Source organism: Sciurus vulgaris (assembly GCF_902686455.1).
Source record: "Sciurus vulgaris genome assembly, chromosome: 11".
NCBI lineage: Eukaryota > Metazoa > Chordata > Mammalia > Rodentia > Sciuridae > Sciurus > Sciurus vulgaris.
The window spans coordinates 120481368-120625546 of record NC_136472.1 but is presented as its reverse complement, the minus strand read 5'-3'; the positions used below and the strand labels follow the sequence as shown (position 1 = coordinate 120625546).

General features: G+C 40.9%; 4 protein-coding genes across 11 annotated transcripts in view; 2 read left to right on the top strand and 2 right to left on the bottom strand.

Moving 5' to 3' along the window:
- CCDC15 (coiled-coil domain containing 15) overlaps positions 1-60938 on the bottom strand; it is a 73768-nt gene extending 12830 nt beyond the window's left edge. The window contains exons 1-14 of one of the 4 annotated variants that reach the window (XR_013757773.1): positions 60688-60938; positions 60218-60403; positions 54705-54854; positions 53993-54184; positions 44585-44698; positions 41013-41135; positions 40074-40775; positions 39688-39846; positions 39385-39507; positions 39092-39214; positions 36796-36918; positions 28916-29008; positions 20829-20932; positions 16716-16863 (exon numbers count right to left, since the gene is read on the bottom strand). Coding sequence is in view for 2 of the 4 variants with exons in the window: in XM_079104333.1 (XP_078960459.1) it covers positions 20829-20932; positions 28916-29008; positions 36796-36918; positions 39092-39214; positions 39385-39507; positions 39688-39846; positions 40074-40775; positions 41013-41135; positions 44585-44698; positions 53993-54184; positions 54705-54854; positions 60218-60397 (2186 nt within the window). In the remaining 2 variants the exon portion in view is untranslated. The remainder of the gene's footprint in view (positions 1-16715; positions 16864-20828; positions 20933-28915; positions 29009-36795; positions 36919-39091; positions 39215-39384; positions 39508-39687; positions 39847-40073; positions 40776-41012; positions 41136-44584; positions 44699-53992; positions 54185-54704; positions 54855-60217; positions 60404-60687) is intronic. The other 3 variants (XR_013757774.1, XM_079104333.1, XM_079104332.1) reach the window with 3 other exon arrangements.
- A 24537-nt stretch (positions 60939-85475) lies between these two features.
- On the top strand, positions 85476-99036 carry HEPACAM (hepatic and glial cell adhesion molecule). Of its 2 annotated transcripts, none has more exons than XM_079105436.1 (7): positions 85476-85877; positions 93370-93711; positions 94701-94982; positions 95236-95335; positions 95949-96022; positions 96311-96378; positions 96920-99036. In XM_079105436.1, exons 1-7 carry the CDS (start codon positions 85793-85795, stop codon positions 97220-97222), a joined length of 1254 nt encoding a protein of 417 aa, XP_078961562.1. In that variant the 5' UTR covers positions 85476-85792; the 3' UTR covers positions 97223-99036. The 2 variants fall into 2 exon arrangements, with proteins under 2 accessions (XP_078961562.1, XP_078961561.1); XM_079105435.1 differs by having other exon boundaries at positions 96308-96378.
- A 12119-nt stretch (positions 99037-111155) lies between these two features.
- Positions 111156-124569, top strand: ROBO4 (roundabout guidance receptor 4). 2 transcript variants are annotated; one of them, XM_079103155.1, is made up of 18 exons: positions 111156-111322; positions 111659-111988; positions 112230-112387; positions 112570-112690; positions 112928-113055; positions 113153-113381; positions 113638-113750; positions 114305-114473; positions 114604-114771; positions 114899-114941; positions 116936-117072; positions 117162-117425; positions 121720-121827; positions 122038-122176; positions 122269-122505; positions 122603-122961; positions 123617-123823; positions 123960-124569. In XM_079103155.1, exons 1-18 carry the CDS (start codon positions 111268-111270, stop codon positions 123968-123970), a joined length of 2976 nt encoding a protein of 991 aa, XP_078959281.1. In that variant the 5' UTR covers positions 111156-111267; the 3' UTR covers positions 123971-124569. The 2 variants fall into 2 exon arrangements, with proteins under 2 accessions (XP_078959281.1, XP_078959280.1); XM_079103154.1 differs by having other exon boundaries at positions 114604-114789; positions 123960-124568.
- Positions 124570-125693: 1124 nt separating this feature from the next.
- Positions 125694-141160, bottom strand: LOC306639505 (roundabout homolog 3; the record flags this gene model as incomplete). Of its 3 annotated transcripts, XM_079103153.1 has the most annotated exons (28): positions 125694-125829; positions 126169-126383; positions 126775-126936; positions 127134-127244; positions 127346-127497; positions 127878-128090; positions 128258-128396; positions 128550-128744; positions 129064-129203; positions 129410-129452; positions 129534-129557; positions 130220-130405; positions 130557-130728; positions 130989-131110; positions 131304-131529; positions 131721-131842; positions 132572-132738; positions 132935-133100; positions 133405-133486; positions 133712-133917; positions 134201-134372; positions 135612-135736; positions 136008-136135; positions 136415-136553; positions 136650-136770; positions 137150-137307; positions 137621-137947; positions 140998-141160. In XM_079103153.1, 28 exons carry the CDS (start codon positions 141158-141160, stop codon positions 125818-125820), a joined length of 4188 nt encoding a protein of 1395 aa, XP_078959279.1. In that variant the 3' UTR covers positions 125694-125817. The 3 variants fall into 3 exon arrangements, with proteins under 3 accessions (XP_078959279.1, XP_078959277.1, XP_078959278.1); XM_079103151.1 differs by lacking the exon at positions 125694-125829 and having other exon boundaries at positions 126040-126383; XM_079103152.1 differs by lacking the exon at positions 125694-125829 and having other exon boundaries at positions 126040-126359.
- Between the last annotated feature and the right edge of the window lie 3019 nt (positions 141161-144179).

Genomic DNA, 144179 nt, shown 5'->3' with positions numbered 1-144179 from the left:
GCATTTAGCAACAAAGAATTTTTAATTAAAGTATATACATTTTATAGACATAATGCTACTGTACACCTAATAGACTGCATCATTGAATAAACATAGTTTTTATGTGTACTTGGAAATAAAAAAAATTCATGGGACTCTTCTACTGTGTCATTCGTTTTATTGCAGTAGTTTGAAACTGAACTCATAATATCGCTGAGGTATTTCTATATTTAACTCTAAAAAAAAAAATCTATAGTGACAGAAAGTTGAACATTGTTGCCTACAGAAGACTTAATAGAGGAGGCAGGAAGGAGGGGCTACCAGAGGCATGAGAAAACTTTTGGGGGTGATAGTTATGTTTACTATCTTGACTTTGATGGTGGTTTCATATGTGTATACATATGTCAAAACTTATTACATTTTGTGCTTTAAATATATATAGTTTTTGTATATCTATTCATTATACCCATTAAAAATTCCCACTTATGAGTAGATATTAAATGAGTAACTCAGTGAGAAAATCATGAAAAAGTATAAGAGAAGAGCTTTTGTGAAGAAATTTGACTTGCGCAAGATGAAGCTCAGTGGTAGAGTGTATGCTGTAGTAGAGAGGCTGTAGCAATTTCTTAAAATAAGACAATAATGAAATTTGCCACATCAGTTGGCTCTTTCTTTCACAAAAGATTTCCCTGTGAATGATGTGATGCTGTTTGAGAGCATCTACAAAGCCCAGGATTCGATTCCTAGCACCAAAAAGTAATGGAACTGATTAAAGGATTAGAACTTAAACACATGTTGACAAGACCAAGTGGTAAAAATTACTTTGAGGGCTGGGGATATAGCTCAGTTGGTAGAGGGCTTGCCTTGCAAGCACTAAGGCCCTGGGTTCGATCCCCAGCACTGTAAAAAAAAGAAAAAAAAAATTACTTTGAAACAAATGAGCCACTGTTTCCTAAACAATACTATGAGACCAACTCTTATTCATACCTGTTCAGTGAAGCATGGACTACTGAAAATTCTAGGTTTTCATCCCTTTGTGGTAGGTTATGAACTCCAGGAAAATCAGTCTTCCATTTTGTTAAATTAACAAGGTATAAGTTAAAAATTTGGAAGACATGCTACAAAGGCTGAAAGATCCGGTAAGTTATGACAGTTGTGGAACCAAATTTGTCCATATTCCAATAGCTAACCACTGGCCTTCTCCAGGAAAGACAAGACCACTTTACATAAGGATTTTGTTATAACTGCCCTCCCACACTTGCTAGTATTTCCTAAGTTACAATTATAAATCTAAATTGAGTATTTCTCAAAGAGTATAGAACACAAAAATAGTTTTTATGGCATAATTTAAACTCAAATGCAACATAAAATTTTAATAGGGTAGAGGTAAGAAATCTCATTACTATGACCTGGACAGAGAGATTTTTATACTGTGAGGATCAAGATTTAAAGATATATAAGGTAGTTTACTAGGAATGTGAGAAAGGTAATGTGGAAAGAGGCCAAAACAGGCAGATATGTTTTACAATTGATTTTAGAATATATGTTGTTTTGCTCTCTTAAAATAAGCTAGAGAATAAAAGGAAAAGTTTAAAAGATTACAGAATTTTAAAGCTGAGACAAAGATCATAGTTATTCTTTTGCTAGAAATCTACAAACACAGAGATCTTATTCCAAGGAACCAGTAAAGAAAAATATTTTGAGGACATTCGTATTTGTTAAGTTCAGTAACTGATGACGTTGTGAAAAAGGCAAATGGAATGAACCAAATTTAAATTTTCAATGATGAAATATAAATGGAACCAAGTGGATGACAACAGAAAAGATGAATTATCAAATTCAAAATATGTGTTAATTTGGATACTACAAGCAGTAGCATAAACAATTTCATATGAAGTTCTTACTTACCAGAATAATTCTCTATACCAATTACTCTCTACATCAGTAAACTAAAAGCATTGTTTTTCAAGTGTCAACACCTTAAGTCTTGGTACCAGGACAGTTAGTTACTAAAAATGATGAAATCAGTCCCTCCCTCTCCTCATAGTTAATTATTATTCTTATAGTCATTACATCATGAGTGAGTTATCTAGACTTTCTGACTTTAGTTTCACACTTCCTTACCCACTCCAAAATGGCTATAAGATCCATCATTTCACCAAACCAGTTCTAAGGTCACTGGTACTCTACAAGTCATTTAATCCATTCATTATTTACATTCTCAACAGGGGCAACAATATTCCCAAGGGGCCAAACAAAATTCTTAGATATGACAATAGCTTGTGGCCCTCCAAAAAGCCAATGTACATAACCAGAAATGCATTATATCTGTGTATTAAAATTTTAGGGGGAGCCACATGGAAAAAAAGTCTTTAAAAAGCTCTGTAAAGGAATCATAATGAAGGTTGAGAAACACTAAGAGTATTTTCTGTCTTCATTTTACTTGCCCTCTTAGAAATATTTAATGTTGTTAACTACACCTTCCTTCCTGAAACTTTTCTCTTCCTCATCCTCTGTGACACAATATGTTCCCCTAGATTTCCTCTTACACCTCTGGATCATCCTTCTCTGTCTCCTTTATAAGCCCATCTACTTAAAGCTCAATTGTAGGCATTCTCCTCTCCTTACCTATATGTTCGCCCCAGGTGATTTAATATATGTCTTCTGTTCCAGTTCCAACCATAATGCCTGTAACTCACAGCTACACTCCGACCCAGATCATTCCCCTGAGAGTCAAACCTACTTACTTACCTGCCAATTTGACATCCCTACTAATGTCTCATACAAATTTGGGGCGGGGGGGGGGGGTGGGATTCACAGCTTTGGTTAGATTCTCAAGTTGTTCTTAACAACTGTCTTATGGTGGTTTCAGAAGGGACAATAAAACCCAAAATGACAGTGCTAACTAAAGGTTGATATAAATAATTACTTAAAAAAAAAAGTGTATATTCTTCTCTATGTAAATATACCTTCTACTGATATACAATAGAAACCAGACTAGGTCAGAAATTAACATGTCAATACATTGGTAATGACATGAGTACTATTCTAACTTCTCTGGTTATGCTAAAAGGTATTTTGAAACCAGCATCATATTTTTCAATAAAAGAGAGGAAAGAATGAAGAGACTGCAAATTGGTTTATAAAACTTAGTATTCTGGATATTCACACAACTAAACAATGGACATGAATATTTGCATTTTCAAAGAGAATCCTGTAAGCAAAATGATATCAGTGGAAAACTGTATATAAAAATATATTTCTATAATTTCAACAACTTATAAACTCTTCTTGTTTTTCAGTCTTCTTCCATATAAAGCCATACCACTAACCCTTTCCAAATTTAAATAAAATGGAGACTAGAACCAAAGGTGGGGGCTATCTTTTGACTCCATGGATTCTTTTCTTTGTGAACAATATGAAACCAGTTCATTTACATTACTAGTGAAAGAGGTGCTCTATCAGAAAAACAATTGCTAAAGGAGGCACAAGAAATCTGCCTCTTTGACACAACAGGATTAAAGTCTAATCTAGTATAGTTTAAATCTTTGCTGGCTGCTGTTGTTTCTGTTTCCTGATCCCTAATTCTAACAGTATTATTTCTTAGTGATTTCAGAAATCACTACTAAGAATAATTAAACATGTTCTATTGGACTCTACTTGGGTTTCCTTTAAGTACCTCAAACCCAATATGCTCCAATCTAAACTTACCCTCTTCACCTCTACCTCCTTCCTAGCAAATCTGTTTCATAACAGTACCCCATTTATCTGGTGGCAGGAGCCACAAATCTAGGGCTTATCCTTAAATTCCCCACAGACAAAATCCTATTAGCTCTCTCAAACAGTTCTCTTAAAACTGCTTCCCATTCTTTGTCTCTTTGGCCTTGACTTATGTGACAGGACACATTACAGATTTCAAAAATTAAGGTGGTAGAGTCAAATATGGGATTAAATCCCATTACCTAATTCCTCTAGGGCTCATTTGCCCATTTATAAAATAAAAAAGAACAATAAAATTTACCTTATAAGGTAACTGATGTTGAATGCCTCTGAAGTACTCAACATTATGCCTAGTACAATGTAAACTACTACCTTGCAGGATTGCTGCACTGAGTAAATGAGATGATAACTTGTGGAAAGCAGTGGACACACAGTAAGGATTTAATATATTTTTAAAAGAATTAATTTCATTCTCTTCTTCAAGTATATTACTTCAATAATCTCCTAACATTTAGTCACATCTATTCCCATAATGCCTCTAACTGGGCTCCTAACTTTTTCAGTATAAAGTCCAACTTCCTTCTTTATACACACTAATCTCTTTATGATCTTTTCTTTCCTTATTCTTAAGGCTCACTTCTTGCCTTTTCTTTAGTTCTAATCACATCAAGTTCAGAAGTGTCATTCTCTTACAAATCACTGCTTTTGGCAAGACTACTTCTTTTGCCTAGAATTTCTGTTCACTCTTTCCCCAATCCAATTCCTACTTTGTCTTATACTATTCTTATTAATACCACAAAACTCATTTCAAGAAGTATTGCCTTTCCTTCTACCACCCTGTACCTTCAAATCTGGTTTCTAACCACATTCTCTGTGCTCCCACATATTCTTATATTTTTTCCTTCTAATGAAAAGAGCAGCAATTAACATTTACTGAAAATATACTATGTGCCAGATAAGTTAAGCACATTTACATATTGTATTAACCACATTTACATATTACTTCTTTTAATCCTCACAGCAAATTTATGAGGTATGTAGCACTATTACCCTTATTTTACAAAGAGGAAACTGAGGATTGCAGAAGTAGCTTTCCCACAGTCACACAGCTGTCCGGTAGCAGAGCTAGGACTTTAATATAAGGTATTATAATGATCTATTTATTTATCTTCTTCTCCACTAGTCAGTCGAATCTATCTAGCAGGTTCCCTGAAGACTGGATCATGCCTTTTATTTCTTATACATACTAGATCTAGTATGTCTACCAAGTAGTAGAAACTCAACAGATTGCTACTAAATAAACTAGTGAAACCATATTGTTTAATTCCTGTAATAACTGAAAGAGGTAAAGCAATTTTCATTCCTGTTTACAAATATTTTTAAATGCAGGTAAAATAGGTTTTGTTTTCAAATTAAATCACATAACCTTCATACAAAGAAGGCATAAATGATTTCGTTTCTTCAAGAAGGAAAAGGTAAAAAGTATAATCTGCCAACTATCAAACACAATTTTAAGTCTTCTGATACCATCTGTAATAATCAGAGACCTTCATATTTTTTCTGAGGTCAAGAATATAAATCTATGAAGAAAAATATTATCCAGCAGGAAATGAGAATAAAATAAAAGCCTTAAGCAGAAAAGCTTTCAAAGATCAGTGGTAGTGCTAAAGAATCCCCCACTGACTATGCCATGTGGTAGTCATGTCATGAGAAGATTTAGATTAGACATAAAATACCCTCAGTAGGGGTGTATTAGCCTCAGTTAAATGAACTAAACTAAATTGCCATTCTGTCTTTAACCTGGTGAGCCTGTAAAATGCATAAGGGCATACAGAATTGAAAGAATTTTTAAAAATGCAGATCATATCAGAATTATGGCTAAAAGATTAGGTAAGAGTAGGATAAATCTGGCCTAGATATAAGAATGAACACCCTGAGAGACAACACCCATAGATTCTGAAATTGTTAAATGGAGAGATTATGTAACTACAGTTTGAAGACCATTAACAGTAGAAAAGGTTCTTGAAATATTTAAACAGAATTCTACTACAAGGCTACACTAGACAACTTTATTTCTTTCCCCAAGTCTCCCTATCCTAGTCAAAACACACACACACACACATTTTTTATTGTAGCACCTTTTGTCAGATAATTTTTAGACAATGGCATCATTACTTTTCAAAGGGGCGTACAGAAGACTATGAGAATAACAGCATATATAAAGTAAGTATTAAACACCCCACAGGTAAACCATTCTCACCGGTGAGTTGTCATATAAAAAATTTTCAGAGTCCTTGTACTCTATATTGGAAAATAAGCAGAATATTTATAAGGAGTGAACCCCTAAATACAGACATTATTCAGGCTTTCAAAGTCAAACAAACTAATGAAAAAGCTTGGAAAATAAGAAAGAAAAAACAGAAAAAAAAAAATTTTTTTTTTACTATCCAAAGGCAATACTCTAACAGGTCTAAATGATTTTTTTCAGTCAGTTTGTTTCTTTACTATTGTTGTTGCAAAAAGTTTTGTTTCCATTTGATCCAGGGACTGGGAGAAGTTCAGGGGTGATTAAGAGGCTTCTCAGGGCTAGAAGCAAAGGTTCAGACAGATGCTGCAGGACTGAAGCCTACAGCAGTACCAACAGCCACTGTGCTAATAATTTACTTAGGATTTTTTCATTTATGAGAGTAATTAGTCTGTAATATCGCTTTCTTCGGAGGTACTTATCAGGTTGATATTAAGGTTATGCTGGCCTCTTTATTTGAGAAATATTCTGTTTTCTATTCTTTGGAAGAGTTTAAAATTTGGTGTTATTTTTTCCCCTTATATATTTGAAAAAAAAACCTCAGTGAAGACATGAGCCTGGTTCTGAACCTGGAATTTTCTTTTTGAGAAGATTTTTAACAACTGATTTAATTTAAGTGATATGGGATTTCTCAATTTTGTAATTTTTTCATGTCCATCTTAATTTTCTTTTTAAAAAGGAGTTTGTTTAAACAAAATCATCAAAGTCCTTTAGTGCAAAGTGGTTTATAATGCCCTTGTACATTGATTTAATGTCTATAGGTTCTGTATTAATGGCTCCTTTTCCATTTGTCATATTAGTAAATTGTGTTTTCACTTTCTCTTTTTTTCACTGATTAGTAAAAGTAGCAAGTTCCTGATAAATTTGGGGAAAATAACTTTGGAATAAAATTTTAAAAGATAAAAATGAATTTAGAAAAAAATAATTTGGGGACTTGGTGATCTGTTGTATATATTTGTTTTCTATTTCATTGATTTCTACACTAATCCTTATGACTTTTTTTTCCTAATTTGATTTGTAATTTTTCTTAAAAAACTTCTTAAGAGGGAAGGATAAAACATTTATTTTTAGGCTTTTTTAATAACTCAATTAAAGCCCTATCATCCCCTCAAACTACATTAACTGCTTTTGACAAGTTTTTAAAAAAAATTTTTATTTGTTCTAATTGGTTATACATGACAGTAGAATGCATTTTCACACATGGAACACAAATGGAGCATAACTTCTTATTCCTCTGGTTTCTGAGAAGTTTTGATACATTTTATCTTCATTATTATTCTCTTCAAACTATTTCCTAATTTCCAATGTAATTTTACCTTTCACCCAGAATTCTTTAGAAATGTACTCCTTGATTTCTAGCTTAACGTCACTATAGTCAGAGGAAATACTCTGAAAAATAACCCAGAATATAGTCAATGTTGGAAAATGTTCCATCAGCATTTAAAAAGAATATATTCTGTCACTATTTACTGTTTTTACAAATAGATTTTCATTGTTCTTGAATAAGTATCTAGAAGTATGGTCAGTGGGTCATAGGGTAAGTCTATGCTTAACTGTATAAAGATATTAAACTGTTTTCCAAAGCAACTGTGCTCTTTTCTACTTACACTGATACAAAATGTACAGTTATTCCTTGAGCATATCTGGTACTGGGAAGTTTGTTGTCTCTTTTCCCCCTAAGTTATTCTGGTGAGTCTGAAGTGGTACCTCATTGCAAATATGCTGAGTTTATTTTAAAATCATTTTTTCAATTCCAGATTTCCTATATCACAGATTCCAATTCTCTTGTAAAATTCTCCATATTTATTTTTCCCATCTCTTCAATTTACTTGAGCATATTAATCAATTATTTTAAAGACCTCCTCTGTTAACCCCAATATCTGTGACCTATGAGTCTGCTTGTCTGTTTTTTCTCTTAGGTTTTGGACATTTGGTCCTATCCTTTCACATACTTAGAAAATCTTGACTGCAAACTGAATATTGCTTTAAAACAATTTAAACGTCCTAAATGATGTTATTTATGACCAGAGAGAGTTTTCCCTTTTCTCTACTAGGCAGAGTATAGGGTTCATCATCTCAATCTAGTTCAGAAGTCTGCAAAATCAAAACTGCTTTGCAGTTTAGGTAAGGGTTATTCTATAGTTAGTTGGCTTGTCTTCTTTATATGTGCTCTCTATAGCTTTCAAATGAAAACCTGTAATATCCATTTGCCCTTTGTCTCCCACCCACAACCCAGTGAGTCCTGAACTCCACATCTCCTCAGTACCACAGACTAACAAATATTCAGTTTTTTTGTTTTTTTTCCATACAGGGATTTTTACTTAGCCTTTCAGTTTTCAATTTTGGCAAATGTCTTGAGAAGAAAACTGATCAAGTGTTTGAGACCCCTTGAGTTTTTAATTTTGTTATGTCCATTCCTTAAGACCACCAAATGCTCTGCTTGTTTCTCTGAACTCCAGCAATGGCCCTGTGTCTGGCCCAAATTCACATTGAAACATACATTGAAAACTACTAAAGAAATCTTTAGTTCCAATTGTTCCCAGAACGCTAATTCTTTATCTCTAAATGTCTAAGAGTCATCCTTCCCTTAATATTCCACAGGCTCCTCAAATTCACAATCAAAAAAGTGAACTCACCAGCAATCTGTTCTTTGGGCATTCCCTAAGTTAATGGTATTGCCACGCATTCAGCTATCCAAGATAAAGTTAGAAACCACCTACTTTCTGAACACCAAACCTAACTGGTCATCAAGTTATATGAATCTACTTAAATATTATTAAACAAGTTATTCTCTGTTCCCAATACCTTCATCATCTCTCACTGCAATTACCATAATAACATCCTATCTGGACTCTAGTTTTCTGTCTTCTTCAGACTGTTTTAAAATCTGCTGCCAAGATCTTTGTAAGACACAAACCAAATCATAAGGCTTCTGCCTTAAAGTCTTTCAATAGTTTTGTTATTGTCCCTGTCATGCTTCACTTTCATCAAAGGTTAGCCAACTCAATTTTTTCACATTATTTCCCAAACATATCTCATATCTCATGCTTTCAAACTAAGTTCCTTAATCATCTGGCAAACTTTATCCTTTAAGAATAAGCTTGAATATGAACTCTTCTGTAAAGCCTTTTTGATCTCCCAAGATGCTCTTTTAGCATTACAATTTTTCTTTTTTTACCATTATCATTATTATTAATCTCTTTGTCTTCATATGTCTATTCTCCCTTGGTGCTCATCCTACTAATTATCACCCCCCTCCACTATTATGGTGTAATAGTACTTTTTATTGTGATTTTTATTAAATGCAGATACAATGCTAAGAACTTTACATATATTTGTCCACTTAATTCTACGAACACATTGAAAGATATTGTAATCCCCAAACTATTTATTTATTTACATTTATTTAGTTAAATATTATTTTTAAAAAATTTTTGTACTACTGGGGATTGAACCCAGGGGCACTCTACCATTGAGCTACATCCCTAGCCCTTTTTATTTTTTATTTGAGACAGGGAAGTGTTAAATTGCCCAGGCTGCCTGCAAACCTGAGATCTTTCTGCCTCAGCCTCCTGAGTAGCTGGGATTTTAGGTGTATGCCACCACATCTAGCCCCATTTTATAATTAAGAATATTAAAGTTTAAGTTTGCATAGCCAATAAGTGATACATCCAAACTTAAGTCAATTTAATTCTAATCCATGCTATGAACTACTATCTTGCCATGTATATGTTTTGTTTTCTCAAAATAACACTTGAGTGTCTGGCAGGTAGTAGATTCCCAATCAAAGTTAAAATGTACCAAATAGGCCATTTGCCTGCCTCTCGCCTGTCCATCGCCTGCCTTACACCTATCCATCACCCAAAGCTCGAGGTTCACCTCCCGATCGTCTGATAACAGTCAGCAAATTGATCGCCGACAACCAGCAGAGCACCAGCTGCCTGCTGTCGCCTGGAAATTCACTGTTACAGTACCTGCAGGTTTGATTACACGTGGTTGCTGCCATTTTGAGACAACAGCTAGGCCCCGTAGGACCCCTGGCTGGATTGACTGAGCCCCGTCTCCAGGATCCCTCAGCCTGACCAATCACTCCCTGCCTCTGGGACCCTCACATTGACTGACTGCTCCCTGCCGCCAGGACCCCCAGACCAACTGACTGCACCCTATCACCGGGACCCCAGACTGACTGATTGCACCTGGCCTCCAGGATCCCACAACCACACCAAACACACCGGACCTCCAGGACCCCTGCCGGACCAACCGCATCCCGGCTCCAGGACCTCCAGCTGACCACATCCACCCCTGAGCTGCAGCTCTCCATTTGCCAACACATTTCGAAGCCAGAGCGGCCATCTTGGATAATCCTGGAAGCCGCGCTCTGATCTTTGGGTGGGGCAAATCCCATCCTGAGACGCCTGCTGGAGGCTTGAAGCTCATTGTCAGGTACTTCTCATGCATCAGGCTACTGAACTCTGGGAGGTTTCATTAGTATATGACTGTTATACCGTAGATTTTCTTTTTTCTCCTTTTTAAAAAATTTAAGTTTTTATTTCTTTACTTTTCTTGCTCTCTTTTCCTTTTGTTTACCTGTTCCCTCAGAGTCTCTTTCTCCCTTTTTTGCATGCTAACATCCGATTTCTTTTGATTACACTCTCACCCTTTCTATTTTCTAGAACCTCTGTATATTCTTTTCTTATCCCATTAATAGCCACATTCTACATCCCTCTGCATCCTCTTTGTCCTCCATTAGAAACTGCAGACTTTATTGCAAACCTGTTTGTTTTACTGGAGATAATATTTGAACTCATTTTGTTTATTATGACAATTTTGTTATTGTCCCCATAGGGGCTATTTGGTCTAGGATTGCATAGTGTCTGATTTGGGCACTGCTAATATTGATCTCCCCTTAAAGAAAGGGTTTTGGAAACCTATAGGGCCACTATAAGCCTATAGGGGGAAATCTGCAACACCCCAGATCTTCACTGCTAGAGGGAAAGATACATGAACAACATGAAAAAACAAGGGAAGAAAATGATCCAAACAAATCTAGATTCTATACTAATAGAATCCAAAGACAGTATGTTAGAAGAAATGACAGAGAAGGACTTCAGATTATACATGACTAAGATGATTCGTAAAGCAAAGGATGAGATAAGAGAGCAAATGCAGGCAATGAATGATGATACCAATAAGCTAAAAGAGCACCTGCAGGAAGCAAAAGATCATTTCAACAAAGAGATAAAGATTCTCAAAAAAAAAAACAAACGGAAATCCTTGAAATGAAGGAGACAATAAACCAAATAAAAAACTCAATGGAAAGCATCACCAAAAGACTAGACGACTTGGAAGACAAAAGCTCAGACAATGAAGACAAAATATTTAATCTTGAAAATAAAGTTGAAAAAACAGAGAAGACGGTAAGAAATCATGAACAGAATCTCCAAGAACTACAGGACATCATGAAAAGACCAAATTTAAGAATTATTGGGATTGAGGAAGGCACAGAGATACAAACCAAAGGAATAAACAACCTATTCAATGAAATAATATCAGAAAATTTCCCAAACCTGAAGAATGAAATGGAAAATCAAATACAAGAGGCTTACAGAACACCAAATGTACAAAATCACAACAGATCCACACCAAGGCACTATATGAAAATGCCTAACATTCAAAATAAAGATAGGATTGTGAAGGCCGCGAGAGAAAAGCATCAGATTACATATAGGGGGAGACCAACACGGATAGCAGCCAACTTCTCAACCCAGACTCTAAAAGCTAGAAGGGCCTGGAACAACATATTTCAAGCTCTGAAAGAACATGGTTGCCAACCAAGAATCCTAGACCCAGCAAAACTAACCTTCAGATTTGAAGATGAAATAAAATCCTTCCATGATAAACAAAAGTTAAAAGAATTTACAAATAGAAAGCCTGCACTACAGAACGTTCTCAACAAAATATTCCATGAGGGGGAAATGAAAAACAACAATATAGGTCAGCAAAGGGAGGAACTACCTTAGAGAAAAACCACTCAAAGGAGAAACCAAGCCAACTTAAAAACCAAAAATAAGCCAAATGACTGGGAATACAAATCATATCTCAATAATAACCCTGAACGTTAATGGCCTAAACTCATCAATCAAAAGACATAGACTGGCAGAATGGATTAAAAAGAAAGACCCAACAATATGCTGCCTGCAAGAGACTCATCTCATAGAAAAAGACATCCACAGACTAAAGGTGAAAGGATGGGAAAAAACCTACCACGCACATGGACCCAGTAAAAAAGCAGGGGTTGCCATCCTTATATCAGATAAAGTGGACTTCAAGCCAAAGTTAGTCAGAAGGGATAAAGAAGGACATTTCATACTGCTTAAGGGAACCATAAATCAGGAAGACATAACAATAGTAAATATTTATGCCCCAAACAATGTTGCATCCCTGTACATCAAACAAATCCTTCTCAATTTCAGGTATCACATAGACCACAACACAATAATTCTGGGTGACTTTAATGCACCACTGTCACCACTAGATAGAGCTTCCAAACACAATCCAACCAAAAAAACCATAGAACTCAATAACACAATCAATAACTTAGACTTAATAGACATATATAGAATATTCCATCCATCAACGAGCGGATTCACTTTCTTCTCAGCAGCACATGGAACCTTCTCGAAAATAGATCATATGTTATGCCACAAAGCAGCCCTTAGGAAATGCAAAAAAATAGAGATACTGCCTTGTGTTCTATCAGATCATAATGGACTGAGAATAGAAATCAATGACAAAATAAAAAAGAGAAATTACTCTAACACCTGGAGACTAAATAATATGCTATTGAATGAAACATGGATAACAAAAAACATCCGGGAGGAGATTAAAAAATTCTTAGAGGTCAATGAGAACGACGATACAACATATCAAAATCTCTGGGACACTATGAAAGCAGTACTAAGAGGAAAATTCATTGCATGGAGCGCATTCCAGAAAAGAATGAAAAGTCAACAATTAAATGACCTAACATTAGAACTCAAAGCCCTAGAAAAAGAACAGAATAACAGCAAAAGTAGTAGAAGACAGGAAATAATTAAAATCAGAGCTGAAATCAATGAAATTGAAACAAAAGAAACTATTCAAGAATTGACAAAATAAAAAGTTGGTTCTTTGAGAAAGTAAACAAAATAGACAAACCCTTAGCCATACTAACAAAGAAAAGGAGAGAGAAGACTCAAATTACTAAAATACATGATGCAAAAGGAAATATCACAACAGACACCACTGAGATACAGAACATAATGAGAAGCTACTTTGAAAATCTGTATTCCAACAAAATAGAAACTACTGAAGACATTGACAAATTTCTAGAGACATATGCTCCTCCTAAACTGAACCAGGAGGACATACACAATTTAAACAGATCAATATCAAGCAATGAAATAGAAGAAGCCATTAAAAATCTACCATCCAAGAAAAGCCCAGGACCAGACAGATTCTCAGCCGAGTTCTACAAGACCTTCAAAGAAGAACTCATTCCAATACTTCTCAAAGTATTCCAGGAAATAGAAAAGGAGGGTACCCTACCGAACTCATTTTATGAAGCTAATATCACCCTCATACCCAAACCAGGAAAAGACACATCAAGGAAAGAAAATTTTAGACCAATATCCTTGATGAATATAGATGCAAAGATCCTTAACAAACTATTGGCAAACCGTATCCAAAAACATATTAAGAAAATTGTGCACCATGATCAAGTGGGGTTCATCTCTGGAATGCAAGGATGGTTCAACATTCGTAAATCAATAAACGTAATCCATCGTGTCAATAGACTTAAGGATAAGAATCATATGGTTATTTCAATTGATGCAGAAAAAGCATCAAAAAATACAACACCCCTTCATGCTCAAAACACTAGAAAAAATAGGGATAGTAGGAACATACCTGAACATCGTAAAGGCTATTTATGCTAAGCCCATGGCCAAGAGCATTCTTAAGGGAGAAAAACTGAAACCATTCCCTTTAGAAACAGGAACAAGACAGGGATGTCCTCTTTGACCACTTCTATTCAACACTGTCCTTGAAACTCTAGCCAGAGCAATTAGGCAGACTAAAGAAATTAAAGGGATACAAATAGGAAAAGAGGAACTTAAGCTGTCACTACTTGCGGATGACATGATTCTATATTTAGAGGATCCAAAAACCTCCTCCAGAAAACTTCTAGACCTCATCAATGAATTCAGCAAAATAGCAGGCTATAAAATCAACACGCATAAATCTAAAGCATTTTTATACGCAAGCAATGAAACAGCTGAAAGGGAAATGAGGAAAACAACCCCATTTGCAATAGCCTCAAAAAAAATAAAATACTTGGGCATCAATCTAACCAAAGAGGTAAAATATCTCTACAATGAAAACTACAAAACATTGAAGAAAGAAATTAAGGAAGACCTTAGAAGATGGAAAGATCTCCCATGTTCTTGGATAGGCAGAATTGTCAAAATGGCCATACTATCAAAAGTGCTATACAGATTCAATGCAATTCCAATTAAAATCCCAATGATGTACCTTACAGAAATAGAGCAAGCAATCATGAAATTCATCTGGAAGAATAAGAAACCCAGAATAGCTAAAGCAATCCTTAGCAGGAAGAGTGAAACAGGGGGTATCGCAATATCAGAACTTCAACTATACTACAAAGCAATGGTAACAAAAACGGCATGGTATTGGCACCAAAATAGACAGGTAGATCAATGGTACAGAATAGAGGACATGGACACAAACACAAATAAATACAAATTTCTCATACTAGACAAAGGTGCCAAAAATATGTAATGGAGAAAAGATAGCCTCTTCAACAAATGGTGCTGGGAAAACTGGAAATCCATATGCAACAGAATGAAACTAAACCCCTATCTCTTACCCTGCACAAAACTCAACTCACAATGGATCAAGGACCTTGAAATCAGACCAGAGACCCTGCATCTTATAGAAGAAAAAGTAGGTCCAAATCTTCACCTTGTTGGCTTAGGATCAGACTTCCTTAACAGGACTCCCATAGCACAAGAAATAAAAGCAAGAATCAATAACTGGGATAGATTCAAACTAAATAGCTTTCTCTCAGCAAAGGAAACTATAAGCAATGCAAAGAGAGAGCCTACAGAGTGCGAGAATATCTTTGCCAATCATACTTCAGATAGAGCACTAATTTCCAGAATATATAAAGAACTCAAAAAACTCTACACCAAGAATACAAATAACCCAATCAACAAATGAGCTAAGGATATGAACAGTCACTTCACAGAAGAAGATCTACAAGCAATCAACAAACATATGAAAAAATATTCACCATCTTTAGTAATAAGAGAAATGCAAATCAAAACTACACTAAGATTCCATCTCACCCAATTAGAATGGCGATTATCAAGAATACAAGCAACAATAGGTGTTGGAGAGGATGTGGGGGAAAAGGTACACTCATACATTGCTGGTTGGGTTGCAAATTAGTGCAGCCACTCTGGAAAACTGTGGAGATTCCTTAGAAAACTTGGAATGGACCTACCATTTGACCCAGCTATCCCACTCCTTGGCCTATACCCAAAGTACTTAAAATCAGCACACTACAGAGATACAGCCACATCAATGTTCATAGCTGCTCAATTCACAATAGCCAGATTGTGGAACCAACCTAGATGCTCTTCAATTGATGAATGGATAAAGAAACTGTGATATATATATATATATATATATATATATATATATATATATATATATATATATATACACACACACACACACAATGGAATATTACTCAGCTATAAAGAGTAATAAAATTATGGCATTTGCAGGCAAATGGATGAAATTGGAGAATATCATGTTAAGTGAGATAAGCCAATCTCAAAAATCCAAAAGGTGAATGATCTCACTGATAAGCAGATGATGACACATAATGGGGATGGGAGGGGGGCATGAATGGAGGAAGGAGGGACTGTATAGAGGGAAAAGAGAGGTGGGAGGGGAGGGGGGAAGGAAAAAAAATCACGGAATGAATCAAACATCATTACTCTATGTAAATGTATGAATATGCAAATGGTATGCTGTTACTCCATGTACAAACAGAAACAACATGTATCCCATTTGTTTACAATAAAAATAAATTTTAAAAAATGTACCAAATAAGATAACATATAAAGACCCCTGTAAGTTCCAAAACTGCAGAGATATTACTGTTACCTTTCACCCTGACTCTGTTGGTTTTCTAATCTACCATTCTTATCCTCAACAAACATATATTTATATACCTAGACCCAAGTGAAATATAATTACTTCTCTAACTCCCCAGATAGAATCAATAATTTTTTCTTCTGTATGCTTATGAACCCTGTACCTACTTCTGTAACTATGCAAATTATATTATTTCTTTGCATACATTTGTTTCTCAGTCCCCTTACCAAACTTAAAATTTGAGTTTTTCAAGAAGAGCAAATATATTTTATCTCTATATCAAGGGAGTGTAGTAGAATGCTTATGATAAGGAAAATGTGAAATTAATGTTTTCTAAATAAATGCAAAATCAATCTTAGACCTGGATAAGAAAGGAGACCCTGCCTTGGAGCACATAGTTTTTTACAGTCCTGCTTTGGCCTGCCTCTGGCCATACTTCTTTACATAGGCCACAGAGACTGATCAGGTAGGGGGAAAAGCTTACCTGAAGCCTATGCCTGCTCTTCTAGACTCTGCTCCAGGTACTCAGGCCCCTGGAGTTCTTTATTTCAACTTTCCATTTTCAAGGCCTAGACAGTCCTGTTCCCCACACAGGTCTTCCTGAGAGCAGACTGCATCTCTGATGTGTATACCTAGGTTTAGTGGAATATTAAGGGATGAATATTTGCAGGACATGTGTTCAGAACTTGGGTGTGTGGGCTGGGCTTAACATATATGTATTCAAGACTCTTTAAAGTATGAAATAAAGCAATTAGCAGAAAAAGAAAGGGGGAGGGCTTGAGGCTGTCACTTCTTATACTGTCATGTTCTTAAATGTAACTCAGAGGCATCCAATAATTATGAGTTGAAACCTGGTCTTCCAGGTCATAATTAATCATATTTGTCAAGGTAGGAAAATATAATTCATTTAGCAGCTTACAGATTGGTTTAAGACTTTGAAATATTTAGATGTAAGTTTGCAGTTTGTCTCTAGCCCAGACCCACAAATGTTAAAAGAGGAGAGCTGGAATGATCATGTGAATAAACTGTAAATAAATAAAAATAAAACGGAAAACACTTAAAAGAATTCAATAACTATTTCCTTTGCCATGTTGCTACACTAGGGGCACTTCTCCTTTTTTAAAAGAATTCTTCTAAATAAAGACTACTTCTATTACCAAAATAATCATCCATTAAGATGGAGGAAAACTTAATAATACTGGAGAAGAAAAAGGTTACTAATTAAAGGGTTAATTTCCTTTCACTGAGTGAAAACAGCATTGAAAAAAATTTGGAAACTTTTAAGTCCAAAGACTACCCATCAGGCTATTTGAATCCATTCTAATACATCACAATAAACTGAATAGCAATTTCTATTAAATATTATATATAATATGTATTATTGCCTTATATCTTAAAGCACTTCACAACCTTCAAAGTATTTTCACTTACTGCCTCTTGCTTAGTCTCTTATGCATAGGTAAATGACATCTGACTACATGAATCTTCACGTTCAATCCATGAAATTTCATTGTAATGTTGTTTTGGGAGGGGAGGTACTAGGGATTGAACCCAGGGGCGCCTTACCCTTTTTATTTTTTATTTTACGACGAGGTCTTACTAAGTTGCTTCAGGCCTCACTATGTTGCTGAGACTGGCCTCAAACTTACAATCCTCCTGCCTCAGCCTCCAGAGTCAATGGGATTATAGACATGTGTTAATATGTCCAACTTTATTATAACTTTTTATGCTTTGTTTCAAAGTCAAGTGGTCCTACGAAGGCAACTGGGGTTGAGCTCTGAGGGGAATTCAGCAAAAACCTGTATAATAAAAAACACCTGGCTAGGGATGTAGCTCAGTGATAAAGCATAATCAACATGATTAGCATGTGTGAGATTCTTGGTTTCATCCCCAGCATCAAAACAAAACTGGTAGAAAGGAATTTCTTCAACTTAATAAAAAACATCTATAAAAAATGTACAGCTAACATCATACTTAATGGGGAGAAACTATTAGTTTTCCTGCTCAGATCATAAACAAGGCAGGATACCTCCTTTCACCATTCTTTTTCGGCACTGTGCTGGAAGACTTAGTTAATACAATCAGACAAGAAAAGGAAATAAAAGATACACAGATTTGAAAGGAAGAAATAAAATTGTCTTTGTTTACAGATGACATGGCCACTTAGAAATTCCAGAAGAATCACTTAAAAAACACAATTAACAATAAGAGTAAGGTTAATATACAAAAAGAAATCACTCTTATAGTGAGGAATAAGCAGGTGGAATTCAGAATTTAAAATAATATATCATTTACATTAGAACCCCAAAAAGTGAAAAACTTGGGTATTAATCTAAAAAATTTGTACCAGATCTATATGAGCAAACCTATAAAACTGATGAAAGAAATCACAAGCAAACTAAACAAATGAAGAGCTAGTCCATAATTATGGATAGGAAGGCTAAAAATTGGTGAGATGTCAGTTCTTCCTAACTTGATCTGTAGATTCACACAATTCCAATAAAAATCCCAGAAAATTTGTGGATACAGACAAACTGATTCTAAAGTTGATATCAAGAGGCAAATGATCCAACATAATATTAAAGGAGATGAACAAAGCCGGAAAACTGGAAGTACCTGAATCAAAGACTTACTACAAGATAGTACGGCATTGCAAAAGAATGTGCAAAGGGATGAATGGAACAGAAAATATTTTAAAAATAGAAGCACACGAACATAGTCAATCAATCTTTGAAAAGTTTCTGGAACCACTAGACATAGATATTAAAAAAAAAAAAAAAAAAAAGAAAGAAAAGAAAAACCTACAGACACAGGCCTTACACTTCTCACAAAAATGAACCCAAAATGGACAAATGTAATATGCAAAACTATAAAACTTCTAGAAGATAACACAGAAGGAAAATCTAGGTGATTTGGGTTATGGCAATGATTTTTTAGAGATAATGCTGGAGGCACAATCCATGAAAAAGAATTATAAGCTGGACTTTATTAAATTAAAAATCTCTGCTCTGCAAAAGACATTGTCAAGAGAATGAAAAAGCAAGCCACAGACTGAGAGAAAATATTTTCAAAACATGTCTGAGAATGAACTATTATTCAAAATATATAAAGAACTTCAGACTTTAAAAAAAATTTTTTTTTAGTTATAGATGGACAGAATACCTTTATTTTATTTTTTATTTTTATGTGGTGCTGAGGATAGGAACCCAGTGCCTCACACATGCTAGGTGAGCACTCTACCAATGAGCCAGAACCCCAACCCCAGAACTTAATACTCTTAAGAACACGAATGACCCAATCTAAAAACAGGCAAGAGGGAGTTAGAGATGGTAGGGCACTGACTAGTATAAACAAGAGTCTGGGTTCAATCTCCAGTACCACATAATAAATATGTTTAGACCTAACATGTATCACCATAGATAGGTAGATAGCAAATAAGCCTATGAAGAGATGCTCTATATCACATGTGATGAGAAAAGTGAAAATTAAAACAATAATGAGATACCACTATTCTTACACCTATTAGAATGGCCAAATACTGGCAAGGATGTGGCAAAATAGGAACTCTCTTTCATTGCTGGTTGGAATGCAAAATGGATTACTCTGGAAGAGAGTTTGGCAGTTCCTTAAAAAGCTAAAACATACTCTCTCCATAAACATACTCTTTCCATATGATCTAGCAATCATACCCCCTGGTATTTGCCCAGAAAAGCTAAAACATGTCCTCAGAAAAACCTGCACATAGATGTTTATAGTTGCTTTATTCATAACTGCCAATCTTGGGAGAAACCAAAATATCCTCAGTGTGTGAATGGATAACTAAACTGTGATACACCAAGACAATGGGACATTATTCAGTGCTAAAAAGAAATGAACTAGGCAAGTCATGAAAAGGCATGGAGGAATCTTAAATACATATTATCAAGTTTAAAAACCAATCTGAAAATGTTTATACATACTATATGATTTCAACTATGTAACATTCTGGAAAAGGCAAAACCATGGAGACAGTGAAGAAATAAGTTGTTGCTAGGATATAGGAGACAGGGAGAAACTGCAGAACACAGTATGACATGTATATGAACACAATCATTACGTACTTATCAAATACAACACCAAGAGTGAATCCTAATGCTAACTATGAACTTTAGGTGATAATAATGTGTTGATAAAGGTTTATCAATTGTAACAAACTGTACTAGTGTGGAAACATGTGCATGTGTGGGGACAGAAGGTATACGGGAGCTCTATTTCTGTTCTATTTTGCTATCAGCCTAAAGTAGCTCTAAACAAATAAATGTCTATCAAAAAAATCAAACAAACAAAAAATACAAAGCTATTCACCATCATCAGTACTCCACCCAGATCAAAAATAGTTGTTTCCAGTGTGAATCTGAAGGCAATATCATTGCCAGATTTTTTTTTTTTTTTTTCCTTTGTGGGATGTGGCTGGGGAATTGAATTTAGTGTTAAACACACGCTCTACCACTGAGGTGCAGCATTCCCAACCTGTACCTAATTATTTCTAAGATAGCCTCCAAAAACATCTTAACAGGTAATTTAAGACTCAGAATTAAGATCATATCAAAGAACTTACTTTTCAATTTTCTTCTTTTGTTCCTTTTGTCTTTTTTGTTCTTTAACTTGTTCTCTCTCAATATCCATGAAAAGTCTTCTGTGTCTTAGATACTGCTTTTGACGCTAAAAAGAAGTTGAAAGCAATGCTAATTTAGTTTGGCATTAGTACAGTACCCTTTTAATAGTACTTAATGAAATCATTATATTTAATATGGTAAGATATATATACCATATTTACTCTATATTCCCAAGTAATAAGTACCATAAAAGCAGGGCCACAGAAAGAAGGTAGGAGTTATTTTGTAACAGAACAAAATTCCTTTAAACTTTCAAAATTAGAGTCACATCACAAAAACACATTCTAAGCCCAGCCTGACACGGCAGGGAAGGGAACAGAAGGGTTGAAGTACATCAGAGTACCATACTCATAAATCAAACAAGTTTAGTAAAGCAAGTGCAACTACACTGTATGGATCTGTTCATACCTCTGCATTTATATATTCTCTTTTAAGGACACAGGATACTCAAATGGTTAAAGCATATCTATGCTTACAATAGGTATAAATTATTAAATGTCTTAATGGGCTGGATGTAGTGTAGCACGCCTGTAATCCCAGTAACTTGGGAGGCTGATGTAGGAAGATCAAAATTTTGAGGTCAGCCTGGGAAACTTAGTAAGATCTTGTCATAAAATAAAATAAAATAGGCAACAGATATAGCTCAAAGATAGAACGCTTCTGGTTCAATCCTTAGTACTGCAGGTGGTGGGGGGAAGAAGAAGGAAGAAAGAAAAGAAGAAAGTCTACATAGCAGTTGATGCATCAGACTCACCAGTGGTATTTTTTTTTTTAAACACATTTAAAAAATTGGTGGCATGTGCCACCAAGCCCAACAAGCATATGGTTTTAGAAAAAAGTTCCACAACTGATTCTGGTACAAAGGCCAGGGTTAAGAACAGTTAGTTTGGTTTTTCAAGATGGCGGCCTAGAGGGTGGCTGCATTTCATGTTGCTCCAGGTCTCAGGATTCAAAAGAGGAAATATTGAGAGACTTGGGACCAACTCAAAGCAGCCGGGTGAATCTCTCCCGTTGGGGAGGCGTCCCGGATGGGATGGTAGTCCCGGAATGCAGGGAATTTTGTGAAGTAGAGCTGCCCGGCGAGACGCCGCTCCCCCCGCTGGAGCACTGAACTCGGACAACTGGGAGCGTCGTAGAGGAGGCCGCTCAGCACAGCGCTGGGACTCAGAGCAACCACTGGGGCTCCGGTGGCTGCCCAGGGGAGGAGCAGCGAGGACAGCCGTGTGGACTCAAAACACCAGGGCCTGCCCTGAGGAGGAAGAGGAGAAGCGCGGCCGCTTGGATTCGGAGTGGCTATACCAGAGCTACAGGCGGTTGCCAGAGGAGGAGCCGCGTGGCGAGCTTTTTGGACTCAGACCACTTCTGAACACCGGGGCCTGCCCAGAGGAGTAGGAGGAGGAGGAGGAGGAGGAGCGCGGCGGGTCGTTTGGACACGCAGTGACTGCATTAGAGCTCCAGGCGGCTGCTCAAAGGAGGAGGCGATTGGTGAGTTGTTTGGATTTAAAGCCACCGCTCCTAAACACAGGGGGGCTGCCTGGAGGAGAAGTGCGGTGGATCGCTTGGTCTCGAGTGGCCGCACCAGAGCTCCGGGCAGTTGCCCAGAGGACGCGTGCAGCGGGTCACGTGGATTCAGAGCCACTCAGAGCGACCGCTCCTGAACACCCAGGGGGTTACCTGGAGGAGGAGGAGGAACAGGGCGGGTCACTTCGACTCGGAGTGATTGATTGCCCCGGGCTACGGGTGGTTGGTGGGAGGAGGAGACACGCAGTGAGTTGCTTGGATTCCTAGTGACTGCACCGGAATACTGGGCGGCTGTCTGGAGGAAGAGGCGTGTGGCGGGTCTCTGGGACTCAGAGCGATTGTACGGGGCCCCAGGTGGCTGCTCCGAGGAGGGGCCGCATAGCCAGGCGATTAGGTGCAGAGCAGGGTCCCAGGATCTAGGAGGCTTCTTGGTTGAAGAGCCCCACACAGACATGCTTAGGGGTGGAGCAAAGGTTCCAGGGCGGCGGGCAGATTCTCTGAGGGGGGGCAGCCTAAGGAGATTCATCTGCGAAGGGTGAGGATCCCAGGCCCAGGAGGTAGGGCCAGGCCCCTGGGAACTTTGCAGAGGAAGGCAGCCCAGCCCAGGCGGTAGCTGTAAATTGAGGGGAACCTCTAGGAGGGAATTGACCAGCGAGACCTCCCCACCGGGTGAGTCTTCCCTGCCGGGTGAGGTTTCCCCACAAGGACGGTAAAACCAGAGACACAGGCCCAAACAGGCCTTGTCTCAGCCCGCAGCCTAGTTCCCCTTTGGATGACCATTGGTCAACAAGTGGAGGCACCTCTGCCCACTAGCAGGGAATATACCCCACCTGAAGGCCACCTGTCCTAGAGAGGCAGCTTCCTTGTGGAGGACCGCATTATCAACTTCCTCCAAGACTTCAGCCTACTGAAGGCTAAGAGGGAATATATATAGAAATCTTCAAGGACTTTGTAAGTCAATAGAGGAAATCTGCAATATCTCAGCGGTCCACTGATACCTGAACAATATGAGAAAACAAGGAAAGAAAATGCTGCAAACAAATCTAGATGTTACATCAATAAAATCCAATGACAGCATGGCAGAAGAAATGACAGAAAAGGAGTTCAGAATGTACATAATTAAAATGATCAGGGAAGCAAATGATGAGATGAAAGAGCAAATGCAGGCATTGAATGATCACACCAATCGACAGTTAAAAGAGCAAATACAGGAAGCAAAAGATCATTTCAATAAAGAGTTAGAGATATTGAAAAAAAACCAAACAGAAATTCTTGACATGAAGGAAACAATAAATCAAATTAAGAACTCCATAGAAAGCATATCCAGTAGGATAGAACACCTGGAAGACAGAACCTCAGATATTGAAGACAAAATATTTAACCTTGAAAACAAAGTTGAAAAAACAGAGAAGATGGTAAGAAATCATGAACAGAATCTCCAAGAACTATGGGATATCATGAAAAGGCCAAATTTAAGAATTATTGGGATTGAGGAAGGCCTAGAGAAACAAACCAAAGGAATGAACAATCTATTCAATGAAATAATAACAAAAAATTTCCCAAATCTGAAGAATGAAATGGAAAATCAAGTTCAAGAGGCTTATAGGACTCCAAATACACAAAATTACAACAGACCCACACCAAGGCACATTATTATGAAAATACCTAACATGCAAAATAAAGACAGAATTTTAAAGGCTGTGAGAGAAAAGAACCAAATTACATTCAGGGGGAAACCAATATGGATATCAGCAGATTTTTCAATCCAGACCCTAAAAGCTAAAAGGGCCTGGAACAATATTTTTCAAGCCCTGAAAGAAAATGGATGCCAACCAAGAATCTTATACCCAGCAAAACTTACCTTCAAATTTGACGATGAAATAAAATCCTTCCATGATAAACAAAAGCTAAAAGAACTTACAAAATGAAAGCCAGCATTACAGAACATTCTCGGCAAAATATTCCATGAGGAAGAGATGAAAAACAAAGAAGCAAATCAACAAAGGGAGGAATTATCCTAAAGGAATTGTCAAATAAAGGAGGAACAAAGTTGTGTCAAACAAATAAATAAATAAAATTTTAAAAATGAACCAAATGACGGGGAAACCAAATCATATCTCAATAATAACCCTGAATGTTAATGGCCTGAATTCATCAATCAAAAGACATAGACCGGCAGATTGGATTAAAAAGAAAGATCCAACAATATGTTGCCTACAAGAGACTCACCTCATAGAAAAAGATACCCATAGACTAAAGGTGAAAGGATGGGGAAAAACATACCGTGCACACGGACTCAGCAAAAAAGCTGGAGTATCCATCCTCATTTCAGATAATGTAGACTTCAAGTCAAAGTTAGTCAGAAGGGACAAAGAAGGACATTACATATTGCTTAAGGGAACCAAAAATCAGCAAGACATAACAATCATAAACATCTATGCCCCAAACAGTGGCTCATCCATGTATGTCAAACAAATCCTTCTCAATTTCAGAAACCAAATAGACCATAACACAATAATACTAGGTGATTTTAACACGCCTCTCTCACCACTGGACAGATCTTCCAGACAAAAATTGAACAAAGAAACCATAGATCTCAATAACACAATCAATAATTTAGACTTAACGGACATTTATAGAATATACCATCCAACCAAGAGCGAATACACTTTCTTCTCAGCAGCACATGGATCCTTCTCTAAAATAGACCATATATTATGCCACAAAGCTAATGTTAGCAAATACAAGAAGATAGAGACACTACCATGTATTCTATCAGATCATAATGGTTTGAAGTTAGAAATAAATGAAAAAGTAAAACACAGAAACTATTCCAACATCTGGAGATTAAACAATATGCTATTATATGATGAATTGATAACAGAAGATATTAGGAAGGAAATTAAAAAATTCTTAGAGATAAATGAGAACCAAGAAACATCATATTAAAATCTCTGGGACACTATGAAAGCAGTACTTAGAGGGAAATTTATTTCATGGAGCGCATTTAATAAAAGAAGTAAAACTCAACAAATAAACGACCTAACACTACAGCTCAAAGCCCTAGAAAAGGAAGAACAGACCAGCACCAAAAGTAGTAGAAGACAGGAAATAGTTAAACTCAGAGCTGAAATCAATGAAATTGAAACAAAAGAAACAATACAAAAAATTGACAAAATAAATAGTTGGTTCTTCGAAAAAATAAACAAAATCGATAAACCTTTAGCCACACTAACAAAGAGAAGACGAGAGAAAACCCAAATCACTAAAATTCGGAATGAACAAGAAAATATCACAACAGACAGGATTGAAATACAAAACATAATTAGAAGCTATTTTGAAAATCTATACTCCAACAAAATAGAAAATTTCGAAGACATCAACAGGTTTCTAGAGACATATGAATTGCCTAAACTGAACGAGGAGGACATACACAATTTAAATAGACCAATTTCAAGTACTGAAATAGAAGAAGTCATCAAAAGCCTACCAACAAAGAAAAGTCCGGGACCAGATGGGTTCTCAGCCGAGTTCTACAAAACCTTTAAAGAAGAGCTCATTCCAATACTTCTCAAAGTATTCCATAAAACAGAAGAGGAGGGAACCCTCCCAAACTCATTCTATGAAGCCAATATCACACTGATACCTAAACCAGACAGAGACTCATCAAGGAAAGAAAATTTCAGACCAATATCCTTAATGAACATCGACGCAAAAATTCTCAACAAAATTTTAGCAAATCACATACAAAAACATATTAAAAAGATAGTGCACCATGATCAAGTGGGTTTCATCCCAGGAATGCAAGGTTGGTTCAACATCAGGAAATCAATAAACGTAATTCACCATATCAATTGACTTAAAAAGTCAAGAATCACATGATTATTTCAATAGATGCAGAAAAAGCATTTGATAAAATACAGCACCCCTTCATGCTCAAAACACTAGAAAAAATAGGGATAGTGGAAACATTCCTTAACATTGTAAAGGCCATTTATGCTAAGCCCATGGCTAATATCATTCTAAATGGTGAAAAACTGAAAGCATTCCCCCTAAAAACTGGAACAAGGCAGAGATGCCCTCTTTCACCACTTCTATTCAACATCGTTCTTGAGACTCTAGCCAGAGCAATTAGACAAACCAAAGAAATTAAAGGGATATGAATTGGAAAAGAAGAACTCAAACTATCCCTGTTCGCTGATGACATGATTATATATTTAGAGGAACCTGGAAATTCCACCAGAAAACTCTTAGAACTCATAAGTGAATTCAGTAAAGTAGCAGGTTACAAGATCAATGCTCATAAATCCAAAGCATTTTTATACATAAGTGATGAATCTTCAGAAAGAGAAATTAGGAAAACTACCCCATTCACAATAACCTCAAAAAAAATAAAATACTTGGGAATCAATCTCACAAAAGAGGTGAAAGACCTCTACAATGAGAACTATACAACACCAAAGAAAGAAATTAAAGAACATCTTAGAAGATGGAAAGATCTTCCATGTTCTTGGATAGGAAGAATTAATATTGTCGAAATGGCCATACTACCAAAAGTACTATACAAATTCAATGCAATTCCAATTAAAATCCCAATGACGTACCTTACAGAAATAGAGGAAGCAGTTATGAAATTCATCTGGAAGAATAAGAAACCCAGAATAGCTAAAGCAATCCTTAGCAGGAAGAGTGAAACAGGGGGTATCGCAATACCAGATCTTCAACTCTACTACAAAGCAATAGTAACAAAAACAGCATGGTATTGGTACCAAATTAGAAAGGTAGATCAATGGTACAGAATAGAGGACACGGACACAAACCCAAATAAATACAATTTTCTCATACTAGACAAAGGGGCCAAAAATATGCAATGGAGAAAAGATAGCCTCTTCAACAAATGGTGCTGGGAAAACTGGAAATCCATATGCAACAGAATGAAACTAAACCCCTATCTCTTACCCTGCACAAAACTCAACTCACAATGGATTAAGGACCTCGGAATCAGACCAGAGACCCTGCAGATTATAGAAGAAAAAGTAGGTCCAGATCTTCAACATGTCGGCTTAGGACCAGACTACCTTAACAGGACTCCCATAGCACAAGAAATAAAAGCAAGAATCAATAACTGGGATAGATTCAAACTAAATAGCTTTCTCTCAGCAAAGGAAACTATCAGCAATGCGAAGAAAGAGCCTACAGAGTGGGAGAATATCTTTGCCAATCATACTTCAGATAGAGCACTAATCTCCAGAGTCTATAAAGAACTCAAAAAACTCTACTCCAAGAATTCAAATAATCCAGTTGACAAATGGGCTAAGGAAATGAATAGACACTTCACAGAAGAAGATCTACAAGCAATCAACAAACATATGGAAAAATGTTCAACATCTCTAGTAATAAGAGAAATGCAAATCAAAACTACACTAAGATTCCATCTCACCCCAATTAGAATGGCGATTATCAAGAATACGAGCAACAATAGGTGTTGGCGAGGATGTGGGGAGAAAGGTACACTCATACATTGCTGGTGGGGCTGCAAATTAGTGCAGCCACTCTGGAAAGCAGTGTGGAGATTCCTTAGAAAACTTGGAATGGACCCATCATTTGACCCAGCTATCCCACTCCTTGGCCTATACCCAAAGGACTTAAAATCAGCATACAACAGAGATACAGCCACATCAATGTTCATAGCTGCTCAATTCACAATAGCCAGATTGTGGAACCAACCTAGATGCCCTTCAATTGATGAGTGGATAAAGAAACTGTGGTATATATATACAATGGAATATTACTCCGCCATAAAGAATGATAAAATTATGGCATTTGCAGGCAAATGGATGAAATTGGAGAATATCATGCTAAGTGAGATAAGCCAATCTCAAAAAGCCAAAGGACAAATGATATCGCTAATAAGTGGATGATGACACATAATGGGAGGGAGGGAAGGGTTAGTGTTAGGGTTAGAGTTAGGGTTAGGGAGGGGGGCAAGTATGGAGGAAGGAAGCAGTGTATAGAGGGAAAAGAGGGGTGGGAGGGGTGGGGGGAAGGGAAAAAATAACAGAATGAATCAGGCAACATTGCTCTATGTAAATTTATGATTACACAAATGGTATGCCTTTACACCATGTACAAACAGAGAAAGAACATGTATCCCATTTGTTTACAATAAAAAAAAAACAGTTTAAACTAACTTTAAGTTGAAAAGGAAAAACAAAGAGGAAATCATAAATTTAAAATGTTCATTTAAACAAGTTATAGTGGCAAATATATATAATAGCTGGATAAATATATAATAGCTGGATAAATTTACTTGGATCAGCTCTTTGACTTCATATCAATGTACCCTAAAGCCTAGGAACTTGGAAGACAAACTTAACATCTTATAATGATTCAAGCAACTTCTTTGCAACTGTAGTATTAGCTCTATTAAGACAGAGAAACTGTTTCTAATTTCATATATATCATCACTGTAGAAATAATAAAGTTCAAAAGCAAAATCATTACATACCTCTTTCTTGTCTTCCTCTTGATCTACTCCAGACTGAAATGCCAATTGAGTTTGGAATTCATTGCTCAGTCCTGACTGATGCTCATTATAAACCTGTTAAAGAGTCCAGTCACACAGTGACAAAATTACCAAGCTAGTTGTATGAACCCTTTTGATATTTTTATCTATGATTCTTTTCTCCTCCAACTTCCGACTTTATTAGATAAAACTAAACATAAAAGAGTAAAGGTGAAAAGGAAGGAAAGAAAGTAGTTTCAGAAGGAATTAACCAACCAACAAAAAATGAAAAAAGGAAAATAAAGACAAAAAGGTTCAGATAAAAACCATGAATGAACAAATAACAAATCAAAATGTTCAGAATAAAAGTTGTTTTAAAGTGGTCACTTGAAATCATACTATCACAGTATGCTTGCACTTGAATCCAGGTATAAAGCTAGATCCCTTAATATCTCAAATGTGGGGACTAGAGTTGTAGCTCAGTGGTAGGTGCTTGCCTAGCACATGTGAGGAGCTGGGTTTAATCTTCGACACCACATAAAAATAATTAAAATTTTTACAAAAGATATTGTGTCCATCTACAACTAAAAAAATATGTTTAAAAAATCTCAAATGTATAATTACATTCTATCTACACAACTCTCTTGATGGGCATGAACTCAGAATAAGAGTCTGGAAATATATCAATCAATTGGTATGGCATAGAGAACACTGGGCCTCTTTTCCCACCATATTTATTAGCAAAACTTTGTAAGTTGGTATACCTACTTGGACATTATATGGGCCAAATTATGATCTCTAACCTTCTGGAGATAAAGTTTAACACTTTTATCTCTTTAGTTTAAAAGTTATTTATCTTTCAGCAGAGTAAGAGGATAAAAGATCAATATGTAAACATCTATTGGATTTCTATATTTGTGATGAACAACTTGGAAACAAAATTAAGGACAACATTCTTGACAACACCATCAAAAAAGCTATAACAGGTACAAATCTAACAAGGAAATATAAATTTTATACTCTGAAACCTACAAAATATTGGAAGAAATTAAAAAACACCAAAAAAAAAAAATAGAAGAACATTCCACATTCATGGATTGGAAGACTTAATATTGCTAGGATGGCAGTACTCCCTAAACTGATCAACAAATCTAACATAATTTCCACCAAAATTTCAGCTGCTTCTTTGCAGAAATTCACAAGATTATCCTAAAATTTCTATGAAAATGTGAAAAACCGAGAATAGCTCTCATACTCTTGAAAAAGAACTAGAGGACCCCCTCTTCCCAACATCTCATTACAAAGCCACAGTAATCAAGACAGCTTTCGCTGGCATACGGATAGACATAGATGAATGGAACAGAATTGATAGTTCAAAAGTAAAACTTATATTTACAATCAACTGATTTTTGACAAAGTACCAAGATAATATAATGGGAACAATGTCTTTTAAACAATTTCTTTTAATACAATGTCTTTTAAACAAATGTGTTTCAACAAATGACACTGAAACACTGGCTATCCACATGCAAAATATTAAAGCTGAACCATTTCCTTATACCATATACAAAAATTAACTCAAAAGAATTACAGACCTAAATGTAAGAGTTACAAAAATTCTTAGATGAAGACAGAGAAGTACATATTCAAGATCCCAGATTAAGTTATGGTTTCTTAGATATGAGACCAAAAGCATAAGCTGCCAAAGTAGAAACTTATAGACTTAAAAAAAAAAAAAAAAAAAAAAACAAAACCTTGTGCTACAAAGAAACCATTTTAAAAAGTGAAAAAACAATCTGCAAAGTGGCAGAAATCATTCGCAAAACTTGTATTTTTTTAAAAGGGACTGTATGTAGAACATATTAAGGACTCTCATAATGTAGAATAATGGAAAGAGCTCGAAGGGAAAGGGGAGGTACTAGGGAATGAAACTAACCCAATTTTGCATGTATAAATATATCACAATAAATCACACTTTTATGTATAATTATAATTAAAATTAATGCCAATTTAAAAAATAAGCAGGAAAGAGATGAGTAGAGTGGAGGAAGAGGAACTGGGGGAGGGAAGAGGAGAAGGAAAGGTAAGGTACGGGCGATAGAAATAGAGCAAATTAGCCCATTATGTATAACTATAATGCATTAATAAAACTTTTAAAAAAGAAACTCTCACATCTCAATGATCAGAACACAAATAACCCAATTATAAAATGGGCACAGGATCTAATAGCGGTACTCCAAAAATATACAAATGGCTAATAAGCACATGAAAATGTGCTTAATGCCATTAGCCATCAGGAAAATGTAAACTGAAAGTACAGTGAGACAGCACTTCATGCCCACATGGATGAAAAATAATTTAAAATGAAGATATGGGGACTGGGGGTATTAATCAGTGGTAGAGTGTTTGCCTGGCAGCAAGACTTCCTGGGTTCAATACCCGGCACCCCAAAACAAATAAGCAAACAAGTGTTGGTGAGGATACAGAGAAATGTGAACCTTCACCCACTACTGATGGAAACAAAAAAATGTTACAGCTACTTTGGAAATTTGTTTGCTAGATCCTCAAAAGGTAAATAAAAACAGAATTATCATTTGCCCCAGCAATTCTACTATGAAGTATATACTCGAGAAAAATGAAAGATAAGTCCATAGAAAAACATGTACACAAATGTTCACAGCAACATTATTCATAAGTCAAGTAGAAACAAGTTAAATATCATCAATGAATAAATAAAACGTGCTATATGCATAAAATGGAATTATTCAGCAATTAATAGTCATGAAGTCCTGTTATGTGCTATAATATCAGTGAACTTTGAAAACATTATGCTAAATGAAAGAAGTCGGTCATAAAACACCAAATATTACATGACCTCATTTAAATGAAATAGCCAGATTAGGGTCTATGGAAAAAGAATAGCTTAGCAGTTGCTAGGGCTAGACATGGAGCTAAGGGAAAAGGGCAGTAGCTGATACTGGGAATAGGAGACTCAAGAGGTGATAAAAACGTACTCAAGTTACATGTCTGTAATCCCAGCAACTCAGGAGACTGAGGAGGAAGACTGCAAGTTGGAGACCAGCCTCAGCAACTTATGAATACTATCTCAAAATAAAAATAAAAAGGCCTGGGGATATAGCTTAGGGTAAAGCACTCCTAGATCAATCCCCACTGTCTAAAAAATAAAAAAGAAAATGTTTCCAAATTGATTGCAGTGATATTCACATAACCCTGTGGATATACTAAAAACACTGACTTGTATCCTTTAAATAGGTCAACTGGATGGTATATGAATTACAGTTAATCTTCATTATTTGCAATTCTATATTTGCAACTTTGCCTATTCATTAAAATTTATAGGTAATACCATACTCACAATGATAAGCAAAATTTGTAGACATAAACAGAGTCAGGAAATGTTGAGTAATCCAACAAGCATGTTGGGAACTGAGGTCCTATAGGAGATGTTCTGCTTTACTGTTTTCATAAAAAAGTATCTTTGTTTTTGCTAGGGGGTCAATCCCGGGGCCTTGCCCATGTTAGGCAAGCATTCTACCACTGAACTCCATGCCTAGTCCACAACTATCCTTTTTACATTTTATTTAATGCCAAGTTTTTTGTATTTTTGTGTTTTTTATTTGTGATTTCACTGTTTAAGAAAGTCCCAGAAATAGTGCTGACATACTATTATTCCTAAGCCAAAAGGCTGTGATGTAGGTTAAATTCACAGCACCCAACAAAGGCTGTGATGTGCCTTACAGAGAAAATGTATGTTAGATAAGCTTCATTCAGGCATGAGTTATAGTGCTACTGTCTGAGATCAAAGTTAATAGATCAACCATATGTATTAAGTAAGGTGTCTTTAAACAGAAATATTTACAAAACAAAGTTATGTATATTAATTATTTGACAAAAAGTTTGGGGAATTGATGAAAATATGCCTATAAAAGTCCTAAAGATTTCACAAAAGAACAGTTAGAAATAGTACATAAATTCAGCAAAGTTGTAGGATACAAAATCACCACAAAAATCAGTTATAGCGGGTGCAGTGGCACACGCCAGTAAGCCCAGAGGCTCAGGAGGCTGAGACAGGAAGATAGCGAGTTCAAAGTCAGCCTCAGCAACAGTGAGACACTAAGCAACTCAGTGAGACCCTGTTTCTAAATAAAATACAAAAAGGGGTGGGGGATGGAGTTCAGTGATTGAGTGCCCCTGAGTTCCATCTCCTGAACTCCCTCCCAAAAAAGTCAACTTTGCTTGAAAAGAATAATAAGAGAAAATATCAGAGAATAACACCATTCACACCCCCTCCTAATTAGTAAGTTTTCTTTAGTTACAGGAAAGAGAAATACCTGGAATGCCTAGTGACTTGTGCACAACACTGAAACTATGTCAAGAGAACTGATATGCATATGACATGCACATAAGTAGGTGCATGCAAATAAAATGATCTAGACCGATGAACTTCAAAGTGCTGAGAGTTGATATGTCCAGAGATGGGGAAAGGTTGAGGAAATAAAATAGTCAAAGATAACTTTGACATTTTTACTATCTATGCTTCTATGTGTTTTTAAAATTATTAAAAATACATTCTCATTAACTATTTTTAGACACTAAAATTAAACTAATTTCTAAAAATAAAAGGTTCTCTGGAAGTACTATGAAAGGTAAGTTGGAATGAAGCAGAGAGACTGAGAAAAGTAAAACAGAAGACTACTATATATAATAGACCAGATGAGAAATGATCAGAGCCTGAGCTAATGAGAACAGAAAGGAAAGGGAAGGTTTAAAATGAGAAACCGCCAGAACCTGGTATAATCAACAGACCTTAAGGTTGAGGCAGAGAGAAAATGTAAAGATAATACTTAGAATTTTGGCTGGTATGATTAAATGGGTAGATAAACTGCTTTGGAATAGGTGATGTGCTCAGTTTTGAACACCTTTGGTTGACATATTTGTGGAGCTGAGCTGATCATCAGGAAGTTGGAAGTCTAGAGTTCTGAAGAAAGATCTATCCAAAAGACAGATTTCAAAATCACCCTATCGAGGAGTAGCAGAAGTCAAAGAAAATATCACTGAAAGAGAGAGAATGTTAAGGGATGGCTTGAAGAACAGAACACAGCCTAAAGAATACCAACAAGAAAGCTCAGGTAGAGAAGGCTCAGAAAGAATGTCTGGAATGTATCTGGAGACTAGTGTTACAAGAAGGCAAGAAGGAACTATTTCAAGAAACAAGCTGTCGACAGATTCAAATAATATAGAGAAGTCAATAACATAAAAAATGAAAATTTTCAATTATTTTATCAACAAGGAAGACCCTGTGGTAACCTTGTAAAGAACAGTTCACATACCCAAGCCCTCACCTGTGCAATGCTAGATTAAAACAAACAAACAAACAACAAAAACAAACAAACAAAAAAACAGTTCAAGAGTATTGGTGGGGATAGATGTCAGATTATAGTAAAACAGGGATAGTAAACATGGTTTATTCTTTCAAGAAATTGGCAGTGGTCAAATAAAATTTTATTTACAACATAATCACACATATCAAAAACAGAAGAGTTATAGGCTAGAGGTATATGTAGCTCAAGAGTACAGCGATTGCCTACCAGTTGTGTGGCTCTAAGTTTGATCCTCAGCACCAGAAAAAAGCAAAAAACAGAAGTTTCATGAGGAAATTATATATGTTCAATCATATATAATTTAATCATATAATCAGTTTTATACGTCTATAAAACTCAAGGGAGAATTTTTTTTAGTGGAACAGAGCAAGGCTCTAAGAAGAAAAGCAAGAGAATCCAGAATAAGAACTCCAAAAGAGATAATTCTTTTTTTTTTTTTTTTTTTCTGAGATGGTAGGAATAGGTAATAATGGCAAAAAAAAAAAAAAAAAAAAGGAAGAAAAAGAAAATGCTTAAAGCATTTATGATATGATAGCTTCTATTTTCTTTAGGAAATCTGAGACTATGAGAGTACAGCAGGAAGTTTCAGTAATATTTAAGGTTTAGAATAGACAGTGTGGTGCTGGAAAGGAAACTGGCAGGGAAGAAGTAAGAAAAATGCTAAGCAGTACTAAAACCCAGTTATAGAAAACCCTATGAATGAACACAGTATTAATTTACACTATTAAAATGTATTCTATAATAAAGTTGGATTATTTGGGAATGCAAAAGGGGAAAAGACTGTTCCAGGGTTGGCAATTTTCAGGGCTTGTATGGCAGGACAAGAAGAGGAGGTTCAGACCATCAAAGGAGTACAATGAATTGAATGGTCAGAAGTAGGAACCCCTCTCATGTGCTTTGTGAATGCCCTATGCATTCTCTATCAGGATCATGTTGCCTCATAACTGTTATGTGTCAGTCTCTCTTCTTGAGATTGAGTGCTGGTGCCTTCTTCACAGCTGAATCTTTGCTAGTTAGTACTTAAATAATGGCTAACACCTAACAGTGCTCAACAAATATTTGATTGACTGGCTAATTCATTTGAAACACATTTACTACTAGGTACCAAGCACTCTGCCAAATGCTATTTATGTAACAGTTAAAAAAAAAAAAAAAAAAAGATGTGATACATCATTCATGAAGTCTACCAACCAGCAGAAAATCTCTAGACAATAAGAACATATATAAATAAACAAATAATTACAAGTTGTATTGCACTGAGAATGAAGGAAACAATGCAAAGACAGAAAAACAGAAAAGGGAAATCTATTTTTGAGGTGTTCAGGTCTGTCTCTTCTAAGGAGTTGCCATTTAAACTGAAACTGAAGGATAAGAAGGGATCAGATTTGTGAAGGAAAAAGGGAAGACTCTCTAGGCAAAGGAAAAATGATATGCAAAAGACCTTAGGTAGAAAAGAGGCTGGCACAGTGCAGGCTATATAAATGACAATGCTGAATAAAACATGACACTATACCTTTAGGTCAACTTTATAAACTAAAAGTCACAGCAGTTCAGAGCAGCAGTTCAGTCCTGAAACCTCAGTCCAAATTTTACTTTCTGTCTCTTTGCTTCCTTTTCATTCTGCTCTTTTTTTTCCTTTTCTTCTTTTTGGTACTAGATATTAAACCGAGGGGTGCTCTACCACAGAGTTACAGTCCCAGTCCTTTTTATTTTTATTTTGAGACAGGGTCTTCCTAAATTGCTCAGGAAGATCCTCTTGCCTCAGGCTTCCGTAGGGATTACAGGCATGTGCTTCATTCTTAATCTTAAAGGGCCAAGAGGAAATTTCTCTGTATCTTTCATGTGGCCTAACAATGCTAGTTATCTGAAGCCTTTGTTTCTAAAATAATATAAAAGCACAAAACAGAAATTATGCAGTTGTAAAATTTAAATGGGAATAAACTAGACTTCAGTTTGAAGTCATAAAGAAATCTTAGCAGTAAGCTGGAAGAGCAAAAGACTTAAGATACTAGAAATCTTAACCCGATACTACCAAACATTAGACAACATAATGCTAACAAGTTCCAGTCCAAACTTGACAAGTTTATTTCTTGATGATACTGTCATTTGCTCTTCCAACTTAACTGACAGAAATCTAGTCCTAGCCATTGTGTGGAAAAGCTAGATAGCATCCCCGCCCCACCACCACCTTTTTAAAAAAACCCTGCTCATTTCTTCCCTTTTCAAACAAAAAAGACAACAGCCACCAGAAATAGACCTTTTATAAATATCAATATAAAATATAGTCTTTCCAATAGGCACAAAATGCTTCTAACAATCTCCCAGGTTTCAGTAAACGTTCTAAAATAATCTTAAGATAGGTTTTGTACACTATGATATAAAACAGAAATCTGCCTTTTTATCATCCTTTACCATCCCAGACTAGTAGGTGCTAATAATGGTGTCTAAATTTCACAGTTCATACTCTATGGTCTCCTCTACCTGTCGTCTGACGCAAGTGTCTCTCTGATATCTGGGTAGATGATGCTGATGGCGATTCAGAAGCAAGTCCTCTTGCCATCTTTCAGCTGTTTCAACAGATGGCTGTTGCCTAAAGTGTAAGCTCTAAAAGATAACAACATTTACCAAATTGAGTGAGCAGTGATATAATAATAGTGATAGTACTGTAGGTTTCAGTGATAGCCTGAAACAGTTCAATATGTTCAAAATGTTCTCATATATTATGGCATGAAAGTAGATATTATACTTCTTGCCACTCTTAAGGATCTTAAGTATTCACAAAGCAATAATCTTAGTATCTATCTCCCAGAGGTATTGTGAATAATGCATACAAACTTGTAAAACCATTTTGGCTATGATAAGTGTTCTGCGAATATAAGCTGTTACTTATAATAATGTTGCTAATATTAGTAAGAGATACCACTACCATCATCTTTGTTAGTGATATACCTCTGACAAGTACAAACAAAATTCTAATTTATTTCTGCTGTGTTCTACCTGTTCTCTGGCAAAACCCGGATCCTGGATTTCATATAAACCATATCTGTGGCACTCTGGAAGCAACTCTTTTCTCCATTTCTCAACTGTTATATCATGTGATGCCTGCCCATAGTTAGTGTGCTAAAAGACAATATAAACACTGACATAAAGTACCCAAGCAAGAGGACCATGCCTGTGGCAAAAGTAAAAGCTTCCCTAAAGAAGCCTAAAGTAGTTTCAACCAATAAGAATGGTGTGTGAGATACATCTAAGAACAAGAGGACATTATATTTTTTGCCCATTATTACCAACCTTAACACTAAATCCTTGAGCATTTATACAATGCCCTGTCAATCTGGAGTTCAAACTTAAACAATTTACTCTCTGGTACCAACTCCCACTATATTTTGCTCTACTTGTTCTCCAGGAAAGGCTAGGTCTCTATCATTGGGGGTGAAATATACCCATGAGATTCCAATAGCAATTCCTCTCCCAATCTCCATTTTCTCCAAAGATGCAGGTTGTCTAATAAGCTTTTTCTAAATGAACAACCAAAGAAAAAACTGATTGTTCAAATAGAATGATGGGTTAGTTGCATACAATATTACAGACTCTAATGACAATCCCAGAGTAATGATACTAGGAGAGGATAACAGAGCAGTTAAGGGGTCTATGTGTACATGTGTTTTTCCAAATAAACATCAAAGTAGGAAAAAAAATGGAATAATGAACCCCAAATACCCCTCACTCAACTTTAACAATTCATAACATCTTGTTTTTTCATCTATCTCTTCTCTAGCTTTTTTTTAGGAGTATTTTAAAGCAAATTAAGAATTATTCTGGTACATTTTGAAATAACTAAAGACATTTTAGTTATTAGCCTAACTCTGGAGACCTTAAGTCTATGTATCCCACATACAAGCTAGCTTGATAAACTTCAGTCAATCTTAACTGGTCTTCTCTTAGAAAGTGATAGTCCTTCTTCTGTATGTGGCTCCACCTGTTCTCCAGGGGAGGCTTGGTCCTGGGTCTTAGGTGAAACATACTAATGATACTGCAGAGGCAATTCCTCTCTTACTCTCTCTTCTGTCCTAAAAGATGAGGGATGCTTGAGAAATATGTTCTAAAGAAACAACAAAAACAGAAAAAAAATTACCTTGATGGGATGATATGCTAGTCATAATCCTACAGACTTCAGTGAGAACTCCAGGAAAACAGCATCAAGTAAGAACATCCTGATTATGTTTTGGTAAGAATAAGGATGTTATACTTTTAATCCAACTCTGTAGACTTTAATTCTTAATGCCGAACCACAGAGAAAGAGTCTGAGAAACTCATTTAATCTTTTAAAGTAGTTTAGGATCTGCTACTTATTTCTACATTGTTCATGCTTGTGATAATAACATGGAATTCGGCAAGAGTTGGAGAATAATCCTGGTAAATTAAAAGAGTCTAACTGATGTATTAATCTTTTGAATGACAGGACTGATTTGATCTACACAGTGTAGACCAGGGTCTTTTTTTACCAGGACAGAACAGAAAAAAGAGACCAGCAGAAATCCAACTGTTTAGGCTTTAACACTCTATGCCTATCCTTCTTGAAGCAAAAAGTACTGCTTCAAGTACTTTAGAAGTACATAGAACTATCATCCCACTAATGTGGGAAGGAAGCAAAGATCTGATATTCTTATAGCTCCAAAATCTTTGATTCTATACTTTAATTTACCAGTTGTTCAGCATTTATAAAATCCAGCTACTTTATTTGCCATTTCTTTATCTCTTTTTCATTCTGTTCTACCTGCTCTCTGATGAAGTCCTGGAATTGGGTTTGGGAAGGCAGACACTGATAACCTCCCAGAGAAAAGTCTTCTCTCCCTTCCTCATCTGTCATATCAGAAAATGGCTCCTGAAAATGTACTTTCTAAAAGAGAAAAAACACAAACTATAAACTGAGTAATGAGAAATATTATGGAATAAAACACAAAACCATGCTTTTTGTCAGTTCTAAACTTTAGCTGAGAACAAAATCTGAAGCTTCAAATTAAACCCTAAATATTCAGTTGATGCTGTTCTCTGTTTTTTCCACTCTACCTTGGCCCTGATGGAGGCCTGTTGATGACTGCACAGAAGATCTTGATGTATGACATCCATAGGAAGCTCTTCTCTCCCTTGCCTACCTATCAAAAGTGTTGCTGACTGCTTCAAATTTGTTTTCTAAAAAAAGAACAAACAGAAATATCAATTGTTCAGTTAAGAATGACAGACTAACTTAGACTTTAGGCTTCAGTGAGAATTCTGCAGTTAACTGAGGTCAGAATATAACTGGGCATCTTAGAGAATAAAACAAAACTACTCTATTCTATAAAAGCCCAACCATAACCCTAAGTAATTTACTTCCTGTTGATCCTCTTCCTCCTTTTGCTCTAACTGATCTCCAGTAGAGTGCTGGCCTTGGAACCTGTGTGAAAGATATGGTTCTGTACTTGTGGGCCATTCCTTTTTCCATCTTTCAACTCTCAAAGCCAATAATGGCTGCTGCCAGATATATTTTTCCTAATGAATATTTAAAAAGAAAAAAAGTAAATTGTCCAGATAGGGAAAATATGCTGATAATATTTTAACACTTAGTATGAACACTGGAGGTTTGAAAACACAAGAAGGAAACTATATTCTCCAACCATGGATCTCCAAATCAGTTGCAATATAATCCTTGCAAATCCCACTCCAAACCCTAAATAGCTTATTTGTTCTTATTATCTCTCCTTTCCATTCCATTTTACCTGATCTTTGAGTGGAAAATCCTGCTCCTGACATTTGTATAGAAGATTCTCATCTTTGAGGAGAACGCACTGATCATTAGGGAGAAAATTCTGATCCTGGCGTTTGAGTAGAATATTCTGGTCTTTGGGAAGAACACATTGGTCTCTGCATACAAAATCCTGGTCATCATGTAGAAAATCTTGGTCCTGACATTTGGGTAAAATATTCTGGTCTCCGGGTAGAAAATCCTGGTCTTTATGTAGAAAATTCTGGTCCTGATATTTGGGTAGAATATTCTGGTCTTTAGGGAGAACATAGGGGTCTCTGGGTAGAGAATCTTGGTCCTGATATTTGGGCAAAAAGACCTGGTTTTCAGGTGGAAAATCCTGTGCTTTCAACTCAATATTCCCATCTTCTAGCCCAGTGCTATTGGCTTTTATCATAATACTCCAAGTTTCTGTCTTAATAGACTGGACTTCTGGCTCAATGGCCTGGCCTTCTGGCTCAATAGCTTGAACCTTCAGATCAACAGCCTGGACATCTGGCTCAACACTCTGAGTTTCAGGTTCAACACTCTGAACTTCTATCAGATCATTCTGGGTTTCTGGCAGATCTCCTTTGGTTTCCAGAGGATAATCCTGGGCTTCAAGGTCCTGAAAATTTGACTGCTTTTGTTCTTTTTCTTCTATCACAACAAATAATGGATTTTTGAATTTTACTTTCTAAAAGTGAACATAAACAACAAATACAGAATGTTATAAAATAGCAACACTTGGTTTTCCATGAGATTCCTAAAATGATCTTAAAATGGCAATAGTAATCAATAAATTACTACAATAAAATGTGAAATCATAGTCTGCCCAACTTAAAAGAATCTAACTCTACAATTCCAGCCAGTATAACTATATTGGCAATCCCTAATCAAATCACAATTATTTCATTTACTCTTATTGCTTTACCTGAATTCTGCTAAAAGGTTTATCACTGTCTTCAAAGAAGAGACTCTGCTTGTCTCCCCAAAACAAATCGCCTCTCCCTTTCTCATCTGTTGTAACAGATAACACTTCCTCACTGTCAGATTCCTAAAGGAGGGGGGGAACCACCAAATGTAGCTATTACAGGTAGAAACAATGTGATTGCAAAAAAAATCCTAGGCTTCAAGACAGCATATTCAAACAGTATTAAATATTTGTGGTAAAAGACTGTAAGTACACCAAAAACTATAAAACATTGTTGGAAAAAACTAAAGATCTAAATACACGAAAAGACATCCCACATTCATGGATCAGAAAATATTGTTTAATGGCAGGGTGTGGTGATGCACACTTGTAGACCCAGCACTGGGGACTCTGAAACACCCCAGTAGTTTGAAATCAGGGTAACAGAGTAAGATCCCATTTCAAATATAAAAAAAAAAAAGACACATTTCCCAAAATGATCTATAGCACCAAGAATCTTTAACAAAATACCAAGACTTTTTTCTTTTATAGAAATTAACAAGCAAATCATAAAATTCATGTGGAAATGCAAGAGATCCGTAAAATATTACTGAAAAAGAACAAAGTTGAAGATCTCATTCTTCCCAACAAATTGGACTACACCAAAATTTAAAAATTTATGCTGCAAATGATACCATTAATAAAATGAAATGACAACCCACAGAATGGGAGGAATATACATAAGGTCACTCTTTAAGAGACTTATATCCAGAATATACAAAGAACACATAAAGCTTGACAATAAAAAGAACCCAATTTAAAAACAGGCAAAACATTTGAATAGATATTTTTCTCAACAGAAGGTCAAATGGGCAATAAGGGTTTGTACCTGCATTTCCCTACCTGATTTTCCATAAAGTTCTGGTAATATATAGTAGTTTAAAGACCTTGATGGATCTTAAGAGGGTACTCTCCTCTTGTTTCTATATTTATTGAGATGCTTGTTACCTACAAAGTACTCCCTGGGAGTTGGGTGGGGGTGAATCAATATAAATATAAATGGTACAGGGAAGGCAATATCCTCACAATACTAACTGAGTTTTTGTGAAAGGTTTGGCATTCCAAACCTTAACCTTCTTAAGTAAGTTAAAATAGTCTTAGAATTAAGGAAAAAAATTAGTGAATTCTATTTCAAATATACAAACAAATCACACATCAATATATGGGATGAAACAGACTGATAGGAGAACATATAAACTTAATAAAAGAAAACTTGCCACCACTCTAACCACTAACAATTTCAAAACACTCATGAATTAAGTCCTGGAACCTGACAGAAAGCAATGAAGTATATGTTCTACTTGTATCTCCAAACCTTGAATAACAATAACAACCAGAAAGAATCTAATGATGCTAAAGACTAACAAAGAAATGAAAGCAGAACCGAATTATAGATTTTTTTTTCTGATGAAAAGATTCCCACTTCACACAGCTGAGAGGATAGAAAACTGTTCAGATTTGAGGTAAAGACTTGATATAGGGGCTGGAGTTGTGGCTCAGTGGTAGAGTGCTTGCCTGGTATGTGTGAGGCCCTGGGTTCGATACTTAGCACCACATATAAATAAAGATCCATTGACAGTTAAAAAAAAAAGACTTGATATAAGGATTAGAAACATTTCACTGAATTTTTACATCTTTCCCAATTATATGGAAGGATCTGTTTTTGCTATTTTGCCCTCTGCCACCAAAATGCATTCATTGGAAACAATGGCCAGTTTGAATTCATTATCATCACCATTAACAATAATGAATTACATTTAAATGGCACCTTTGACGAATAAACTTGGTTTATACAAGGAAGTTATCTCAGAATTAATCCTCCCTTCTACTGGATAACTATTTCAGTCAGACCTATGAACAGTACTCTTTCTGGAAAAATACAACTTCATAGAAGATTTGAGCAGACAATATAAAATATCACTCTTTAGAACCTGATAACCCTTTTTTCTCTGGTTTATTAGAAAGTGTCCAATCACCACTTTTCAACAGTTGCCTGGAGTTAGATAATACTGTCAAATCCATGGTAGCTATGAAAATTGTCAAAAAAAAAAAAAAAAAAAAAAAAAAGAAAAGAAAGGTCTCTGAGAATAACTATGGTACAAAAGAAACTATACTTCAAAAAGTCAGAACGACAAGACAATGCTAGAAAAAGTAAACCAAACTCACTACATCTAGGATGGGTTGTCATATACAGATATATCTTAATGCCTACCTTTTGTTCTTTTAAAGTTAATTTATAAATTTTAAAATCATTACTGAAGAAGGAGACATTTATAGTTTAGTATTCAACCATATAAATGAGCAAACATAAAAACACAAATGTTTTTAATGGTTTTGTTGAGATACTTAAGGGAAAAACACAAAAATAAATCATGCTACACAAATACATCTTGGTCAACAATGAACAACATATGTGATGGTGGTCCCTTAAGACTGTCACTTAAGGATACTACGACCCTCTTGTTTATGTAAGTATACACTATGATTTTTCCACAGTGAAATCAACTTTAAGACACATTTCTCTGAAAGTATCCCTGTCATTAATATATAAATGTATATGATCCATGAAAATGTAAAACAATATACCAGTAAGGAAGTAAAACTGGGAAATGGCTAAATAAAATACCTGATGATGGCAAAAAGAAAAAGACTAACAGACTATTTTATTAGATGTTGACCATCAAAACTTAAAATTAATGCCAAAATTAAGTAAACACAGGAAGATACATGAACTGAGCATCCAAATTTGTAGACTCCAAAATAAGTAGGCACAAAAAAGTCATTTTACAAATACAGGCTTAAATATCCTTTTTAGGTCTAGTTCCACATTTAGACTCCAATTTTTCACTCTAACCTTATGTTAAGAAATGAAATAATTTTCTTTTTAAAAAATAAGTTATTATTTTCCTGATTAGAAAGTGAAACACCACACACAATGGGAAATTTTTAAAATTAGGAAAACAGAAGAATCACCTGTAATAATACTGTCCAGAAATAATCAATATTAGCCTCTCAAGTAATTTTTATATAGGTGTTTGTCTAAGCACATAGCATTCTTTGCCATTTCTTTGGTTTATTTTTCTTTAGCACTTTTCATTTGAAATGATATTCTATAGTTATTTACTTGTTTATTATATACTTCCCTACAAGTACAGAAACTCGAGGGATGATTGTCTTTATTTTACCACTGTAAGTCCTGTTTCTAGAACTATGTCTGCCAATTACAGACATTCCATAAACATTTGTTGAATGAACACATACATTTTTAAATTGAGATCATATTGTATATAATTTTGTATCCTACTTTTTTCACTTAACTTTACCTCACACTTTGTCTTGTCTTCAGATATTCTTTGAAAACACAATTATCTTTTAGAATGGCTGTATATAGATACATCATAATTAACTCAAGCATTCCCTACTGTGGGATATTTAAGGTTATTTCCAATATTTTACAGCTCTAAATTATGCTGAGATGTAACTAAATCTTTTATTTATATTTTTAAAAACCATGTAATGGAAATTAAATTTACCTGTTGGGTGGAAAAGCTTTTCCTCCAACCATCTGGAAACACTGATGGCTTTTTTTTACTCACAGTTTTATGGGATGCCAGCCGGTGACGTGCTAGTTTCATGGTTTGACTAAGCTGCCAGAGGATGGAGGAAGAAGGAAAACAAAAACAAGTTAAAATCTTAATACCAAATGTACTAAGTGTTCCAGAAGGAAAACAGGTACCCATTATTAAAAATGTCAGACCTAAGACAAGAGGATTACTTACAAAGGAAATTTTGATCTTGTTAGTAGTATTTTATGATATTATTATCATTATTCTAAGAGATTGTACTTTATAACAGAAGGGCTGTTATTCACATTAATTTTTTAAACGATGTATACTTTATATTAAGTATGAATGCCAAAATCAGAACTTAATGTCTGAGCCAATACACTTAGAAATTGTTGAACAAACACATTCTTAACTCCTTTTATCAATCTTTTCAATAGTTATTTCTTCAACTGGTTTTTGCATGCCTAATTGCTTTCATCACTCTTTACTAGAAGACTGAATAGTTTCCCTAAGAATCTTGGTTTTTTCCTATGCATATGAATCCCTTCTCCACACTCAACATTTGAAGACTAAGCTATTTAAAGTCTTTTCTCAGATATACTTTCCTTCAAGATGTCTTCCTAAATTAACTTGCAACACATCTCAAAAGAACCAATTTGTTTCAACTACACTAAGTAATCTCTGATAAATGACTATTAATATTAAGTAGGTTGATTTTGTGTTCATTCTTTGTCTCTAAATAGTAATTTCAGTATATACATATTTTGATTTGTTTTTCAGAGGAGCACAGCCTTTTATATCTCCCAAATCTGCAAGGTATGTGTCATTTAAGAAAAAGAAAGAAATGAACTATGTACACTTTTTAGGATGTGCACTGCATCTCATGGTCCCTAAGTACATACTACTTAGGGACACTATGGCAAAGTTAGGACCATTTCTAAGCCATTCGTTGAAAGATCAATGCTATCTACTATCCCTTCAGGGGAAATTATGGCTAAGACTTACAGACATAAGTAACAAATACTTTACGATTTTTATTAATAATGAGTTAAGTAGAAAAACTCTCACTACCAATCCTGTTTTTCTCACAGTTGTATCATCTCTGCTTTGTCCTTGATTCTAGAGATCCATACTGCTAACCAGAAAAATCAGCTTGAAACATTACTTTTTATTTTACCAAGGGCAGGACTTCTAAATTAAGCTAGCTGCAGAGTGACTAAAGGGGTCAGTCAAGACAGACTTATTCACAATGCAAAAGGAGATATACATGCAGCTGAAGTTATAAAAAAAATACAAAGTTATTATTATGCCTACTTCTTTTGACACCAAGTATGGTAGGTTTTATTGTTCCACATTTTGTATACAGGATTCAAAAGTTCCAATGTAATAAATTTAAACTAGGGCTTCAGAATTTTCATTTCCTATCACAGTCCTAATCTCTATTAGATTCAGATTGATTACAATTCCTTAAGCAACTGGCCCAGCAATAAGAATATGTATTATGCTTTTTCTGTTTCTCTTTTGTCACCATAATTCTTCACTAAACTTCAAGTCTTATAAAGGCCTTTCCAATGACTACTATGAGAACTATAGCAGGCTGAATAATGGCCAGCCAAAGAAATTAGGTCCTAATCCCTGAAACCTATATATGTTACTTTGTAAGGGAAAAGGGCCTTTGTAGTTGTGCTTAAATTAAGGGTCTTGAGGTAATCCTCATTTATGTAGACAGAGACTAAATGCCATCCCAAGTATCCTTATAAGAGAGTAGGAGAGGGAGATTCAACCTACAGAAGAGAAAGCAATACAAAGATTCAGGAAAGCACTGACATGACGTGGCCACAAGCTAAAGGAATGCCAGCAGACTAAAAGTTGGGAAAGACAAGGGACAAAATTTCCCCTAAAGCCTATAGAGGGAGCATGGCCCTACTGACTGATTTTGGTTCAGTGAAACTGATTTTCAGCTTCTGGCCTCCCAGAACTATGAGAAAATGCATTTCTATCATTTTAAGCCATTACATTTGAGGTAATTTTATTATAGCAGCTACCAGAAATGTAACTAATATAGCAAGAATCAAAATTAATATTAATAAGTAATAAATAAAAAGCTATCCCCCTCCTTGGCATTTGTCCAAAAGAACTAAAATCAGTATACTATAGTGATACATGCATTTCAATGTATGTAGCAATGCAATTTATAATAGCCCAGTTACAGAACCAACCTAGTGTCCATCAATAGATGAATGGATTTTAAAAAATGTGGTATATACACCATAGAGTTCTGCTCAGCCATAAAGAATAAATTATATCATTTGCCAGAAATTGGATAAAGTTGGAGAACATCATGCTAAATGAAGTAAATCAGACTCAAAGTTTAGGGTCAGAATTCTTCTCTTCTATGTGGAAGCTCAAGAGAAAAAAAAAAAAGGTATCTCACAAAAATAGAAGGAAGAACAGCAGAGTAAAGTAAGGGGATTGAGGTAGGAGGGAAGAAAGGAGGAAAAGGGAGGTACTGGGGAAATAAACTGACCAAATTATGCTATGTATATATTACAATGAATCATACCGCTATGTATAGTGATAATGTATAAATATAAAAAATAAACAAATAGAAGGAAGACCAGTAAAGTAGAGGAAGGGTATGGGGAAGAGAGGAGGGGAAAGAAAAGGGAAGTACTGGGAAGTACTGTGCATGTATGAATGTCACAATGAATCCCACTATTATGTAAAATTATAATGAAAACAATAAAAGAGAGATATTAGTATTATAAAATTATGCAAAATTATGTAATAAATAAAAAGAACAAGAAAATAAGTGTACCACTCATACTGCAAGATAATGTTAATCATTGCATGCTTGTGTGCGTGGTTTATATATGAATTTGTATGTATAAATATGCACCATATATTTAAAAGTGTATGTTTAAAACACATGTGAATATGGGCATGTGCTATGGGCGTATGAACACTCAAAAATAAAATTTAATTAAGCCTTTTTTATACTAGAACCTTAGACACACTATTCATTCTCTTAGAGCTAATAATTGTTATTAACCCACTAAGTCAGAAGTTTTCAGTTTTGCCACTATTTCAATGAAACTGACACAGGTGCATTAAAATAGACTGGAAATCAATAATCTAGAGCTTGCGTGTGTGTGTGTGTGTGTGTGTGTGTGTGTGTGTGTGTATTTCATATATTTGTTTTTCAAATATTCTACTCATTCACTTATTACTTCTCTCAAAATAATAGAACTCTAAAACATAATATTTATTTCAAAAGTTACCATAAGTGGTATATTTGTTACTCAATTTCCATTTTTATAGGTATTCCACATTTGGGGCAATGGGACTTAATGGGTTAAAAAAGATCAGCACTAAATCTGACCAAGATTTAAAGATTTTCTGATAGAGATGAATCATTCGAAACTGCACAGAAAATCCAGCAAATCAAAAATCAACATAAATCCAAATAAAACAAAAAGCCATACACAGAAGGAAAAGTAATCACAGTTTACTACCTAGCTCAACTGTACTGTTTACATAGTCATTACAACACAAATGGTGAATATCAATCCAAGCAAAATTGCAACATAACGATAAAGAGGGTGAAAGGTGGAAAAGATACATGTGTAAGGACAAGAGGGGGACACAAAGAGTCAAATCCTCGTGTTTCCTAGTGGGACATCAATAAGAAATGCCTGAATTATTTTTAAAAATCAAGAAAGAGTACCACAAACATCTCACTTAGAAATATGAACATTAGGTCTGGGGATATAGCTCAGTTGGTAGAGTGCTTGCCTTGCAAGCACAAGTCCCTGGGTTCCAATCCCCAGCACTGTCAAAAAAAAAAAAGAAAGAAAGAAAAAAAAATATGAACATTTAATACCAAAATATAAAATAACAACAAAATTAAACAGTTACATTTGAGAAAGAGGGAATAATAAAATGTGGAAGGTATTTCTGTTTTTAAACTATAAACACTGTACATATCTATTTCTTTCACTTGTTTAAACTGTACATATATAATTTTAACAAAACATAAAATGTAAAAAAAAAAAAAAAAGATTCCTTGACAATTTCCCACAAAAAGCTACCTCTCCATGAACAACATAAGCGTGTAGATTTACTTTGGGTTCTCACAACGCATATATAAATGCTATCATTTCAGACTCAGCAATATTCTTGAGAATACAGGCCTAAATTTTCTTCCATCAAGTAGGAAGAATGATTGCTAATAAAACTTGGCTCACAATGACCCCTAAAGACAATATCCCATATGTATCAGACAACTAATCAAAGTACCTTCTAAAGAAAACTGTCACCACCATAAGCTGTAATAAAGGGACAGCCTTTGGTAGCATCTTCCTTAGACTTATCTGATTGGATTAGCAGCTATGCCAGTAGTGTATCAAATAAATACAGGTCTTGAGGCAATGTCTTATACATTTATAATAAAAAAGGTCTGTATCACTCACAGAAACATAACATCAACAATAAGCAAAGGGACTTTTATCTGATAAGCAAAAATTTTACTATATAAACAAATTTCAAGATTTGAATCTTAAAATCTAAAATAAGATTTTATATTAAAATTTAAAACATCAGGCAAGTATATAAGATAAAGTCTTACAAATAATCTACCATGACTCTGTTCATTGTTCTTATTCTTTCAGTTCTTTCTAAGTTTCATGCATTTTTTTTAGCCAAATAAGATTTAGAAAGGTGGAATTTATGTAACTACATAAATGGCACAATACTACTACATAGTCATAGGAATAAAGTACAGCTAAGATCTACCCAAAGTTGAATTCTATTCAAGTACAACGTAGCTTATTTGCAAATGATCATACTGCTTTTTAAATGTTATGACTTTTCATGGTCAAAAACACTATAGAGTTAAAACTTAAAACTTATATAAATCCTTAATTATAACCCATAAATCCCAATGTAATGCATCAGTTACATTAGCTGTCTTTTGTAACTGTCACTAACAACCTATAGGATGGTCAGTAACCTAGATCTAAAATAAAAAAGGCAAACTGGACCAATAAAGATACCTTATCAGAGATAATGAACTAGGAAATATTCAGAGAAAAGTAAGAGACAGGACCTCAGCCTAAAAGGTCCTAAACTGGAGAAAAGACACAAAAGTAACCTCAAGTATGCCAAAATTATAAAGCTGTGATAAAGAACCAGTGAGAAGTAGAAAAATAAGTATATAAGAGAGGCACAAATGTAGAGATAAGATGACTAGTTTGCCTATCCTGTTTTGCCTGGAACTGTTCCAGTTTTAGCACTGGAAGACCCATGTCCTGGGAAAACCCTCAATATTGAAAAAGAGGGAAGGATGGGATCAATTGAATTAAGTTAACAAATACCAGTGTGAAGCTCAAAGATCCCATGCTCTTGGGGCCATTGAACTATCTTATATCCAGAATAAACTCACAAGTTGTAGACTCTTTATTTTTTATTGTAAACAAATGGGATACATGTTGTTTCTCTGTACATGGAGTAAAGGCATACCATTTGTGTAATCATAAATTTACATAAGGTAATGTTGTTTGATTCATTCTGTTATTTTTTCCCTTCCCCCACAAGTTGTAGACTCTTTAAATAGTGTATGGATATGTGTATGATCCCAATTCTGACTTTATTAACCACTGATTCTTTTTTTTAAATTTTTTTATTTATTTAAAATATTTTTATTTTCACAGATTGCATTTTGATTCATTGTATACAAATGGGGTACAACTTTTCATTTCTATGGTTGTACACAATTTAGATTCACATCATTCATGTAATCATACATATACATGGGGTAATACTGTCTATCTCAGTCTACTATCGTTCCTTCCCCCATTCCCTTCTGCCCCATTTTCCTCTACACCATTCAAAGTCCCTTCATTCTTCTCTTCCTTGCCCCTCTTGTTATGTATCATCATCCACTTATCAGACAAAACATTCAGTCTTTGGTTTTTTGGGCCTGGCCTATTTCACTTAGCATGAAATTTTCCAACTTTATCCATTTACTAGCAAATGCCATAACTTTATTCTTCTTTATGGTTGAGTAATATTCCATTGGGTATATATACCACAGTTTCTTTATCCATTCATCAATTGAAGGGCATCTAGGTTGGTTCCACAATCTAGCTATTGTGAACTGAGCAGCTATGAACATTCGTGTGACTGCATCACTGTAGTATGCTGATTTTAAGTCCTCTGGGTATAAACAGAGGAGTGGGATAGCTGGATCAAATGGTGGGTCCATTCCAAGTTTTCTGAGGAATCTCCATACTGCTTTCCAGAGTGACTGCACCAATTTGCAACTCTACCAGCAATGTATGAGTGTGCCTTTTCCCCTACATCCACACCAACACTTACTATTGCTTGTGTTCTTGATAATAGCCATTCTAATTGGAGTTATATGAAATCTTAGGGTGGTTTTAATTTGCATTTCTCTAATTAGTAGGGATGATGAGCACTTTTTCATATATTTATTGATCACCTGTATATCTTCTTCTGTGAAGTGTCTGCCCATTTCCTTAGCTCATTAATTGATTGGGTTCTTTGTATTTTTAGTGAAAAGTTTTGTAAGTTTTTTATAAATTTTGGAGGTTAGTGCTCTGTCTGAAGTGTGTGTGGAAAAGATTTTCTCCCACTCTGTAGGCTCTCTTTTCACATTGATTATTTCCTTTGCTGAGAAAACTCTTTTTAGTTTGAATCTATCCCATTTATTGATTCTTGCTTTTATTTCTTGCACTATGGGGGTCTTGTTAAGGAAGTCTGGTCCTAAGCCAACATGATGGAGATTCAGGCCTACTTTTTCTTCTATTTGGTGAAGGTCTCAGGTCTAATTCCTAGATCCTTGATCCATTTTGAGTTGAGTTTTGTACAGGGTAAGAGCTAGAACCCCTGATTCTTGAAACAAACTTCCCCTTGCTTGGGTTAGCCTAAATTCTTGTAGCCAAAAGGGCCTAAATGAAAAATGAATTATTTCGATGGTAGATGAGAGAAAATTTAGCTGGTTGTTTCATGTCAACTTTACAGAAAATAATTTTCCCAAGGTATTTTAAAAAGTTGGAAAACTGACACTGTAATGAGAGAATAAAAATTAAAAAAAGAAGGCTGGAATTGTAGCTAAGCAGTAGAGCCCTTGCCTAGTATGTGTGAAGCACTGGGTTTGAGTCTCAGCACCACATACAAATAAATAAATAAAGGTTCATCAACAAGTAAGTCAAATCATTATGTCCTTAAATATTTCATGTCAGGTGAACTTTAAAACACTTCCAATTCCAAGATTCTATTCTATAGTTTCAAGACACAAGGAAACTGAAAAGTCCACTAACATTTAGAAAGTGAATTATTTTCACCATGTGCTCAATCAATTCCAGATAAACTAAGGAATTAGTGCTTGACAATTTTATTGTTTAGTTTCATAGTGACATCTAGTGGATTAAAACTGCAACAGAAAAAGCAAGATTAAAAAGCATCTATCATTACGCAGTTGTATGGGTAAAAGTTCACATGCCCAACATAGTTGAGTCACTAAATATTCTTTAATAAATTCATCTTCTTCCAAGGAAAAAGATTGTTAAACAATGCATAAAAGTTTTTAAAATTTTATAACATTTATTGCTTTGTTTAACCTGATTTCTCCTACTCCATCTAACTTCATTTTGTTATTCTTTATAAACTATCAGACAGCCTTTACCTTTTTTTTTTTTGGGTGCTGGGGATTGAACCCAGGGCCTTGTGCTTACAAGGCAAGCACTCTACCGACTGAGCTATCTCCCCAGCCCCAGCCTTTACCTTTTATTCACAAATATACCAACCACACTTGTAGATTCTAAGTCTTTAACTGTTCCTCTCATCTGAAAATTCTTTTATCAATTCAGCTTACCAATTCAAAATATACAACCCCATTCCATTTCTTTCATGAATACTTCCCCTATTATTTCCTCAGAATTTAAAAATGTCTTAACTCCCATGGCAAAACTTAATTGCCAGATACAGGAAATGTGTCCACAATATTATTTAATAGACTAGGAACTATTAGCTTTGTATGTCTCCCTGGAAATATAAACCCATGGAGGGTGCCATTTCCCATTTCATTAGTATCCCCACAATGCTTAACAAATACAATGTATTCAAATACATGCTGACTAATGTGTTCTATCCATGTGTTAAACAGATGAAGTTTATAGCCATTAAGTACCACAGATGCAAAGACTGAATGTGGCTGAGTAAATTTTCTATCCCTTATATTTTATGCAGTGCCATGAATTTTTGCTGAACAAATTTTTCATAATCTTTTTTTTTTTTTTTTTTTTTTTTTTTGCGGTGCTGGGGATTGAACCCAGGGCCTTGTGCTTACAAGGCAAGCACTCTACCAACTAAGCTATCTCCCCAGCCCTCATAATCTTAAAAGAGAAAAAATGATTATGAAAATTATTACTACTAACCAAACAAAAAGTCAGTTTTAGATAAAGGAAATTTAAAAACAAAATATCTACATAACATGTACTTATAAAGTTTTCCCTATTTATACTAATAGCCCAATCAGATTATGACCAAGTACATTAACTCAGGCAATATACAGCTTCTATTTTCAGAGTCATCATTTTCCACATTTTTTCTCCTCCTCTCACTACCCTTAGGAATGTACTTTTTAATGAATGAAGAACAATTCCCAAAGCAGAGGTGAAGAATATACCAAATGAACGAAAGTTCAGCATACTAAGGAAGGCGCCTACTAGGAGTCAAGTGATTTGAGTGGACAAATCTATTCATAATTTTTAAATATTAGGTATATGAAGTGAGTTACTAAATAAAAAAGACATTTTTTCCAAAAATTCTGGCTATGTTAGGCACTTCCATGTTATTACTTTACCTACAACTATAGATTCATTTATTATGATAACCAGATTAAGACAGAAAAGTAAGAAAAAAGATACAAAGATAAATAATAAATTAAATGTCCTTTAGATGTACTGAATCTCTTTGCAACAAAGGTAAGAATCACTTCTGTCTGTGCACTACAAACTAATAGTCACTTACCCCAGAACATAATTTCATTATAATTGAGAAAATCTATGTTCTTTGGTCCAAAGCTCTTTCTAATGAATTTTGAATTATAACACTTTGGCACCTTTCTTTAGATGATTCTAAAATTGTACCAAAAATAAATTAAAATGTAAATTAGAAAAATACATGTAAAAATAAGCACTATTCCATTGGTCCCCATTTTTACAAAAATTTTAAAAAAGAGATAAAAAGTAAAGCTAAATATAACCCCTATTTCATATTCTATTACTATCATATTTTTAGTTTACAGAATGGGAAAAAATCAGATATAAGATAAAATGAATATGTACTTACAGCCTGGGCTTGTTGTTGGAATAATTCATTCTCATTCTCTCCATCTTTTACTGCACCCCCAAATATCTGGGAAGGGGGAAACCTAGAACTTCCAATAGCAGCATTCAAATTGCTTGGAAAAATACTTGTCCCTTTAGGAGTGAAGTGTGCTGGATCTGAAGATTGCATTGCTATAGAGCCTTCTTTTTCTGCCTATACAAAAGAAAAAGGAGGGATAGTAAGATTCCACTCCAATCCAGTATAATCAAATAAGGTCTCTAGGGCAGGCAAAAGATTTTCAGTTGGTTGGGAGGAGTTAGCTGTTAAAGAAACTAACCTTTACTAGTCACCTATTAATAATAATAACTTATTTGTATTATTTCCTTTAATTCTCACACAATCCTGTAAGATAAGCATCATATCTGTTATTTTATAGGGATATATACAACCATAAAAGTTAAGTAACCCAAGGTCACATACCTAGAAGTAACACAGCCAGAATTCAAACTCAAGTGTGAATCCAAAATTTTGACATTGTTTGTACCCATTTGTTAAAAACAAAAAACACATCCGAACACACAGGAACAAAACGTGGTTTCTCTATACTCACTAGAAAATCAGATTATATAAAGCATGGAATTAGAAGAAAGTGATACTGTTACTGCTGAATAGTTTATCTTACAATACACATACTTTCCATTCAGTCATTACTCAGGTTCACTTCTGAACTTACTGCTTCAAAAGACTTCTGAAGTTGCTGCTGTTTTTTCAGCCTAATTTGTTGATTTACTCGGTATTTGACTTGTCTCTGAAAATGTTTCAAAGCTTCTTGTTTTTTTCTTAGTTGTTCCTTTAGTTCTTCTTCAATCATATGTGCTGAAGTCTTTAAAGATAAAAAATATAACATTTAATTGTTAATAGTTTTGCCCATTAAGGCTATTGCAAACCCAAAGAAGTCAGGATATAATCCTAGGAAAAAGTAATTCGGTCCTATAATCCAAAATTCCCAAGAGTAAGGAAATGATGAGTGTTCAGAGCCAATGATCTACATAGTGAGTACCAAGTACTTAAACCAATTATAAACTAAAAATAGGAATTTGTAAATACTCAAATTTTAATTATTAAACTGAAACTAAAGATGTCCTCGTTAATTTTTCCCCACATTTTATTAATTCTTAATGAACCAATTTAAACCCACTTGTTACACAATTTCTAAAAGGACTAAGTAAACAATACTGATATACCAGACTGCTCCCCACTCACCAGATACATCCTAATATAAAACTCCTTCATACTCAGAATTATGCTCCATTTTTAATATAGCATATTCTTCCTTTCATGTCCACCTAGTAAAGGGACTACTCAATCTTCAAGACCATCTAAAATCCATCCCTAGTACCTCCTATAACACTCTGAGCTCTTAGCCTACTGTATCTTTCCTTTTACTTATTTTACTGAGTTCAACACTTATTGACTCATCCATCAGATTATGAGTTCTTTAAGGACAGGAAATGCATTTAACATTCCTTTGTTTTCCCTACAATAAAGCATAAAGCCTTGACTATAAAGGTACTGAATATATATTTATAAATTTCTCAGTCCCACAACAATTCTAAGAAATCTAGAAAATTATCACATTTGAGTCCTTGATCTATATTCACCTGCTCTAAGTGCTCTGAATAACCACAGGAATGCAAATAATAACCATTATCATTATTAAGGAGCTACTGTATGCAAGCATTTTATATTGTATCACTCTATCCTCAACACTACCTTAAGTAGTAAGATAATTCTTTATTACAAATGAGGAAACTGGTGTTCAGAAAAATCAATCTCCAGTAGGAGCCCAAGATCCTATAGCTGGCTCCTAGCAGAGCTAGATGTTTCTGTTACTCTTAACACTTTCATTATCTATCCTGCATTGCTTTTCTCTGGACTATATGTTTTTCCTTCAAAAGAAATTTTCAAAATAAATAAACCATCATCATACCTTCTTATTGCTTCTTGTAGCACAGTGATTTCAACTTTCAAATGTGAAGAGTATCTCAGCTTATAGTACAGGCTCTCATTAAATTAAAAAACCAAATGAATTTTAATTTAAATTAAGGTTTTCAAGAAACCTATCCTATAAACTATTCTACAAGAGTATGGTCAACTAGAGTCGAGTGTACAATACAAATAGCAAAGAACAACTGCCTAAAATAATTCCAAAGGAGAGACATACATAATAAGGCCTGAAAAAACTGATGCAGACTAACCCAAGCCCAGACAAATGTAAGCCATTCAACCTCTTTCTTTTACTTCCATCTTCTCTGGCCTGCCACTCTTTTACCCCCACACCAATATTATCAAATATTTTATTAACATGCATGACTGACAAGAGATTTTGAATCTTAATTGTAAGCCAAAGATAAATGTGTACCAGCATTTAGAAACACTTTTCTTAACAAACGCCACTGTGCCAGCAACAAGAACTCAACAACTCTTGTCCTATGGGATGTTTTAAGAGGTTCCCAGAGTCAAATAAATCTGGGAAATACTGAATTAAACAAAACTAAATATTATTTTGACTGTACAACTAACTTCTCATAGCCTTCCTTCACCCCATGGACTATCCAAGGAGAAATACAGAATGAAATGTTTCTAACCATAATTCAACACATTTTGGATGATTCACAGATGATGGAATTGATACTAGATTATATAGTAGTTAATCTTCAAAGATGATTTCTCCTCCTCCCTCCCCATCTTTTTTTTAAACGCAGTATTGGGGATTGAGCAGAGGGCCTCAAACATGCTAGGCACATACTCTACCACTGTGCCACATCCCCAGCCCTCTCTTCCTCCCCTCAATAAATCAAGCCTCCTGGTATTTATGCTCATGTTTATTATGTTCCCACACCAAATTTGATCCAGACCTGAACATCTGATAGAATAAAGTAGAAGTGTTGGCTCCATCACTTCCCAAGCAAGGTCATAAAGCAACTGCTACCTGAAGCTCTTGGAGTGCTCATTCTGGGAGAAACCAGCACCATATAAGAATTCCGACTACTCTGAGACTACCATCCAATGAGGAAACACAAATTGCCCAAATAGGCCATCCGAAAGAAGACAGATATACAACTAGCCCCCAGCCATTTTGGTCATCCTAGCCCAAGTGCCAGAATGTGAGCAAGAAAGCCACCTTAGACATTACAGTCTATCAAGTGTCACAGGAAGAAGCACCAAAGAATTCAACCAAAAACCAGAACCTAGTCAAGCTGTCCCAAATTAAGCTACCTCAGATGAGGCCCCAGACACTGAGAAACAGAGACAAGTCATCCCACTATATCCTGCCCAAATTCCTGACACAGTATTTTTTGCTTTATTCCACTAGATTTTCAGCAAAAGATAACTAGAACAAATAATGAAATAATGTAATAGCCATACATGATAATAGGACAGCAGTGTCATTTGATGCTAATTTAATTATTGTGGGGTAATGGGGATCTAAGCTCTGGCATTATTTTTAGGAATACTGATGACTCCTTGAAATTCTGGGAGGAAATGAATAGGAGTTACCTTTAGAAGAGACACGTTAGTGTAACAAGTTTTAGACGTAACTAGGTTCATCTACTCTGAGCTAAGAGTGTTATGTCTGTAAATAAGGGTGGATTCCCAGACTAGACAGGCTAAAGTAATAAAGTATTAGATGTTTGATCAAACTTCCTTTAGCTAAAACTGATTTGAATTTTTTAAATGAGGGAAAGAAGATGTGTTTATATATGTTTCAAGTCTTTAACATTTTGAATTAATGTGTAGGAACTTAATATTCAAATTTTTTTTCAATACTAGAGATCAAACCCAAGGCCTCACACATGCTAGGCAAGCCCTCTACCACTGGACTACATCCCCAGCCCTTCATTTATTTTTACTTTATTTTGTTTATTATTATTATTTGGGGGGAGTACTGTGGACTGTACAGTGGTTCTTTATCCCTGAGCTACATCCCCAGTTTTTGGTTTTTTTTTTTTTTTAATTTTTTTAAGACAGGATCTCACTAAGTTGCTGAGGCTACCCTCAGCCTTCTGCCTCCTCCTTCAGCCTCCTGCCTCACATCCTGAGTCCCTAGAATTACAGACATGTGCTACAGCATCTGGCTCTCTTTTTAACGTTTAAGACAGGGTGTCACCATGTTGCCCAGTCTGATCTTGAACTGGCAATCTTCCTGCCTCAGTCTCCCATACAGCTGGAATTACAGGTGTACACCACCATGCTTAAGCTAAGATTTAACTCTTCTTAAAATAGAAAAAGAAGCTAGGCACAGTGGCACACTCCTATAATCACAGAAGCTTGGGAGGCTGATGCAAGAGGACTGTAAGTTCAAAGCTAGCCTCAGCAACTTAGCATGATCCTGTCTCAAAATAAAAAATAAAAAGGGCTGAGGATGTGACTCCGTGGTTAAGTACCTCTAGGTTCAATCCCTGGGAGGGAGGGAGGGAGGGAGGGAGGGAGGGAAGGAAGGAAGGAAGGAAGGAAGGAAGGAAGGAAGGAAGGAAGGAAGGAGAGAAAAGGGTTTGATGGTGTCAAATTTTAGGCAGTTTGATAACACTGATATTATAAAGATGTCATAATCTAAGCAACTAAAAATATGTATTAATAACTTAAATAATGAGACCTTTGCACCAAAACTTACTGATATTCCCTGTATATCTCTTTTCATCCCCACTTCAACCATCCTTTTTCAAGGCTTTTCCTTTCCATTTCTTAGCACTACAAAAGCTTTGATGGTATACTTCATGCCTAAATTGTTATAATTATATCCTAACTTGTCCCCCTGGATCTGCTCTTTCCATAACCTTTAAAAAGTTGGAAGCAATTAATTTAACCAAAACACAGATTATGAAATTCATCTGTAAATATTTTTTTATCTGTAAATATTAAACAATAAAGTCAATCCCTTCTCCAAAATGTCCTATAATTCCTCATCACCCCTATTTTCCATAATCCTCCCAACCACCATCCCTCTATTTCACTTTCCATTCCAATCAATCTAATCAACTCTTAGAACCCTGAACACATCTTGTTTACTTCCATCTCTCCCCATTTCCCTTAATAGGAGAATCATCCCACTCTCTTCTCAGATTATTCAGTCTTTAAACTTTTCTGGCTCACATAAACCCAGTCATATCTTTCTTCTTTAATTAAACATCATCTCTTAGTATAATCATGTACTAGTGACACTCTTAAAATTCCTTCAGAAAACAGAGTAAGGATAAATCAGTTAATATGTATACATATATGTGAATATTAATTTAATAAATATACTATATTACTTTGTCATTTAACATTTACTTCGAAATGTCTCATTTCCCCTTGGGATAAAGTACACATACTTTAGTGAAAAGGGAAAAGGGAACACACTTTTCCACCCATGTTCAGTACTCAGTCTATATATAGAAGATCATTACACATTTTATGCATTCCATAAATATTTACTGAATGCCTATACTTATTAGGCAATATTTATTTAAGATAAAAGAGAAGTAATGATAAGCAAGATTTCTTACCTATGCACAAGGAGCTTACACTCCACCAGTAAAAGTAGACATGTAACAACTTACTATAATATAATGTGTAAGTTCCATAATAAAATTTTAACAAATAGCTAAGGAGCACAATTTGGGGAAACACTATCAAAAACCTTCTCATAAAATTATCTTCATGCTAATTCACATAAGAACCATCAGGTAAACATGCACATAAGTAAATTTTGCAAAACTTTTCTTCATCTGAAATGCTCCTCCTTTCTGGGCCAATAAAGATCGTATTTCCTCACTCATCATCTACTATATGCAAGAGCAGGAAGGAACAAGAAATAAAGGTCCCTGTTCTCATGGAATTTATAGTTAAAACTGTCTCAAAATTCCAATCAATTAATTTATTTCTCCTTTTGGCTTGAATCTCCATCAAACGTCAACATTGTGTTGCTAGCAAATTTGTGAAGTAAATGATAAACATCCTCTCCCATGTTATTATGGACTGTACAGTAGGTCTACTTAAATAGTATTTTGATTATACCAACTAAAGCTGCAGCAAGTTTTGGCAAAAACATACTTGTTCTATAATCCTAATGCAAAAATATAATCTATTTACAACAGAATAGAAACAGCATCTTCCAACTGTTCGTCTTTAAGCACCAAAAATTAGAGAAGACTAATAAAAACAAAGAGGAAATCACCACATTTGGATCAAAGTGACACTTACATATGCTGGGATTTCCGAACTATTGGGGGAGGCAGGTTCCACCCATACCCCAACAGGTACTACAGCTTGATTCCTCTCAGCCAGCACTGTTAACATGTCCTTGTTCTTCATGGGGTTTAAAGCCAGGGGCAACTTTGTGGTATTCTGAGATTTCTTGAGGGGAGCCATACGTCCTGGCATCTGTGACTTTTGGTTAGAAAAAAGAAAAACGTCAAAAGCTCAAACCTAATACATGAGTCACGGATATATGAGGAGAGAAGCAGAAACCTGGCATGGAGCAGAAAACCACGGATTCCAGAGAAAGAGTAAAGAAAAAGAGTCGAAGAAAAAAGTAAAGGCGCAAGGCAAGGTTTAAAAAAACTGCCTCCTGGAAGGAATGAGGATGAGAGGAAAGAGAAGCAAGGTTCGAAATCGGAGAACGAAGACTGTGCCTAGGGGTGAGCACAGCGCGGGCAGTTGCAGGAGAGAACCTGGGTCTGAGGCAGAGTCCCAATACTGTAATCGGGATTCGGATATGGAGAGAAGCGCTGAACCCACGACTTCCGGGCCAGATAACAGCCTGCTTCTGAGGACGCGGGAGCCCACTCCTGCTCAAGCAGTACTGGCGCAGAATCAGTCCTGAGCTCGCCAGTGACTCAAACTACGCTGGACACTAAGGAAACCACCTCGAGTAAACCGCCACTTTTGGGCGGGACGCTCCGCCCCGCCCCTCCACTACCTTGTGCCCGCCCCTTCCGGGCTTCCCGTCATCGCTCGGGGCATGGGGAGGTGTGAGGGGCGGATCTTCATGCGTCGGTAGCTGCGTCACTTCCGCTTCCTGTCCTGTTGACGAGAGGGACGGGAGGGTGTGTGGGGTTGCTGGGTGACGCGCGAGATGAGGTGCTGCCAATCGGTGATGCTAAGACCATTCCAAAACCCTCAGGAAAAGAGCTGCTTTGAGCTGGTGATCTGACCGACTGGGTTGGCCATCGTTGCACTTGAGGAAAATACCGGAAAAGAATAGAAGGGCCGGGCAGGATTTCCTCGAGAAACAGACTACTCAACAATAATTCATACTATTCTTTTATATAATTCATTATGTTTGCAGCTCTGTTTCATACATATTCTTGTATTTGAACATCGCAGCCTCGTGAGTGGTCTCCTGTGCTCCAAATTGCTGTAATACTGTAACACAGTGTAATATACACTTCATTAACCCTGTGGGACACCCACTCATTCATTCAAAATACTTTATTGCATGCTTTTTATACTCCAGGAGTACTCTTGGCACTGAAGGTAAATAGCGAACAAAACAAATATCCTTTGTTAGGGGATTTACAATAAGATGATGTAACCGAATAAAAACATATGAATAAGTTAGTAAATGTGTCAACTTCTAATGAGTGCTGTGGAGTAAAAGGAGACAGGACAGGATTGGGAATTGTGTTCGGGGAGGAGGGGAGATGAAATATTACATAGGATGTTCAGAACTTTTTTGAGTAAAGACTTAAATGATACAATAGAAAAACCACCGTGATTATTAAGGGAGGGTTTTTCAGTGTTCCAGATAAAAGGAACAGCAAATACAAATGCCCCAAGGTGAGCATTTCCTGGCTGAGGAGCAACAAGGAAGCTAGTATGACTAGAGCAGAGTGAGAGGGGAAGAGCTGAGACAGGAGGCAAAATTTGGGGCCTGGGCTAACAAACATATTAGAACATCGTAAGCCACCATAAGGTGCTGAGATAAGGAGTCGTTGGAAGGTTTTGAGCAAAGTAATGTCATAATATGACTTGCATTTTTTTTTAAATTGTTCTAGATGCTGTATTGAGAATAAAAGGAATATGGATAGAAGAAAGACCAATTAGGCTCTTGCAATAATGCAGGTAGGAGATTTTGAAGTGTTGGATCAGCAAGTAGTGGTGAAGATGGTGAGAAGAGGTTGAATTCTGGATATATTTGGGAGGCAAAATTTTCAGGATCTGCTGAATATGTGGATATGTACTTTGAATTGTGTGAGTGTGGTAAGACTTAAAGGAAGTTCTAGGGGTTTCATCTTCAGCGACCAAAAGAATGGAATAGATATTTACTGAGATAGTAGAGATGCTAAAGGACTCTGAGCTGCTTTCCTCCACCACACTCTCCTGCCATGATATTCTGTCTCACCTCAAGCCCTGAGGAATGGAGCTAGCTGTCCATGGACTGAGACCTCTGAAACCAGTCTGAAGTAGTTGCTTACTTGTTGAGCCAGATGTTTCTTCCCAGAGACTCAAGAAGGGAAAGGTAGAGAAGCAGAATATGAGGTGAAGTGGGAGTGGAAACTAACAGAGAAACTTTGAACATAGTGAAACCTCTAGAGAGCAGGAAAGAGCCCACTTGTCCTGGTCGTGCATTTTCTACCATCTGTCTGTCACCTATAGACAGTGTACCATAACAGTGCTGCACACTTTTAAGCTCCACTCAAGAGAAGGAAGGAAACTTGGTCATCCAGGTGGGTTTGGGAATCACAAAGAGACAATATTGCCCTGACCAGGATGAAACTGAACTGAAACTCCTTGTTCATGTGCGGGCTTCCTGTACAGACAACAGGGTTCCTCTGTCACTACTGCAGAAGAAAGTGGGAACCCTAATGAGGGAAGAGAGGATGATTCTACTGGGGAAAAAATTGACCAGAAATTATGGCTCTGAAAAGAAAAGGTTGACTGAGAGTTTAAGGAAATTAATAGCATTCTCTCCTGCCAGAGAAAACAATTCCAACAAAGAAATTCTCAAATTGACCAAAGGGTATTGGTAAGCTTAATCAGCACTTTCATCATAAAATAATGGAAAATAAAATAGATCAGAGGTTCTTCAACTATGGTCCCATAACCTGTAGCATAAGCATTATCTGGGAACTATTAAAAATGCAAATCGCTGAATCAGAAACTGAGATGCGCCCACCAAGCTGTAGTTTAACAGGTGTTTCTACAGGTGTTTCTAATGCAAACTAAAGTTGTAAATCCACTGTATGAGTGCTGGAAGCAAATGAATCACAGTTGTGAAGAACCCCTAACATTAAACCCTGGTGTGGGACAAATAAAAAATTGAGAAACTAGCAATTTAAATATCAGAGGTTGACCGTAGTTCAGACATAAGGATGTAGCTGCATATAAAATACTTTATCAACCTACATACAAAAAGGGAATATGTTGACTCATATACATGAAAGTTCATTGTTTTTATCCAGCTTTATTAAGGTATGATTAACCAAAAAGACTATATATATATATACAGTACATATTTTGGTATACATATATGTTATGAAATGATCATCACAATCAAGCTAACATATCTATCATTTCACCTAGCTACTACTTATGTATGTGAGTGATGAGAACCCATGAAATTTCAAGGAATTTTCAAGTATACAAGACATTATTATAGCTAGCCAACATGCCAAACATTAGGTCTCCAGAGCCTATTCATCTTGTAACTAAAAGTTTCTAGCCATTGACCAACAGCTCCCATAATAACCTGCCCTTCTACTTCCTGTTACCATGAGTTCACCTTTCTTAGATTCCATGTATAAGTGAGATGATGCAGTATCTTTCTGTTCTTGGTCTAATTTACATAGCATAATGTCCTCCAGTTCATCCATGTTGTCACAAGTAGCAGGATTTCTTTTTTCTTTCTTTTTTTTTTTTTTTTTTAATTGTAAACAAATGGGGTACAACTTGTTTCTCTGGTTATACATGAAGTAGAGCTGTACCATTTGTGCAATCATGCATTTACATAGGGTAATGGTGTTTGATTCATTCTGTTATTTTTCTCCCCCCCCAACGCCTCCCACCCCTCTTTTCCCTCTATAAAGTCCTTCCTTCCTCCATTAGGATTTCTTAAGAGAATGAAAACCTGACTGAAGTATATGTTTCTTCCCTCATCCCAATTTTTTTTTTTTTTTTATTGTTTTGGGGATCGAACACAAGGGCACTTGACCCCTGAGCCACATCTCCAGCCCCTTCTACTATTTTACTTAGAGATAGGGTCTTGAGGAGTTGCTAAGAACCTCACTAAGTTGCTAAGGCTGGCTCTGAACTCATGAGTCTCCTGTTTCAGACTCCTGAGCCTCTGGGATTACAGGCATGTGTCACAGCACCTGGCCTTCATCCCAACTTTTGATACCTGAAAAAGATAATAATAGAGTATCACCCCTCAGCTGAAGGAACAATACCTTAAGTAGGCACAGTGACGAGATGGGGTCAACTCATAGCCTATAAAGAGGTGTGGCTCTGAAAGCCTTTTCAGTGATACATTCCGAAGACTTTGATACTGCCATTTACCAGTGACAGGTTCTGCTCCCTCTAATGTTGAAGTTTGAACACTAGAGAAGCACACCAAGGCAAGCATATTAAGCAGGTTTTATTTAAAAGTAGTAATAATACAGATTTCTCCCGGGAGGGACAAGGGGCCCATGGCTGTTCTCAAGTCCCAAGAAGTGAACATACCCTACATCTTTTATAGGTTAAGGTCTCTTGTTCTTCAGACCTCTCCCCACTTACCTCTCCTTTCTGCCTACATGACTAGGCCTGGTTCTGCAGGTGAGATGTAAAAAGTGAGAAGCGGATGGGGCAGGGAGAGGGCCAAAGTGATTCAGCCAGGCAAGGGCCCAGGGGGCATTAATTAGCAGCTCCTTGCTTGCAGTCCTTGATAAGAACAGGTAAATTTGGTCATCAATGAGCTCCAGAGATCCTTAACATTCCATTCTCCCAGGGGCAGTCTCCAACTTCCAGAGGCAGATGGCTTTCATGGCCTTCATTTCCTCGATTTGACCTGATCCCCTATTTCTACACTAACTGCCTATCCCCAATTCTGGCTTCAACTTCACTTAGTGGATTTACGTAGTAGATTTTTTCATGCCCAACATAGCTTCCCATTGGCACCTCATCTTCTTGGCCTACTTTCACTGGAGTTTCATTGGTTATAACTCAGCAAATGCCACCAATTGATATTGTTTTGTCAAAGCATATTCAAGCCAATAGTAAAATATAAAATAAAATTAGTAACACATGAACAAGTTCTAGTTCACCTGCTACTTGCCTATGCCAACCCAATCTCCAATGTTATGAGAATCAAAAGTCCATTATAAAACATTATACACAATGCTCTATAAAAATAAAACATAAAAATAGGCCTAGACACTTCCTGAAATGTTATCAACACATCTAACCCAGCAGAGGAAGAGAAGTATCTGAAGCTACCTGGGTATCTGAACTAAAACCACACAGGAAGTCTCATACTGAGAGCTCACTTACTGTATACCACAAGACCCAGCACAGAACATTTCACTGTGTAAGTCAGCGTCACTCTGACAACGACTTTCTCTTTCTCTTCCCTTTCATCCAAGGGTCAGGAATAAGGTAAAGATTAATTTTGAAAAATAACATTGATTTAAGACTTACCTTTAACTTTTTGGTTTACTTTAAATTTGTCTTCCTGAATACAGATTGTCCAATATGTTTAACATTCACATGAGAATGTGATATTGTATTAAAGGATCTGGTGATTTAAAATATAGTGCTTTGTGGGGCTGGGATTGTGGCTCAGCAGTTGAGCACTTACCTAGCCTCTGTGAGGCACTGGGTTCGATTCTCAGCACCACATATAAATAAATGAATAAAAATAAAGGTCCATCAACAGCTAAAAAATAAATAAATAAATATATAGTGCTTTGCCCCAGAACTTGTTCTGTTTTGTTGAGGGCAGTGGGAGTTTCTTTTATTTTGTTTTTGGATTTTTTACAATCTCTCATAGTCATGGAAACGTTAGGTTCTATATTTTTGTGAGGTATTTACTTTGTTGGTTTTATTTACTGGAAGTGAGAACGTAACTGACTCCTTTAATCTTTTTTGACTCTCTTCAAAAGTGAAGGCAGGCCAGAGAATGATATTGATCAAATTATGTTGTGTTCATGTATGAATATATAACAATGAATTTTACTAATATGTATCTTTATAATTCAACAATAAACAGAATTTTAAATAATTTTTTTAAAAGGACTAGGTTTGAGAAGACAAGGAGTTCAGTTTGGGACAGATTAAGTTTTATTTAATCAAATTCCAAAAAATTAGTAAGAGAAAAGTGTCTGGTGGAAAGGTCTGGGCCAAAAGAAAAAATCTGAGAGTTAGTAACCAATAGATTGAATGGAATTATCAATAAGCTGAGTATAGATAAGAAAATATATCCCTACACCTAGTGCAACATTAAATAGACTAAGAGGAGAATGCAGAGAAATTGGGAAGGATCAGTCAGTAACCCAAGGAAGAAAACCAAGACTGTATGATACTTTCAAAGTCAAGTGGAAAAAAACCCAAAAGATTCCATTAAGAAAGATAGACCATCTGTGTTAAATCCATATGAAAGGTCAAATAAGATGATAGAATTGACTATTGAATTTAGCAATATGGAAGTCATTGATAACTTTAAAAAGAGCAGTGTCTTTGGAGCAATGAGAGCAAAAGCCTGATAGGGTAGACTTAAGAGAGAATGGGAGAAGTACTTGAAGACAGTGATTTTATACAACTCTTTCACAGAGTTTTATTTAAGAGACATAGAACTGCACTAAGATTTCATCTCACTCCAGTCAGAATGACAATTATCAAGAATACAAAGTAACACGCATAAATCTACAGCATTTTTATACGCAAGCGATGAAACAGCTGAAAGGGAAATGAGGAAAACAACTCCATTTGCAATAGCCTCAAAAAAAAAAAAAAAAAATACTTGGGTATCAATCTAACCAAAGAGGTAAAAGATCTCTACAATGAAAACTACAAAACACTGAAGAAATTAATTAAGGAAGACCTTAGAAGATGGAAAGATCTCCCATGTTCTTGGATAGGCAGAATTAATATTGTCAAAATGGCCATACTACCAAAAGTGCTATACAGATTCAATGCAATTCCAATTAAAATCCCAATGACGTACCTCACAGAAATAGAGCAAGCAATCATGAAATTCATCTGGAAGAATAAGAAACCCAGAATAGCTAAAGCAATCCTTAGCAGGAAGAATGAAACAGGAGGTATTGCAATACCAGAATTTCAACTATACTACAAAGCAATGGTAACAAAAACGGCATGGTATTGGCACCAAAATAGACAGGTAGATCAATGGTACAGAATAGAGGACATGGACACAAACCCAAATAAATACAATTTTCTCATACTAGACAAAGGTGCCAAAAATATGCAATGGAGAAAAGATAGCCTCTTCAACAAATGGTGCTGGGAAAACTGGAAATCCATATGCAACAGAATGAAACTAAACCCCTATCTCTCACCCTGCACAAAACTCAACTCACAATGGATCAAGGACCTTGAAATCAGACCAGAGACCCTGCATCTTATAGAAGAAAAAGTAGGTCCAAATCTTCACCTTGTTGGCTTAGGATCAGACTTCCTTAACAGGACTCCCATAGCACAAGAAATAAAAGCAAGAATCAATAACTGGGATAGATTCAAACTAAATAGCTTTCTCTCAGCAAAGGAAACTATCAGCAATGCGAAGAGAGAGCCTACAGAGTGGGAAAATATCTTTGCCACTCATACTTTGGATAGAGCACTAATTTCCAGAATATATAAAGACCCCAAAAACTCTACACCAAGAATACAAATAACCCAATCAACAAATGGGCTAAGGAAATGAACAGACACTTCACAGAAGAAGATATACAAGCAATCAACAGATATATGAAAAAATGTTCAACATGTTTAGTAATAAGAGAAATGCAAATCAAAACTACACAAAGATTCCATCTCACCCCAATTAGAATGGCGATTATCAAGAACACAAGCAACAATAGGTGTTGGCGAGGATGTGGGGAAAAAGGTATACTCATACATTGCTGGTGGGACTGCAAATTAGTGCAGCCACTCTGGAAAGCAGTGTGGAGATTCCTTAGAAAACTTGAAATGGACCTATCATTTGACCCAGCTATCCCACTCCTTGGCCTATACCCAAAGGACTTAAAATCAGCACACTACAGAGATACAGCCACATCAATGTTCATAGCAGCTCAATTCACAATAGCCAGACTATGGAACCAACCTAGATGCCCTTCAATTGATGAATGGATAAAGAAACTGTGATATATATATACACACACACACACACACACACACACACATACAATGGAATATTACTCAGCTGTAAAGAATAATAAAATTATGGCATTTGCAGGCAAATGGATGAAATTGTAGAATATCATGTTAAGTGAGATAAGCCAATCTCAAAAATCCAAAAGAGAAATGATCTCACTGATAAGCGGATGATGACACTTAATGGCGGATGGGAGTGGGACAAGAATGGAGGAAGGAGGGACTGTATAGAGGGAAAAGAGAGGTGGAAGGGGAGGGGGGAAGGAAAAAAATAATGGAATGAATCAAACATCATTACTCTATGTAAATTTATGAATATGCAAATGGTATGCTGTTACTCCATGTACAAACAGAAACAACATGTATCCCATTTGTTTACAATAAAAATAAATTAAAAAAAAAAAAGAATACAAAGTAAGAATAAATGTTGGCAAGGATGTGGGGGAAAAGGTACACTCATACCTTGCTGGTGAGACTGAAAATTGGTGCACACACTCTGGAAAGTAGGATGGAGATTCCTCAGAAAACTTAGAATGGAACCACCATTTGATCCAGTTTTCCCATTCCTCGGTCTATATCCAAAGGACTTAAAATCAGCATACTACAGTGACAGTCACATCAATATTTACAGCAGTTCAATTCACAATAGCTAAGCTATGGAACCAACCTATGTGGCCTTTCAACAGATGAATGGATTTAAAAAATGTAGTATATGTACACAATGGAATATTACTCCACCATAAAAAGAATGACTTCATGACTTTTATTCCTAAAGGATGGATCTGGAGACTATCATGCTAAGTGAAATAAGCCAATCTCAAAAAACAAAGAGTTGAGTGTTCTCTCTGATATGCGGGAGATGCTAACACACAGCAGGGGAAGCATGGAGGGCAGGGAAGATGATAAGTTCAGTGGATTAGACAAAAGGGAATGAAGGAAAGCAAAAGGAGAATGGGAATAGGAAAACCAGTAAAATGAATTCAGTATGATTTTCTATGTTCATATATGAATACATCACCAGTGAAACTCACATCATGTACAACCACAAGAATGGAATCCTAATTAGAATAAGTTACATTCCATGTATGTATAATGTGAAAATACACTCTACTGTCATGTATATATCAAAAGAACAAATAAGAAAAAAATAAAGAGACATAGACTAATGATTGGCTGAAAGGATAGGTAGGATCAGGAAGAGTTCTTTGAGATAGCATGTGTTTTTATGTTGATGAAAATGATCCAGTAGACAGGAGAAAACTGATAATGCAGCAGAGAGATGGGAGAATGTCTGCAATTATGTCATTAAGTGCGAAGGAGGAAATGAAATCTAGTGAACAAGTGAAGGCATTGGACTTAAATGGTAGGATGAATGTTTATTATGACAACAGCAATGGAGTTAGAATACATACTGATAATTGAAAAATGTGGTATAAGAACCCCTAATAATGATCCGCCCTCCTGGTATTCACACCTTTGTGTCATTTCTTCCCACATCGTACCTGGGTTGGTATGTATAACCAAAAGAATGTTAAAGGTGATGGTATATCACTTTGGAGGTTAGGTTGTAAAGAAAGTGTCTCCCACCACCACCACTTGCTTTTGCTCTCACTCTCACTCTCCCTCAGGTCACTTTGAAAGAAGCCATGTATGTCATCAACAGTTCTATAATGAGAGGCACATGGCGAGGAACTGAAACCTCCTGCCAACAGCCCTGTGAATTAACTTGAAACCAGATCATCCAGCACAAGCTATTCAAGTCTTCAGGAACTGTACTCTTGACCAACAACTTGGCCGCAATCTCATAAAAGACTTTGAGCCAGACCACTCAATTAGAAAGTATGTGAGATAATACTTGTCATTTAAAGATGTTAAATTTGGGGGTGATTTTTTATGCAGCAAGAAGTAACCAATACAATTAGGAAGAAAGTTCACCAGCTAATAAAATAGAGGAAGAGATGTTGGAGGTTTGAGTAAGGAAGAGAAGATATAATATGGTTTTCCATAAAAGAGGAAGTGCGAACTTGAGGCATGTTCAATGGCTGGATGGCATTGGGACCCATGCAAAATTCATAATTAAGAATTTAAAGTGAGACCAGCTGTGTTAGCTTTCTATTGCTGATACAAAATACCTGAGAGAATCAACTTAAAAGGAGGATTTTCTGGTTGTGTTGGTACATGTCTGTAATCCCAGTGACTCAGGAGGCTGAGGCAGGAGGATCAGAAGTTTGAGACCAGGCTCAGCAACTTAGTGAAACCTCATCTCCTAAAAAGGATTGGTAATATAGCTTAATAGTATAACACCCCTTTGTTCAATACCCATGTTACAGGACTGGAACCTTCTAGGAAACTGAGACAGCACAAAGATGCCCTTTCAAACCCCTTTTCTTGCAATCAATTTAGAAGTATTTCAGACATGTTGCTCAGAGTAACAGGCAATGAGTTAATTAGAAGAAATGGGAAAGAGAGAGGCTGGGGTTGTAGCTCAGTGGTAGAGTGCTTGCCTAGCACATGTGAGACATTGGGTTCGATCTCCACACCACATAAAATAAATGAGTAAAATAAACGTGTTTATTTAAACAAAAAAAGAAAGAAATGGGAAAGGGGGAAAAGGGGACAGTGTCAAGACAGAGAGTGTGTCCTCTCAGAGGAAAGGAACAGTGTGTCTCTCCTGCATTCCAGTTTTATTGGGGATCCTAGAGAAGTTTCCAGAGAGTTCTGTTCAGGTTCACCTCTTGACTTTTGACTAACAGCAGGATGACATCAGACTTTCAAGTCCCCACTACCATGACAACTCTAGGTCACTTTGGCCCATACTGACTGGTACAAATTGAATTCTTAACCATAATTCTTACAGATTTTATGATTAGGAGGAATTTTCCTATCTCCCTGAATTCTGGGATCTGGTCTGTGTGTCACAAAATCCCTCCCTCTTTCTCTCCAGGCTTTAGCATAACTTGTGTTCCTCTTATCAGAATTATTTCAGGCCTGCATTTCTTCAAGTAACAGGTGAACTCTTGGAGGACAAACTGTTTCTCCTGCATTCTACAGGCTGAGGAATGTGACATATTCTGTCTGCTTGAGCCAGACAGGGCTGCAGATAAATTGCTTTTTAGAACAGAAAGCATGTGGGGGTCAGCACAGTGGGCCCAGTTTTTAAATTACTACCTTAACTTTGTGTTCCCACCACTCATATCTGTCCCCATCACCTGCCGAAATTTTTTTTTTTTTTATTTTGGCTCATGGTTTTAGAGGTTTCATAGTCACTTGGACCCTATGCTTTGGGGGTTGTAGTGAGGGAGTGCATCATGGAGGAAGTACATGGTAGAGCAAACTCCTGTCTCATGGCAGCCAGGAAACAGGGAGAGGAAGGAGCCAGGGTCTCAATATACCCTTCAAGGGCACACCAACAGTGATCAATTTCCTCCAACTAGGCCCATCTCCTAAAGTTTCCACCACTTCCCAGTAGCTCCATCAGCTGGAGACCAAACCTTCAATATGTGAGCCTTTGAGGGACATTTAAAATCCAAAACAAAACACTAGTCAATATAGTGGAATGTTTTTCTTCAGTTGCAGGGTTACAGGTGTGAAGTAGATGGAAAATAGAATTTTAACCATTGTTGAGGTTTTGCCAAAATATTATTATCAAGTAAAATATGGCAAGGGAGTTTAATACAAAGGAGTAACTAAGTAATTTATCATGAAATTTAAAGTAGATGTGTTTTTCCATTGCTGTAACAAACTACTTGAGGTTAGATACTTTATAAAGAAAAGGAGCTTATTTAGCTCACAACTTTTCAGACTGAAGGTACAACACATGGTGCTGACTCTGGAGTGAGACCCCTGGCTGCATCACATCATGGAAAATGGCATCATGGCAGGAGCATATGTGGAATAGATCACATGGTAAGAAAGGAATCCAGAGAGCAGGGAGTGGGCAGGCTTAGATTCTCATAATAAATCACTGTTTTGGAAACTATCTAAATCTCTTTCAAGGACAATGTCCCCAATGACCCAACTGCTTCCCATTAGGCAACACCTCGTAAAGATTCTACCATCTCTTAACATCACCACTCTAGGGACCAAGCTTTCAATACATGAACTCTTGGAAGACAAACCACATCCAAACCATAGCAGTAGGTACTGATGGAAGGGAAGACAAGTAGAAGGTAAAAAACACTTGGTAGGATCAAGATATTATAGGTTCAATGTGAGATATATATATATATATATATATACACACACACACAATGAATTCTTATTCAGCCAAAGAAGAATGAAATTATGTCATTTGCAGGAAAATGGATGCAACTTGAGAGCATTATAAGCAAAATAAGGCAAACTCAGAAAGTCAAGGATCATATATTTTCTCTCATGTTTAGAAACCAGAGAGGAAAAAGGGGAAAAGAGTTGGGGGTCAGGGATCTCAGGAAAACAGAAGGGAGATCAATAGAACAGAGGAAAGGGACCAAGGGGAGAGAGGGGGAGTGGGAAGAAAAATTGGGGGAAATGACATTGACCAAATTGCATTCTCTCATCACATGTAGGAATACACAACAATGAATCCCACTACTATATATCATTATAATTCACTAATAAAAATATGGAAAAAAAAGAGACTGTGGGTTCCTGTGGTAATCTGAGCTTTGTTAGGATAAAACACTAAAAAGAGATACTGATCAGAGGTGGTAGACTGAGAGTGTGGTGCTTGAAACAGAAAATGGAGAGGCTATGTTTATAGAAACTGTAAAGTCTGTGGTAGGACCAGTGAAGTCAGTGCTGAGGTAGGTTTAAGAACAAGATTCCTGGGCTGGGGTTGTAACTCAGTAGTGGAGCACTCGCCTAGCATGTGTGAGGCACTGGGTTCAATTCTCAGCATTGCATATAAATAAATAAATAAATAAATAAATAAATAAATGTTCATTGACAATTAAAAAAAAAAAGAACAAGGTCACTGGAGGAAAAAGAGATATAGAAATAAAGGATTAGAGCATCAGGTGGCTTATCCATGAGAACACTGAAATCATCTGAAATTGGGCAAGGATATTGTCGGTGAGAACCAGGAACTGTTGAAATTCCTTCAAGGAATTTCAGGAAAAGATCTGGGGGTGGGTAGATGAATATAACTTGGAAAGGCAGGTGAATGATAGAGTCTGAGGACCTGAGATTCAAAGTTAGGGGTGAGGTTAAGGGAAAGGGAGGAGGTAGTTTAGAAATAGCACTGAGCAACTGAGTAGCAAGAAGGAAGGCCATCCCGCTCCACCCAGGGAGGCAATGAACAGAAAAGAGTCATCATTTGAGGACCAGCGGGAGATTGAATTGCACACCTACGTGCACACCTCACAATACTTTGAAAAAGTGTCATTACATAGCTCTTTACTCTCTCCAAACCTTCTCCTCAAGATCTGTTTCCCCATAGCAGCTGGCCCAGTGGTTTCATAAGAATCTATACTCTCTATAAATCCACAGAATTTACCTCTGAGGCCCTGCTCCCATTTTCTGATATCTTCAACAAGGCTTATATCCTATATGACCCAACTCAGCAAGGGCACTGTTTGCTTAGAAATGTCTGTCTTCTTCAGAAACTTGAATTAAAGAGTGTTTCAGGCACCATAGTGTGGAGGCCCTGCTCCTGAGAAGTCCTCATTATAGATGGATAAGCCTTTTTCTGTGCCTAGGGGATCCCTGGTCATGCCTACACAAAGCCCCAAGTCACTGGATCCTTGGCAGCAGTCCACCCCACACAGAACTGATTGTTGTAAAGCACCAGGGAGAAACTGCTGTTTGGTTACAACTCCTCTATTTGTGGGCGGCTGACCCACACCTGTGACAACTTAGAAAATTTGGTCACATCAGTCCTTAGAGCTTGTCCTAAGGAGAACCTCTATAGAAGTGAGAAACCTGCCTATCCCTGCTCTCAGGGGTACTGGATGTTGAAAACAGCCACAGGCACTGAGTCAGACCCATTTTTACTCCCTCCACAAGTTTGAACAGGGTTTTCCAGGGCTAAACAATGTTCCGGGCTATCTCCTAAAAGCAGATCACAGTACTTTGATCTTCCTCTTCCTCATTCACTTCCAAAAATCACCTTTCTAACTGAAATAGCTAAAGGGGCCAACTTTCCATGGTAGTCTTTCACTGTAAATGGCACCACTAAAAGATTGTTCCCTTCAAGCCCAGTTTCTCAACAGCATCTGTATAGTGCCTTTTGTACAAGATTCCCTAATTTTATCGTGGACACAGAGGTCTTTTTTCTCATTCTTCATGTATGATCCAAAATAATAATAATAACATGGGGTCTCAGTGTATCTCTACATTACCAAATATTCATCTAGACACAGAAGATTTGCTGCCCAGATTCTCCTTCAAGGAAGGTCTTATTGACCCACCTTTGGGGAATATTGTAGTCCCTTTCAGCTGTCCACTCTTTTAGGGACTCCCTCAGCTTTATATTATTGCTTCATCATCCCTTTGAGGAGTAGCCACATCCAGTGATTGGTGAGTGTGAGTGTGTAAAGACCTGGTGATTTTGGCTCAACTGGGAACAATCCTTATGGGCCATGATTTTCAACCCCTGCGCTCACTGAGTGAGGCTGTCAGACTTCCATCATAGCTCAATCTCTTCCCTCTGTCCACTCCTGAATCCTCCACCTGCTTTCCAAAACACTCCTTTTTAAAAATCTGAACAGGAAATTCTGTCACAGAGTCTGCTGCTTGGGAAATCCAGCTACGACATCATCTGAGTGTTTTTAGGCCCCAGACACAGGCACTGGCAGTTTTCAAGCCCTGTAACTACCAGGATAGAAATCTATAGACTCTTTATCAGGATTCTGCTTCATCAGAGAGATCGGCAATATTTTAAGGAGATGGTCTGTTGAGAACAGGGTGATATCTGTGCAGCTAACTATCTTAATCACCAGGATGCAGGCAGTTGCGACTGCACCCTCAAGAGCCAATACAGCACAAACAGGACTGCTAGGCCCCCGTGCTTATTGAGGTTGTTAAGAGATATTTGTCTGAGGAATGTGCAGCTGCCTAGAAACCTTATCTATCAAGGACAGGGGGGCCTAGCCCCGACTCATCTCCTGCATAGTTCACGCCTTCCCTCCTCCCTTCTTCCTCTAAGACTGTTCAGTTCTGGCGGGACCCAATGAGAATCAAATAGATTGGCAGGATCCAACCAGAGGAGGACTAATGTTTAGCTGTTCAAATGTTAACCAATAACATACAATAACATTTGGGTGTGAATGCTTGGAAATCTCTTAAATAGAGGGCTTTCTTGCCCCTGGGGCCTCTCCCTCCCCCCAGCCATTGTATTGGACTGAGGGGCTGGTTGCAGGCTCCAGCTTGCTTTAATAAAACCTCTTGTGTGATTTGCATTACCATGGGTTCACTTTGACTCTCCAGGGATTAGTCGGAATGGGACCCTAACAGGTCTAACTAATTTAAAGTCCTTCTTAACCAGGAGCAGTGATGCACACCTGTAATCCCAGCTACTCGGGAAGCTGAGGCAGGAGGATCAGAAGTTCAAAACCAGCCTGGGCAACTTAGTGAGATTCTGACTGAAATAAATAAATAAATAAAGTCTGAGGATGTTGACCAGTGTGCTTGTGTAGCTTGTGAGATGCCTGGGTTCAACTCCCAGTGAGAGAGGGAGGGAGGGAGGGAGGGAGGGAGGAAGGAAGGAAGGAAGGAAGGAAGGAAGGAAGGAAGGAAGGAAGGAAGGAAGGAAGGAAGGAAGGAATTCTTGTTCTCTGTTGACAGTGGAGCCTCTAGATGAAACTTGCTCTTAATTCCCTCCTCTAGACTTTCTAAATATAGAAACCAATAGTTATTTATTATTAATGCTAATTTGTATTTGTTTTTAAGTTACTTGTGACATAGATTTGAGATGAGCAAGATAGAGGAAGTCACTCAGAAAATATAGAAGAATGAAGGGGACAAGGAAAAAGTATCAGAACTACCCACAATAATTAGTTCCAGGAGCTGCTTTAGCATTTGGGTTCTCCAATTCCAGATCTAGGTCTTATATATCCAGGCAAAATGCCTTTCCTTTGATGGTTGATCACTGGAATATCTGTTCTTTCAAGCCAAGATGTTTGACTAACGTAGGAGACTTAGCCTTCAGTGTAAAGCTAGTTTGGGCAAAAATGATTTATTTAGCCTTGTTGCTTATGTTATTCACCATAGTTTCAACTTCAAAAAAGATGTGCTCTCGAACTGGGGTTGTGACTCAGTGGTAGAGGATTTGTCTAGCAATAGTGAGGCCCTTGGTTTCATCTTCAACACTGCAAAAAAAAAAAAAAAGTAATTTATATATATCTAATAATATTTATATTATTTAATATATAAGTATATTATATGAAATAGTATATAAACAGTGATATATAATTATATATTAATATATTTATAAACAAATATGTATTCTATATAAATTTAAGTATATAAATGTATTAAATATAAATAAATATATTTGCTATATTTATATGTATATAGATGTATATATGTGTACGTGTATACTATATGTGTATATTATATCTATAATATGGCCTTTACTCACTTAGTATTGCTTCTCCCATTTCTTATAGTAATGACCCCATCTGTACTGTGGGGTTAGGCACAAGGTACAGCCTAGGATTATATTCTATTCTCCTGGCTACAGTGATTGATACAGAGCTGTGCTTGTAACCCAAGCTAGGCCGACCACAGTCCCTCACCACCCCCTGCAAAAGAAATTTTTTAACTAGCTCCATCAGGAATCTTCTCCTCCCAGATAACAAGCTTCACTGTTTCATATGTTAACCACCAGCTACGTGTGGTTACTTAAATTTTAACTATTTAAAATGAAGCGATATTTATCATTTATTTCCTCAGTCTCACTAGCCACGTGGGGTTAACAACTCCCATATGTGACAGCACAGATATGGAATATTCCCATCATCTTGGGAAGCTATATTGAATAGCACTGATACCCTAGTGTCTAACAACCATGCCCCACATCACGAATGTGTAAGGAAGTTTGAGAAATAAGCTGACACCAAGAGCAAGAGATGAATAATAACTAGGTGGGCGCTTAAGATCTCATTTCCAATTATTCCTACTCCCACCAAAATTTGTTGAGCAAGTCAAGAAATTCCTACGATTTTGTTTCAAATAGTTCAAGTTAAACTTCTATCACTTAAAACCGAAGGCTCTTGACAAATTGTGTCCCTTAGCTTCTTGCTTAGCACATTAGTGGCAGAATCCTGGAGGTCTGACTATGACCAGAACTGTAAGCTAGTCAAAGTAGAATCCTTTAAGTTCTGCAACAGGGAGTGAAAATTTAGGTCAAGGAAACCGCCCCTACCAACTTAGCTGGGTCCTTCACAGAAACCTTGTTTTCATTTCTATTGACTCCATGTATCACAAATCCATCATCTTAGTGTCCCTGGCCTTACCATTAGGGGTCTGATCATTCTCTTGCTCATTAAGCTTTGATTGTTAAGATCCTGTTACTTACTTTGTTCTTCTTTCTGTCACATCTAGTCTCAGAGTCCTCCTTTATCCCACTTGCTCCTTCTGGCCTGGTCAAAGGCAATCTTTTTCAGAAGAGTAGTATCATGAACACGGGACTGTGAAGTACAGGCTGCGACTGGACTGTGTCAACTTATAAAACATGTGACTTTGATCAGGTTGCTAAACTCTCTGAGCTTCATGCTTATTCTTGAAAAATAAGGGAAAATCCTACCACACAGAGTGGTTAGAAGAGTAAGTAAAATAATATTTAAAAATTAATTTGCAAAGGATAATGCAAATGTATGGCCAACAATACTCACCTATACATTTGCTTATAGATGCAGCTTTCCCAACTCTATTTAAACTCCTCGGCAGGGATGGTATTAATTTTGTTGTTTTTTAATCCTGGGGATTTAACCCAGGGCCTTATGCATGCTAAGCATGTGCTTTATTCCTGAGCTATAGCACCAGCCCTCCTATTGCTTTTGAACATGCTGCTTTTCCCCTTTTCCCAAATGCCATCATTCTTTTTTTTTTTTTTAAATATATTTTTAGGTGTTGCTAGACCTTTATTTTATTCACGTATTTATATGTGGTGCTGAGAATTGAACCTAGTGCCTCACATATGCTAGGTAAGCACTCTACCACTGCGCCACAACCCAGCTCCTCACATGCCACCATTCTTAATATCTGGAACATAGAGTGCTCTTCACACAGTGGGCAATTATTGGGTGCTGTCCAGCTGATTTCCATTTCTGTGCCTCCCTCTTTGGGAGGAGGGTGGGGGTGGGGGGACAAGAGCAAATCCCTCTCTGGGACATAGCTAGTGGGTGGACACCATCTGAGGAACTAGGAGGAGGAAAACAATGAGGCCTTTCACGATTAGGTCATTTGTGGCTTCCCTGTGATTTCCCAACCTGTTTGTATTTGGGCACTGAAGCTTATAAGAACAGAACTTCAGAGATGCTCTCTAGAATGTCCTCATGGCATCTTAAATAGGTCAGCAAAAGCTGGATCTTTCCAACCTTTTGAGGCCAATGAATCTCTCCTCTTTGTTCCTCTGGAAGTTGCTGAATAGAGTATGTTTAGCAACATGGACACAGCCTGAGTTTTTGAGTTTCTGAGTTTCCCTCTCAGTTTCTGAGGGGGAGAGAATTCTATTTAGAAATCAAATATTTACTCTCAGCATAAAAGGCTTTGATAGTTTTTCATTTTCCAGTATGGAAATGGGAGCCCTTCCTCTCTGCCTCCTCAAAATTCACCCAAGACCTCACACCATCTCAGGGACCATAGATTTCTTCCAATAAATCTCACACTTCTGGTAGACAAACATCTTCACAGGACCCTTTTCCTCTTAGTGAATCTCCATATTTATAGAAATCTCCAGGCAGCAAAATCAAGTTCAGGTTGAAGTCCCTGGAAATGTAGTGGGTGCCTTTTGACCTCTATCTTCACTTTCTACTTGATGTTTCTTATAAGTGACTCAGAGTAGGGCCATCTAGGAGAATTTTAGAAAGAAAGAGAAAAGAAAAAAATGTCCTTGGGAAGGGCCATTCCTCACTGTCCAGTCCTACAGAATAGCTTGTTTTGTTCCAGAGGGAGCTAGCTAATCTGCCTCTTGTTCAGAATTGCTGCAGGAGTTGGGCCCTGCCTCCTCACAACACAAAGCCTCACACAAATTCCTGGTTTCCCAGGCAATGTTCCGCAGATCAACAAATCCTCTGACTGTTTTCTAACTCTCTCCATTAGGGTCAATTTAACTTATGGTAGGGACAGTTCCAGCATTATAGGTTTATGGAAAAAAAAAAAAAAAAGCAAAAATACCTTCAACAATAGCAGGCACACAGGAGTGGACAGAGAGGGCCACCTTACATCCTGAGTTTAGTCAGAGAGTAGGTGTTGAGGGTAAAAGACTGGACCAGGGCTGAGGCTCAAGCCTTCAGGAGGAGGACTTCCTATACAGGGTGAGTTAGGGAGTGGTCAAAAGCTTAAACGTCGTTGGTGATCAGCTTGTGTTCCTGGAATTAACCTGCCATTTAATAGCTGTGTGATCTTAGTAAATAGCTAAACTCCTGAAAGTTTAGATTTTCTTGTTTGTAAAATGGGCTACAATCTCTACCTAAAATGGATACAATGGAATTAAATAGACAAATAAATGTAAAGTGCTTGACCAAAGTCAAGGAAGGAGTATCTCACCACCAGGCCTGATGACACATGTCTGTAATCCCTTTGACTTAGGAGGCTGAGACAGGAGTATCCCAAGATTAAGGCTAGTGTGGCCAATTTAGCAGAACCCTCAGCAATTTAGCAAGACCCTCTCTCAAAACAGAAGAAAAAAAAAAAAATTGGGGGGTGAGGTGGCTTGGGATGTAGCTCAGTAGTAAAGTGCCTCTGGGTCCAATCCCCAATAACAACACACACACACACACACACAAAAGCAGTAATTTACACCCACAGACATACATATCAATTAGACAAAGAAAGATTTGGGCAGGATGCCTTCATGTGAGAGTCAGGTTACAGGTCTGGGGTCTAAACCTCCCCATACTTTTTGGAAAAAGCTTGTAGTCCATATCTGATGGCGATTGGCAGATAAGTATCCCAGCAACTATGACCCTAAGATGGGATACTCAGAGACATATTCTTTACCACCTCTCAGAGTTCTCAGAAATATTAAACTCTAAGCTATCCACAATAATAATTTGCTTGATATACTATCTTTTTTTGTTTTGTTTTTGTTTTTGAGACAAGGTCTTGCTAAGTTACCCAGGCTGGCCTTGAATTTATGATCCTCTGACCATCAGTTTAGAGATCATTTCACTATTCTACATGTGTTATCCCTTTTACATATCATGTTGAACCAGACCTTTAACTCCGTCCTTTGTCTCAGTATAAATGTGCATAAGGACATGGAACACACACACATGCATACTATTCTATATTTATTTTCTATGCTGCATAACAAATTATCACAAATTTAGCAACTTAAAACCACATGCATTTATTATCTTATAGTTTTTGGAGGTCAGGAGCCCAGGACAGCTTAGAACTGTCCTCTGCTCAGGGTTTTTACCAGACTTCAATTAAGGTGTCAGCTGATCCATTTTCCTGTATGGAGCTTAGAGTTCTCCTCCAAGCTCATAAGGTTATTTGGAAACATTCAGTTTCTGTGGGCACGGGACTAAGATCCCTACTTTCTTTCTGGCTATTAGGTTGCTCTCAGCATCTAGAGGCAGCCACAAGTTCCTTGCCATGTGTCCCTCACCACAATGTAGTGAATTTCTTCAAAGTCAGTGGGACAATTTCTCTCTGGTCTGCATCTTCTATAACATGACACAATCAAGGAGTGTCTGTCCTGTTACTATGGTCGTATTCTATTGGCCAGAAGCATGCATACATATTGCATTTGAGTGTAGTAAACTTTTCTGGAAGTTTTGAACAAGATGGAAGCTGTTTTTAAATTTTCTTCAGCTCCCTGCCTTCTTGTTCTCTCATCCCCTTCCCTTTTTTCATTTCTCTTCTCTCTGCTCTTTCCCCAACCCCAAATCATATTTATTTATTTATTTATTTATTTTTGCGGTGCTGGGGATTGAACCCAGGGCTTTGTGCTTACAAGGCAAGCACTCTACCAACTGAACTATATCCCCAGCCCTCCAACTCATATTTATTTCTCATGCAGAACAATTTGGCTCTTTGTCATTTTACTCCTTATGCTCCAGGCCTCATCTTCTCTGTCTGGCATATCAAGATTTTTTTTTTTTTCTTTTGTTACAGAAAATTCTCTCTCTCGGAGGAAGTTAGGTGTCATTTTTTGGAAGATTTTTTTTCATTTTTTTACCAAAGATTATTTACAATTTAGTGAAGGAAACAGATATGACTCAAATAATAGCAGGAAGTAAGTGAAGGGGAGAGTGCTAAATATATAAACAACTACTGATGTGATGGTGTTAGTAAGGGCTATTCTAAACCTCTCTAGCAGTATTATCATTCTTCCCAGGGCTTAGCTATGGACAAGCAGACCAAAGGGTGGGGATGCTTTTACATCTGATGGTAGTTATTAGAAATTGGTGTGTCAACTAGTGTAACTCCACACCATGTACAACCCTAAGAACGAGATCTTAGAGTAAGTTATGCTCCATGTATGTATAATATGTCAAAATACACTCTTCTGTCATGTATGTATAAAAAGAACAAATAAAATTTTTTAAAAAAGATATTGGAGGGCTGGGGAGATAGCTCAGCTGGTAGAGTGCTTGCCTTACAAGCACAAGGCCCTGAGTTCGATCCCCAATACCGCAAAAAAAAAAAGAGATATTGGCATGTGTGTGTGTGTACGGTTTCACCTTTTCTTGCTACTACTTTTAAGCAAGTTCATTTTTTCTTTTATAGTTTTTGTTCATTTGTAAGTAACTTGAGAGTCTGGATCCATCAGTAGACAGCAGATTAACTCTGGGCACATTACTTAGCTTGTCTGTCCCCTAAGCTTCTTTGGGAAATGAAGAAGTTGGACAAGACCACCTCTTGCTGCAGAGTGAGGCTACTGCTCTGTGATTGTGCTACCACTCCTACAAGAGCTGGAGCTCTTGGAAGACAGATCTTGCTTTTATAATTTCCCACCCTGCTTTTCAGTTTGTTTGTTTCCCACAAAGGCCTCTTAGGGTGGTGACTCAGTTCTCCTGTTCTTGAAACACACAGTTCTGAGTTTCAGCTGGTGGGTGTATACATGTTGAGGGTTCCGGGGGTGGTCCTGTTTCAAGCTGCAGGGGCTCCATCTAGGTGCACAGGGCAGAGCACTGTGTACAGCAGGCCTGGGCAACCATTGGTACAGGGTGAGGAATTGGGATCCCAGAGCCCCAGAGTTGGTGCCAAATGAGGAGGGGCCTGAAGCAATGGCATTTAGCACAGGGGCCAAGAAAACTGGGCCACGCTGCTCAGAAGAGGACAATGCCATCGGAAATGAATCTGTTGAAATGCTCACAGGAAGCAGGGGGAAGCAAGGGTGAGGACCTTGGCTAAGTAAGGGTCTAACTGCCATCAGCAAGACAGGCAGTCTACTCCATTGTTGGAAGCCACATTATGCAGAATTCAAAATTGGGCCCTGTGAGGAGACCCAGAGGAATGTAGAATTACAATCCCTACCTGGGAGAACCACCCAGTCTGAGGAGTCACAAGAACTGCAATATCTGACCCAACAAGCAGACTAATAAGTGTAAACATATTTTTTGTTAGAGAAATATAATATTGAGGCTAGGGGTGTAGCTCAGTAGTAAGAGTGCTTGCCTAGCATGCACAGGCCCTGGGTTTGATCCCCAACAGCACCAAAAAGAGAGAGAAAGAAAAGAAATGTAATATTTATAATCAGGATATCCCTTTTAATAAATAGCCAGCATCGTGAACAATTAGATGAGACAGGCACACCCAAAGGGAAAAACCCAAAGAACACGCAGAAGGATAACACAAGGAAAGCCAGGACTGCTGGCATAAACATTGTCCTTAAATCAAAGAGCCCTCTGTTTATTAAGGGAGACAGGCATATAAACTGATGATTATAAGCTTCTACAAGTCTAACAATCTCCAGAACACTGGAAAAAGGATTGTAAAATTGTTCATTCTCTGCTCAGACCTAATCAAGGAAAGGTAGTACCTTTCTGTTTTTATTCACTCTCTGTACCCTTCAGGATAACAGAGGGAAACTCAAGGTCAATCCAACCTGCTAAGTCAAAACATATTAGCGTTCTCTCCAGGTGGTCAGTCTCTATTAGGACAGCTCAGGCAACTGCTCAAGCTGACTTCCCAATTTCCACCTTCAACCCAGCTCTCTGAGAAGGGTTGGGTAAGTACAGGTGGTAAGACTGAGTGACCTCTTAACAAGAAAGGCAGACAGTATCTAAGGACCTATGTGGCATTTTGAGGATGCCCACCAGGTTGTTCCATGCTGCCTCCCACCACAGGAGTTAGTGGCCCCAGCCATCACCTCTGGCTCTAAATCCCTGTACACTGTGGCCCTTTACCCCATCTTCAGCTTTTTGCCCTTTAACCCTCCCAGTACCTCTGAGTCTCTCAAGGGCTTGTGGACTCGTGGGGCACTTAACAAATTCTTAGGAGGAGGAAAGGCAGGTGCTGAGGACTTAGATCCTTCTTAGGGTTCCCTCTATCATGTTTAATTTTCCACAGTTCTTTTTTTTTTTTTTTTGGTGCTGGGGATCGAACCCAGGGCCTTGTGCTTATAAGGCAAGCACTCAACTGACTGAGCTATCTCCCCAGCCCCAGTTCTTTAGGCTAAAACAGGCAGACTTCAGTTTTTCTATTTCCTCAACATCATACCTACCTTTTACCTTCATTCAATAATTCTCAAGACCAACCTTACAAGTGTCCATTTGTCTATACCATGAAAGAATTCTGATTTGGTCCACAGGCTACTCCTCAATATGTCAAAGAGATAGACAGAAGAAATTAGAATACCCTTTTGTCCTTTACAAAGACTGGCTCTTAAACCTTTCATCTTGCTACTCTCTAAAATATGATTTCAAATGTCAAAAGCTAAATGTTGACTTTTTTAAAATGTGGTATAACAACAGTCTTCCAGAGGCAGACTTGAGTTGTCTATGGGAAAGTCATAGACACAGAAATTCAAAATGGAAAGAAAAATCTCATTGGTAGATTTCAGAATACTTTTTGGAGTTCTTCCATGAAGTTCAAAATTAACACTTCCCAACTCTTCTCCTCCTGCTTGGGCACAGATGGTCTATGCAATGATGCTTCAGTCCCAGAAACTTGGACTAGTCAAACTTTGCTTGATATGTAAAAGAAGAGGTAGAGATACACATCTGTAATCCCAACTACTTGGGAGGCTGAAGCAGGAGGACTACAAGTTCAAGCCCACACCACGCAATTTATCAAAAGCCTGTCTCAAAATAAAATAATAAGGACTAAGGGTGTAGTAGAGAGCTTGCCTAGCATGCACAAGGTTCTGGGCTCAAGCCTCAGCACTGCAAAATTTAAAAAATCAATTAATTGACTAATTTAAAAGTGTTTAAATGTCCTTTCTGCAACAACAAAAAAAAAAAACTTGCTAGGCATTCTTCCATACCAAATATTCATCAATCCAACAATTCCTTCAGGGTGTGGCCACATGAGTGGGGTTAGGGTAGAGCTAGGATGTACGACTTTGAGACAGAGAGGCATGGAGAGGCTGCTGCACTGGAAACAGATGCGCAGGAAGCAGGCTGTTGGCGCATTACCTTTGTCTCTGCTCTGAAATGTTCTAGAACGTTGGCTGGAGGCAGAGGAATAAACAGAGAAGCTTCTGGAAAGGGTTCCTCAGCATCTATGTGATTCTATGATAGAGAGAATCCTAAGCAGGATGAGGACAGGGTGAAAGCAACAGAATTCAAGTCGTTTTCCAATCTTCCCTTGGGGTAGAACAGGGTTTTTCCATTTCTTCAGCAATTCTGTGGAGTCTTTCATTTCCCAGCCTTGTACACTCCTCTCCCTCCCTTTTCAGAGCTTATTGGAGGTCTGTCCTGGCATGGACCCTCCTCCTCAGGAACAAGAAGTGTGAGGTGGAGACAGGCTAGGTTGGGACACAAGGTCCAGTGGAGTGTGTGCTCCAGCCCAGTGCTCTCACGGAGCCCCGATCCTCAGCCGCCCTGGAAGAGGGGCTCAGTGCAGACAAGCCAAAAAAACTGCTGGGCCACCGGCGACCCCCACAATGGAACCTATGCTGGCGATTATGTCCTAAGCAGATACCCCTGTCCAAACCGGGGATGTAGGGCCTGGAAACTAGAAAATGCCAGGTCTGAGAGAGAGGAAAGAACAAGCCCAGCAATACACAGAGCTCTGTGTATTCAGAGGGAAGTTGGCAGGGTTGTGTTCGGGCAGAGAAACTCCGAGTGGTACAAAGGGACGTGCCCAGAGTGGAGAAATCATGCTAATTGTCTGCACCAGAGCTGAAGAACGCCACCCAAAATGAAGAGAGAAAGGGGAGCCCTGTCCAGCGCCTCCAGGGCCCTGCACCTCGCTCCTTTTGTCTACCTACTTCTGATTCAGCCAGGTAGGAGACCTGAAGGGTAAGAAACTCTAGAGAAAGGACCCCAGGCTTTGAAAGGAGAGGGAGGGGAGGGTGGAGGGCCTGAATGCTTTTGGGGTGGGAGGAGGGGAGAGAGCTCAGCGGTCGTGGGAAGCATCTCAGTGAATTCAGGCATTAGTGTTGAATGTATTTCTTCATTCCCTGTGCCTCCCGCACGGCCCCCCGGCCCGCTCCCCCAAAAGGCTGCATGACTTTGAAGCTCCCACGGCATTCAGTGCATTAGATGGAGGGCACTCTGCCACCGCTTATGGAATGACTCGTTGGCGTGGGCCAGTTCAACATTCTTTCCAAGGGATTATGGTGGGCTGGAGGGAGGGGCAGGGTAAACCTTGGTTTTGAGCCTCCTGAAACCCCTACTCCAGCTTCGGAGTATAGAACAGCATGGGAGATGAAAAGAAGCTTTGGAGATAATAAGTTTCCTGCTTTGGGATCGTAATCCCAATCTAACCATAATTCACTCCACACCATAGGCACTTACTTCCCGTAGTGCCCCCTACCATCTCCTCGGAGAATTGATCTTATTTTAAATGATGCAGATTTTTTATGTGTACACACACACACACATGCATAATTCCAGAGAGCAGAGGAATGCACAACAGATGCAGAGATCATTTTAATAAAATTCAGGCACTACTGTGAGTCAGATATGCAAATAATACATAGGAATCAGAAAGGTCACTTACCCTCATCCAGGAAGCTGTTTCTGGTGGTACAGGATGAGGGTGGGGGAATATCAGGGTGGTTTCCTGGTAGGAGGAATGCTTGCACTGAATTTTAAAGGATGAGAAAAATAGGTGGGAGTGGGAGTGGGCATTGTTGGGAAAACGGGCGAAGGGCAATAGCTTGAAATAGCATCATGTGTTTAGGCAAAGCCCAGCAGTTCATCATGCTGGAGAGGAAAGTGTGAATCGAGTTAGAAAAGAGCTCCCACCATTCTCAGAAGTCTGGCATATGATCTATAAGTGATGGATTGAGAAGGAGAATTAAATGATTTTTAATTAGGAGATGGGTAGGGTCATAAGTAGCTTCAGATATCTCACTCGATCTTCAGTGGGGCATTGGAGGGAAAACGAGAAGCAAATAAGAAAGAAAGCTTGTTATTAGCTCTCTACGGCAGCTATTACAAGTAACATAAACCGTATGTCTTAAACATCAGAAATTCATTGTCTCACAGTTCTAGAAGCCAAAAATTGAGGATCAAGGTATTGACATGGTCATGCTCCCACTGAAGTTATTGCATTGTAAGACTATACCATAATTTATTTATCTATGGAATTTTGGTTTTTTTGGTTTTGTTTTGATGCCAGGGATTGAACCCAGGGGCGCTTAACCACTGAGTCACATCCCCAGCCTTTTTTATTTTTTTATTTTGAGTCAGGTTCTCATTAAGTTGTTTAGGGCCTCGCTAAGTTGCTGAGACTGGCTTTGAACTTGCAATCCTCCTGCCTCAGCCTCCTGAGCTGCTGGCACTATAGGCATGCACTGGCTATCTATTCAATTTTAATAAACACTTTGGTTGTTTCTGAACCAACCCAACAAACTCAACCCCATTAGACTTTATGAATACAGTTGTTTTAAAACATTCTTGTATATGTCTTTTGGTAAACAGATATGCACATTTCTCCGGGGGAGACACCTTAGAGTAGAATTATTGACTTCTAGGGTGCATTAGTACATTTTTCATTACTGTGACAAAATACTTGAGGCTGGATAACTTTATAAAGTAAAGAGGTTGATTTAGCTCATGTGGCATCAGCTCAGCCCTAAACATTATTGAGAATGGGAGAGTAAGGAGGGAAAGATTATACAATGAGACAGAAAGCCATAAAATGACTGGAGGTCCCATGGTAGCCATGTTAATCCTTTCCAAGGGCACATGCCCAATCCCTAAGAACCTCCCAAAGGTTTCAATACCTCACCACACTGAGGACCAAGCCTACCAAACACGAACACTTGGAGGAAAGCTCTTAAACTATATCCAATCCATAGCATAGAGTATATATAAATTTGATTTTAGTAGATAGAGCACATTTTCAAAAGTAGTTGTATCAATTTACACTCCCACCAACATATAAGAGTTCCAGGTGATCCATATCTTTACTAACAATCGTATTTGCTTTTTCATTTTGGCCATCCTAATGAGTATTTCAATGGTACTTTTACAGTTTAAAATTACATTTCCATGATAATTAATCAAGTTGAGCTTTTTTCATATTTTTATTAGCCATGTGGATATCCTTTTTGTGAAGTGCCTATTTCAAGTCTTTTGCACATTTGTTCTACTGATTTATCTGGACTTCTAAAAAATTACTGACTTGTAGGAATTTTAAAAATAAAGTTTTGACATGAGTCCTTTTATAAGATTAATATATTGCAAATATCTTCTCCTGTTGTATGGCTTGCTTTTTCACTTCCTAAATGGTGAAATTGTATCTTTTAATGAACAAAAGCTCTTCATCATATGTGCCCAGTCTATTATTAGCTTCTTTTAGAATTGTCACTGTTGTGTCCTAAGAGATCTGAGTCTTCCCTCAAGTTGTGGAGATATTCTCCTGTTTTCTTTTCAAAATGTTGTTTCCCCTTCCACATTTAGATGTATAATCCATCTAGAATTAATATGTGTGTAAGATGTGATGTAACACAAATTCGTTCTTTTTCTACATGGCCCAGAACTATTTAGTGGGGGTAAGGGCTTTCCCCACTCCACAACAGTGTTACAAATTGAGAGAGAAATTGCCATAAATTGAGAGAAAATATTTAAGTCTGTTCTCTGTTCTCTTCTGTTATCTGTCTTGGTGCCATATCACCAAGTAAACCTCATGGGTTTTGATTAGTATTGTATTAAATTATAGAACAGTTTGGGAGAGCTGACAACTTAACAATAGTGATTGTTCTAATCCACAAACATGGTAAACCTCCATGGGCTATCTGAGTACATATTAGTTAGGTACATACTCCTGGACATCTACACTCTTTAGGGAGTAGATAAAAAACTCCTGGTCTTTCTCTTCCTGGATCTCAAAGGCTTTCTTCATAGTTTTTGTTTCTTGAATTTCTCTGACATCCCTCAATGATTGACACATTAAATGCTTTCACATTCTTGTGGTCCTTTGTAGGCCTCAACAGCATAATGACCTGAGAATACAACACAATAACACCAAAGTTCACACAATAAATGGCGCACCTATATAGTAATAATAGAGGAAGGAAGTTGTTTTCTCAGTCATCATTAGTTAGAAAGGATACTGAAAACCAAAAGCAGGGTCTAGTACAGTGGTACATTCCTGTAATCCCAGCAACTCAGGAGCCTGAGACAGGAGGATGGTAAATTCAAGGACAGACTGGACAACTTAGAGAGATTCTGTCACAAAATTAAAAATACTAAGGACTGGGGATGTAGCTCAGTGGTAGAGTGCCCCTGGACTCAATCCCTAGTACTGAAAAAAAGAAAGAAAAAAAAAAGCATATTTTTCCTTTTAGACGACAGAGCTGAGTGCTGCCCTTGGATTATTGTGTGCAGTTCTGGTTACTACACTTTAGAAGGAAGATAATAAAGCTGGAGAGAGCCCAGGCAAGGGTATCAATGGTGGCTAAAGGGATTGAGGGACTTCTCTATGGAGAAAGACCCAAGCAAAAAAATCCTTCAGATAAAAGGGTTGTAACTGCCCTGCAGCGTTAGAGAGTATGGATAAGGTATATAGAGAACAAATCCAAGAATACAAGTTTGGCACCACCCCACTAGCACTTTTCTTAAAAGTCAAATTTAAGACAAGTGCTGTTAAAAGGAAAATTTTGCTCAGCACAGGAAGTCCGTAAAACAGAGGAGATGGTGATTTTCTTAAGGGAAGAAGCTAAAAGGGGCACTTGAGGCTCCGTGCAGGTACATGCTTATATTTTGAAGCTTGGCTCTCTTCCATGTCACAACAGGTCAAATTCCTACTTGAGGGGGGCCTCTGACTGAACCCAGCACTGCATTGTTTAGGTTGATAGGAACAGCTTGCTGAGATGTTGATTTCCTTTTGTTCAGCCTCTGGTGGGAACAGGAGACTTTCTACATAATGATACCTCAGAGACAATGATTGAAAGTTAATTGCTTCTACAGGTTGAATAGTCCTAGTCTCTTTTATTTCCACCCTGGATTTGAGTTGCTAGCCATTTCCTCATTTCTGCGGCCTGCTTTGGCTCCTGTCCTAGTTCCCTGTGTCCCTTGAAAGCTGTGGAACCCTGAACTTAACACAGATTTTGATTCTGGCTAGAGTTTTTGGAAAACAGTGCTTGCTCAGTAAAGCAGTGTTTGTCAGCTTCTGAGAAAAACTGCTCTATTCACTTACAAACGTGTGCATGCAACCCTTTGACTCAAGGGTATCCCCACGTTCACAGGCATAAGGAGGACCCCACCTAGATGAGGGTAAGGCCTAAGGCAATCCTTAGTCTGCAGCTTCTCTAATGTGCCCCCTGAGAATAATCAAGTTTAAACTGGGAAAAAAAAAAAAAAAATCAAAATTGAGGGGGAAAGACATCACAAAAGGGCTCCTGGGACTTTGGAATGGGATAGAAAAAGTAGAAGACAGGGAAGCTCAAGAGAGGCCAGAGACTATAGAAGGGAGAGGAAAATTCCTTTCAGGTGCCCTTGAGACTGGGAATGTCACTGTCCAGCCTCCTGGAAGAAGGAAATAAAAAACCTCAAGGTTCGGGGCTTGGGATCTGTATTATTTTTTTATTGCTATAATAAAATATCTGAGACTGTGTATTTTATAAAGAAAAGAGGTTTATTCAGTTCATGGCTTTGGAGATAGAAAGTCTAAACAGCAAGGTGCCCTCTCTGGCAACTGCCGTCCCCCCATAACTGTATCACATCATAACAGATGGAATCAGTGAGTATGTGCAAGTGGGAGAGATCACATGGTAAAATGGGAAGCCAGAAAGTGGGGAGGAGTTAACTTTATTCTTTGGTAACAACTTACTCTATTCAGAATTAACTCAGGATCCCACAATACCTACTTTAATCCCTTGCAAGATCAGTACCCCCAATAATCTATCCAACTCCCACCTCTCAAAGGTTTCACCACCTCTTAATACTGCCACATTGGTGACTAAGTTTCCATGCATAAACCCTTGGAGGACAAACTACATCCAGACCACAAACAGGATCATTACACAGATTTGCTAAACTCTGAGAGGTCTCTCCACATATAAGCCTGAAGTGTAGACCACAATATTTTGGACAGGGTCTTGAGGAGGGTGGGGATAGATGTTCCCCAGCTATTGGGTCACCACCACTGTGGCCTTTAGTGAAGCTCTGTAATTTTTCTCAGGACCACCTCAAGTCATACATACTAAAGCCTGTTTGCCTACTCAGGGAAATATAAAAGCTTGCTTTTCCAAATCAAGCAGACCTCACACTTGCTAGGTAGGAATACCATTTAAATAATCACAGAATTTGGAAGAAACATTGTGGATCATGTGACCAAATGGATTCCAGTCTGAGACAGAGCTTCAGGGTTTCCTACTAGCTCCCCAAGATATCAGGGAAGACAGAAGTCAGGTCCTCACTACTCCTTTACCAAAGTAGGTGAGCTTGAACCATATTTCATTTATTTCCATTATTATATGAGATTTCGTAGGAACTTCTACAAAAAATACCTGAAAAGAGTTAATTTTGTCCATTCTACTGCTACCAAATTAAGACTTCCATTCCATAACAAGTATATAGCATTCGGATACACCTATGGCAGTTGTAGTCATTAGAACAGTCTTTTCTGCTGTTAAGGTTTTATGATTCTAACATACCTGGCTGGTGAAAGATCCTAGAATATTGGAGTTGGGAAAACTTGAGAAATCATCTGGTCCTACTGCTTCATTATACAAAGGAAGAAAGCAAGGCCAAGAGAGGTGAAGCAGTTGCCAATTGGCCTTTCCTTGAACTTTACAGAGTCAAGGAGCTCACTACTTAACAAAGCACTTGTTCCCAAAATTGATTGAACGTGATTTGTAAATAAAATTTTCTTTGATCTTCACAACCAAGTTTTTAGTTTAGTTTGGGCCTTCTAGACAAAAGAAGAGGAATAAAAATGGAAAGATCCAGCTCAACTTCCTCAACTCTAAACTGCAGTAGTGAGGAGTGAGAAATAAGAAAAAGAGAAAACTTCAGAGACAATGATTGTCAAAAGAAGCAGCTGGGGATGCCAAGGGGCTGGAGATCTGGCATGTGTGTGTCTATTCAGCTAAACTCACTCCTGTTCCCAACTGGCATCCTCTCCAGAACATCCTCTTTTGGGTGGTTAGAATGTTCTACCTGGCCAGGTGTCACCAATAAACAGCATTTGTTCCAAAATCTCCTAAGCTCCTAAGAAGTCTCATCATATTGGATGTGTCCATGAACAAGACAGTAAAAACCCCAGAATCACTAGGTTGGAATAAATCTGCAAGACCATCCAGCCTACTATTCATACTACCTATGGGGAATCTGAGCCCTAAAGTCTCCTAGGCTAGTAAGGCCCAAATCTCTGAGGCCCAATCTTGTATTCTCTCTACACAACAATAAATGATATACATATTGTACTTTATATTCCTATGAATGTGATAAGGGAGTTATTGTTATTATTCTTATTTTATAAAAGAGAATAATGGAGGTTTAGAAAGATTGCTTGCCCAAATTCACACAGCCTATAAGTGATAGGACCTAGTCTTGCAAGGTCCTTCTGATTCTAAACTCTTTGTTCTGCCCATCCATATCCCTCCTCTGTAAGGAATACAGATTGGGCCAGAGTTTGGATGAATTCCCCAAACTACCTACCCAGTTGCAGGACTGTTCTGCATTGGAAAGTCTAGGTAGATACTTCATGCATCTGGGGTAAGGATAGGGGAGGTTCTTGGTATGACTGGGAAATGCTCATGTTGTCTTCAGGCCCATAAGCCCCCTCTTTATTGACACTGTCTTATGTGTGTCTTATGACACACTCCTTTCCTTATGAATCTATGTTCCCATGATATCTCCATCTTCCACCATCCCCGTCCCTGATCAAGAAGATATGACAAATTCACCTTGATGTCTAAAGAACTACAAACCTCAGGGGGTAGGAATTTCTGTCCGTCTTGCTCTTGACGTATCCTGAAGTCATAGGAAAGGGCCAGGCACCTAGGAGCTGCTCAATAAAAACTTATATGAATGAAGTGAATGAAGTGTGGGCTAGGTGGACTCTTCTAGAAGGGGAAGGCAATGAGAAAAAGTGCCAGAGAGGCAGAAGGTCAAGTGAAAGAAGAACAAAGGGCCATGGGAGGAGCAGAAGGGCACAGAGCTCCTGTGGGAGAGATGGTACTGACAGAAGCAAAGCTGGCAGGGAGTGACAGTCCCAAAGGGGTGAGGCTTTAGGAGATCAGAGGGCTTAAAGGTGGGAGTGGGCTAAGTAACTGAGGGCCTTACTCTGTCCTCTCCACCATGGGCCTCTGTTCGCAGACCCCCTGGAGGGGGTGAACATCACCAGCCCAGTGCGTCTGATCCATGGCACAGTGGGGAAGTCAGCCCTGCTTTCTGTGCAGTACAGCAGCACCAGCAGCGACAAGCCTGTAGTGAAGTGGCAGCTGAAGAGGGACAAGCCCGTGACCGTGGTGCAGTCCATCGGCACAGAGGTCATTGGTACCCTACGGCCTGACTATCGAGACCGGATCCGGCTCTTCGAAAACGGTTCCCTGCTTCTCAGCGACCTGCAGCTGGCAGACGAGGGCACCTACGAAGTGGAGATCTCCATCACCGATGACACTTTCACTGGGGAGAAGACCATCAACCTCACTGTCGACGGTAAAGCATTCTGGCAGGGAAGGAGGCAGGACAGAAGACTGGGACTGGGGCGACACACTAGCTAGACCCAGGGAAGACCAACACAAAGGCTCTGAGGAGCTGAGAGTGAGCCACTGGGTGTTATAAGTTAAACTCAGAGCACAGCTAATGTAGATAGACTCCTTCTACATGCCAGAAACTATTCCAAGTGCTTTGCATGTGTCGACTCATTTAATGTTTATAATGATCTAAGGATAGTTAATGTCATTCTCCCAGATGGAGGAAATTGAGACGCAGAAGGGTTGAATAACTTGCTCAAGTTAACAAAATTAACCGAGCCAAAATTTGAGCCCAGGGAGTTGGGCCTAGGTTATTCTAATAAAATATTTTCCAGGTGGGGTCAATTTAAGACATCAAACCCCAGTGGTTGCTAGGTGCAGTGGCACACACCCTAAAATTGCAGGTACTTGGGAGGCTGAGACAGGAAGATGGCAAGTTCAAGGCCAGCCTTGGCAATTTAGCAAGACCCTGTCTCAAAACAAAAATAAAAAGGTCTGGGGATGTAGCTCAGTGGTAGAGTGCCAAACCAAAACAAATAAACACACACACACACACACACACACACACACACACACACACACACAGAGTGGTGTTGGAAAGGTGTTTGGGAAGACAGGGATAAAAGCAGATACCATGGCTGTGTCATTTAGTATTGTTTCCCCTGGGCCTATTAGGTAACGAATAGTGAGTGAATGAATGAAGAAATGAATTATGGGAAAGAACTAGCTGATGATTCCTGAAAGGTATTCTTAGCCTACAGAAGGTAATGAATAGTGAGTGAATAAATGAATGAATGAATGATGGGAAAGAACTAGCTGATAGATCCCTGAAAGGTATTCTTAGCGTACAGAATGAGTTATGGTATGGTGTGTCAGAAGACAGAGAGTTAAGAAGGGAAAGGGAGAAACTTTTTAACCCATGACTCAGTTTCCTCCACCTTTGGGGCTCAGTGCCCATTTCAAGGCCACAGGTGTTAGTGGCTTCAACCACTGTGCTGGAGCTGAGTGAGGCTTTCACCCTGAACTGCTCGCATGAGAATGGCACCAAGCCCAGCTACACCTGGCTGAAGGACGGCAAGCCCCTCCTCAATGACTCGCGAATGCTCCTGTCTCCTGACCAAAAGGTGCTCACTATCACCCGAGTGCTCATGGAGGACGATGACCTGTACAGCTGTGTGGTGGAGAACCCCATCAGCCAGGTCCGCAGTCTGCCTGTCAAGATCACCGTGTACAGTGAGTCTCACTGCCCACCCCAGAGGCAGGTGCCCACTGAGACAAAGAACATCCTAGAGAGTGATCCTGGAGGGAGGGAGAGGGAGCAGAGACGGGTCAACTAGCAACAGGTGGGAAGAGGGCTGTGTGCAAGTTCCACTCTCAGTCAGCCATGCTACCTGAGGGTCCTTCTCGTCTCCTTCCACTGCTCTCTCCACCACATCTGCTGCCCCTCTGAAGTCTCTCCCACTTCTCCACTTCTCTCTACATATAGGAAGAAGCTCCCTGTATATCATCTTGTCTACAGGAGGCATATTCCTCCTTGTGACGTTGGTGACGGTCTGCGCCTGCTGGAAACCCTCCAAAAAGTCTAGGTAACTCTTCAAGTTCCATACCCCGAGCACTCTGGTCCTTTCGTCCATTTCAACCCCAAGCTCTATTATTTGTCATCATCATCATCATTATACAGGGGCACTTGTCTGATTTTTATTTTTTTATTTTGGAGAGGCCACTGCTCCCAGCCTATTTTCTTAAGTCTCTCTAAATTCCTTGCCTCCCAAGATTGTACACCCCTTCCCAGGAGATGTGCTTTTCTATTGTGCATGAATTTGCATCTTGTGCTCACCACTTCTGACCAACTAGTGCTATTCACAATAGCTTCACTTGCTGAGCATCTTTTTTTGGGCCAGGCACTGTGGCTGATGTTAGCAAGCTACCTTTTAGTTCTGATTACCTGCAGTTTACAGATAAAGACACTGAGTCTCAGGCTGGACTGAAGACTTGCTTACAATCAGAGTGCTGGAGATGGCCTCAATGCAAACCTAGGTGTGACCTGTTTAAAAGCTCATGGACTCCCTCCTACTGCCACCACACCCATCTTCCTGTCATAAGGTTTCTTTAATGGCCATCAGAACCAGCCCCAGTCCCCATCTTTTTCTGCTCCTATTCAATACCTGTTTTTGGTGGGGGGATTGGACTGCTTCATAGGAAGAAGAGGAAGCTGGAGAAGCAAAACTCCCTGGAATACATGGATCAAAATGATGACCGCCTGAAACCAGAAGGTGAGCCCACTCACCTATGCCATGGGCACTGAGAGCAGTGGGATGCTGGGAAAAGGCAGAAATGGGTAACAACAAAGTCAGCTCTGCTGGACCCCTTCCTCCACCAACCTGCTCCAAGACTTCGGAGTAGGGAGAGGCGCAGCCAAGGTAGGACCTCAAGTGTTCAGATATGTTGTTGGTGGTGGTGGTAAGGTCTTGACTAGCCACAGGGAGCAAACAGCATAGGTGTTGGTTGGTGGAGAGGGTCTGTACCTGGCTGGCCACCCTATTCTTTCCGCTGTGCAGCAGACACCCTCCCCCGAAGTGGAGAACAGGAGCGGAAGAACCCCATGGCCCTGTATATTCTGAAGGACAAGGTGAGCAGCTCTGGGGTGGGTATCTCGCCTCGCGCAATGCAGTGAACTCCTACCACATTCTCGAGATCCTTACCATATTAGTATACGTTTATAGCACTCGGAATATTTGTGAAACCTTTGCGTCATGCCTGTTCTAGAGATTGAAAAATAAGGCTGAGCAGGGTGAAATGACGTGCACAGTATTAAAAGAGTAAATAAGTAGCAGATATGGGTTTTAACCTAGGTCTTTGGACACCAGTTCTGGAGATTTCCCCCATTATTCCATGTCTAGGTCCCAGGCTGTCGAAGACAGATGGAAAGAGGAAAATATAGGGACAAAGCACTCTATGCACGTCAACATTTCCTGCGCACCTATAATGTGCCAGACCCCATGCTAAGTGTGATGTGTTCCAAGAAAAACCAAATCCATGTATGCCGCCTTCCAAGAGATAGGAGTGTGGAGGAAACTGGGACTCTCAGTGTCCCAGCGCCCTCTAACCCCAGGCACACTTCCCAGATTGGGCCGGCTGTCCTCTGACCCCTGCAGTGCGTGTATTTGCAGGACTCCCCGGAGCCCGAGGAGAATCCCTCTCCAGAGTCTCGGAGTGCGACAGAGCCCGGCCCGCCCGGTTACTCCGTGTCGCCGCCTGTGCCTGGCCGCTCGCCCGGGATGCCCATCCGCTCAGCCCGCCGCTACCCGCGCTCTCCAGCGCGCTCCCCGGCAGCGGGCCGAACGCACACGTCGCCACCTCGTGCTCCGAGCTCGCCGGGCCGCTCGCGCAGCGCCTCGCGCACACTGCGGACTGCGGGAGTGCACATAATCCGCGAGCAAGACGAGGCCGGCCAGGTGGAGATCAGCGCCTGAGCCCGCCAGGGACCTCGGCAACGCGCCCAGCCCCTGCAGCTCACTGCCGGGGGTGAGAGACCGGGAAATCCCGGCGCCCCAGGCCCGGGTAGAAGGGAAGGCGGGGCGGGGAGGCGTGTGTGAGCATGCGCAGACGGGGGTTCGCCGCGGAGCGGTGAGGATGATCCGATGGTGAAACTGGGCTGCGTTTGCTCTGGATTTACAGGCTGTGTTCTCAGTGGGTGTGGGTTGTTCCCTCTTAGGACCATATAGATAATTACATTTATGGCCCAGTCCCTGAAAGGGTCTTATGAAAACTAACATCAGTAACCTAACCCGCATGACTATCCTGTGCTATTTCTAGGGAGATCGTTTGATTTCCACCCACCTCCCTTTCCTCCAAAAGAGCACCTCACGGTGCCTTTTTTTTTTTCTTTTTTGACAAGCCCAGATTGGATAGGCAATTTGCCCCAAACGCACGACAGTCCTTAATTAAGAAGTCCAATTGCGGGGTGGGTGGGGAGGAGAAGTTCGATGACTCTGAGCACGGAGGAACATTGTGAAGGCAACGTCTTAGAACCTGAGCTCTAGCAAGGGCAAGGCACTCAAGCCTCCGTACTTGGCCTCTTTTCAAAGCCTCCCTCAGCAGCATGCCATGACAAACCTTCTTTCTGTTATCGTTCATGAAAAGAGGAGACGGGTGGGTTCATTCCTACGGAGAAGTGCATGCCCACTCCTCTGACCCATTAGCTATGTCAGGTGGGGAACTGTTTTTAACACTTCACCCTCGGCCTTCTGCCTGACTTCCTTACAAAACAAGCCTTTCAAACAATCATCATCCAGGAAGGTTCTTGAACTCCCTCAAGCTATTAGAGAATAAGATTTTTATCTATAGAAAAATGGGGCGGGGAGACACTGTGGTGGGGTGGAGGGGAGAAGCTGGTTGCTTCCCAGCATGTCAGGGTAACAGCGATCCAACTCTTGGCCTCCTGCGCCCACTTACCTGGCTCCAAGATGCACAGATCCCAGTCACTGAACAAGGCAAACTCCTTAATCATACTAACATCTGAATATGGAGAAGCTGAGCCACTGTGTAGCCAGACCATGCCCAGGCCACTGCTTCTTAGGATGGTTTGGAAAAGAGGCAATAATCTACCATGTGAGGAGAGAAGACAGTAAAAAATTTCAAAGAGAAGGAGGTATTTTCCTGGATATCGGTCCTCTCCTCCCTGATGCCCCCAGGGGCCCTTGTATGCCCGGTTGCTTCCAACTCCTAAATTCCAGCTCTGATTTTCCACCATCCCAATCCCAAGGCCCTTAACCCCACGTCATCCACACAGGGGCACACTTTGCCCTAGCCCCAAGGGCAATAAGATTTCTTGTTTCCCCCCTCTCTGCTCTCAGTCCACAGTGTGCCTCTCAGCTTCCTGTCCCTGTGTACTTCCCCAGGCTCATGTGAGCAGGTGTCCCTTAGCCAGAACCCATCCCTTAACCTTCCCCAGTGCTTCATCCATCATGAGATAATGCATGGAGAGGAAGATTACTTAGGCAGGTGGGAAATGCAAGACTTGAAGAAGGGGGTACCTGCTGGTCAGCCCTGAGACACAGGGATGGAGATTAGGATGAGATGAGAGCACACACACCCGGTGCTGAACCCCTGAGGGGCCGGCTTGCCAGGCTCAAGCCAAATCTGCCTTAAATTGGGAGGGGAATAAGTAAGGAAGTATTTTTTGTTTTTGTTTTTGTGTTCTGTTTTGTTCTTCATCTTTGTATTACTAGCATCTAGCAGAGTGCCTAGCACATACTGGATGCTCAATAAACTTTTGATGAAATGACTTTATTCTGCTTAATCAAGGAGAATAAAACTTAAATACAATTTCCTTTTTCTCTTCTCTTTCGCCATCCTTTACCCTCTTTTTAAATCCCAAATTGCCCACTCCAAAATCATCCCTCATTCATTTGTTCAGATGTTCTTTTATTTATTCAACAAACATTTATTTATCCACCATGGACCAGACCCTGTACTAGACAGTGGAGCATAACGGCATAACCTTGCCATGACCTCTACCCAGAAGACAATCTTATGGAGGAAGACAGATGAGGAAGTAGATTGTTATAATAAAGTGTGTAAGATGCGATGACAAAAGGAGATTCAAGTTGCTCTGGGAGCACATAGGAAGGTCACCCTACCCACATTAGGGATTGTCAGCAAAGGTATCTTGGAGAAAAACAGGTTTGAGGTTAATCTTAGAAGGTTAATATGAAGGATGAGAGGACACATTTCAAACAGAGAGAGAAGCATATATAAAAGCTTGGGAGCCCCCCTGGTTGTACACACTTGTAATCCCAGTGACTTGGGAGGCCGAGGCAGGAAGATCCGAATTTGAGGCCAACTTCAACTTAGTGAGACTCTGTTAAAAAAATAAAAAGGACTAGTACCAAAGAGGGAAAAAGTTGGGGGGTAGAAGACACATGGAGAATTCAGGATACTAAACCATAGCAATGGATGAGATTCTTTTAGGAGATTGTATAAAGTGGAAAGTGAAGAAGTTTAAAGATATATCTCTGATGATAGATTAAAAGGACCTCACCAAGGAGGCTAAAAGGGCATAGCCCCTGAGATAAGAAGAAATTTAGGAGATAATGGCATCCAACAATCAAAGAAGAGGGCTTCCAGAAAGAGGGAGCATCTGGGACTGTAGGGGGGGGGTCACATATGAAAAGGAATTAAAAGTGCACATTAGGTAGAGCGCTTGCCAAGCATGCAGGAGGCCCCTAGTTTGCTCCCTGACACCCTAGAAGCACACAAAATGCATATTAAATTTGTCAGCAAGAGGATCATCGATCAATTTAGCATAAGTAGTTTCAGTCATATAGTGGAAGTTAAAACTGGATTGCAATAGGTGAGAAGTAATTGACATGTGGAACTTCTGCTAAATACCCGAGAGGTCTTCCTGTTTCAAAACAACTAGGTCTTGCTTAAACTAACATTTGTGTTTTATTATTGACCTGTGAGAGATGGGGGAAATTTCCAAGGGGCCAGAAACAAAACAAAATTAAGAAGTTCAGCAAGTTCAGAGTACTTTGTACTTGTAAAATGTAGGATTGCCCTGGGGCACATGTTTATATTGTCACTGGAATGAAAGACTAGACTTATAGCAACAACGAGTTGGCAAAGCAATTGTTTTTTTTTTTTTTTTTATTTTGGTGGCGCTGGGGATTAAACCCAAGGCCTCAAACATGCCAGGCAAATGCTCTAGCACTAAGCCACATCCCCTGCCCTACAATAGCAAGGTGGGAGAATCAAATTGAGTTTCCTGGATTAAGATGGTACCCAGAAAGGGGTCCCTAGTTGGTATCATCTCACACTCTTAACAAATAAAAATGCACATACTCCCTGAAGAAAAACTCATAAAATTTTCACAGATTAAGACCAACCGAAAATGAGTTACAAGTAAAGGTCATTAAACACACAGGAAACAAATCACCATGAATGAGTGTCAGAAGATCTAAGAAGCAATAGATTTAAATGCCTGAAGCCTTGAGATATTGATTATCAGAGAAATAAGGTAATTACAGAATACTTAAAGAAATAGAATACAAAATTACAAAAAAATGAATAAGAAATAAGAGACCATAAAAAGTGATCAAATTTGAAAAGGAACAGTAAAGAACCTTTATAAATTAAAATACAAATTATGAAATAAGAATGTAACTGAAAGGGTTATATGGCACATTAAATACAACTAAATAGAGGGTTAGTTAACTGGAATGAGTCTGAAGAAATTATTCAGAATAAGGTACAGTGAGACAAGGACATAAAAGATACTTTTAAAAAGAGGTTAAGGGTATGGTATATATAATTAAAAGGTGATAAATTTTATAAAGACCTCAAAGGAGAGCACAGAAAGAATGAAAGGGAGGCCATATTTTAAGGTTAATGAATGGAAATTTGCTAGAACTCATGACAAAAATACATAAACAGAAAGGTTAACAAACAAGAAATATAAAATGATGTCCATATCTACAGAACATGTACTAAAAGTAGAGTATACTAAACACAAAAAGAAAAATCTTAAACAGAAAAGTGGACTTGTACATTTAGAGGAAAATCATCAAGAAGTAAAATAATCATCAGGAAGTAGAATAATATCTTCAAAGCAATAATAATTAGTATTGTACTTAACAAAAAAAATTTCAAATGTGAGAATAAAATAAAGATAATATTTTAAAACTAGGAGTTTATATTAACAGTACAGGAACTTCTAACAGACTTATATTACAAGAAGAAGAAAAAATTTTGAAAAGAAAGGTTTGATATGCAAGAAAGAATGGTAACCAAGTAAATTAGTAAATAGATAGGCAAATCTAAATAATGCCTTATAAAATGATAATAATATCTCATTTGTAATTTTCAAAACCTGGCAAATAAAAGATAGAAAATTAATAGGACTTATACTGGGAGGGACATCATGAGAATTAAACTACCCCAAGGTTCTTGAACCCTTTGGAAAGGGAGAAAAGATATTAACATCATATTTAATTAAATATTCAGGGGAAATTATTACCATAACCACTAAAAGAATAGAATGAAAATGTGCAGGTTCCAAACCAATAGAGGAAAACAGATTAAGAAAACAAACACAAATTTAATTTTTTTCCAAGTCAAGAAAAAGGAGAGACATAGAAAAGTGGGGTAATACAAAGCCAAAAATGAAATGATAGAAACAAGGCCAAATTATAACTGGCTTAAATTTGCCAATTAAAACACAAAGATCTGCCAGAGTGTATTTATTAAAATCTAGCCACGTGTTATTTAAATGACATACAGCCAAAATAATAATTTAGAAAAGTTGAAAATAAAGTAACAGAAAAGGTATGCCAGGAAAATACTAAACAGAAGGAAGTTCAGGGAACTATTAACATAAAACAAATGGACTTTAGGACAAGAAGCAGCATGACCTTATTATTTCTTGGTTGCCTGAGAAAGTGCTGGCTTATTCTTTATCATTACTAACATGCTTTTTGCATTATTTTGATTTTGTTATTATAATAAAACACCTGAGGCAGGCTTTATAAAGAAAAGAGGTTTATTCAGCTTCCAGTTCTTGAGGTTTAAGGGCACGTCACAAGCACTGCTGAGAACCTCATGGTGGATGGCATCATAGTGCTGAGAATGCTTGCAGGAGTGAGAGATTATATCACCAAACAGGAAGCCAGAAAGAGACTCAGGGGTCAGGCTCTGGCTTTTATAACAACCTGCTCTCAGGAGAACTCACTCCAGGAGACCAGCATTCTCATCTGAAGGCAACACCTCTAATGACCTAAGGACCTTCCACTAGGCCCCACCTCTTAAAAGATCTCACCTTCCAACATCACCACACTGAGGATCAAACCTCCAATACATAAGCCCTCTGTATTCATGGGTTCCACAACCAGCAGATTCAACCAAACGCAGATTCAAAATATTCATAAAAAAGATTACATCTGTACTAAACATGTACTACTCTTTTCTTGTTATCAATCTCCAAACAATACAGCATAAAAACTATTTGCATAGCATTCATATTGCATTAGCTATCAAGAAATAATTTTTAAGCATATAGGAAGATGTGTGTACATTATATGCAAATATTATAGCATTTTATATAAGGGACTTGAGAGTCTCAGAGTTTGGTATCAGAGAGGCCTCGTGGAATCAGTTTCCCGTATATACTTAGAGGCAACTGTAATTAACCTCAAAAATATATGAAAAAAATTAGATAGCATTATAGAAGAAAATTTACAAATCTACATTTACAGTGGAAGGTTTCAGTGTATCTCTCTTAATTACCAATTTGTCAAAATAGACTTAAAAGATAGTGAATTTCAAAGTACAAGCTTGGCTTTCTGAAAATAAGTAAAAATTGATACCAATTAAAAAATATATATTCTTCTGAAGAACATATAAAACACTTTCCAAAAGTTGACCATTTGGTAGGACACAAAGTAAGGCTCAATATTGAAGAACTGAGATCATACAGACTATATTCTCTAAAAATTAAATTAAAAATCAATAACTAAAAATTAATATAAAATTCAATTCAAGTTATTTAGATTTAAGAACACATTTCTTAATAATTTATGTCAAAGAAGAAATCACAATAGAAAAATTTAAAATTTAAATAAACCATAATAAAATACTATATATCATAACCTATAAGATTATAAAATTTGCAAGATGCAGAAAAAATGTCATTAAGAATAAAGATTTTAGCTTCATATTCTTATGTTAACAAAGCAGAAAGGCTGCAAATTTAAAAGCAAAGCATCCAACATAGTGTTACAACAACCCAAGAAAGTCAAAGTAAGTAGAATAGAAGAAATAATAGAGATAAATCAGAAATTAGTACAATAGAAAAAGAGTGATGGTAGAGCAGATCGACAAAACCAAGTATTAGTTCTCTAACAAGATTATTTAAAATGTTAATCTCTGGGAAGATTGAAGGAAGAAAAAGAAGGAACAGATACAAATAATATTCTGAATAAAAAGGAGAAAAATGATCCAGTGCATATGAAAAGGAGAATAAGAGGACAATATGAACACAATTTCAAACTTAGACAAAATGGAAAAATTTCTAGAAAAAAATTATCTTACCAAAACTGACTCAAAAAGAAGTAGAAAGCCTGATTGATCTTCTAACTATCAAAGAAATTGAATCAGAAACAGAAATTAAAATCTTACTACAAAGAAATCATCAGCTCTGAGAACTGTACAAACATAAAGGTGTGGTATCAAACTATGGGTTTAAACTGTTGGAAGCATTATAAACAATCATTTCACACTAGATTGTATAAGGATATTGGCTGTGATGAGACGCACTGCATTTTTTTTTCAGTAGTGAATTTTATGAAACCCTCTTCCCATTCAATAGACATTTGTTAAAAGAGCATTGTCGTTGGTGTTGACAGGGGAATGTGTGCCTTCATTGTATTTGGGCCTTATATACTACATTTTTGAATTAAATTAATGTGCCTTAAAAAAAAGAAAGAAAACATCAGCTTAAATGGTTTTATAGGTGAGTTTTATCAAACATTCGGGAGTGGATGATTTTCATTTTACACAAACTTTTCCAGGAAATATAAAAAGAGTAAATACTCTTGAACTCATTCAATGAGGTCAGCAAAACTCTGACATTAACATGAGACAAGCAAAGAGAAAAAACATTACAAGTCAATCATGAACATAAGTTGTGAAACATCTCAATGACAACATAAATAAATTGATCCAAGAATGTGTAAAAGGGGCATCTATCATGACCAAGCTCTATGCCAGGAACGCAAAAATAATTTAACATTAGAAAATTCATAAATTCTAACAAACTTTAACAAAATTAAGGAGACAAACTTTCTCAATAGATGCCAAAAATCATTTGTAAAATTAAATATTTAATAGTGATTAAGAGCACTTAAAAAACTAGAATAAAGGGAAATAAACAAAAAGAAACTTTTAAAACCTGATAAATAGTGTCTACAAAAATAACAGTGAACATGATACTTAATGGTGAAATGTTAGAAGTGTTCATTTTAAAATGAAGAAATAAATAAAGATGCAATCACTCCCGTATTCAATATCATACTGGTACAGCAAGAGTAACAGTAGTACAAATATTGGAAACAAAAGCCAAAAGAGCCTTTATATTTTAATTATGTGATCTTCACATGGCAAATTTGAAACAATCAACCAATTATTAGACATATTCTCACGATACCTCAGTTTTCTTGCTGTATAAAAAATCACCTCAAAATTGAGTGACTTAAAACAATGACAATTTTATTTGCTTGCAGTTCTTCATATCAGCAATTTGGCTGGACTCAAATAAGCAATTCACGTGCTGTTGCTACCTGGGGTCACTTATGAGACCATATCATCTTAACAGCTTGAGCTGGAGCTGGATGCCTACCTGGCCTCCCTCACATGTCTGGTGATTGTGCTGGCTGTAGGCTGGTAGGTTTAGGAGTCCCCAACTACAGGTCCATCTCTGCTCTCTGTGGCTAACCCAAGCTTTTTCACATGGAAGTCTCAGAGTTGTGTACCACAAGGCAAAAGAGTAAACCTCCAGGCCTCTTAAGGTTTGGTTTTGGTTTCTGGGACATCACTTTTATTACATTCTGTCGATGAAAGCAATTCACAAGGCCAGCCCAGCTTCAAGGGGTTGAGAAAACCATTTTCTTCTTGATAAGAGGAAATATAAACATTCTAGAGGGACAAGCATAAAGGATGGTAAGGATTATTGCAGCTATCTTTACAAATGATCTACAACAGGTTTAACAAGTTAATTATAATATGTGTAAGATCTACATAGAACAAATTACAGAACTTTATTGAAAGAAATTAAGAAGATCTAAATAAAAAAGAGGGATATATGTTTATGAAGAAGACTATATTATAAAATGTTGGTTCTTTCTACATCTTCAATCAATTCTAGTAAAAATTTTACAAGGTTTTCAAGGCATTTGACAAGCAGAAGACCCCAAAATAGCCAAGACACCCCTGAAAAAGAAAGGAGGGAAATAGCTTGAAGTGAGGATTTTGAATGGTCTTATCACAAAGAAATGATTGAGATAATTGAAACCTACATATCCTGAGTTGATTATTACACAATATATAAACACATAAAACCTCACACTGTCCCTCATAAAGATGTACAATTATTGTTTGACAATTTAAAAGCACATTTATAAAAAGAGAAAGAAAACAATGACATATTTTAAAAAGAAAACAGAGAGGTGAGAAGAGGATCATCCTACCAGATAACAAAGCTTATTATACAGCTCTAAAATTTGAGATAATGTGGTATTAATGAAGGAATAGACTAGTGAACAAGATATATATCATATATATTTGATACATGTATATATATATAGATATAGCTATATGTGATACATCTATATAGCTATATATAGATATATTTATAGATATTATATCTATGTATAGATATGATATCTATATCTATAGATATATATGATATATATACAGATAGATCTGTAGATACATATCAATATTTGATGTATGATGAAGGATTCATAACAGGTCACAGAGACTAAGCAATAAATAGTGCTGGGATAATTTGTTGCCACCTGAAAAAGTGTATTCCTATTCAAGCCATATAAAATAATCTATTAGTGATATATCAAAGACTCAAATGTGAACATTTTAAACTTCTAGAAGAAAATATGGGTTAACTAATTTTTACTTTCCTGTAGAGGAAGTTTTTAATAATAGAAATAACATACTAAATGTAAAAATAAATATTAATAAATGTATCAGCAGGAAAATTAAGAACTTCTTTTATAGTACAGAAAGAAAATATCAGGCCAAACTTATTTTTGCAACATCTCTAATCCTGAGAGAATTATTATCCAGAATATAAAAACTCCTGAGAGTTACTGAGATAAAAACAAATAAGTAATAGAAAAATGGGCAAAAAAAAAAAAAGAAAGAAAGAAAAATGGGCAAATACATGAAAAGACACTCAGTCTTATTATTTTTAAACGAAATAAATGCAAATGGGACAACTATAAAATACTATTTTTTGTACTAGACTGGCAAAAGTTTAAAAGTCCACCAACTGTTCTAAAGATGTGCTTTAAGGTTTTCGATACAACTACTTTGGAAAACAATTGGTCAGTATTATCTAAAGTTGAATATCAGTATGACACAAGGCCCAGAAATTCTACTTCTAGGTTTATTTCCTAGAGAAAACCTTAAACATTAGAATTATATTGGGAGATTATTTTATTTAATTTTATGCTGTTAAATCAGAATACCTAAGGCTAAATAATTTATAAAGAATGGAGATTATTTCTTACAGCTTTAGAAGCTAGAGAGTCCAAGGTCCAGAGGTCTATATCTGGTCAGGCCTTCTTGCTACATAATCCCATGGTGGTATAAGGACAAGAGAGAACATGAGAGATGGACTCACAGCCTCAAGTCCTTTTATAATTGACTTTAGGCCCCACTCCCAACAATTGCATTGAGAATTAACTTTCTAATACATACTCCTGAGGGGATATATTCAAACCAAAGCAGAGTTGTATAAAACAAAGACACAAGGCAGCACTGTTCACAATAGAAAAAGAACTACTTGATTAGACACTACATAGAAAGGAAATTATTAAAGGCATTCTTCTGCAAAGAATCACAGAATGCACTTTCTTCCTTATAGCACCCAATTCAGGGCAAAGTCTTGCTTTCTTAGATCGTTCTCAAAATTATCCAGTCATACCACCCATCCTATAATAGTTTCTTTCTAACAACCCTCTTACTGAGACACTGCACAGTTCCCCATGGAATGCACACTCTCTAGCTGTAAGAAATAATAAACCCAGCATGTTCAACACCAGGTGTGTTTTGGTGGTCTTTGACTGAGGGTTATTGACAAGATGAACAAAGTATACTAACTGATCTCCCTTCTTTCTAGACATGTGCGCAGATGGTTAAATATTGATATTAGCTCTTATTCAAAATCTTCAAATGGATGTGTTTGCTGTAGGTGTGACCCACAATCATTGGTGTTTAGAAAGTGGAGAACGTGTGAGGTTTAGGGTATCGCATGTGATTTCAGGTCCCAGGGAAGGACCAGGCACTAGGGAATAAAAGTTGTGCCAGCGAAGTGCCATCAGGGCAATTTTTCCTGCCAGCAAAGAGGAAGTACAGTGTCCTCTCTTGACTCCATTTCCCTCCAGCTTTTGGCATTTTGAAAGAAAGATGAAAATTTATAGAGATTGAGACCAAGCTGACTCAAGCCCAAAGGAAAGAAAAGAAACAAGAACATAAAAACGGATTAGATCTCAAGGTTCCAAAATGGCTAGGTATGATTGGGACTGGCTGTGGTTATACTAATCAGGGAGATGGGTATGCTGCCCCAGAATGCTTAAGGACAATTCAAACAGGTCTTGTGTTTTCAACACACTTTTATATCCACTATTCGTAAGACTCATGCAGACATTTTATAAATGACAAAATGGGTTCAGAGAGTTTATACAAATTATTCAAAATCTCTTGGTTCATAAGATATAGAAGCAAGACCTCATCCCCCTTGAGTTCATTCCTTTTACCGTGACAACTTGGCCAACTGGAGCCTCCAGCTGCATATTCAGAAAACATACCACAGGAAGTCGGAGAAGCCAGGAACCGGATGAAGAGGAACTTCCTCTGAAGGGTCACTCAGAAGAGCTCCTGACCCTTCTCTCTCCTCCCTCTTACAAACAACTAAGGAGTTATTCACAAAAATACAAAACACTACAACTGGGGTTGAAGAACGGTAGTTGTTAAACTGGCCACTGGACCTGCATAGCCCCAGAATAGTCTCTCTGAAATAACAAAAGGAAGCGGCTTCCATCCATCCACATCATCCCCATGACTCACGCAGTCAGCTCTTCCTTAGTTTGTGGAAATGAGACAATCGTGGTGCTGATGTGACAGGTTGCTAGAAATGGGCATTGTGACCTCTGGAAGCCATCCAGACACATCGCCCTGTTGGGAAGTTCCATTGGCAATCACTCCATGTATCCCTGAATGTCCTGGATGTCTGGACTGAGTAAGGAGAAGTAACCCTAATGTCCTACAGTAAAGGCTCAGAGTGATTAGCCCTCCTCTTCAGTTCTTAGCACTTGACTCTTCAGAGTCGGGGCATAGGGAGTGGTTGTTCAGAAGGCCATCTCTAGGCATGGGGCAAGTGGCTGTGGTATAGGGACCATTCCTCAGCTGCCACACTCTCTGGGGCTCCATCCCTATGGCATAGCACCAGACTCACCTTGTCTCACCTGTCCGTTCTCACTCAGCTGAGGACAGGCTAGCGATGGATTTGAATTTCTTTGAGACTTGTCTTCTTTTCCCTCAGGGGCAACACATAGCCTCTTTCTGGATTATAGAAACTTGAGTAAAATGAAATCTTAGAGTTGTTTTAATTTGCATTTCTCTAATTACTGGAGACGTTGAACACTTTTTCATATGTTTATTAATTGCCTGTGTGTCTTCTTCTGTGAAGTGTCTGTCCAGTTCCTTGGCCCATTTATTGATTGGGTTCTTTGTATTTTTGGTGTTAAGTTTTGTAAGTTCTTTATAAATTCTGGAGATAAATGCTCTATCTGAAGTACGTGTGGAAAAGATTTTCTCCTGCTCTGTAGGCTCTCTCTTCATGTTCTTGATTGTATCCTTTGCTGAGAAAAATCTTTTTAGTTTGAATCCATCCCATTGATTGATTCTTGCTTTGATTTCTTGTGCTTTGGGAGTCTTGTTGAGGAAGTCTGATCCTGAACCAAAATGATGAAGATTCGGGCCTACTTTGTCTTCTATTAGGTGAGAGAAGAATGGAGGAACTTTGGATTATATAGAAGGAAATGAGGGAGGCATGAAAAATGGTGGAATGAGACAGACATCATCACCCTATGTACATGTGTGATTACACGAATGGTATGAATCTACATCGTGTACAACCATGGAGATGAAATGATGTACCCCATTTGTGTACAATGAATCAAAATGTAGTCTGTAAAACATTTAAAAATAAATAATAAAAAAAAAATTTAAAAAAAAGAAACTTGAGTAAAATCAAATTGCATTAACATATCAGCAGAGAACTTGGTTAGTCTCCCCAGGTGCAATGTAGAGGCAGGAGTGACTTTGAGGAGGACTATTCACAGCAAAATTCTTGCTGGGGGTAGCAAGGGTTTCAGCAGCTCTTGGAGGGTCCCTACCTGTGAAATTTCAAGTTGGCCATAAGTAAAGTAAACCCATCTGTTCCCCCTGACATCCTTTCTTGTCTTTTCCATGACTGACCTTAGTGTCTTGATGAGTTTCCTTCATCAATCTGGCCCTATAGATCTTTGACTCTGTGAACCCCACTCCACTCTGCCTGCCACACATAGACCCATGCTCAAGTCATGGACTTGGTCTCTCCCTCATCATTTTCACTTCTGAAATCTCACGTTCTATTTTCTGACTCTAGTTCCTATCCTTCCAGCTGTCACTCTGTTACATTCATTCTGCCTGTTCTTAATGCCGTAGAAGCCCCTAGTTTGTAGAAACCATGGTGTTCTGATCCTGTCTTAACTGGTCTTGATCTCAGTTTGAGGGAAAAGAGGAGAAGTGAAAGAGGCCTTCCATTTGGTAGTCTGTGAGGGTTGAGGCAGGCCCTGAAGCCTGGGAGTGGAAGGAAGGGTGGGAGCCAGCTGGGTTAGGGGCCCTGCGGAGAAGCTGGTCAGAACAATTGAGAACAAAGGCTGGACGCTCTTCCGCTGAGCCCTTGAGCCTGGCCTTGGCTTTCCCGTGAACAGCTCCAGGAAATGGCTGAGATTCCAGATTTGGAAGTAAGAGACCTGTAAACAGGAGCTGGGCTCTGAGAGGGAAAGAGCAGTCTCTCCAGGTTGTGGGGAGGGGCTGACATGGCAGACTGGGAAAGTGCAGAGCCATAGTTTCTGAGTCTTTCCTATCTTCTGGTCTCCTCTGCCCCAGCCCCATCTGTCCCTGGGGAAATGGACCATGGAGTGGCCATCCACTCCTGCTCTCTTCACGTAGTTTCCACGACCCACAGTTCCACTGCCCTCTGTCCTCAGCTTCTTACCACTGTGTCCTGTGTTCGCCTCTTAGTCTCCATTCCACTCTGGCATGTGGATGCAAAGGGTTAAAGATTGAGATTCAAGAATAAGGCTTCAATAGAATTTTAAGGTTGAAGGATTAAAAATATGGGTAGACTTATGGTGTGAGGATTCCCTTTAAGAAATTCCAAACCAGACATGAGGTAAACCTTACGGCTGAAGTTAGGGTCATGGGTCATGACCAAAAGGTGGAGGTCAGAGAGTTTCTCGCCTTTAGTCTCCTCCCAGTTCTCCAAGGCACTGAGGGCCAGGCAGGAAGCATCGGTTTCCTCAAAGCCGCTTCCCTACTGGGGCAGAGTCTCAGTCACAAACAACCACCACCACTCCACCCAGCCCCTCCTTCTCTCTGCTGTGAGCTCAGAGCAGCAGGACAAAGTGCTCAGGACACAGACAGAGGCCGGAGAGCAGCCAGGGACTCTGGAGGAATGGGCCTCCTTGGGGGCAGGTGGCTCCTGCCTCTCCTTCTTCTGCTCATTCTGGGTGAGTGGGGGTCTCCCTCTCCCTGGCCCATGCTCCCCAATACACGGCTCAAAGAGTGTTGGCTCTTTTGCTTCCCTTTGCAGTGGGCATGGCAGAGATGATGATGATGGTGATGATAGTGTGTGTATGAGGGAATGTGTGTGACAGAGTATGCAAGCTCTGACCTGGCCGCTGTACACCCTGGCCCTGACCCCTCCCGGATAGCTTGTTGTTTGGGAGTGGACTTTCAGTCTTACAGCATCAGACAAACTCCTGCACAAGGGAATGTGGTATGGTGCATGGATTTGGAGGCCTCATGGATAGTCAGACCTAGCTCTGCCTCCTTTTCCCTCCCAGGAAGCAAGGCTCAGGATTCCCCACCTCAGATCCTAGTTCACCCCCAGGACCAGCTGCTCCAAGGCTCTGGCCCTGCCAAGATGAGCTGCAAAGCATCAGGCCAACCACCTCCTACCATCCACTGGCTACAGAATGGGCAGCCCCTGAGCATGGTGTCTCCAGACCTACACCACCTCCTACCTGATGGAACTCTTCTGTTGCTGCGGCCCCCTGCCCGGGGACATTCCTATGATGACCAGGCCCTGTCCACAGTTCTGGGTGTCTACACATGTGAAGCCAGCAACCAACTGGGCACAGCAGTCAGCAGAGGTGCTCGGCTGTCTGTGGCGGGTGAGCGCTGGGAGGGGAGGCAGAGGGTGGTACAACTAGGGATGAGACATCCGTGAGGGAAGTGTGAGGGGAAGCCTGATGGGGGGAACTTGGAGGGAAAGCTGGGTTGGCCTGAACCTACCTGTGAGGCTTGGAAGGTGGGTGAAGCAGAATCAGGTAATTATGGCAGGAGATGCCAGGCAGGACTCTGGGAAAGAGAGACCTGGGCCTGGGCCCTGATGACCTGATGTCTTCCCCACAGTCCTCCAGGAGGATTTCCAGATCCAGCCTCGAGACAAGGTGGCTGTGGTGGGGGAGCAGGTGATTTTGGAGTGTGGGCCACCCTGGGGCTACCCAGAGCCCACAGTTTCATGGTGGAAAGATGGGAAACCCCTTGCTCTGCAGCCAGGGCGGCACACGGTGAGTGGAGCCCCCTTCTGTCCTTCGTTCTGTCCTGGGCACAGTTGGTGCAGCTGAGGGACTGACAGGCTCCCTAGCCCTTATGTCCTGACAGAATTTGAGGAAGGGAAGTCCTGAAGCTGCCCTTCAGCCTCAGAACCCTGGCCATATTGGAAACTTCACTTTGTACCTGTCCCTGACAGGTGTCCAAAGGTTCTCTGTTGGTGGCAAGAGCAGAGAAGAGCGATACAGGGACCTATATGTGTGTGGCCAACAACAATGCAGGACAACGGGAGAGCCGGGCAGCCAGGGTATCTGTGCAGGGTAAGGGTGTGGTCAACCTAAGTCTATGACTGGTTTATGGCTAGGGTGGTAAGGGCAGATTTGGATGGAGGTTAAGGTATTAGGGTTCACCCTCTATCAGGGGCCCAAGTAGAAATAGGAGCATCCTAGACCTGGGATATCTGGGAGTTTGTGTTCCTCCGTGACTGGGGGATGTTACACTCCTCCATCCCTTCACTTTGGCCTATAGGCCCCACCCCAGCTCTATACTCCTCACAGAGTCCCAGGACCACAAGGAACCTCTGGAACTCCTGGCTGTGCGCATTCATCTAGAAAACGTGACACTGCTGAACCCAGATCCTGAGACAGGTTCCAAATCCGGGCCTGTGGTATGGCTAAGCTGGAAGGTGAGGCACAGGACCTAGGGGCAAGAACCAGTTCAGAGCTCAAGAAAGTGTTGTCATGAGCTCCCTAACCACCCCTCACCCTTGTCCACCTCCCCAGGTGAGTGGCCCGGCTGCACCTGCTCAGTCCTACACAGCCTTGTTCCGGACTCAGTCTGCTGTGGAAGGCCAGGCAGCTCCTTGGGCAGAGGAGCTGCTAGCTGGCTGGCAGAGTGCAGAGCTCGGGGGCCTCCACTGGGGCCATGACTACGAGTTCAAAGTGAGACCATCCTCTGGTCGGGCTCGAGGACCTGACAGCAATGTACTGCTCCTGAGGCTTCCAGAACAAGGTCAGAAACAGATCTGCCCAAAACCCAACCCCAGGCTCCTTCTCAACTGAGTACCTCTGGACTGTCCCACTCCAGTCTGGGGTGGGTAGTAGATCCTACTCCTGGATTTCTTCCTGCCCCAGCCAGGCAAACAGAGCTGAGCAAAGCTTCTATTGTCCTCAGTGGGGCTCTAACTCTTTGTCTCTCATTCTAACTTTTTTTCCCTGAAAAAGTCCTGAAGGGTCAGCATTACTGAGCCTCTCTTCCTTCCCTCCAGTGCCCAGTGCTCCACCCCAGGAGGTCACCCTAAAACCTGGCAATGGAAGCATCCTTGTGAGCTGGGTCCCACCACCTGCTGAAAACCACAATGGTGTTATCCGTGGCTACCAGGTACACCTCACAAATGGACACAGCCTTTCCTAAAGGGACCATCACCCCTCTTTTCCACAGAGTTCTGCCTGCTCTTGCTGTAGCTACTGAGGAACCATATCTGTGTATAGACACAAGAAATAGAACAGGAATCAAACCAGACTGAATAAGTGTGCTCAAAGTGTGGCTCCTGGATCCACAATATGAGCATCACCTGGAAACTTATTAGGAATGCAGATTCTCAGATCCTTTCCCAGGCTTTCTGAATTAGAAACTCAAGAATGGGCTTGGCCACCTGTATTTTAGCAAGCCTACAGGTAGTTCTGAACATGCTGAAGTTTGAGAACTGCTAGTCTTAGGCATATTTAGCAAATAAATTTTGCCCTTTTCTGTCAGTCTACAGAAAAGTCTATCTTGCTTGGTAGAGGAGTGGGAAGGAATTGGAACTATGATACTTGAGGGTCCCCAGTAGGTGGCAGGGCAGGATGGTCACATGCCAAGTCTGATCTGCAGATTGAGGGCTCAGCTGCTGGGATGGTGCCTGGGGCAACTACTCACCTTCACTCCTGCCCCAGGTCTGCAGCCTGGGCAATACCTCACTGCCCACAGTCAACTGGACCGTAGTGGGTGAGCAGACCCAGCTGGAGATCGCCACCCGCATGCCAGGTTTCTACTGTGTGCAAGTGGCTGCAGTCACGGGTGCTGGGGCTGGGAAGCCCAGTAGCCCTGTCTGTCTCCTTTTAGGTGAGGACAGCACCCACAGGCCTTACCCATGCTTCCCCTCCCACTTCCCCTCCTGCCTCACACTTCCAGCTCCTCCCTCCTATTTGCTTGACCTCACCTGACCTCCTCCTGAGCTCCACATCCCATACAGAGCAGACCAGTGAGCGAGCTGCCCGAGAACCCCGTGAACCCCATTTCTGGACTCTGGAGCGGCTGAGGGCCACCTTGAGGCGGCCAGAGGTCATTGCCAGCGGAGGTGTCCTGCTCTGGCTGCTACTGCTGGGCACTGCTGTGTGTATCCACCACCGGCGCCGAGCAGGTGTGCACCTGGGCCCAGGTGAGAGTGGGAACCTCCCCGTGTACAGATCTCCCCTGGTCCAGCCAGAATACTACAGAGGTTTAGATCTCTGGCCAGATGATGGAGTTAGCCTTTCTCCCTCTTTCAGGTCTCTACAGGTACACCAGTGAGGATGCCATCCTAAAACACAGGTGAGAGATCAAAGGGGAGGAAGCTCAAGGGCAAGAAAGGCAGAGGGGCATCAAGAGACAGTAGAGTTGGGACAGGAAATAGAAAGGAGTTCTGCCAGGCAGTTTGGGATCCTACTACCTGAGTCTCTCCAGGACTCCAAGTGACAACTAATTTCCCCTTCACTACTGCTCCATTGTACACTTGACAGCTGAGTCATGAAACAAAGGACTTTGCCAAAAGCTTCAGTTAGCAGCTGACCTTCTGAACCTCCATCCAGTGCTCTTGTCACCTGCCTCCTACTAACATGCACTGCACTTTCTCATGCTGTGTCCCTTTACTGAGTTAATAATAGGCACAATATGACCAGCTTTAAAGTCTAGTTTTCTCTATACTCAGCTTCTACCTAGTAGTGCCTTTGCGTTCTGGGAATCCTCTTGCACTGACCAACTAGACCTGCACCATTATTCATCCACACTTCCAGCAGAGGGCACTCAGCTCCTGCTTCCTAGATTCTTACTCATTGTTCAAAAGCAGGCCAGCCTGTAGGTACTTCTGCTCCAGCCAATTAGCTGCCAAAGCCAATCTGCCGACGTGAGATATAATACTAAGAAAGTACACATTTTTTTTTTCTACTATTGGCTGGGTTTTGCACTAAGAAGCCATTCCATCTATTTGCCACCATTTTTGCTCTTCATCTGGTTGAATTTCCCATTAGAAGTTTCACACTCTGGATCTGCATTGTTCAACAAAATTTTAATGAAAACCTTTTATATGCTAGATATATCCAAGCCTTGATATGCCATTTTGATGTCAGATTCTCTGTCCAGAACAAAGTTCCAAGCTGGCTGGCATTGTGTTCCTGAATTCTTCTGTGCTGATTGGCTTCCCTCTTCCAGCTACCTCCTGAGCACTGTGTGCTCCAACCTGAACTTTCTCTGGCTCCCCTGGGATCCTCTTTGTTCTTGAGGGACATTCCATTCTGATAGTTTGGTTCATCCATTCCTTTGGAATAGTCTCCATCCACCAGGAAATTTCAGTCTAGGCAGAGACAAGCATGAAAGCAACCCAGTTTGGGCAGCACAGAAGTGTGTATAAGATTCATGAAAAGGATTGAGGTGGAGAAATTGGAGAAAGAAAATTCCACATTTATCCCGACAGTAAAAATGAAAAGGGCAGGAGCTGGGGATACAGCTCAGTCAGTAGAGTGCTTGCCTTGCAAGCACAAGGCCCTGGGTTTGATCCCCAGCCCCACAAAAAAAAAAAAAAAAAAAAAAAACCACGGAAAGGGCAGATGGAAAAGCAAGAAATCACCTGCTACATCCACAGGAAAAGACAAGTCTTTTTTCTGGTTGGGACATAAAGTATGAAGTATATCAGAGCAAAAGATAAGGTTAGGAAGCTGGAAACCAGACTAAGGGTCCTGTTCACCATGCTAGGCATCTGCAGACTCTGATCTTGGTAAATAGGGAGCTACTGAGAGTTCTAGGCAGAGAATTGCCTTGGTCAGGTCCTTGTTCTTAAAGTGTCACTTAGGCAGTTAGAAATCAACATCCATGTCGCAAGCTCTTACTCTGCCAGCTGAATGATCTCACATTTCCTTATTTAAACTCACGTCATCAACCTTGTGTGAAAGGTCTTATTGCTGCCATTTTACAGAACTGGACAGGAACTGTACAGCTGAACTGTGGTGTCTAGGGATTGTCAACCCAGGTTTGTCTGGCTCCGGATCTTTTCTTCTCATATCAGCTGTCTCTCTCCTTAATACCTGCCAGCTCTGGGCAACTTGGTCTTCCCCTGGTCCCATGACAGAAAGAGGTACTGAGTGTGGGACACACCAAGTCAGAGGTCTTCAGTAGTCTGTGAATGACTGAAAAGCAGTAAGGATAAAATTGATACTACACTCTCCTTAACGTCTTCGGCTCTGCTCTGAGCTAGAGGTCTTGGTCAATTAGGTTCCCTTTTCTCTCCTTCCTAACGACCTCCTCACCTCCCACCACCACCACTATTGCCTCAGAATGGACCACAGTGACTCCCCCTGGCTGGCAGACACCTGGCGTTCCACTTCTGGCTCTCGGGACCTGAGCAGCAGCAGCAGCCTCAACAGTCGACTAGGAGTTGACCCTCGGGACCCACTAGACTGTCGGCGCTCCCGTGAGCATAACTTGTGGGGCAGGGATTCCAGGGATGGAGAGTAGGCTATAATGTGCTCACCATAACTTCTCCTGTCATTTTTATTGCAGTGATCTCCTGGGACCCCCGTAGCCCTGGTGTGCCCCTGCTTCCAGACACCAGCACTTTTTATGGCTCTCTCATTGCTGAGCTGCCCTCTAGCCCTGCAGCCCAGCAGAGCCCAAAGGCTCCAGCTGCCAGATGCCTTCCGCCCCAGCTGGCCCAGACTGCCAACCCTTGGCCCAGCTCAGATAGCCTCTGCAGCCGCAGGGGACTCTCCTCACCACGTTTGTCTCTGGCTGCCACAGAGGCTTGGAAGGCCAAAAAGAAGCAGGGTAAGATGGTGTTGGTGGTGGGAGGGACCAGGAGTAGGAATAGGGTAGGAACTGCTGGCCTTGAAGCCAGGTGTAGGCTGTGTCCCCTGCAACTCCCACTCTCCTCTGCCAGCAGACACGAGGCCTCTTTCCCCATCCCCAGAGCACTCAGTGGGGAAATGGTCCCCTCAGATTCTCTTTAGAATGTGGGCACTGTTCCTTCAGTCAATTCAACTCAGCCAACATTTAGTAAGCACCACTGCATGCCATATGTGGATGATACAATAGATACCCAGCACAGCCCTTGCTCTCTAAGTGCTCCTAACCTATCTGATGAAGGGACTGACCAGCATGCAAATAATTCTAGAGCCTGGCAGAATGTGGCCAGTGCTGGCAGAAAGCCTCAGGCTTGATGAACTCGTCTATGCATTACATGCAGGTCTGCCTGGGCACCAACTCCCAACTTGCTTCTCAGAGAGGAATGGGTACCGTCTGCCCTTGGTATTCACATTTATGGACTCAACAACCATCCATGAATTGAAAATACTCAAAAAAATATTGCATCTGTACCAAACATGTACAGCCTTTTCTTTTTGTCATTTGTCTCTAAATGATATAGTATAACAACTATTTACATTGTTTTGGGTGTGATAAGTAATTTAGAGGTGATTTAAAGTATAGTGAGGATTGCTTAGGTTTTATGAAAACACCATGCCATTTTATACAAAAGACTTGAGCATCCTTGGATTTTCACACATATAGGAGTCCTAGAGCCAATCTCCCATGACACTGAGGGACAACTGCTTTTCCTTTCTGGACAGATTTCTTTTCTAACTTCCAGCTGCCTTTCCTTGACTTTCCAAAGAGAAATAATTACAGTCTCCTTTTTTTTTTTTTTTGGTGCTGGGGATCGAACCCAGGGCCCTGTGCTTGTAAGGCAAAGCACTTTACCAACTGAGCTATCTCCCCAGCCCACAGTCTCCATTTCTTAAGCAACTTCTATATGCTAGATGCTTTACTTATATTTGTTATTTCACTTAATCCTCACAAGAGATTAGCTAGGAATTACTTCTCTGATTTCTAGAGATAGGGAAGGAGAATCAGAATGACTAAGAAACTTGTTCACCAGTCCCACATGTAATAAGCTACAGAGCTCAGCTTTGAAGCTAGGATGATCTGCCTCCAAAGGCTACTCTGGAGTTCCCTTGGAAAATTCTCTTATGTTTCTGTCCTGCAGAACACTGGCCTGCACTCTGTCTACTGTCTTTATGAGTCTTCTGTACTGATTAGAAACACTTAGCAAATGTTCTACCTATTCCTTTTTTTTTTTAAAGTGGGTACAATCCGACTTTTATTAAGACAATGATGGATTAAGAATAATTAAGAGCTTACTCATATCAAGAATTTATTATTTTAAGTATTAGAAAAGCTAGCATTCTTACCATTCTGAGCTTTGCCTCAGAGCTATTGCATTATAAATCCTGAGTCAATGAAACACCCCCTAAAAAGAGGAGGAAAAAGTCTCACTTGGGGGCTTAGGGGGCTGTGGCTATAGTTCACTGGTGGAGTGCACACTTAACATGCATGAGACCCTGATTTTGAGGTCCACCCCCCAAATTAAATAAATAACACACACACACAAACCCTCAACCCTAATCTTTCTGTGGAGAATTGCATTGACTTAAATGAAATGTGTAACCCTCTCAGAACATTAAAACTCTGAGAATAATGTGAGTGGTTTTCTACAGTCAATTCTTCCTTTTTGTTCTTTTAATTTTTTTAATGTTAGGGCTCAAACTCAGGGTCTTCACATGGTAAGCACGTACTCTATCACCGAGCTACATCCCCAATCCTACAGCCAATTTTTAAGATGCTTCCAATTCTGCCATGAGGCTTCCAATCTGTGGTTGAGGTCCTCTTTTCACCCTGTTTCTCCTCACCCGGACCCATCTCCCCACTGCCCCAGGGTAGATCACCTGTAGTGACTCCCCTTGGCAGGTAGACACCTGATATTCCACATCTGGATCGTGGGACCTCAGCAGCAAGTCAATTATGCTGTAGCCTTGTCCAAAGCTGTGGAATTGAATCTACTACTGTCACCTACTCCAAGAGACTCATGTCTCCTCTTCTTCTAAAGTTGGCATTCTCTTAGTCCTCCTGCTCCTCTAGACCTGCTTGTCCTTTTTCTTTGTGACTTGAACTGGGTTTTCTCTCTACTATGGGTATTCTCAGTTGCACTCTCCTGTCTCTTATTCATTATATCAGGTTCTTAGTTCTGCTCACTTACCAGATATATGCAGAAAAGATCCTCATCCATTCTTTTTAAAAATATTTTTTAAATTGTTGATGTACCTTTATTTTATTCATTTATTTATATGCAGTGCTGAGAATTAAACCCAGTGCCTCACACATGCAAGGCAAGCACTCTTCCACTGAGCCATAACCCCAGCCCCTCACTCATTCTTTGTTCCATTCAAACAAATGTTTATTGCAACTTGGATATGTCCGATTATGTTCAATCTTTCACCTTGTTAATTTTTTTTTTTTTTTTTTTTTTTGTGGTGCTGGGTATTTGAATCCAGGGCCTTGTGCTTGCAAGGCAAGCACTCTACCAAATGAGCTATCTCCCCAGCACCACATTTTTTTGTATATTGGGAAGGACTTTTGTTGCCATGATCCCTTGGAGGAAATAAAATGATCTGGGATAGACATGGCCTTTTCCGGGCCTTTTCCGGGCCTGGCTTTTCCTTTTGTTTCCACTCAGAGGAGCCAACAAAGGCACTCACATTTCTGAGCTCAGTCATGAAGCCAGGCATTGGACAAGACAAAGCTGATGATAGCAGTGGTATCACCAACCTTGACGCTGGCCTCCAGAACTCCCTAACTTACATGAAACCCAAGGGAAATGAATTAAACCAAACCAGCAAAAATACCAAAGGAAAGTTTGATGGAGAAAGTCTAGCTGTTATGAGGGCTTTCACCGCAGTGGGTCAGAAAGTCAGGCCACTGGTACACTGATTCCTGGGGCCCAGATGGGGTTTTGGTCAACACCAAAGCCTTGGTCTCTTCCCTGTTCTGAATTTGTCCATGATGGCCCCCCAGATCTTTGAGATCAGACTAACTAGAGAGCTTCATCCTGAGCATCCTGCCGGGTCTCTGGTTAGTCAAGGACAGAAAGCCTTGCTAGCTAGATTTCTCATCATGTGACACTAACCTGAAGATTGACTCTTATCCTTTGCTTAATGTCCTCCTGATTCCTGGTCCTAAGAAAATACTTCCTCTCTATTACCCTCTTCCTCTCTGGTTTAAGCTTACGTCCTTCTGGCCTCTGGTCTGACCAAGAAGCATGTTCACATGATTGGATTGGTCCTTTTGGTTTCCTCAACTTCTTTGCTGTCAGAGTTCACTCAGAGCCCTCTCTTCAGTGTCCAGGTGGGCTATGTGACAACTGCCATCTTGTAGGTACCTCTTACCGCCTTGCATTTACATTCTCTTCTCTGCAATATCCATGCATTCATTTACTCATTCTACAGCTGCTAGTGAACATCTATGTACAAGGGCTTGTCTCCCGGGGTGAGACCAATACATTTTCCTATTCTGAAGTTCCTCTCCCTACTAAGGGACTCCTTCCTGTCTCACCTAGCTTCATCCAGGGTTTCCCATTTTTATCTTATTCACTCAGTTCAATTTGACAGTCCAACCCACCTCCCCAAGTGAGTCATTCAAGTTTCTCTGGGTGGGACTAGACAATTTAGAACCACTTGAGATGTTTGCAATGCAAGAGATAGAAGTTACTAATAGATTCCCTTCAAGAAAAGAAAGGGTATATGTCTTCACAAAGCCAAAATTTGACAGTAGCACTATGTGAGGGACTAGAAATTAGGGAGATCAGAATGTATACAGTCAAGGAAAAGAAAGTTTGTTTTTTTTTTTTTCTTTTTTAAGTATCTATTAGGTGCCAGGCAATTTGCAATCTGCTTTTATTTAATCTTCAGAACCATCATTTGAAGTAATTGTTTACAGATGAAACTGAGTTTCTGAAAGGTTGAATGGACTTTTCTGAGGTCACACAGCTAGCCAGGCTATAATGGCAGGTCTGCTGACTCTCAGCCCAGTGAACCTTCCACCCTGTCACAGCTGACTGGATAAAGATGGGGGTGTGGTAGAGAGGAATGGGGGAGGTGCTTCCCTCTTTTCTCTGGAATCAGGGTCCCCTGGGCTGAAATGAATTAACAAGACTACAGATAGAGTCTGTGTTGGGGTCTGAAAGGCCCACCCTGGCTTGTCCCCCAGTCACAAGCTCTTTCCTTTGCAGAGTTACACCAAGCCAACAGTTCCCCACTTCTCCTGGGTAGCCGCTCCACAGAGCTCTGGTCCTGGGAATTGAGAAATAGAGGTTCCAAGAATCTTTCTCAAAACAAAGGTGAGAGGGGGTTTCTGAGAGGAAAGTAAAGGCAGGAGGTGGGTTATAGGGGCCCACCATCCCAGCCTTCTACCTACTTCTCCTTCTGTGCCTGAGGAGGCTAAGTGGGTGGACTGGGGCCAGGAGCGGAGGGTCTGGACGGGCAGGCAGAGGGGGGTCTGGGGCCAAATGAGATTCTGCCAGTCTCAGCACCGGGCTTTTGTTCCCCAGGAGCCGTGCCCCGAGCTCTGGTGGCCTGGCGGGCCCTGGGACCACAGCTCCTCAGCAATTCAAATGACCTGGTGACTCGCCCTCTCCCTCCAACACCCCTCTCTCCTCGTGGAATCCCGACTCAGAGTCAGCAGACTCAGTAAGAGGCCATGGGGTCAGGAAGCAGGGCTGGGAATAGGTGGATGAGGAATGGCACTAACCATCCTGCCATCCCTCCCTCACCCCAACCAGGCACTTGGTGGAGCCCCAAGCTCCCTCCTCTACCCCACTGCCAGCAGCATCCCTTTCCATCCATACACCCTCCAGGCCGCCCAGCCCCCAGGCCTCTTCCCTCTCTGGTCCCAGTCCAGCTTCCAGTCACCTGTCTAGTTCTTCATTGTCATCGCTGGGGGAGGATCAGGACAGTGTGCTGACCCCCGAGGAGGTGGCCCTTTGCCTGGAACTCAGTGAGGGTGAGGAAACTCCCCGGTGAGTAGCCAGAGAACTTCAGTGAGTATCTGCTAAACTGGCACACTTCTGCTACTACCCTAACCATTGTTCTGTCTCCCACTTTGCCTCTTCCTAGGAACAGTGTCTCTCCAATGCCAAGGGCTCCTTCACCCCCCATGACCTATGGGTACATCAGCATCCCGACAACCTCAGGGCTAGCAGACATGGGCAGGGCTGGAGTAGGAGCGGGGTCTGAGGCAGGGGGCTTGTTGTGCCCACCTCGACCCTGCCCTACCCCCACCCCCAGCGAAGGCTCCCTGGTCAATGGTTGGGGCTCCGCCTCTGAGGATAACGCCCCCAGTGCCAGAGCCAGCCTTGTCAGCTCCTCCGATGGCTCCTTCCTCGCTGATGCTCACTTTGCCCGTGCCCTGGCAGTGGCTGTGGATAGCTTTGGTTTTGGTCTGGAGCCCAGGGAGACAGACTGCGTCTTCACTGGTACGTGGGACCACCCATCTCACTCCTCATCCCCACTTCCTTAGACCCTATCCCCAACCAAGAGACAAGTCCTCCCAGTGGTCCTCGTCTCATGGTCTTCCTGTTTCTGCTGGCCTTCTGTCCATACTCTCCTACATTCTCCCATTCCCAGGGCATTCTCTTCCCTTGTATGGGCACTTCTGTCTGGAATTAGCCTTGCCTTCTCATTTGCCACAGTTTATTTTTCTTGGGGGCTAAGAGTCAGGGTTAGTAAGATGGGCTTGGAGAATCTGACAGGGTATATGGGGAAGAAACCCCAAAGGGCCAGCAAGCCCTGAGCTGCCGTCTGCTGACATGGAGACACACTGTTAGACACATTGGAGCTGAGTCCAGTCGCTCCTTAACTTCTACTGTGGCCAGGAAAGAGGAAGGGTGTGGAAACACACAGGAGTGAGAAGACATGTGGAGCATAGAGGGAGAGAAAAGAGAAGAGACCATGGACCTTCCCATTAGGTCCTGGGGATACAGCCCCTGGGACCAGTGGGTTGAGTTGGGGTTACGGGTGTTTAGGACTGGGTGTGTTCCCTAAGCTAGCTGGTCCTAAGTTTTCTGTCCTAAACTGGTCCCTAGGGGCTAAAGGTCAGTCCCCCACTGATGCCACTACCCTCTGTGACAGATGCCTCCTCACCTCCCTCACCACGGGATGACCTCTTCCTGACCTCCACCCTCTCCCTGCCCCTGTGGGAGTGGAGGCCTGACTGGCTGGAGGACGAGGAGATCAATCATACCCGGCGACTGGGAAGGGGGCTGCCTCCCTGGCCCCCTGACTCCGGGACTTCTTGCCAGCGAAATCAACTCAGCTTTCCTGTTCCCAAGGATGGCAGTGAGTGTCCATCTTCTGGCTAATGTGGTGGTCTTAACCTGAAGGGTCCTGGGGAAGAGTCAAAAGGCAGTCTGGGGTCCAGCAGGAGAGACAGAAGCAGCGGGATAGCTCCACTTTCCTTCAATTGCTTCTACAGATTCCTCTTGAACCATGTCCCCGAGACTGTCAGAAGAGCACCAGGACCACCTCTCCTGTCTGCGCATAGGCCTGGCGTATGGCCTGGAGAGCTTGGCCTATATTCCTTATAGTGGGAGTCCACCTTCCTCAGCTTCCAGCAGACTACTTCCACAAATGAAAGCAGAACTGGAGCCCTCAGGAAGCAAAATGTCATCTCTACCTCCAGAACTCTCTCCTCTGTTCCACCCACTCCCACAGTCAAGGCCTGTGGCCTAAGGAACAGCCCTGTCTCCCGCTATGGATCGCGAGAGGTGGGGGAGTCAAAGATGTCTCTGTGGAGAAAAGCAGCAGCTGATGGGAGAGGGCTTTGGAGGAAGGCACTTGCAGTCTCCCCTCTCAGTCCCTCTGAGACCTCCTCTAGAAATCAGCTCAATCCTCTCCCCAGCCTCACTGTGTAAAGAAAATAAAGAGCAATGTACAGAGGCAATGTGACCCTACAAAGCGTCAAGGTCAAGGGTTTGAGCCAGACCTAGAAGGAAGCTAAAGGAAGGGAGGTGTAAGAATCTGGGACAAAAGCATCCTCCTAATCCTGTGATCACTTCAAGTTTAAGGAACTAGACACTATAAAACTGTAAAGACTGGAGTTCTGTGAAATCATTTTCTGGGGCACCATTTGCGGAGAGCACTTGGAGAGATGGCAAGAGGTCCCCCTGGGTTAGAAAGAGTAGAGAATTCATGGACACTCACAGAATGTCCTTCTTCGCTGTCCTGCAATTGAAGGGAAGATGAGGTACCTCCACCAGATTTTAAGCATAATCTAGGAAAGGGGTTGGTAGGCAAGTTTCAAGGTCTGCTGATCCTGCAACTCATCCTGAGAAGACAATTCCTGCTTTCTGCAGTTCCAGCCCTCCTCCCCAAAGACCAGTCCCAGATGGTTCCTTAAAAATAGACAAAGTAACTAAATTCCATAAAAGGTAGAACCACCTGTGATGGTTGGCTACTGAACATTCTTCAGACAAAACAGCAGAACAAAGAGATGGATGTGGGGGGCAGGACTTCCAGGGCCCAAGCCACTGAAAGCTACTGGAGAGCAGGCTGGCCTGAGTCTTCCTTACAGAATGGGAAAGGTCAGGGGCAGAGTCCACAAGTTGCAGAGCATGAACAGAGCCACAGGAGGATTATCTCTGGAGGGCCAATACGGAAGCAGGCTCTCTAAGGAGGTACTAGAAATGCACTTTCTCCTTGCCTGGAGGTTCCCCCATAAGCTCCTCCTTTCTTTGGGTTTTTGAAACTTGTTTTTGTTGTGAAGGGCATGTTCCCTCGCAGAAGATGTGGAAAACAGATCCAAAGGGAGGGCAGTAGAGGTCTGATTCAGTCCTCTGAAGGTGGACAAGTGTCTGCTCATTAGCTATTTGGAAAGTCTCTATGGTTGTAATTGGGGAACAGTGGGCTTTGGCTCTTTCAGGAAGCAGGCCAGGCCAGTGTCACTTAGCACCTGTCCTCATCTAGTTCTTCTGACAGAAGTTCAAAAAGGATGCTGAAACTACCAGTGTGCACTGATCTGCAGATCCTTGCAACTCCTTTCTTCCCCTACATATTGCACAAAACAAACAGAGCTCAGGGCTTGGATCAGACCCCTTTTATTGTCTTTTATACAAACAGTTCTTAGTCCAAAAAAAGATGAAAGGGAAGTCCTGGCTTTCCAAGTCAATTGAAGCCATTGAGGCCAAAGGGTTTCAGTGAGCCCCAAGTATCATCGCTGGGAGGAAAGAGGACTCCATCCCTGCTCCTTTTGGCTCACAGCTTTGTTTACCATGAGAGGGTGTTCCATCCCCTGCCCCATGGAACTCTCAGTGTTTTCATTGCCTCATCAAAGGTCATCTTGGCTCCTAGAGAGTGAATGAGAGAAAGAGAGAGCAAGAACGAGAGCAAGAGAGAGAGAGCCGTGGGGACTGACTGTTTTGGTAAGCCCTGGGCCAGGGCAAACAAGCCACAGTAATGGATCAGCTTTTCACTTAATCCAGTTCTAGGGGGTACCCACAGACTCGTATATGTCATCTTGCTCTCATCCCTTATCATTTCTTCTAAAGGACTCCTCCCTTCCCCCTCACTCATTCCCTTCCTTTCAATCTTCTCTGCAAGCCCTTTCCTGTCTTCCTATTTTCAGTCACCAATTGGCCACCCTCCCTATCCCTGTGCATCATTTCTATGTGACCTCTGGCCCCTACCTCTCGACGTTTCTGTCCTGGCCTCTGGTTCTGGCTTTGGCTTCGGCTCCGGCTCCTGCTCCGTCCAGGACCCCGGGAGCCCCGAGAGCTGCCAGAGCCCCTGGAAGAATTGCTGCCAGCAGTGGAACAGTTGCTGGTGCCCTGGCCACGGGACAGGAAGCTTGGTCTGCCATATGGGAGCCAGGCCTCTTCTGCAGCACAACAGAGAAGGGCAGCTGGACACAGGCAGATGACAAAACATTGCCACTCACTCACTTGTCACCCAACTACCATCCCAGCTCTGAGATGATAAAGGAGCAGGTATCAGGCTCTGTCATGCAAGAGGCTGAGAAGAAGCAGAGCATGCGGTACATGGTCTTGACATAATAGGGGCTCAGAAACACGTGGGTAACTCCCAAGCAGAGAGAGCCTTAGGGAAGAGAGAACACCTAGAAACCACTCTTCTCTCGTTCTGGGCTTTAGTCCAGGGAAAGGATTTATCTTGCAGACCTCAGGGGATTTTGCTTAGCAAGAGTGAGAGAGACAAGAGGGTCTTTGACATTGAGCAGATCCATGAACCCTACTACCAGCTTCCAGTCCCCTCCCTACTGCCCTGGCCCTCCTTACCATCTGGATGGGGTCCTCGCTGGGCCCCCAGAGGCACCACCTGCACCACTCTCCTCTCCCCACTGTGCTCTCGCTCCAAGGAGGACATGCTGCCTGCTGTTCTCAGCCCCAAGGCCCAGCTTACCTCCTCCTCTGGTGGTGGCAGGGGTGGTGGGGGCAAGTCTGAAGAAGAGACCTATTTTCAGCAGAGTCTCCTGCCTCACCTGACACTGATCTTCCTCCCACGTCTAATCCCTGACACCAGGAGGCTGAAAGTGAAGATTTGGCTCCACCTGCTTCAGTCCCAAGAGCCCATCCTTAGCGTCCTGCCTGTACCCTGCACTGACTGTCGCCATCTCCAAGGGGTAGGATCCCCTCACCCCCAGGACTGTGCTCCCTCCTATAGTGAAGAGCCTTGGATTTCTTCCGGATTCGGGCACTGGGTCCTTGAAGTGGGGGAGTCATCTCCCCAGGCACCTGCCGGGTTCTCCCTGTAGCATTAGGAGATTGGAGAAAGGATAGGTAAAAGAAAGAAATAACTTTTGAAGGGAGCGTAGGGAGGTGGGCATAACTTGAGGGTCTGCAAGCTCACCTGGGGCACTGCTGGTTGTACTTGGGACAGGGCTGGTGCCCAGGTGGTGAGAGGATGTGAGACCAGCACTCAGGCCAGCAGGCCTCCCTTCGTGGCTACTCAGAGTGGGCTGGGACACACTGAGAGGGGAACTTGGCCCAAGGGGCACCCTCCTGCAATGACATGAGGCTTCAGCATTTGCTCACTCCACACCAAATTAGGAGTCTAATATCTGCCAGGCACTGTACTGGACACTCAGCCTTCTACAGATGAATAGGACATGGCCCATCCCCCAGATGGCCTCCTGAGCTTGGGAAGCATGAGGAAGGTCATGTTGGAAATGCTTCAGGAAGCTTGCAGACTCTCTCCAATGAAGAGATAGAAGGGAGTGAGAGACTTTGTAAACCTCCATGCTTTTCCACAAATCACACATCCACCCTGACAAGCCCTGAGACCTCTGTACCCCAGATTCACATACCCATCGACCCCAACAACCACTGAATAGATATGTACTGAAGGCTTGTAATACGTGAAGTACTATAAACCTCCCTACCTGGGCATCTGATGGAGATGGGGAAGATCACTAGGGGGCTGGGGAGGGTCAGGAGGTGAGGGGGTAAGAGTGGCTGTGGACTGCTGTCCATAGGAGGGTGTGGGAGAGGGGTTTTCCCCTTGGGATGGAGCAACCAGGCACCCTCCACCGGAGCTGGGCTCAGTCAGGTGGCTTCTCTCGGGCATTGGTGGGCACCATTCTTCTGACTCTGAGCTGAGGGCAAAGATGCAGGAGAGAAGGGAAGGACCAAGTAGTTCCTATACCTTCCTCTTGCTCTTCCTTTTGCCCCCTCCCTTCCTCTACCAGCATCTCCGCCGGCCTGCCCCAGGAGGCTCTAGGCAGGTCCATTGGTGGGGGGCTGCAGCAGACAGCATCCTTACCTGCCCTCCAGATCCTCCTCAGGCCCCTCGGGACAGCTCAGTTCACAGGAAGGGGGAGGTGGTGGCAGGGTTTCTGGCCAGTTCAGAGAGGGCATCTGCACAGGCTTCCCCAGAAGCTTCACTTTGCCTCCCCTGGCTCCTGAGAAGAGTAGATGGAGACATATCAAAAATGGCAGGAAAGTGCCAAAGATGAGACATATCAGAAGGAAGTACTGGCCTAGGTGTCAGAGAGTTAGGATGGAGGATGTTCTGGACAGGGCTAACATGGGGGTGTTAGGAACTGGGGTCATACCACTATCCCCCTGGCTCCATTCTGGAGGAGCATACTGGCTCCAGGTGCCTGGGTCCCCTGAAGGGTGTTGTGGGAATCCCCCATGGAAGGTCTGCAGCTCCTCCCCTGCTGGGTCAATGGTGCTGTAGACAGGACCCTCGCCAGGGACAGCAGTGCCCCGGGCAGTCTGAGCCAAATATAGGGAGATTCCTGCTTCTGAGAAGGAAAAAGAGGGAAGCCCAGTGGAGGAGAAAAGGGCGGAGACAGAAAATAGAGGACAACAGAAGAATGGAGGGCAAAAGGAGAACCCACCAAATCAACTTCCTCCCCCACTTCAAACCTTACATGCCAAACCAAGGTGAAGGTCAGGGCTGAAAGACACTCCCCTGACTAATCACCCCCTCCCCCACCGCCAGCCCCAGGACTAACCAACCTCAGGAAGACTGGGCCTCCTCAGCTCCCTTCAGTTTGCCCCAGTAGACTAAGCGAAGGGGGCAGGGCTGTGTGTGCCCCTGAGAGAATTAGAACTCCTCACCATTGTAGTATCTGTCCTCTGGATCAGGATTGCTGGGGCAGCAGCTTCCTCTAGGTTCCTGGGCTGATGGGCTTCCGGATGGGTGGGGCCAAGAGTCTGCCAGCCATGGGTAGGGGGCAGGGCCAAGGCCTATGGGTGGCCTGAGGGGGAGCAGGTGAATGTTGAGGATGGAGAGCCGTAAAGAGCTCATCAAAGGTAAAGCAGGTGGCAGTAATTGAGAGTCACAGATAGTAATGGTGTGGTTGGGGATGGGAGCTGGGAGATCCTCAGCTTAGGGAGGCCTGAGAGGAAGGAGTGGGCTCTCAATGAAAGAGATTGTCCTTGGCAGACAGGTTAAGAGAATTACCTGGAACTGGCTCCAGAGAGTCCCTCTGAGTGTGGGAAGGACACTGGAGAAGATGAGGGGGAGAACCAGTGAGAGAAGAACCAGTACTGGGGGTCTGAGCCTCACTGGGGCAGAGAATGCTCACCTGCGGGTGTGTAGGCAAAGGAGGCTTCCGGGCAGGAACCCGTGGGAGAAAGAAGAGGGGCAATGAGGCGAGGGATCAGACGCTCCCGTGTGTTTATTCACTCCTGGACCCTGGTCCCAGTTCTACCATTCAAGCTGTACCCTGGACCAATTTCTGGGGGTGGGACTCGGGTCTCAATTCTTCTAAAGTTCCCCAAGTGGTTCCTTTATGTAGCAAGATCAGAAACCACTGGCCTCAGACTTCAGCATATCTGCAGGGACGCCACTTACTGGGGAATAGCAGAACTCAGGTGGCCTCATTTCATTAGACCCTTCTTGCCATCCAGACCGATTCACAATTTACCTCCTGGCCCTGCCCCCTCCCCTGTCACCACGTGGGCTTTCCTGCTTATTGAGCTGCATAGCCTGCCCTCTTGTCTTAGTGGCAAACCTCACCCCTCCCGCAATTCCAGGTCCTGTTCCCTCGTGGCCCACCCTTTTCCCCCAAATCTCCTAACCAGGCAGTTCCTCGTGCCACCGTGCCCATCCCGAGTGGGTGAGCTTGCGCGGCGACCCCTTCCTCCTGGCCCTGCCCTACTCGCAGAGAGGCTGAGCTCCCCACCACACCCGCCCCTCAGGCCCTCCTGGTTCCCCTTCAGGCTCTGTCCACTCTGAGGCCCAAGCGCGTCCCCCTGGCCCTGCTCTCACCCGTGTAGTGGCTGAGCTCTTTGCGCTGCTTCCGGCGCCGGTAGAGGGCGGCGCAGAGCCCGAGCAGCAGCGCCCCGCAGGCCGCACCGCTGCCTGCGAGGAAGGCAGGGTCCCGCAGCACCCTCGCCAGCCGCTCCGCCAGCCCCGGGCCCACCTCGAGCCCAGGCTCCATTCCCGGCGGGGACGCTGTGGGGGTCAGGGAGGTGAGAGGAGTAGGAGCCCGAAACCCAGGAGCTGGGGAAGGGCCGTTCCTGACCCCACAGGCACTCTAGCACAGGAACCCCACGGCCAACAAAGTTCAGCAGCCCAGCTCTCCCACGCCCACCTCCCGACTCACGCAGCTGCACGAGCACCGGAGCACTGGTCACGCCCACGCCAGCGCTGGTGGCCGCGGCGACCAGGGTATGGTAGAGCAGACCCGGCAGCAGTCCCCGCAGCATCACGGAGCGTGCCCAGCCTGCCGCAGACCGGTTGAGGTGGAAGCGACTGTCATTACCCAGGCACCAGATCTACGGAGACCGAGACTTACTTTAGGGAGTCAGAAATGGAATTCTGGCCCCACGGGGAAACTTGAGACTCTGAATGATAGAGGGAGCTTGGCCAGGCACAATTCAGTCTGAAGACAACACTATGAAACCGCTCTCCTCCCCCCTAATCTCATCACAGCCCCAAAGTCGGCCCTAGGTTCCCTCCACACTGAACCTAACCTAGATTCTCCCCCACCGACTCTCCCCATTCCTCCCATCCAGTCCCTTCTCAAGTCCTGTACCTGGTATTCAGTAATGACCCCATTTTGCTGAGAAGGCAGTGGAGGCTCCCAGGACACAGTGATACTGCTGTTGCCATCACCCCCCAAGGCTACTGCCACTCCCTGGGGGGGACCACTGGGGGCTGGGCCAGGTGGAGCGTGGTGAGAAAGATACAGACAGTCATTGCGAGCTACCCCAATCTTACCCTCCCTGTTCTTATCTTAGAGAACTGAGAGGCACCTCTCCTTCCCACCTATTCACCTTGCCTTGTAAACTTCCACCCTACCCACTCCCTCTCCCCTCTTGTCCATAATCAGTTCTGTGGCCCTACTTACCCTCCTCAGGAATGTTCCTGGTCACAAAAGGGCTTTCAGCCCCCAGCCCCTCCTGGCCTTGGGCTTGCACCTTAATCTGGATTTGGGTCCCTGGTGGGAGTCCTCTTAGCACAGTACTTTGCTGGCTTGGGGTCTGTAGATCCAGCACTGTCCAGCTTCCCCCATTAGGACCTGCTACTCTCCAGGATACCCGGAAACCTTGCACCAGCTGGACTGGGCCATCCACCTATAAGAGACAGAACAAGGTGTACCAGAGAGGGCAGCTGGGGCCACACAGGTCCTCCAGGCCCAGCCCCTCCCCTACTCATGCCACCTTCCCCAACCACTCACCTCCCACTCTCCCATACTCATTCTTGGATGCCCTCGTGTTCCCCATCAACATCCCCAACCTTAACCTCATTCCTGTGCTCTACTCACAGTCCAGGACACCTGCAGAGTTCGGGGCCCAAGGACTATGGGCTCCTGCATTCGCACGGCCACTTCAGCCATTCCCCGCTGGCCTCTCCATGGGTCTTCCACTGGCCTGGTTGGATGGCTATCTGTCAACCAAAGGGCCCACTTAGCAGGGGCCACAATGGACAGGAAGACAAGACTGAGGGTGTGCTTGTATCCTACCTCTATCCTGCCCCACAGACTGTACCACTTATAACACCAGAGCACACCCAGAGTCAGGAGGGGGCTGGTCAGGGGAGTAGTTTGCAGAGATGGGCCCAGGTGTCCAACTCAGTATTCTTCCTGCATAACTACATATGCATCCTGTAAAGACTTCCAAGTTCCTCATCTCAAACACAAAGATCCCTTCTAGTCTTAACAATTGATTGGAAAAAACGCTCAGAAGTAAGGACTACTGAGATGAATGAATACCTATTCCTTCCCTCCCTCCTCTCTGTTTCTCTTTTATATTTTATAAGTAGCACTTAACCACTGAGCGACATCCCCAGCCCTTTTTTATATTTTATTTACAGACAGGGTTTCTCTAAGTTGTTTAGTGCCTCGCTAAGTTGCTGAGGCTAGCTTCGAACTTGTGATCCTTCTGCCTCAGCCTTCTGAGCTGCTGGGATTATAGGTGTGTGCCACCATACCTGGCCCTCTTTGCTCTCTTGTCCCCTTATAAGAGGGAAACATAACCTCTTATTCCAGGCTGGGCCACCAGAATAGACCTGGCATAGCAGGAAAGAGCTCTGAACTGCAACGGTGCCATGGTTTTGGCAGAGAATGCTTTGTAGTGTTCCATGTTACACCCACAAGCCCAGGCATTCTGACTTTACCCTGAGTGCGGACAGGCTCGGAGACAGGGCTGGGTTCACTGAGGCCCCAGGTTCCAACAGCTCGCACCAGAAACAGGTAGATGGTATTGGGCTGCAGACCGCTGATTGTGTGTGTCTCCAGCTGCACACCATCTGCCACTGTCCGCCATGTGTTGCCAGCTGCTTGGCTATACCAAGAATAAGGTGACAGTTTTTTCTAAGCCAGGAACTCCCAACCTGTCTTCTCCCTCTCATTCATTCTCTATGGAATCCTGCTACCTCCTTTCCTTAGGAGAGAGGTCTGTATAATCCCTCCCCACAATAGCAGACCCTAAGGACACAGGGGTTTGCTCTTCAGGTTTGAATTCAAAACTTTCTCCATACCTAAAAGCCTCTATCACGTAAGAGGTGACTGTAGCCCCAGCCTGCGGATTGGGCTTCCAGGTCAGGGTAATGCTGTTCTTGGTGATCTCAGTGACCACTGGCTGAGAGGGAGGGCCTGGAAGGGTACTCAGTTCTGTAGGAGGATCTGGTGATGCTCCCCAATCTTCTGCAGTGGTAGATAATCATTAAGTAGAAGAATGGAAAAAGTATGACCCCAGTGTAGCCTGCCTCTTTCCCAGAGGAGCTGTGGAACTGCGAACCCTGGTGATGGTCGTAGGGTAGCCTAGTGTACTAATCCCTACTCACTTCTGCCTCCCACTTGCACCACTTCTGTCTTCCTCATCCCCACCACCATGGCCATGGCATTTGGAAGATAAAATTAGTCCTGGGATTTGGGGGAGGTACTGACTACCTTGAAGCAGGTTTGGAGAAGGGTGCTGGCAAATCGAGGGCGTGAAAAATAAACTCACCCCGTTTCCTAAGCCAGCTACTCCATGTGGCCTCTCCTATGGAACTCTTGGCCACACAGCTGTAGAAACCCATGTCCACCTCCTGCAGGAGAGGGTAAAGTACTGGCACACTGGGAGTGGAGCAGGGTAAGGTGAGGGGGTGAAGGCAGGTAATAGCAGGATGAAAAATATGCCAGATACTTTAGGAGGTCTGAGAGCAGAGAGGTAGAAACGTGGTTAGAGGCCCAGGAGATACTTACTAGCATTGGGAATGTGGACCAGATAGCCATTCATTCTTAGTTATAAGAGTCCCCTGGGTGGCACTCACCTGCACATTGGTGATGTACAGGGTGCCATTGGCCATTAGGTTGAACTGGTGGTCATTGCCCTGCAGCCACTGTCCATCCTTCTTCCATCGGACACTGGGCTGAGGGTTCCCAGTCACTCTGCACGGCAGCCATACAGAGGAGCCAAGGGTTAGTGTCTGATTGGCTGGTCCCTGGAGAATGATGGGAGGCAGCCCATCCAAGGAGGCTGAGAGGAAGAAATTAGGCATCTGAGGAGTCTAGGGTCAAGCAAATAGCCCCTCTGTAGTCCTCATTCTCTGCCTTTTCACCTTCCCTCACCCCAACCCTCCCACTAATCAGAGAGAACTTTGATAATCATCTGTAGACTCTGCTTGGATGATTCTGTGCTGTTCCAAACTTCAAAGACATAACCCCTCCCAGACATACTGCACAGCATCCAAGAGAAACTAGTCTCTTCAGGCCATGTTTTTCCAGACCATGGGTCCAACCCTCTCTCCATGGGCAAATACCTCCTTTTATCTCCAACAGGGCCTTGGCCAGGATGCTGCCAGCCACACTGACAGCCTGGCATACATAGTAGCCAGCATCCTCACTCTGCACTTCAGTGATGTTGAGCTGGCCTCTTGGAGAGACTGAGAAGCGCCCCGTGGGTTGAAGTGACTGGCTAGGGAAAAGCAGGACCTATGACAGAGTAAGGGACCAAGATGTAGAATGAGCAGGCAGCTAGGCAGGGAGAATTCTCCAGGCCTGTCGATCTCAGAACCCAAAGAATTCCTAAGGTTCTAGTTCGCACTCTGCCCTCAGCCATTGAAATGACCTCAGGCAAAGCAGTTAGGACTTTTCACAAAAAGGAATTTTACATAAAGGAATTTCACTAGAAGATCTTGGGGACAATTTCACACCCCTGTGACTTACTAGCTGGAAAACTCTGAGCAAACTATTAAACTTTTCTGAACTCCATTTTACCCAAATTTGATTCTTAGGGGATAGGAGGTTTAAATAAAGTAATAATATGAAAATCTTCAAAAACCTTATATGATAAATTTTAAATTTTTTCCCTTCTTTCTGGCTTTAACATTTTACTTTAGATAGACACATGGAAAATAAAGAGACAGGCTTGGGTTTAGGCTGTCTCTGACTGAGACCCATCCCCTTTACCATCACCATTGTCATTCTGTGAGAATCTTATTAAAATGCATCAGTCACAGGTGATAGAGAAGATTTAAAAAAAATGTGGCTACAAATTTGGAATAAGGTAGTAAGTAGGTTGCTGGGTTTTCTTGTGGAGTGGTGATAATCAGACTTATTTTATTATACTGACCCTGTTTCCAGTAGCAAAATTCCCACCTTTCCTTTATAGGAAGTTACTTATGTTCAAACTTCAGTGAATGTTCTTGGGTTGTGTGATATGGCATTTGTTTGCTAAGTAGAAAGGGGGTGACAGTTAGCTTCCTCTGGTGGAGAGAGCTATAAATAGGCAAAGCAAATAGTTTTCCACCCTGAGCAGCTTTGGTTCAATTCTTGGTTTCTAGAGCAGTATGTTAGGTCTAAAACCAAGGCCCCAAAGGACCTAAGGGAGCAGGAATCTAATTGGATTTGCCTCATCCCCAGGACATCTTTGTCCCAAAATAGAAAGATTCTCCAAGGAATTATCATCCAGGACTGTTCACTACCACCTAAACATATTACTGTTATAAACAGTAATGTTACTAAACATATTACTGTTTTTTTAAAGTGTCCAAATGTTCCAGTCACTTTATATTCATTATTTTATTTAATGCTCCCAAGTAATTTGCAAGAGTTTCTAGGGGTAGGGTACCAAAGGTAAAACAGAAGCCCCAGAGAAAAGTTTGCAGAATGCAGAGGGAGGAAGGCCCAGAGAAAGAGCTGACAGGCAGCGTTTTGGAGACAGCCACCTACTTGACTTCCTTCTTTCTGCCAGAAGATGGCAGGTGGGGGGTTTCCTTTAGTCTCACACTGGAAAGTCACATTCTCTCCAAGAGCTGCCATCTGGTCGTGGGGTTGGGTCACCAACTGAGGTGGGACTAGGAAGGGGAGTGAGATAAAGGAAAGGGACTTTGTAGTACTAAGAAGGAGCATGAAGGAACAGGAAAGAGAAGCCCAAGCCTTGCTTAAATAGAAGCAGACACCCACCTCCCACTAGAATTTGTTTGACTCTCTTTTCTCTCCTTCCAGAAGTCTCAGGCCACCCACCCACATCTCCCGCTCTTTCTCTCCCATTCCCTGCACTGCGACCCATCCTTCTTCTTCCCTCATATCACCCCACCTGCAGGCAGTCCCAGGTGGAGCCCTCACCGTGAACACTGAGGGAACCAGATGCTTCCACACGGCCCACGCTGTTCTCCGCCACACAGGTGTAAGTCCCCTCATCTTCAGCACTCACTTGCCCAATCCAAAGGCTGTGGTCGCTCCGGATCTCATACCTGCTCCACTCCCCACCCAGGCTGGGTTGGTCACAGCTACAGACCCCTTCTCTCTCCCCCAGGACAGACACCAGGGTCAGGGTACAAAAAGATAAGGCAGTACTCAACAGGAATAGAAGCTGGTACCCACAAGTTGGGATGGTGGGGGGGGGGGGGGCTGGACACAACAGGGGCCACTGTCTCTGAGGAGGAGACTTCTCTGTGCCCTCAAGTGAGAGGGTGTCTGCCTTCCAGTTTGAGCTGTTTGGGTCTCTGCACAGGCAGAAGGGGGCTTCTCACCTGCCTGTGGGCAGTTCCCCATCCTCCTTGCGCCAGTGCAGATGAGGTGGGGGATCCCCCTCCACCTCACATAGGAAATTAACAGGGGCATCAGCCAGGACCACCTGGTTTACTGGTCTTCGCAGGAATGAGGGACGCTCTAAAGAGTGGGAACCAATGATCAGTCAGGGAGTCTGCACAGCTACTTACTTTCTGGGTTACCCACTCCCATAATTCCAAAACTCCCAGTGCCTACCCAGTACCACAAGTTCAGCTGCCCCACTCTCCCGTTCTCCTGCCATGTTGGATGCCACACACACATACATCCCGGCATCACTCTTGAGTGTGTGTGACATCATCAGCTTCCCTCCACGAATCTGCAGGGTAATAATGGTAACTTTGGTCCTTTATAGCCATCAAAGTGTGTGTGTGTGTGTGTGTGTGTGTGTGTGTGTGTGTGTAAAGTGTATCTGGTTCTCACAGCAAGTCCAGGAAGAAGACCAATGAAATTGACCCATGTATCAGATAAGGACTCCCTGGGACATCATGCTCCCACCTCTCTAACCTCTATTTCATCCTACCCTCCTTTTCACTTACTCAATAGCTGACTCTCAGCTTCTGGTTACCTGATGCTCTGATCTAAATCTCCAACCTCATCAATATCAAGAAATTATTCCCAGGCCCCAGAGACTTAGATTTGGGCCTTCCTCCTTTGAGTCTGGTGCCAGACTCATAGCCTGTGGCCCCATCCCTCACCGTAATCCTTCCCTCCTCCTCTTTAAGCCTTGCACTGTCCTTCTTCCAAGTCACCAAAGGTTCTGGGTGGCCCCTGGGGGGCACACATTCCATTACTGCTGGCTCCCCCACTGCCACCACCACGTTTCCAGGAGACTGCCGGAAATCATCACGGAGGACTGAAGAGAGAGGGGTGTCAAGGGAAAAGGGTCAGGAGAATAAACAGTATGATGTGACCTAACTTGGTGAGGATCCAAGTATAGTGTTGTATAGGGGTAGATGGATCACAGCAGACCTGAGCTTTTTTCAGGTTCCAAAATACAAGGCTTGAGTCAGACCCACTTCCTCCTCTGGCCATAATCTCGGCTTTAGAGACCAAAGGAAGATGCTGAATGGGCTGAGCCCCCTGAGGATGACTCTTCGTAGTTTTGCCCGGTGGCCCCCACCGCCCCCCAGGCTCTGGAAACTATCAGTTAACGACAGAATTCTCACCTGCTACTTCAAGAGAGGCGTTTCGACTCGCTGCAACCCCCAGGTAGTTGCGGGCCACACAAGTGTAGATTCCCTCATCCGGTCGAGCGCGGCGCCCATGCACAATTTTCGGAAAGAAGAGGGCGCCGCTGGGCAGCAGTAGGCGGTGCGCGCGCGGGTCCTCGCGTGCTGTGGCCACGCGTGCCCCATTCTTGTACCATTCGATGTTGGGTCTGGGTCGGCCCTCAGCACGACAGGGCAGCGTGGCCGGCTCGCCCCGGGAGACCAGTAGATCAGGTGGCTGCTCCACGATGCGCGGCATAGCGTCCTCTGGCCCAATTCTTGACTCTGGGGAGGCGGCGGTGGGGGCGGGGTGAGCAAAAAGCTCAGATCGGGAATTTGGGAAAGCTACTGAGGCTCCAAAAGGAAAGAGAACCTTTTGGTTGTTTCATTTCCCAAGCTTCAGCTGCTAGAGCAAAGTCCACCCTGCCCACCCTCTTCCTCTGTAGGCTCCAGTATCTCTTTGTTGGCAGACGTTCTTAGACTGGAAAGGAGATGCCTACAGACAGGCAGATCAGTAAAGGAATCAGGACACAAATTCCTGGACCTACTTTCTGGAATTCCTAAAGACTCAGCCTTCTCTCCTGCGAAATTTAGGTGAATAACTGGGCCGTGACTTGGTGTTTATACTACATGTCTAGTCGGCTGGTTTTCACTCACCGGTGCTGGTTCTACTTTTCTAGTGAACACCCAACAGAGCACCACTTGGGTTTTGGTTCTTGACCTCTATATAGTTCCTGACTAGTGAATGGACAGTGTGGATTAACCTGGGATCCCTTATGAAAGGGAAGACATGAATGACATGGCTGGGGCCTGAGACAAGAAGGAAGAAGTTCTTAACCTGGTCTCTATGACACCCCAGATAACCTCCTTTAGTTTTGGGAGTTCTGTGACATCACAGGTATTGAATGCAAATCACAGGTATTAAGTGTCTGTAATGCTCCTTTTTCTAAGCAGTGCTTTCAACAGATTATTTTACTAGATGTAGCAAAGAAAAGCCAAAAAAAAAAAAAAAATTACGCTGCTGGAAAATAAATCCTACAGCCCGTGTTGCCTCGGATGAGTTAGCCGTCAAGTTCTACCCATGCCTCTCACTTGGCCTACAGATTTCTGCCTGTTTTATCTTCTGTCGCACTGTTTGGGATCCAGGAAGAAACCGGGAGCTTGTGAAAATACTCATCTCTTTCTCCGGACCTCGGAAAAGGATTTATAACCTGTTTGGGCCAGTAGGCGCCGCTGCAGTATTGTGTAATCTGACGTCCTTAAATAACCAGAGACTACTAGGCACATCTGTTCAGCGCCTTCCTTCGCCCACGCCCAACCCACCCTGTTCCAAAATCCTCAGGGACCTCTTGCTTCCAGGCTGGGTGTAGGATTAGATTTCACTTCCTGCCCATACTCTTAGACGTTCTAGGGTAAACAAAGCTGAACTGGTTACGCTCTTCTGGTTTTATCCTGGGGACAGTTTATTTAACAGTTGGAGACAAGATCAATTTCTCTCCCACTTGGGGAAGGGAATGATTTTCTCTATCTTCTCCCCTCCACATGGAAATCTCTGCAGCTCATGGGTATTCCACCATCCCATCCTAGTTCCAATTTGGGCACACTTCATGGTGAGCCCAGGAGTAGTTAAAATTCCAGACTTTGACTTCCAAACACTCAGGGCTGGGTTCTCAGACTTTAACACTGCATAACTGTAACAACTTGGACAAATTATTTAACTTCTCTGAGCCATTATCTGTGGTTGGAGTCCCCAACCAGAATGGGTGTAAAGCCCTTGGGGGAAGGGTCAACACAAGGTGATTCAACTATTCCTTAAGGGCTCTTCTTGCCCCACACTCCCTACCTTATCATGGCCTCTACAGTCTCTACCTGGATTGATTCAAGCAGTCCCAAGTATTATTTTTCCTCTTTAAACAACACTCAGGTATGATGAAAGCAGACAGACGTGTTATTGCCAAGATTTTGCTTCATCCTGTTTTTGTGACCATTTGAGGTACCGGTCAACCTCTATAAATTTGTTTCCTCAGCAGCAAAATGTGATTATTAACATCTTTCCTATATAGCTCACTAATTTTTCAAGCTTAAATGTGACCATGTATGGTAAAAACTCTGTAAAAGCCTTACATGAGTGAAGGCGTGACTCTGGGGCATAGTGAGAAGGGTCTCTGTGCTTGAACCCCTGGGAATCCTCTGGAGTCACCATCTTGTAGGATTCTAGCTCATTCCCCATCGTCTTCTTCTCCATTCCTCCCATACATACCACACCCTTCTGCCTGATTCTTTCTCCCTAATTCCTGTAGACACAGCTGCAGGTTCCCTTTCCCTGGAATTTCATCCCTGTCATTCCTTGTCTCTGGAGATTCTTCTACAGCAGCCTAATGAATAGCTAATGGTCATGCTAATGGGGCTCTGGGGCTCCTCCCCAGCACCTGGAGTACTCAACATACAAACACACACATTGCTCAGTTTTCCTTTCTTGCCACCTTCGAGCCCCCTGCGCAGTGGTCACTACTGAACTAGAGAGCGCTAAGGCGGAGGGATAGGGTAGGAAGTACCTGAAAAGAAACACCCGCAAAGGCGTGCCGGAAGGTGGGAGTTCCTGACACTGCCAGCAGGAGGCGCAATGGGGCTTCTCCCCAGGCAGCCCGCAGCCCAATATTGCCGCCTCCCGCTGCGCTTGGGGAGTGAGCTTCGTCCCAGTCATTTATTAATCACCGTAATTAGCGGTAACGACCTCACCGCCGGCACTGCCTGCTCGCCGCAGCTTTGCCGAGACGGGTTGGTTCTGAGTCCTACCACTGAGAGACAAACTTAGTTCTAACTTTCCTTGAAATGATCGCTGTCCTGGTCCCCTGCGTAGCAAATACCGCCAACATTTTGGATTCTTCACTCTGGTCCCGAGTGAATTGTTGGAAAGCTTCGAATCCTGGAGGTAGACCTGATACCTGGGTAGGTCACCGAGTTACCGCCTAGGCTCAAACCCGCAGGTGACTGTGCCCCCTCCTCTGCCCTCCAAGCGGTGGGCCGGTGCTTTTCTTAGCTTGGGACTTGCCCATCACAAGCCACGTTCTCCTCACCTGGAGTGGCGTGGGAGGTAGTTGGGGAAATGGGAAGTAAAGGATTCAGTAGCCATCTCCCCTGAAGCCCTCGCCCTTCCTCGTATACCCCCCACTCAGGTGCTCCAAGTTAACTTTTGGACCCCACTTTCCCCAGAGGTGCTGGAAGGCGCCGCTCAGTCCTGGACTTCGGGACAGGAGCGCTTTAGCCTTCCTCTCCACGCAGTTCTCTCTCCTCACCCCTAGCCCGGTATCCGACGTCCCCACGGGCAGTCTCACCGTTGAGAGAGGGGTCGCTGGGAGGCAGCGAACTGTGGTTGAGCGCTGCCAGCGAGGAGTTGAAGCCGCCGAAGAGCAGCTCACTGGAGTTGGAGATGTCCCCGGCCAGGGAGTCCGCGAACAAGTTCATCTGCAGCAGCGTTTTGAGCAGGTAGCGCAGCATTGCGCGACCCGACTGGGTCTGGGGCTGGGGGCTCGGGGCCCAGCCCCTGGGTCTGAGACCCGTGGGCCGGGAGCCGTAAGCCCCTCCACAGCCTCTGCGCGCTGCCACAGCCACGGTGCCGCTGTCCTGCAGGCGCGCCTGGGTACGGCCGGTGCCTTCGCGTGCCCTCCTCCTTCGCTGGTCCTTCTCTCCACCCCCCCAGTGCCAGAGTCCCCTGGGAGCTGGGCGTGCGGAAAGCAGGTGCCACGCCGATCACGGCGTAATTAAGGGCTTAATCCACCTCCCTCCGCACTGCCACCCCCACCGGACCGCCACTAGCAGGGCAGGAAACCAGAGTCGCAAAGCGCGCGTTGGAGTCCCCGCCCCGCACCCCTAGCTCAGAGTCCTGTTCTGGACGTGGAGAGTTTCCTTTCTCTCTCAAAGCACCCAAGATGAGAAATGAGGCTCCGACTCTTTCCTTCTGCCCAACTTTAAAACAGAAATTTCTCCTGTCCTTTCCTGAACCGCAGGTAAACTGAGGCAAAGTGTAAGCATACGTTCTTTTAGCTTTCAAAACCCTGACTTTCATTTCCTTTCAAGCCTCGGGGCTTAATGATGGTAGCTCTGGAGGCGAGGGTGATTCGGAGCGGAAGTTGGAAGTGGGAAGAAAATGCCAGGATAGATTCACCCTAATTGGTCTGCAGCCGGGAGGCCAGGAAATGGGTGATTCACCTTAGCCTCCTTGGCCCAGGAGTCCTTGCTTCAGACGTCCTAAACCAGGAGTTCCAGCGAGATATTCAGAACACGAATTAAATTGGAGGGAAGGACACAGGGAAACCCAGGCAACTCTCATTTATTTGCATACTCTGTATTACTCTGCTTTGACATGTTTTATTAAATTGCTTTATATCTTTTGAGGAGACTGAAAGGAAACTAAGGCGTCTAGGGCAAAGACAAAGAGCAATATTGTTTCTGTAAAATCAAGTGTAAGAGGAGAGAAAAAGATGGATGCAAAATTCGTGTAAATCTGTTCAAACCTAATATGGGTCATTCTTGGGTGGTGACCCCCACCCATAATCCCATTCTACTTCTGAATTCTTTAATAGCTCTTTTTTCCTAAAGATTTTCCAGTCCCCTCACTCTCACAAACAAATATGCACACTTTTCCTAGACTGGAAATGGCCATGGAGTGTTGGGGAAAGAGAGAGAACAGGACTTCCCATCTGGGGTAGGGTACTGCTGATGAGTGAGTGGCAGCGTTCCAGCTCCGCCATCAGTATCTGTGATAGTGAGACAAACGTGCACTGCCTGGAAGGAGCAGCAATGTGCAATAGTAGACCCGGGGTAAACAAGACCAAGGGCACGCAAGAGAGCCGGGGCCTTGTTAAGGGGTTAGAAGGGGCTTGTCCCAAGACTCCTTCCTCAGTCCACACTCCTCCTGATACAACTTGCAACTAATGTGCGTTTAAGCGTCTTTCCTACTCCTTCGCCGAAGCTCTTGGCGAGACTTAGCGAGACCCCAAGCATAAACCAGATATGGGCGGGGAGAACTCTGGCTGGCAACTCTAGAGCCAGAGCCTTGGGAGCTGTTCTTTCAGCACCTCATCTGCCGGCGCTGAACTAGGGTATGATGCCTCAGGAAGACTCGATCAGAGCAGACCTTGAGGCTGAGACAGGCGTAGGTGGAAGAAGGGCTAGTGGCACATTCTTTCCAAGAAAAAGATAGGGATGTGTCTGTTTCGTGCTCTGAGGTCTTGCTCCAGGGCCAGGCGGCATTCGGGTAGGAGATATGGTAAGAGGTATACTACATTTCCTCAACAGAAACCTGTTCCTTCAGCAATGGCCAACCCAGAACGGGTTCCAATCCTATATTTGCCAATTACAAGACGTCACCACTCTAGACCTGTTTCCCCATCTCTTAAGGAAGATTTCACAGCTTGATCTACTCTGACCCTTCAGATTCACAATACCAGAATCCTTTGCTAGGGCCCCCTGTTGACTGAGGTCACGCGGGTTCCATCACATTAGAACTCCAACCAGGACCGAAGAGAAACTGCATCCTGACATCAGGCCTTGCTCTGAAGCGAAGAAGGCTGGAAACCCTCCCATCATGCAGATCCTGCCCCATTCTAATCCCCTGATTTGCTCCCGACTGGCCTCTCAGCAAACGCAGAGCCCGCTGGCGTCTAGGGGCTTGTCACCCTGTTAGCGGATTTGTTTCCGAAGACGGCGCAGTTAATTGGCCCTTTATGTGGGGATCAGGGCGTATTTGCTCAGGGTTCCCTGAGCGGAGGCAGCAGCTCAGCCCATGGGCACGGCCGCTTTCTAATCCCTGTCATCTGTGTTTGGAAGCTGGACAAATAGTGGAAGTACTATTCTCCTTCCTAAGACCTGCCTGTCCCCATATCTTGTCTCTCTTCTACACTTCACCCCTTCTGCATACTTTCTCATTCCTCTGCCCACTTTTCCTTTTTGTTTCTCTCTGCTCTTTCCTTCTTTCTTTTTCTTACTATCTCTAGAATAGTCTTCTTTTAAATTAACTCAGAACTAAAGCTAAAAAGAGGGTGGAGTACTCAAGGGAGGTGACACAAAGGGTAATGCTTCTCAACCACAGCACAAGTTCCTGCTCTTCACCTCCTTCACCTCCCATGCCAGAGTGTGCCTAGCTCTCCAGGTCTGGCAAAGGGTGGATCCCAGAGTGAGTAAAGGCGGCCCAGTGGAGTCCACACCTACCAGCTCTTCTGCAGCCCTCTCCTTTCCTTCTCCCTTTTTAGTTATGATCCCAGGGCAACCTGAAAACTGGAACTGTAGGCTATTCCCTAAGGCATTTCTGGAAAGGGTTTGTGTCCGACTTGTTTTCTTACTGTCTACTCCCTCCCCTACCCAAAATATTAAGATAGCTCTTTGAATTTTCCTCTTGTTTTGAGGGAGTAGGTAAATGCATCTTTTTCCATTTCCTAACCCGTACAACTTAGGTGGTTACATCACACCTAAAACACTCAGTAGATACTCTGGAATCAGAGAGACCTCATCCAGGGCC

What these genes read in the sequence shown, in the direction of transcription:
- HEPACAM (XM_079105435.1), top strand. Translation starts at nt 85,793, where the DNA reads ATGAAGAGAGAAAGGGGAGCCCTGTCCAGCGCCTCCAGGGCCCTGCAC. An exon ending in CCTACTTCTGATTCAGCCAG is followed by an intron (nt 85,878 to 93,369) that starts GTAGGAGACCTG and finishes CTCTGTTCGCAG; the next exon opens with ACCCCCTGGAGGGGGTGAAC. An exon ending in TGTCAAGATCACCGTGTACA is followed by an intron (nt 94,983 to 95,235) that starts GTGAGTCTCACT and finishes CTCTACATATAG; the next exon opens with GAAGAAGCTCCCTGTATATC.
- ROBO4 (XM_079103154.1), top strand. Translation starts at nt 111,268, where the DNA reads ATGGGCCTCCTTGGGGGCAGGTGGCTCCTGCCTCTCCTTCTTCTGCTC. An exon ending in AGGTGTGCACCTGGGCCCAG is followed by an intron (nt 114,790 to 114,898) that starts GTGAGAGTGGGA and finishes TCCCTCTTTCAG; the next exon opens with GTCTCTACAGGTACACCAGT. An exon ending in ACTCAGAGTCAGCAGACTCA is followed by an intron (nt 122,177 to 122,268) that starts GTAAGAGGCCAT and finishes CACCCCAACCAG; the next exon opens with GCACTTGGTGGAGCCCCAAG.